This window comes from Schistocerca nitens, chromosome 8, assembly GCF_023898315.1.
Source record: "Schistocerca nitens isolate TAMUIC-IGC-003100 chromosome 8, iqSchNite1.1, whole genome shotgun sequence".
Classification (NCBI taxonomy): Eukaryota; Metazoa; Arthropoda; class Insecta; order Orthoptera; family Acrididae; genus Schistocerca; species Schistocerca nitens.
The window spans coordinates 599174596-599318774 of record NC_064621.1 but is presented as its reverse complement, the minus strand read 5'-3'; the positions used below and the strand labels follow the sequence as shown (position 1 = coordinate 599318774).

Genomic DNA, 144179 nt, shown 5'->3' with positions numbered 1-144179 from the left:
TTGCTCTGATTAAATGGGGCGTTGGTGTTGGCTGCGGTCTCGTTTCTATATTTTTCTCCTGGACCTGCGTAGGTGGTCTCTCTATGAGTAGTAGTGCGCTTGAGAGAATCGCGTGTGGTCGGGCCAGTGGCCGGAAAGTGGTCGGAAGGTGACAGTAGTGAGGTGAGAACACAGGCGACCCCTGGAGAATTGTCTGCGATATGCCTTTGTGTCAGCTTGGACGTAGAGGCCATCGGCCCCACAGAAGTTTTGAATGGATGGCTGGCGTCTCGCAAAATAGCTTTAGTGCTGAGAATGGCGTGCTGGTCCCTGTCTCGGTGCCAGACATGTGAATTGTGAGGCTGGCGTTCACAGAACTTGATGTCTGACACCGTGGGGTGCCTGAGAGGCGCCACACATAGACCCTTTTTGCAGTTACCTGGTGCAGTTTTTCACGCCTCTGTCGTCCCGCCAGCGGCAAAAAAGGTGCAAGATAATTGGAGGACTGCAGATGGTTCATGCTGACGCCATAGAATGCTGCGCAAATTTGGCGGCAAGTCTCTCCGCTGGAACTGGATTTTGCGTGGTGGCTTTGCGCGGGGGGGAGGGGGGGGTGTATGATCGTGCACACAGCCACGATTGGGGAGGCCGAGGCGCGCTAATTTTACAGAGCTAGTGCACAGAGCAGTTTTTTGAGGAGTCTTCTCTGGACCACCCAAGAGAGACGTCGTGGAGTCTCATCTGGACCACCAGAGTGAGAGGTCATGGAGTCTCATCTGGGCCATCAGAGAGAGATGCCATGGAGTCTCATCTGGGCCATCAGAGAGAGATGTCATGGAGTCTTATCTGGGCCACGAGAGTGAGAGGTCATGGAGTCTCAACTGATCTGGGCCGTCTGAGAGAGATGCCATGGAGTCTCATTTGGACCACCAGAGTGAGAGGTCGTGGAGTCTCATCTGGGCCATCAGAGAGAGGTGCCATGGAGTCTCATTTGTACCACCAGAGTGAGGGGTCTTGGAATCTCATCTGATCTGGGCCGTCAGAGAGAGATGTCATGGATTCTCATCTGGACCACCAGAGTGAGAGGTCGTGGAGTCTCATCTGGGCCATCAGAGAGAGGTGTCATGGAGTCTCATCTGGACCAAAAGAGTGAGAGGTCGTGGAGTCACATCTGGGCCATCAGAGAGAGATGTCATGGAGTCTCATCTGGACCATCAGAAAGAGATGTCGTGGAATCTCATCTGGGCCGTCAGAGACAGTGTTTGTTTGTGGAGTACAAGACCAAATTCTTGGTCGGCATAGGAGTGATTACTGTCACGGTAGCTCAGACGGAGTTTCGCTGATACCATTCGAGAGCGTCGGTCGGAATAAGTTATCTTCTGAACCTGTGACTTGTCGGCAAATTCTCCGTGGTCGTAACTCTTAACGGAGGTCGGCAATCCTGATTACAGGCTGCAGAACAATGTATTGCTGACAGCTTTCTACCCACGATCCGACTTCACAGTTTTTTAAAGTATGTGCAGCACCGGCAAAGTAGGAACTTGTCTGTACATGCTGACGCTGTCATCTGCGCGCACCAATGCACTGTGGCCACACCGAAGATTATTTGCATGTGTGAAACTATAGATGAGTAATGTTACTTGATCACTGTTCCACAGCGTAATCGAGTTTCTGGTCTGTTTGACATTTCATCCTGCTCACTAGAATGGTGGGAACCGTTGGTACGCATTAGATTCCCATTTGACTCTGCCAACAGCCCATTCTGAAACACATTTTTGTTGATTATACTGCAGAATCGTTACGTTGTATACTGAAATATCTCTGTGTCCTAAAATAATATATCTCATAGTGATACGCAATCTGGTTATGATTTCAATAGTTCAGGTGTGACGTTTAATATCCCGTCCCTGTGCCATACATTTTAGGGGAGATTCTTAATCAAATTATCGCTAAAATAAGTGGAATGTCCACTTGATGGCCCAGATAATTTCTTGTAGTTTTAATAATTGTCCATAGCGTGATAGAAAAAGTGGCAGCTCAAGGGGGGTAGAGTGTACTTGCCTTTCAGAAACAGATTTGTTTTACCTCGCAGGGTGGATGAGGAAGAACAGTCTAATGAAGTTTTGTGAGCTCCTCTCGGGTCCGCAGACTTGGCCGAGGCTTTGAGTTGTCATGGAGAAGAGGAGGTTCGTTTGCATTTTTATGGCGACGGACGCGCTGAAGTTTTTCTTCACGTTACATTAATACTTGTTCCACAAATCATGAACATGACATTTTGTAATTATGTGGAACGTGTCAGTTTAACACAAGGTTTCTTCACACGATACAATTAACTCTTTCTTTTTTTTTTACATTTTCTACCTCATATCCAAAAATTCACCTACTGAGTAGAAGCAGTTTTCATTCGAAATTCTTTTAATTTGTTTTTAAATGCTGGTTGGCTATCTGTCAGACTTTTAATACTATTTGGTAAATGACCAATGCCTTTTGCGGCAGCATACTTCACCGCTTTCTGTGCCAAAGTCGGATTCAACCCAGAATAGTCAAGATCATCCTTTCTTCTAGTGTTGTAGCTATGTACTTTGCTGTTATTTTTCAATTGGGACGGCTTATTAATAACAAATTTCATAAATGAACATCTGTATTGTGAAAGTATTGTGAATATCCCTAGGCCCTTAAGTAAATTTCTGCAAGGTGATCTTTGGTGGACCCCAGCTGTTATTCTGATTACACGATTTTGTGCCATGAGTACTTTTCTCTTAATGACGAATTACCCCAAAATATGGCGCCATATGAAAGCAGTGATGAAAATAGGCGTAACTTTCCTGGCAGATTAAAACTGTGTGTCAGACCGAGACTCGAGCTCGGGACCTTTGCCTTCCACGGGCAAGTGCTCTACCAACTGAGCTAGCCGGCCGAAGTGGCCGTGCGGTTCTAGGCGCTGCAGTCTGGAACCGCGAGACCGCTACGGTCGCAGGTTCGAATCCTGCCTCGGGCATGGATGTGTGTGATGTCCTTAGGTTAGTTAGGTTTAACTAGTTCTAAGTTCTAGGGGACTAATGACCTCAAAAGTTGAGACCCATAGTGCTCAGAGCCATTTGAACCAACTGAGCTACCCAAGCACGACTCAGGCTCCGTCCTCACAGCTTCAATTCTAGCAGTGCCTCATTTCCTTCATTCCAAACTTCACAGAAGCTCTTCTGAGAAGCTTGCACAACTAGCACTCCTGGAAGAAAGTATATTGCGGAGACATGGCTTAGCCACAGCCTGGGGGATGTTTCCAGAATGCACTTGCCCGCCAAAGGCAAAGGTCCGCAGTTCGACTCTCGGTCCGGCACACAGTTTTAATCTGCCAGGAAAGTTTCATATCAGCGCACACTCCACTGCAGAGTGAAAATATTCTGAAAATAGGCGTAGTAGACTAAGTTTACAATAACCCTAATAGCATAAGCAGCTGAACTCAAACGTTTCCTAAGGATATTACAGTACACTTCATAGTTGATCGTTGCACCATAAGAGCGGGCATCAAACAGAATAACCCTTTCAGAATTCAGGAAGATCGGCGCCATGATCTGGTCGGCTGAGGGTTACGCCTTCCAACTTTTTCTTCGGAGGAGAGGTGGCGTGGCACCACTGCATTTGTTTCCGGTTCCAAGTGATGATCCATGGTTCAACGCCTGTCACTATGTTCGACAAAAATATTATCACGATCAGCTTCGAAGCATGCAAGCAATTCATACATGGTCCTCTGCTGCTTTTTATGGTTTTTTGTTAGGCGGCGAGGAACCCAATCGGCACACACCTTTGAGTACCCCAACTGGTTGACGAGTGCGTCGGCACTACCAACAGAGCGGTCCAGCTGTTCAGCGAGGTGTTTGATTGTGATCCGAAGATCATCTCCAATGAGAGTGTCCGCACGTTGCAACACTGTAGGAGTCACAGCTGTGTGCGGCCGACCGGCACGCAGGGGATCGGACAGGCTTGCCCGGTCTTGTTGACAAACGTCTCCCCCGACGACTCAGCGTGCTGTTGTTCATTGCCAGGTCTCCTCAGGCACTCCGCAAGCGCCTGTGAATATCTGGGATGCCCTCGTTTTCCACCGAAAGAAACTCAGTGACAGCTCTCTACTTGGAGCTAATCTCCATTACAGTCGCCATTTTGAAGGCTACGTATAGCGCCGCTATCTATCGGAACTTCGTGAAACCATACATCTACATCTACATCTATACTCCGCGAGCCACCTTACGGTGTGTGGCGGAGGGTACTTATTGTACCACTATCTGATCCCCCCTTCCCTGTTCCATTCACGAATTGTGCGTGGGAAGAACGACTGCTTGTAAGTCTCCGTATTTGCTCTAATTTCTCGGATCTTTTCGTTGTGATCATTACGCGAGATATATGTGGGCGGTAGTAATATGTTGCCCATCTCTTCCCGGAATGTGCTCTCTCGTAATTTCGATAATAAACCTCTCCGTATTGCGTAACGCCTTTCTTGAAGTGTCCGCCACTGGAGCTTGTTCAGCATCTCCGTAACGCTCTCGCGCTGACTAAATGTCCCCATGACGAATCGTGCTGCTTTTCGCTGGATCATGTCTATCTCTTCTATTAATCCAACCTGGTAAGGGTCCCATACTGATGAGCAATACTCAAGAATCGGACGAACAAGCGTTTTGTAAGCTACTTCTTTCGTCGATGAGTCACATTTTCTTAGAATTCTTCCTATGAATCTCAACCTGGCGCCTGCTTTTCCCACTATTTGTTTTATGTGATCATTCCACTTCAGATCGCTCCGGATAGTAACTCCTAAGTATTTTACGGTCGTTACCGCTTCCAATGATTTACCACCTATGGCATAATCGTACTGGAATGGATTTCTGCCCCTATGTATGCGCATTATATTACATTTATCTACGTTTAGGGAAAGCTGCCAGCTGTCGCACCGTTCATTAATCCTCTGCAGGTCTTCCTGCAGTACGTACGAGTCTTCTGATGTTGCTACTTTCTTGTAGACAACCGTGTCATCTGCAAATAGCCTCACGGAGCTACCGATGTTGTCAACTAAGTCATTTATGTATATTGTAAACAATAAAGGTCCTATCACGCTTCCTTGCGGTACTCCCGAAATTACCTCTACATCTGCAGATTTTGAACCGTTAAGAATGACATGTTGTGTTCTTTCTTCTAGGAAATCCTGAATCCAATCACAAACCTGGTCCGATATTCCGTAAGCTCGTATTTTTTTCACTAAACGTAAGTGCGGAACCGTATCAAATGCCTTCCTGAAGTCCAGGAATACGACATCAATCTGCTCGCCAGTGTCTACGGCACTGTGAATTTCTTGGACAAATAGGGCGAGCGGAGTTTCACATGATCTCTGTTTGCGGAATCCATGTTGGTTATGATGAAGGAGATTTGTATTATCTAAGAACGTCATAATACGAGAACATAAAACATGTTCCATTATTCTACAACAGATTGACGTAAGCGAAATAGGCCTATAATTATTCGCATCTGATTTATGACCCTTCTTGAAAATGGGAACGACCTGCGCTTTCTTCCAGTCGCTAGGTACTTTACGTTCTTCCAGAGATCTACGATAAATTGCTGATAGAAAGGGGGCAAGTTCTTTAGCATAATCACTGTAGAATCTTACGGGTATCTCGTCTGGTCCGGATGCTTTTCCGCTACTAAGTGATAGCAGTTGTTTTTCAATTCCGATATCGTTTATTTCAATATTTTCCATTTTGGCGTCCGTGCGACGGCTGAAGTCAGGGACCGTGTTACGATTTTCCGCAGTGAAACAGTTTCGGAACACTGAATTCAGTATTTCTGCCTTTCTTCGGTCGTCCTCTGTTTCGGTGCCATCGTGGTCAACGAGTGACTGAATAGGGGATTTAGATCCGCTTACCGATTTTACATATGACCAAAACTTTTTAGGGTTCTTGTTTAGATTGTTTGCCAATGTTTTATGTTCGAATTCGTTGAATGCTTCTCTCATTGCTCTCTTTACGCTCTTTTTCGCTTCGTTCAGCTTTTCCTTATCAGCTATGATTCGACTACTCTTAAACCTATGATGAAGCTTTCTTTGTTTCCGTAGTACCTTTCGTACATGATTGTTATACCACGGTGGATCTTTCCCCTCGCTTTGGACCTTAGTCGGTACGAACTTATCTAAGGCGTACTGAAGGGGCTGAAGTGAGAATATTCCACAACGTCCCATAAAAATTCCGCATTTTTTCAGTCGAAACTGGCCGAGAAAAAAAGTCTTGCACCGCTCGTGTGAATAATCCTGGTAATTCCCACCCTTTCCCACATTGGAAAACGAAGCGGTACAATTTTTTATTTTTTCATATTGTTACTTCAGACTACGACATTAATTAAAGGAACTGTACATTAATATCTTTCGCTCCAAAAAAAATTGTGTGCTGAAAGGGCAAACTGATAGGTCAGAGTACCTGATTGCTAGGTTCAGCTTATTTTTTCTTATTTGATGTGGAATATTCGAACACACAGGATAGAAAAACTGCCCAATAAGGTCAGAGCAGAGTATCGGACGTCGAATCGAGCACAGCTTTCCGTAGAACCGTAAGTGGAAATTGTACCTTTGTAGAGCTCTCATACGTCAGCCAACCAGCGCCGAGTGTGCGATACGCTCTGCGTTTAAAGTAATTTGTTCCAGCTAATCCTTACTGTAATAAAGGGCGAAGTTAATAATTCAATTAGATCAAGAGAATGGTTACAGCTGAACAGTAAAAGCTAGACAAACTATTAATTCCTATCAATGGGTAATTATGACGGATGCGAATTTTTTTGTGATGTTTATTAGGTAAAGATTCAATATTTAATCAGCTATGTTTAAAGTACTGCAATGTCCCTAATTTGTTAAGATAATAAGCCTTATTGTAGAAACAGCACTGTAGTTAGGCAGTCGACATGTGACACTTGGAAAATGGAAATGAGCGTTTGGCGTCATTGGCCGGGAGGCCCCTGACGGGGCAGATCCGGCCGCCTTGGTGAAGGTCTTATTACATTCTACGCCACATTGGGCGACCTGCACGCCGGATAGGGATGAAATGATGATGAAGACAACACAACACCCCGTCCCTGAGCAGAGAAAATCCCCTACCCAGCCAGGAATCGAAACCGGGCCCCTTTAAGACGGCAGTCCGTCACGCTGACCATTTTTTTTAATGTCATTTTGTTCGTTTTTGTTCGTTGTATCTGCTCTGGGCGGACGTCGAAAGACACCCGTTTCAGTTCGTTGTTGATCCATTAACTCAGTTTTGTTATTACAGAGGGCAACTATCCCTCTAACCGAACACGCTGAGCTACCGTACCATTCAGCTATCGGGGCGGACATGTGACTCTTTTTATATACCCAGCTAACACAATGATATTATTATAAACATTTAGTTGAAGTTCAAGCTCCTGAAACTCTTTTTTTGGTAAATTGTTTTTTTAAAGATGTGCGGAAATACTTTAAATGCGACAGTGAACTTGTTGTTTCATTTAATGTGCGAAAATATGTGTATGATGTACCGTCTCTGACAATGATAGTATTCTGACAGACCACAAATGAAAACAGAAATTTGAAGAGAGAACTAGTTACTGCTCCCACGAATTATAAAGAAATCAATTGTCAGCCATCTGACTCCGAGTTTTAAAATATCTTCTAACGTCTCCTAACAACTGTTCTGCAATGATCGTGTATGCAACAGACAATTTACCTCGTGTTGCCGCTGCAACTGCATCATCAGCAACATGCTAAGATATTTCAAAAAGCAATGCTGCGATCCACGTAGAGATCAATGCATGGACTAATCGCAACAATTACTGCCATACACAGAAATTTGGTCAGGAAGAAATTGGTCAACTAACCTTAAGCAATGTAAAGAAAAATGAAAGAAAACTTTTAATTTACTGTATTTAGAAAATTGATGATTTATATGCTGACAAACTTTACAAAGATTTTTAATTTTTCCACAATGTCTATACTCAATAAATACGTTTCTGGCCCCAGCAAAGATGGTGTAAGTAGGCTTTTTAGGTTTTTATGTTGGTAACGCCACGTAGCGCTCTGTATGAAAATCACTGATTGTGCTGTGTTCAGTCTGTGGCTGGTTGGCATTGTTCAATATTCGCTATTGTAGTGTTGGGCAGTTGGATGTAAACAGCGCGTAGCGTTGTGCAGTTGGAGGTGAGCCGCCAGCAGTGGTGGATGTGGGGAGTGAGATGCCAGGGTTTTGAGAACGGACGATCTGGACGTGTCTGTCAGAAAAAGGAAATTTTTAAACGCGGATGTAATGAATTGATATATATGATGACTTTTGAACACTATTAAGGTAAATACATTGTTTGTTCTCCATCAAAATCTTTCATTTGCTAACTATGCCTATCAGTCGTCAGTACCTTCAGTAGTTAGAATATTTCATTTAGTTGGCAGTATTGGCGCTCGCTGTATTGCAGTAGATTTTTGTATTGGAAGTCAGATTGCGTTGCGCTATTGTGTGTCAGTTTAGAATAAGTAAAGAGAGAAATGTCTGAGTACATTCAGTTTTGCTCAGCTGTTTGTAAATCAAATAACGTAAGAGGTTTATCAGCACAGTCATTTATAATTTTCCAAAGGGGACGTTTCAATACGAATATTATTCTGAGTGTATGCATTCATAAATTTGACAAAATCCCTCCAGTGCGCAGCCCGCATCTCGTGGTCGTGCGGTTGCGTTCTCGCTTCCCACGCCCGGGTTACCGGGTTCGATTCCCGGCGGGGTCAGGGATTTTCTCTGCCTCGTGATGGCTGGGTGTTGTGTGCTGTCCTTAGGTTAGTTAGGTTTAAGTAGTTCTAGGGGACTGATGACCATAGATGTTAAGTCCCATAGTGCTCAGAGCCATTTTTTGAACCTCCAGTGCGCAAGCAACCAATAACTACGTGCAGTGAAAAGGCAAGTTACCAAAAAATCCTCAGTTAACACCAAAGCCTCCTCCGGCTTTACCAGCACGATCACGGCAGGCTGCGACCTCTAATGTCTCGCGGCTTCTTTCCACCGCACGCTGCGTCCGACTATTTCCGACTCCCCTCGACAACTGCTCGCTCGCTGCTACTCGCGATAATAATATCTCAGAGTTTGTGTATGGAGCCAAGAGCACTTCGCGTTAGTTTGGAGTGGAGTACATTTAATAAATGATTCCAGATACTTAACTTTGGAATCGTTGTCTCGAGGTATGTTACTTCTGTTAACCTGGAGTCAATAATGGCCCAGGTTTTTATTACGCTACTGGCCGTTAAAATTGCTACACCACGAAGTTGACGTGCTACAGACGCGAAATTTAACCGACAGGAAGAAGATGCTGTGATATGTAAATGATTAGCTTTTCAGAGCATTCACACAAGGTTGGCGCCGGTGGCGACACCTACAACGTGCTGACATGAGGAAAGCTTACAACCGATTTCTCATACACAAACAGCAGTTGACCGGCGTTGCCTGGTGAAACGTTGTTGTTAAGCCTCGTGTAAGGAGGAGAAATGCGTACCATCACGTTTCCGACTTTGATAAAGGTCGGACTGTAGCCTATCGCGATTGCCGTTTATCGTATCGCGACATTGCTTCTCGCGTTGGTCGAGATCCAATGACTGTTAGCAGAATATGGAATCGGTGTGTTCAGGAGGGTAATACGGAACGCCGTGCTGGATCCCAACGGCCTCGTATCACTAGCAGTCGAGATGTCAGGCATCTTATCCGCATGGCTCTAACGGATCGTGCAGCCACGTCTCGATCCTTGAGTCAACAGATGGGGACGTTTGCAAGACAACAACGATCTGCACGAACAGTTCGACGACGTTTGCAGCAGCATGGACTATCAGCTCAGAGACCGTGGCTGCGGTTACCCTTGACGCTGCATCACAGACAGGAGCGCCTGCGATGGTGTACTCAACGACGAGCCAGGGTGCACGAATGGCAGAACGTCATTTTTTCGGATGAATGCAGGTTCTGTTTACAGCATCATGATGGTCGCATCCGTGTTTGGCGACATCGCGGTCAACGCACATTGGAAGCGTGCATGCAGGCCGGTGTGGCCGAACGGTTCTAGGCGCTTCAGTCTGGAACCGCACGACCGCTACGGTCGCAGGTTCGAATCCTGCCTCGGGAATGGATGTGTGTTATGTCCTTAGGTTAGTTAGGTTTAGGTAGTTCTACGTTCTATGGGACTGATGACCTCTGATGTTAAGTCCCATAGTGCTCAGAACCTTTTGAACCATTTTTTTGAAGCGTGTATTCGTCATCGCCACATTGGCGTATCACCCGGCGTGATGGTATGGGGTGCCATTATTTACACGTCTCGGTCACCTCTTGTTGGGATTGACGGCACTTTGAACAGTGGACGTTACTTTTCAGATGTTTTACGACCCGTGGCTCTACCCTTCATTCGCTTGTAACGTCAGAAATGCATATCCTCCTATTTCCATCTATTGTACTATAAATTTTTTTCCTTATTTTATTACCTGAAGATACGATATTTCTGTGTATTTATATATTGTAATTGTTTTACTATCTGTATATATACATTTATGCATTTATGTCGATGTATAATTGGTTTGTTTTGTAAATACTACTCGTATTTCTATTTTTACGCTGGGTCTTGCCTAGGGAAAACTATGCTATCGAACGATTACATCGATAGGTCGCGTGGAGAACCAAAGTGTTTAGGGTCTTTGGAAGTGTTAACTCTGCCGCATGGAGCGCGGGCAGAGAGAGTCTGGCTGGGTTAGGGCGGTGGAACAGGTGTGTTGTGTGACGCTCCCGCGAGTTGCCGCGCTTTCGGAGTTTGGCAGCATGTAATTGCGCTCGACTTGCTATGATAGTTTCTGACACGGTGTCGCGGACGGGAAGCATTAGCTGGCGCACATCAAGAGCCCGTTTCGCCTGGTGACCGTGTCGAGCAGAAGGCGCACCAACATCCAGCTTCTGCAACAGCGACGGCCGACAATGAGTGACTGTCGCCACCTCCTCGATCGACGACTTCAAACCTTCAATCAACCAACAAGGAAGACTGGTAGCACGTAAAGTTTTAGAACTGTATGGCAGACCTCAGCTTTTCAAACTGTTAAATTTTTCTCAGCAACGTAGCATGAACCTTTGTTGCTCATTGTCCCAATTGCATTACCAAGCAGGGTCCCTTCCTTTTCCGGAATGAACCCGAGTGTCGAAATTCAAACGCCAGCATTAAAGTAATATCATTCGATTTCACTGCTTTAATTTCAAAGTTCAGTTAAGGTATTCATAGCTGGCTACAATATTTAGATTACACAAGCACAAATTAAGAGTGCGAGTTTTGTTACCATATTTTAGCTTACCTGTGACTGCAGCTCAGCTTGGTACGTACAAAATTTTACTATTGTTAATTGCTCAGAATCATGTAATTCAAGTTCGAAGTTAAATCTCTTATTTCTAAATTGCGTAGATTCAAGCAGCTTTTGAAATGATTGTTGAGGTAGCCCAAGTCTAACCGTATTTTACTGAATTTCGATGTGCTTCAGAAACAAAGCTCACTATTAATTTCAGTCACTAAATTAACTTTCAATTTTCCGGTTTTATTAATTCTTTTGCTAAATTAAGTCAGAGTGTAGCGAAATTTATTACTTCTGACAAACATTCAGTTTTCACACAACACGTGTCAACCTTCAGTTGCCGCGATTTTAGTGCTAATTATATGTGCATTAATCTTTCATTTTCAGTTATTATAGTAGTTGTCCATAGGATTGGCGATCATAATTTTCTCCAAATCTCAAATATCTAGTTAACGGCAATTAATTGTTAACGTAACGACTATACATTTAGTTTCTTTATTAATTTTACCCTTTTCTCAAAATTAATTTCCACCAATTTCATTTGCATTTTTACTTTCATTAAGATGTAACCCTTTCCTCCTTCTTTACCGACAGATTAACTTCGGTGACGATTGCTTTTCCCAAATTTCCATTAGGTGCACGCCGTTTAATTTTTTATTGTCATTAAAGTCGATAAGTGAGGTGGAGGTTACACGCGCCCTGCGAAACCCTACATTTCAGCAGGATAATGCATGGCCGCATGTTGCAGGTCCTGTACGGGCCTTTCTGGATACAGAAAATGTTCGACTGTTGCCCTGGCCAGCGCATTCTCCAGATCTGTCACCAATTGAAAACGTGTGGTCAATGGGGGCCGAGCAACTGGGTCGTCACAATACGCCAGTCACTACTCTTGATGAACTGTGGTATCGTGTTGAAGCTGCATGGTCAGCTGTACCTGTACACGCCATCCAAGCTCTGTTTGACTCAACGCCCAGACGTATCAAGGCCGTTATTACGGCCAGAGGTGGTTGTCCTGGGTACTGATTTCTCAGGATCTATGCACCCAAATTGCGTGAAAATGTAACCACATGTCAGTTCTAGTATAATATATTTATCCAATGAATACCCGTTTATCATCTGCATTTCTTCTTGGTCTAGCAATTTTAATGGCCAGTAGTGGAAATCTGCATTTCATTGCAGTTCCAGTAGCGTCCGCTTCGCGTCTCCAAACTGCGGGCGACAATGTGGATTGCGTGCACTCTCCACACTGTCACATATCCTGAAAGGTCATTTTTAGCTCACAAGAGGACCGTGCCTGCTCGTCATCATCGAGCTCGTTCAGATTTGTGTTATGTGCGGGACTTGACCAGAAATGAAAGTTGCAGAAGTGGGAGCTCCGGGTGGCCAAGAGTTTAGGAAGAAACAGCATTTGTGGTATTGATCGGACGCATATTCCCCACGCAGCAGTTGACGCAGCGGAAGGCGTAGGGGACGGCAGTCCAAAAGTCACGGCGTCGAATCCCTATGCGGAAACATTATGAAGGAATGCAGGTGGTTCGCAGTTGTCAGCAGTTTTCTTCGTTCACTACCACAAATTCCTCGCAGGTGCAGTAGTATGTCTCCCATAGCATAGTACTGCACCTATCAGCCCGTGCCCTCTGTGCGCTGCACGTTTCCAGCAGCCGTTCACTTCGATGACGGCGTTTGTGGAGACGACCATCGAGCTAGTGTAGCAAAAATGTGATCCACCCAAAGAGCCGACACGTTTCCATTGACCAACGGTCGAATCCTGATCGTTCCGTGCCCACTGCATTCGTAACTGACTATGTCTTTGGGTCAATATGTGAACGCGTTGTGATGGTCTGATGCGAGGATCCGTGTTCAACAATGTACGATGAATGTTGTGCTCCCAAACACTTGACTGTGCACCAGCACCGTAATCTTGCGGCAGAGATGCCACAGATCACCGGCCGAGGTGGCCGAGCGGTTATAAGCGCTACAGTCAGGAACCGCGCGACCGCTACGATCGCAGGTTCGAATCCCGCCTCGGGCATGGATGTGTGTGATGTCCTTAGGCTAGTTAGTTAGTTCTAGGGGACTGATGACCTTAGAACTTAAGTCTCATAGTGTTCTGAGCCATTTGAACCATTTTGAACCATCTATCCTACTTTACCGAGTAGACAAGTCTCCAAACTACACGTTCTGTGAAGAGTCCTGAAAGTCAAACAATTTAGCGCCTTGTGGTAATTTCACTGTCCTACTTCTTCCAGTATATGCTCACGACAGTAGCACGCGAACATTCGATCAGCTTCGCCGTTTTCGAGATGCTCGTTCACAGGCTCTACTTAACGATAATCTGCCCTTTGTCAAACTGGCTTGTCTCAATAGATTTCCCCATTTCTATTCCACATCACCGCTACGGTGATCCCCCGTCCTTTCTCTTACTGCATCAAGTGCCTGCAATACCACCAGACAGTATCCGACGTCGCGGTGGTCATAATATTTTGGCTCTTCAGTTCAAGTCAGTGCGTGAGAAACAGTGTCCTGTTATCGAGTTTCGAAATCGATCATTTCGGCAACACATGGAGCACCCCTCCTTCAGCATGGCTATGGCAGACCACACACGAGCGAGACGACATCTGCAAAAGTCAGGCGCCTTGGGTTCACTGCCACTGCCACCGACCATCCTCCACACTGTCCCAACTTGGCCCCATCCGAGTTATCTGTTTCCAAAACTTAAACAACATCTTCGAGGGCTTTACTTTGATAGTGAAGAAGCGGTGCAAGCGGAGGTGAGGCTCTCTACATACAATATCTGTGTCAACAAAATGGTCTCTCGTTGGCAGAAATGTGTTCGTCGCCATGGTGATGATTTGAGAAATATGTATGTAGACATAAAGAAAAAGGTGCAGAATGTTAATAACTTAAGCTTTATTTAAAAAGAGTTATCACCACAAAAAATTCGTAGACGTTACTTTTCAGCTCGCCCTAGTATTATGCTCGATGCTGAGATGCAATTATAAATATTCTTTTAGGTCAGACTTGACGCTCTCCTACAGTCCCACAGTGCCACTGGGTCAGTACAGAAATAGGGATATTGCAGTTCTTTCTCGGGACTGAAGGCGTTCTTGCTGAACTTGCTCCAGCTGTTGGGGGAGCAGGCATTTCATTTATCCAGCCACTGCAGCGGAGGCTAGGCAAGCACCAGGAACGAAGAGAGGGGACAAACTCGCTGGTGATGGGAGGGTTGGGGGCGCCGCTTATACTTTTGTGGGTTCCACGGCAGACCGAAACAAGCGCAAGTTTTGCGTGTGACGCTGCCCCGCCCGAGAACAAGAGTTCCTCTTAAGGAGGGAACTTTGTCGGATATATGGAAAGTTCTCTGCTCCCTCCCAGCCGCCCTGCTAGCAACTTTGGCTACAGCGGCATAAGTATTAATTCTCCAAGGAAAATTCCCCTGAAGATTTGCAACAGACTTAAATACGGTTCCCTCTTGTAGCACGCATGACAAAAGCTCTAACTGTTTCCTTTAGCTCTAAATCGCTGTGAGATCATTTATGCTACCATCAAAATATGACTAGAGAGACCGGTGTAGACGCAAAACGACCAGTGGGTGCCACTTGAGAGATGTTCGAAAGCTAGCCATTAGGATCCCTACACGATCAAACAATTTCTTGAATTTCGCGTCTTGTCAAATTATTTGGGAGTTTACTATTTTTACTCATTTACTTATTATCTATTTTCCTTACACACTATTTACATTTTCAAAGGGGGAGTACTGTCCCCGGGTAACGCTAGCAGTACCGTTTCTCTTTTAAGGCGCTAGAAGCCTCTCGCTGGCTGTCTCCGTTCCCTGCTGCCCTCTCTCGGCGTTATTTTATATTAATTCTACCACTTAGCGTCACCTTTTTGTCGCTAGATGGCTCGCGCTGCCTCCAGCTATCGTAATGTAGCCTCACAGTCTGTTGTGTTTCCTGTGGAAACTGGTTCTGCCTCGGTGCCACTGATGGCCTTGTGTTGATTAGGAGGCCAGTTGATGACCTGCAGCCGAGTTGTCTGCGTGCTACACACACTGTATCTACACCTGGACTTATCGTTCGGAATGCGATTTCGTATGACAGCAGGAAACTCACTCTTGCGGTTATCCCACGAAATCTGGCTGTCAATCTGTACGTCAGCATGATGATCCGACCAGTTGTCCTGCCATACATGAACTGCATTTCAGGGAGTGTCTTCCAACAGGACAACGCACGCACACATTCCGCTTTTGTAAACCAACCTCCTCTACAGAGTGTTGTCGACATGTTGCCTTGGCCTGATCGATGAGCAGATCCTTCTCCAGTCGAGCACACATGGGACATCCTGAAACACCATCAACTGTCCCTGTACTGACTGGCCAAATAGGACGTGCAAGGAACTCCATCCCACAAACACATCCAACACCTGTACAACACAATGCATGCACGGTTGTATGCTTGCATTCAACATTGTGGTGATTATACCGGTTATTAATGTACCAGCATTTTATAGTTTCAGTGTCTTATCTCGCGCTTACATTAACCTGTGGTCTTGAGACGTTATCCGCTTAAATATGTTACTCAGATATTTCTGAAATTCCATTACTGTACATTTATTATTTTTTGGTGTTGCGATTTTTTCCGTCAATGTATATCACATATGCTTAAATACGAAAATGTGTTCTCTGACAAGGGGAGGCCGCCAATTGTGAAATTCAGATTCGATTCATACTGCGCATAATAAAAGCCCATGGCCAGAGGTGTAATGTGGCAAAGCACCAAGATGCACTTCTCAGCCGTTGTAGACAAAATCGACAGTTAAAATAAACCGTTGCGGTGAAATACTCTCTACGATTAATAATTTTCTACAGCGTCGTGGCGCTACGGTAAGCGGTCGGGTTCGTAATCCGAAGGTTGGTGCAAATACGCACATTGAATCTCGCGCCATGCAACCTTTTTTTTTTTAGTATTTGTCTTTTGTAATTCAAATCTGTGTATAAACACACACACACACACACACACACACACACATATATATATATATATATATATATATATATATATATATATATATATATATAATTCCCGGCAATCAGTTGCAACAATTATGCATATAATAAGTTGTTGAAAGTTGTTTGTCGTGGAAAAACTGGCGACTTCGAACATCATTATGTTTTCCGCAAAGTTGTATTTCACAAATGTTATTAATTGTCTTCATAATGTTAACCACGTATAGTTAACGGAAGACGTAGAAACGATATTCCGAAACGAATACGTATAGCGTAAGTCAAACGTTCGAATTAGAATAGAAACCCCACGAACACAAATTTGCTGTGGCAGGTATGAAACATAAACTCCGTTACTCGCTCGTTACACTTGAAGGACAGATGTTGAATGGGCCGAAACGAGCCGCCGCGTAACAGCGTAGTTGCCTGCTAACTTCGAAAGAAGGTAGATGCGATCCCTAGCGCAACTTATAACATCTTCGAAAACCAGTGCGGACGTGAGAGCTTTGGTACACCCTGTTAAACAAACGGAAAAATGAAGGCGGTACAATTGGAGAGCGATCCGCCTTCACCAACATGCATAAGCAATTCATTAATAGTTTATATATATATATATATATATATATATATATATATATATATTTGAATTACAAAAAACTAATAATAAAAGTGTTGCATAGCGCGAGATTCGATCCGGCGACCTACGGATTACGAACCCGAGCGCTTACTGCTGCGCCACGACGCTGTAGAACATTATTAATCGTAGAGAGTATTTCACCGCAACGGTTTTTTCTGTCGATTTTCTCGACAACGGCTGAGAAGTGCATCTTGGTGCTTTGCCACATTACACCTCTGGGCATGAGCTTTTATTATGCGCAGTATGAATCGAATCTGAATTTCACAATTGGCGGCCTCCCCTTGTGAGTTGTACGTAATTCCTGCGATTGACCAGAAAATGCTTCATTACTCGCTTTCCAACAATAAACGAACTACTGACAGGACAACACAATAGGAAAAATGTAATGGCTACTACTCTGCTGTAGGGCCTACACATTATTATTATTATTATTATTATTATTATTATTTTATTGTGATTATTAGTATTATTACTTTCATTATTTGAGGCAATGGTTCGACACAAAGCTTTGGCCGTCTGAAGTCTTGAAATTTCTGCCATTTCCGAACTAACGAGTCGAGCAATCAAATGATTTACAAATTAAGTACAGCGCACAAATTTTAACGAAGTCGATTTTAAACGAGGGTACACTGTGTGAGTGAGTAAGTGTCGCCAGGGGCAGGGGTCATGCAAACGAAGCATGTTTTGTGGCGAGTGTCTATTCGCAGTGCGGATTCTTACTTTTCTTCTGAGGAGGACTTGAAGGTAGCAATCCCGATGCGATGCGATAATTCTATATCATTCGGCAAGACGAAGTGATAATTCGGCAATAGCAGGAACTAATCTGGTCACGTGAATGGGTAAAGAAAATGAGAAGCTACTGTCACAGTCCGATTAAAGCAGTGCGCGTTGTTACATGTAAGTTGCAGTGCGACCGTGGAAGGTGAGCGCGGAAACTGTCCTTTCGGGCAGCCGCGATTAAATTTGTTGAAGAGAGATGATTTATCATTCCGGCGGAGAAGGTGACGGAACGTACAGTCAAAATGTTAGCCAGAGGATGGTTTGCAATTTGCGGAGGGAGCACGGTTAATATCTTTAAGAATGGAGTTGAGTATACTCGTACAAACTTGAGTGCTTCCAAAACTGCCATTGCCTCCTCTGTAAAAGCTGAAGCGCTTTTAGGCAGCTTGAAGGCTTTGCTGACTTTGGGTGTGACGCTACAGAGGAGCACGTCATCGCTCAGCCCAAACCGCCCACGACAGAAACATGAAATTTGGGGAGGGTGTTGAGCTTCTACTGTAGGCACGGATTAATAAAGGATTTTTCGAAAGGGAAGGAAAATGCAGCCGATCAGAGTGGACTTTAATTTTCTACGACAAGGTGCTTACAGTAAGTATTCCAGTCATACGGATAAACTGGGTATCAAGGACCAGTTACAACAGTTCTTGGGCAGCTTGATTCGAGAGAGAATACAACGGCTTTAGTATGCTTTCCAACCGAATCGGCGCATGCGTCAGACTTAAAGGGCTGCAACGTCATGCTGGTAAGTGGGCTAATATTTCAGAGTTCTCTGTAAATACGACTAATTTGTAATTTCCGAATTTGTTGCTCATACTACACTCCTGGAAATGGAAAAAAGAACACATTGACACCGGTGTGTCAGACCCACCATACTTGCTCCGGACACTGCGAGAGGACTGTACAAGCAATGATCACACGCACGGCACAGCGGACACACCAGGAACCGCGGTGTTGGCCGTCGAATGGCGCTAGCTGCGCAGCATTTGTGCACCGCCGCCGTCAGTGTCAGCCAGTTTGCCGTGGCATACGGAGCTCCATCGCAGTCTTTAACACTGGTAGCATGCCGCGACAGCGTGGACGTGAACCGTATGTGCAGTTGACGGACTTTGAGCGAGGGCGTATAGTGGGCATGCGGGAGGCCGGGTGGACGTACCGCCGAATTGCTCAACACGTGGGGCGTGAGGTCTCCACAGTACATCGATGTTGTCGCCAGTGGTCGGCGGAAGGTGCACGTGCCCGTCGACCTGGGACCGGACCGCAGCGACGCACGGATGCACGCCAAGACCGTAGGATCCTACGCAGTGCCGTAGGGGACCGCACCGCCACTTCCCAGCAAATTAGGGACACTGTTGCTCCTGGGGTATCGGCGAGGACCATTCGCAACCGTCTCCATGAAGCTGGGCTACGGTCCCGCACACCGTTAGGCCGTCTTCCGCTCACGCCCCAACATCGTGCAGCCCGCCTCCAGTGGTGTCGCGACAGGCGTGAATGGAGGGACGAATGGAGACGTGTCGTCTTCAGCGATGAGAGTCGCTTCTGCCTTGGTGCCAATGATGGTCGTATGCGTGTTTGGTGCCGTGCAGGTGAGCGCCACAATCAGGACTGCATACGACCGAGGCACGCAGGGCCAACACCCGGCATCATGGTGTGGGGAGCGATCTCCTACACTGGCCGTACACCACTGGTGATCGTCGAGGGGACACTGAATAGTGCACGGTACATCCAAACCGTCATCGAACCCATCGTTCTACCATTCCTAGACCGGCAAGGGAACTTGCTGTTCCAACAGGACAATGCACGTCCGCATGTATCCCGTGCCACCCAACGTGCTCTAGAAGGTGTAAGTCAACTACCCTGGCCAGCAAGATCTCCGGATCTGTCCCCCATTGAGCATGTTTGGGACTGGATGAAGCGTCGTCTCACGCGGTCTGCACGTCCAGCACGAACGCTGGTCCAACTGAGGCGCCAGGTGGAAATGGCATGGCAAGCCGTTCCACAGGACTACATCCAGCATCTCTACGATCGTCTCCATGGGAGAATAGCAGCCTGCATTGCTGCGAAAGGTGGATATACACTGTACTAGTGCCGACATTGTGCATGCTCTGTTGCCTGTGTCTATGTGCCTGTGGTTCTGTCAGTGTGATCATGTGATGTATCTGACCCCAGGAATGTGTCAATAAAGTTTCCCCTTCCTGGGACAATGAATTCACGGTGTTCTTATTTCAATTTCCAGGAGTGTATTTTTGCCTCCTCGCTATGTTTTCATAATAATTTGTATTGTGTGCTTGATAATGGCGCAACGCCGGAACTGAAATTACGGCATAAAAATTTTCGCAGTCATAGTAGGAAAATACACTGATCAGCCAGATCATTATGACCACTGGCCACCGCAGCGTTGGATGCCCCCTGGTGGCGTTGCGGGCGCGTGATGTGGTAACAAATGAATGTAAGCGAAACAGACACGGCTGGGGGATCACCCTAATGAAGATATAGGCTGCAAGTGGGGAAATCCATTGACACAAGCGGCGCAGTGCCTGTGAACGAGTATCTCGAAACAGGCGAAGCTGGTCGAATGTTCAGGTACTACTGTCGTAAGCATCTAGGGGAAGAGATGGGAAAACAGTGAAACTACCGCTAGAAGCTAATCGGTTGGACGTCCACGATTCTTGACAGAACGTGGGTTTAGGAGCCTTATCTGCTCTGTAAAACAGAATAGATGGTGATTTGTAGCACCTCTGCCGCAAGACCACAATACTGATGCACGTACAGGTGTTTCGGAACACATCGTTCATCGCACATCTACATCTACATCTATACTCCGCGAGCCACCAACGGTGTGTGGCGGAGGGTACTTCACGTGCCACTGTCATTACCTCCCTTTCCTGTTCCAGTCGCGTGTGGTTCGCGGGAAGAACGACTGCCGGAAAGCCTCAGTGCGCGCTCGAATCTCTCTAATTTTACATTCGTGATCTCCTCGGGAGATATAAGTAGGGGGAAGCAATATATTCGATACCTCATCCAGAAACGCACCGTCTCGAAGCCTGGACAGCAAGCTACACCGCGATGCAGAGCGCCTCTCTTGCAGAGTCTGCCACTTGAGTTTGCTAAACATCTCCGTAACGCTATCAAGCTTACCAGATAACTCTGTGACGAAACGCACCGCTCTTCTTTGGATCTTCTCTATCTCCTCTGTCAACCCGACCGGGTACGGATCCCACACTGATGAGCAATACTCAAGTATAGGTCGAACGAGTGTTTTGTAAGCCACCTCCTTTGTTGGTGGACTACATTTTCTAAGGACTCTCCCAATGAATCTCAACCTGGCACCCGCCTTACCAACAATTAATTTTATATGATCATTCCACTTCAAATGGTTCCGTACACATACTCCCAGATATTTTACAGAAGTAACTGCTACCAGTGTTTTTTCCGCTATCATATAATCATACAATAAAGGATCCTTCTTTCTATGTATTCGCAATACATTACATTTGTCTATTTTAAGGGTCAGTTGCCACTCCCTGCACCAAGTGCCTATCCGCTGCAGATCTTCCGGCATTTCGCTACAATTTTCTAATGCTGCAACTTCTCTGTATACTACAGCATCATCCGCGAAAAGCCGCATGGAACTTCCGACACTATCTACTACGTCATTTATATATATTGTGAAAAGCTATGCCGCGCGGGATTAGCCGAGCGGTCTCAGGGGCTGCGGTCATGGACTGTGCGGCTGGTCCCGGCGGAGGTTCGAGTCCTCCATCGCGCATGGGTGTGTGTGTTTGTCCTTAGGATAATTTAGGTTAAGTAGTGTGTAAGCTGAGGGACTGATGGCCTTAGCAGTTAAGTCCCGTAAGATTTCACAAACATTTGAACATTTGAAAAGCAATGGTCCCGTAACACTCCCCTGTGGCACGCCAGAGCTACTTTAACGTCTGTAGACGTCTCTCCATTGAGAACAACATGCTGTGTTGTGTTTGCTAAAAAACTCTTCAATCCAGCCACACAGCTGGTCTGATATTCCGTAGGCTGTTACTTTGTTTATCAGGCGACTGTGCGGAACTGTATAAAATGCCTTCCGGTTCAAAATGGTTCAAATGGCTCTGAGCACTATGGGACTTAACATCTGTGGTCATCAGTCCCCTAGAACTTAGAACTACTTAAACCTAACTAACCTAAGGACATCACACACATCCATGCCCGAGGCAGGATTCGAACCTGCGACCGTAGCAGTCGCGCGGTTCCGGACTGAGCGCCTAGAACCGCTAGACCACCGCGGCCGGCTGCCTTCCGGAAATCAAGGAAAATGGCATTTACCTGGGAGCCTGTATCCAATATTTTCTGTGTCTCATGAACAAATAAAGCGAGTTGGTTCTCACACGATCGCTGTTTTCGGAATCCATGTTGATTCCTACAGAGTAGATTCTGGGTTTCCAGAAATGACATGATACGCGAGCAAAAACCATGTTCTAAAATTCTACAACAGATCGATGTCAGAGATAAAGGCCTATAGTTTTGCGCATCTGCTCGACGATCCTTCTTGAAAACTGGAACTACCTGTGCTCTTTTCCAATCATTTGGTACCTTCCGTTCCTCTAGAGACTTTCGGTACACGGCTGTTAGAAGGGTGCACGTTCTTTCGGGTGCTCTGTGTAGAATCGAATTGTAGAACATGGAGCTCCAGAGGAGACCACCCCAACGTATACACACATTGACCAAACGACATCCTCAAATACTATTGCATTATGCACGGGACCAAAGGATTCGACCGCCGATCAACGGAAACGTGTCGGCTACTCCCTCAAATCACATTTTTTCTACACTACATCGATGATCGTTGAAAGGTGGCTACACTGAGCCACAGCGCCAGAGATCGCGCTAGAGAGTATTGTTTCGCCGCCTCCACTGGCAGAGTTCTTGTCGAGACGAGGGAGTAGGCAGTGATTATTGAGATGTCGTAGTGGGCAGTGCCTGTCGAGGACTCGTAGTAGTCAGTTCCTGTTGAGAGGTCGTGGTGGAGTGTGCTTGTCGAGATGTTGTAGTAAGGAGTGCTTGTTCCATGTTTTATGCAGTTGTTTGATGGGCTAGACAGCAGATGTTATTCGAATGGAAATATTGTAGTGATCAGAGTGCTTTTCGTCAATATATATGAAGGTAAAATATTCCGTGTTTTTTTTTTTTTTTTTTTTTTTTGTTTTTCATTATTTCAGTGTCTTAAATAATGCGTCATTACAGGTTCAGTCAACAAAGCATCTGGCTTGTGTTCTTGTATTAGAGTGTAATTCTGGTTTTCTTGAGTAATTATGGTATTTCTATTTTCTTTAATTAATTCAGTATAAATGTTGTTTAAAATTTCTTGTGTTATTGAAGAAGAACCGTGCCAGATGCGTACGTTGAGCCACACTTCCACACACAGAACAGTTATACTTGTGCTTTGGTTTCGTAGGTTTTATAGTTGCTGGGGACTTAATTAATTAATTGTGTTAATGAAAATTTCCATTTCATTCTTTGTTGTTGTTCTATGCAGTCAGATAGCGTAATAATACTAGTCAGGGCCAACCGTTTACGAGACTTCGTAATCGGACAGACAGCTACAAAAACAAAAAATTAAAATTATTTGCATATTATAATAATTAAGCCCCCATGCACGTGGCGACCGCTGCTTCGGATCGTCCCTTGGAATTCTTCTGATTGTAAAAATAGTGGACAGTAGTATTGTTGTAGTAATTTGTAGTTTAGTAATTGTAGTCTATTTTGCATGTGTAGATTTGGTAATTGTCATTCTTCTAATGGTAATTTTTTTGCAAAATTTCATTTCTGTTGTCTTGTCTACGGGTTTGACAATTAGTGCAATTATTTCAATTGTTCGATTAATCGTGTTTGAGGGAAACATTTCGTGTAAATGGTATTGTTGGAGATAAAGTGTCATTGTGTGTAATTTTCATATAGTGACGAGTTTTGTATGTTTTGTAAATGATTACGCGATCGATGAAAAAGGCAAAAATGATGGATAGTGAGAATGACGAAATTGTTAACATGGCGAACTCGCCAACAGAGGAAAACAGCATCATGAATAATGAAGTGGAAAACAATTTAATAAGTCGGGAAAGTAGTCCGGAACCATTTCAAAATTTTTCTCAATCAGAAAATTCACAGAATACGAGATTAACGACAAAAGATATGGAGCAGTTGATGAGCGCAATATTAAATTTGGCATCTGAATTTAAAACACAGATGGGAACAATGGAATCACTGGGATCACAGATGGGAACTTTGCGATCTGAAATTAGAATGGAGATGGAAGCGATGACAACACGGTTATGCTCACGAATAGGGACATGTTTCGAAAATACGAATGATGAATCAAATAAAGAAATTAGAGAAGAAGTACAACCGATTTTGAAGGCTCACAATAATAGCTTAATTTCAACAGAAATCAGACAAGAGGAACAGGGTAGGGAACAGGAAGAAAAAGATCGCGTGATAGTACAGAAATTTTCAGAGTTAAATTTACAATGTGCACACGATAAGGAAGAAATACTTGAGATAATCGAGGAGTTCGTATCAAATGACAGATTAAATGACATAACACAACAGTATGAACAGTTAACTACCAAATGTGTCAATACTGAAACCCGAGTCGCGACACTTATGGAAGACGTAAGTAAACAGAAAGAAAAAATAGGTGACTTATCGGAAAGAGTTGAGGAGGTTTCAGATAAATTGACAAGTCTTAGTTTAAATGGGGATAGAGATTCGGATGATACAGCTCCGTTACCATTTGCAGAAACCGAAGAGTACCAGAATATAAATAAGCATGTTGAAAATAAGGGAAAAGTTAATGAACGCGTCAAAAGGGAATTTGAGGCATTACAAAAGCAAGACAAATATATTGAAAGCGAAATCGTAGGAAAAGACAGCAGACGAATTTTAGTATCACAGATAGCAGAGGGGTTTCAAGAAAGTAATTTATTTCGTTTACGAGATGCAACAAGAGAGCGCCAGGCGCGCGAACTTGACAATAATCGACATTCGGACTGGGACAGACGCGGTAGGTCTTTGTCGCCACGAGGAGAAAACTTTGACTATAAACACTTTTTGACTGTTCGGAAATTTAAGATCTTCCGCAATGCTAAGAACGACATACATCCATGTTCATGGTTAGATCAATTTACGTACGTACTTCCGGCAAATTTGCCACTAAGTCACAAACTGAAATTTATGTGCAGCTATTAAGTCCTCAGGGGATTCACTACACTAAGTGAATATGTGCCGTAGCGCTCACAGGGCCCCGAGCTGTAGTGGTGCTATTTCCCTTTTAGTTTTCTGCACCGCTGCCTACTCTTTCACTATTCTTTGCATCTATAAAAAACAATTCTTCTACTATCCATCTATCTAGACAATAGGTAAAGAATAACCGGATTTGACTGTTTTACCCAAAAGTGACTTTGGAAATTACCGTTTGGACTTACTATATTTTCTGCAGCATTCATTTGTAGTTTAAATGAAATTTTACCTGATTATCTTCGTGACAATATTACTTCATATGTTGACAATATTCTTATTGCTAAACATTCTTGGTGTGAGCACAACAAAATTTTGGATTCATTATTACGTATCTTTGCAAGAGTTGGCATTACTGTGAACTTGGAAAAATCTGAATTTGGTCGTTCTCAGGTGAAATTTCTCGGTCACATTATTTCTACAGAAGGTATTCTTCCTGATCCAGAGAAACTAGACGCTATCCGTAATTACGCTGTTCATACCACAAAACGTGATGTTCGTAGTTTCCTTGGTGTCTGTAATTTTCTTAGACGCTTTGTTAGATTGGATGATTTGGCCACACCTCGTTTACACATTTCAGTTATGCACATTTTGGTCCCAGAAAATGCTTTCATAAATTACGAGAAAATTGCTACTTCAGTAATATGGAAAAACGTATTCGATCTGTTCTTGCCAAATGCAAATTATGTCAAAAAGCTAAGCCGCCAACGATTTCTCACAGAGCACCGTTGTTTCCTATCATTCCAGCGAAATTAAAGGACATGGCTGCAGTCGATTTGTTCGGTCCAGTGGTTCGTTCTACTAATGGTTTTGCGTATATTTTCGTAGCAGTGGAATTAACATCAAAATATGTGTGTTTTACACCGTTACGCAAAGCAACAGCTCGTTCAGTATCTAACGCTTTCATCAAACATTTTCTTAAAGAAGTTGGTCATGTTGATAAGGTTATATCAGATAATGGATCACAGTTTCGCTCTAAAATTTGGCTTCGTACTCTACGGCGTCGTAAGATTAAACCAATTTTCATTTCACTTTTTCACCCTCAATCTAACGCTTCAGAGAGATGGATGAAGGAAATCAATAAATTGTGCCGTCTTTATTGTCATCAGAATCACAGAACTTGGGATCAGTATCTTCATATTTTTCAAAACATTCTGAATGAACTTCCTAATGACTCAACTTCTTTACCACCTCTATTGATATTAAAAAACAAAGCACCGTCAAATCGCATTTCTGAAATTGTTCCTTTTCCGCCTACACGGAAACTGCGGCATTCTGAAGTTGTCAACCTGGCTCTACGAAATATTGCATCTGCGGCTGCTAGAAGAGAGAAATCAGCTAAACGTCCTGGTCGTTTAAAAAACTTTGTCAGTTGGTCAAAAGGTATTAATTAAGTCTCATCGTTTGTCTCATAAAGGAAAAGGCTTGTGTCGCAAATTTTTTCTGCTTTATAATGGTCCATATAGGGTTCGCAAAATCATTCATGATAACACTGTTGAAGTAGAAACTCTTAAATCTCGGCGCTCTAAGGGAATACATCATATATCGAACGTAAAAATTTTTGTGGAATGACATACTTTTGAGAAACCAACAGCTACATGTAAACATGCAGAGAATGCAAGGATACTGCGCCGTGTTCCGGCGGCGGCAGATACTCAAAACAACAGTGAAGTCTGCGCGCCGCACAAGGCAGTCGTTGACCGCAAACAATCACTTCCTACGTCACGCGCCTACAGCTAATCGAGCGCTCAGTGCGAATGCACTGACAGACGTAAACAAATACGCAGTCTAATTTCTCGGATTAAATTCAGTATAAAGCTATAGTGACTTGATAAATTATGTTATTAACGTTCAGTATTTTTCAGGATACGGTTGTATAAAGTATTTAAGACCTTCAGGTAAATTCTGTGCGTGTCCGACGTTAAGACGACTTGCTATCGAGAAATTTTCAGGAAGAATGTAATTTCGAAGAAGAAAGTAATAAACTAAAAAGGGTAACTATTAATTGAGTTTATTTTTCAGGTAACATATTTCCACTTAGGTACGTACTTTAGACGTAATTTGCTGCTCCCGATTACGTGATTCATACTTTGTGCTAAATTTCATGTTCTATGAATTTACTTGTGAAGCGACGTGCTTGTGTACATTTACTGATTTTGACAATGTTTTATTATTGAACAGTGTTATTACTTGCGTATATTATGCATCGCTTGGCTGCTATGCTTTTTCACTGATGTCATATTTTTTTTATTATGTGCCTGTTGTGCTTATTTATTTAAGTTATAATTGTCACCTGATTAATTGTGCTGACTGTGGTTATGTATGTAGGTTACACTTTGTGATTTATCTGCTTGCGCCTTCATGTTTACTTATTAAGATTACGTATGAACATTTATTTGCTTATGCTGATATGATGATAATGACCTGTTTATTATGTAAGATACATATTTGCTGCTTTGCGTATGGATTGCATATTAACACATTTCCTTTTGTTGTCATAACTACTCTTTAATTTGGTATATAGAATACTGATATACGGTGTACGAACATGGAGTTTAGGTCACACCATGGTGTTAATTATAGATTGTTCGCTTGGCAGAGACTCGTTATAGGGATTGTGCTGCATCCACTTGTTAACATTCTGTTCTCTACTGGTATATTTACTCGCTATTGCATGTTTTGCTTACGCTCAGTGCCTGATATTTTTAAGATAAGAAAATGAATTGCTATAACTCTACGAACGACATTGGTACAAGAAACTGCATAGAAGTCACATGAGCTGGAGGTTTTATGGAAGCTGTATAAATTTATGCTAATAGGAAGGAAGCTAACGACATGACATACCAACACTAGGTTAGACCATTGACAGTTATTACACTGCATTTTTCGTGAGTAATTGAAATAGGAAGTGACACTTGACACAAGAAATACTCCACATGTTTGCTTCTGTTTGCCATAATTCTTGAAGTGGTGTACACACTGTGAAATATTATGATCATTAACACTCCGTAATCGTACTTAATTACTGAAAGTTCTTCGAACTAAAGGCTGTTAGAGGTCATGTATGCATTTCTTATATTTAAGGATGGACAAGGAACCAAAATGTATCTTATAATTTATAATGAGTAGAAAATTTGGGTCAGATGGATTACACAGAGGTTGTGTGTGGACACTGTGTCTTCGGATTGTATGGGATGATGAATTGAAGTTGCACTAGGATTTTGTCTGTACTTGTTCGAGGAGACTGACTAGAGGAAAAAGTTCTTATGGAAGTGAAATTATATTGGTGCTGAGGTTTATATGTATCGACGTATTGAAGAGGTATTATTGAGGTATTATTGAGATGATGTGAAGTTGATGATTATTGGAGTTTTGGTGGACAAGAGAAAAGGTAAATGATATTCATGATAAGGTTTATATGTATCGACGTAAGAGGTATTATTGAAGTATTAAGATTAAGTGATGATGATGATTATTGGAGTTTTAGTGAACAAGAGGTAAGGTAAATGATATTGATGATAAGGTTTATATGTATCGACGTAAGAGGTATTATTGAAGTATTGAGATTATGTGATGCTGATGATTATTGGAATTTTGGTGGATAAGAGGTAAAGTAAGTGAGGAGCATATTTTTTTTGGTCTATATGGAACAAGGAGGATGAAGATGGCAGAATAGAACACTCAAGTAGAAGGAAGATTGTCTACACACACACTTTGTTAAATCAATAAGCAGTACATACTTTTTTTGAGAGAGGAAGCATTTGCATATCTTGGCACACTGACAGTTGTTCAGCAACCGTACATTTTGATCTGGCTTGGCAAACATTGGTCTTGACATGATGACTATGACGTTGACTAACTATTATTGACTGTTATACATTGCTGCCACTACTACTTGATACACATGATGAACATAAAATTTTGACAGAATTGCATTTACACAGTTAACACTATTCAACTACACAGGAGCACTAAATGTGGATGAAAGATGAGTGAGTGTGTTTTGTGTGTTTTCCTTTTATAATCCCAGAGAAGTGATCCCAACCTATCTCCTAAATATTATTTTACTTGTTTGTTGTGGCTTGCACTCACACCCATAAATATTATAGGTTTACTGCTATTTGTGTATTGTAATAGTTAATATGACAATTACCTGATATCATTTGTGTGTTTATTATTATTTGTATGATGAACTGTCTAATTAGTGATAGTGAATATTATGGACTGTTACTTGCACTTTTTCTACATGATTGGTACCACTAGAACATGTTTAATTTCTGCTCATGAACTGTGTGATTAGTGATAGTGAATATTATGGACTGTTACTTGCACTTTTTCTACATGATTCGTGCCACTAGGACATGTTTAATTTCTGCTGATGAACAGTGTGATTAGTGAAAGTGAATATTATGGACTGCGGTCAGCACCTGTTCAACATTGCTGGTGCCACTAATGGAACTGCTTCTACTGAAATGATGTCACTTGTTGGTGTCTGCACCTGCTCAACATTGCTGGGTGCCACTGATGGACTGCTTCTACTGAAAAGATGTCACCTGTTGCTGTGTGCACCTGCTCAACATTGCTGGTGCCACTAATGGAACTGCTTATACTGAAAGGGTGTTACTTGTTGTTGTCTGCACCTATTCAACATTACTGGGTGCCACTGATGGAACTCTGCAACGACAAAAGGCTGAGCTAAGCACTATCTGTCGGCGAATTAAGGGAGCTATAAAGTTTCATTTAGTTGTACATTTGTTCGCTTGAGGCGCTGTTAACTAGGCGTCAGCGTCAGTTGATGCTAAGATGGCGACCGCTCAACAGAAAGCTTTTTGTGTTATTGAGTATGGCAGAAGTGAATCGACGACAGTTGTTCAGCGTGCATTTCGAACGAAGTATGGTGTTAAACCTCCTGATAGGTGGTGTATTAAACGTTGGTATAAACAGTTTACAGAGAATGGGTGTTTGTGCAAAGGGAAAAGTTCTGGACGGCCGAGAACGAGTGATGAAAATGTAGCACGCATCCAGCAAGCATTTGTTCGCAGCCCAGGAAAATCGACTCGCAGAGCTAGCAGAGAGCTGCAAATTCCACAATCAACTGTATGGAGAGTCCTACGAAAAAGGTTAGTTATGAAACCTTATCGTCTGAAATTGGTTCAAGCACTGTCTGCAGCTGATAAGATTAAAAGAATCGATTTCTGCGATTTTATCCTTGCTCAAATGGAAACAGATGAATCTTTCGTTTCAAAGATTGTGTTTAGTGATGAAGCAACTTTCCACACTAACGGGAAAGTCAATCGTCACAATGTCTGTATATGGGGCACTGAGAATCCTCGGGAAACAACTCAGTATGAACGTGACTCGCCTAAGGTGAACGTTTTCTGTGCCATTTCAGCCAATAAAGTTTTTGGTCCCTTTTTCTTCGAAGGTGCTACTGTAACTGGACTACAGTATCTGGAGATGTTAGAGAATTGGCTGTTCCCTCAGCTCGAACAAGAAGCACAACAATTCATATTTCAGCAGGATGGAGTGCCACAACATTGGCACTTATCTGTCCGTAACTACCTGAACGTCAACTACCCGAGGCGATGGATCGGCCGCCAGGCAGCCCGTGACAGAGCACTTCATCACTGGCCTCCAAGAAGCCCTGATCTTACCCTCTGCGATTTTTTCTTATGGGGGTATGTTAAGGATATGGTGTTTCGGCCACCTCTCCCAGCCACCATTGATGATTTGAAACGAGAAATAACAGCAGCTATCCAAACTGTTACGCCTGATATGCTACAGAGAGTGTGGAACGAGTTGGAGTATCGGGTTGATATTGCTCGTGTGTCTGGAGGGGGCCATATTGAACATCTCTGAACTTGTTTTTGAGTGAAAAAAAAACCTTTTTAAATACTCTTTGTAATGATGTATAACAGAAGGTTATATTATGTTTCTTTCATTAAATACACATTTTTAAACTTGTGGTATTCTTTTTGAATCACCCTGTATAAATGTCCGTCTCTCGTGGCCGGAACCCTGCTACAATGATTTCAGGAGAATTATAGCAAACTCACGTTGATATGAGCATTATAGTAATGCTTATATCTCGGGGACCAAATTCGTCTGATGAAAATCCTATGGAACCCATAGGATCGGGGCGCCATCAACGTGTACACAAATCAGCGGTCCGTTATTTACGCGAATTAAACACTACTGACCATTAAAATTGCTACACCACGAAGATGACGTGTTACAGACGCGGAATTTAACCGACAGGAAGAGGATGCTGTGATATGCAAATGATTAGCTTTTCAGGGCATTCACACAAGGTTGGCGCCGGTGGCGACACCTACAACGAGCTAACATGAAGAAAGTTTCCAACCGATTTCTCATACACAAACAGCAGTTGACCGGCGTTGCCTGGTGAAACGTTCTTGTGATGTCTCGTGTAAGGAGGAGAAATGCGTACCATCACTTTTTCGTCTTTGATAAAGGTCGGATTGTAGCCTATCGTGATTGCGTTTTTGACTGGGTGTTGTGTGATGCCCTTAGGTTAGTTAAGTTTAAGTAGTTCTAAGTTCTAGGGGATTGATGACCATAGATGTTAAGTCCCATAGTGCTCAGAGCCATTTTTGATTGCGTTTTATTGTATCGCGACATTGCTGCTCGCGTTGGTCGAGATCCAATGACTGTTAGCAGAATGTGGAATCGGTGGGTTCAGGAGGGTAATACGGAACGCCGTGCTGGATCCCTACGGCCTCGTATCACTAGCAATCGAGATGACAGGCATCTTATCCGCATGGCTGTAACGGATCGTGCAGCCACGTCTCGATCCCTGAGTCAACAGTTGGGGACGTTTGTAAGACAACAACTATCTGCACGAACAGTTCGACGACGTTTGCAGCAGCATGGACTATCAGCTCGGAGACCATGGCTGCGGTTACCCTTGACGCTGCGTCACACAGACAGGAGCGCCTGCGATTGTGTATTCAACGACGAACCTGAGTGCACTAATGGCAAAACATCATTTTTTCGAATGAATCCAGGTTCTGTTTACAGCATCTGATGGTCGCATCCGTGTTTGGCGATATCGCGGTGAATGCACATTGGAAGCGTGTATTCGTCATCGCCATACTGGCGTATCACCCAGCGTGATGGTATGGGGTGCCATTGGTTACACGTCTCGATCACCTCTTGTTCGCATTGACGGCACTTTGAACAGTGGACGTTACATTTCAGATGAGTTAACCTTCATTCGATCCCTGCGAAACCCTACATTTCAGCAGGATAATGCACGACCGCATGTTGCAGGTCCTGTGCGGGCCTTTCTGGTTACAGAAAATCTTCAACTGCTGCCGTGACCAGCACATTCTCCAGATCTCTCACCAATTGAAAACGTCTGGTCAATGGTGGCCGAGCAACTGGCTCGTCACAATACGCTAGTCACTACTCTTGATGAACTGTGGTATCGTGTTGAAGCTGCATGGGCAGCTGTACCTGTACACGTCATCCAAGCTCTGTTTGACTCAATGCCCAGGCGTATCAAGGCCGTTATTACGGCCAGAGGCGGTTGTTCTGGGTACAGATTTCTCAGGATCTATGCACTCAAACTGCGTGAAAATGTAATCACACGTCAGTTCTAGTATAATATGTTTGTCCAATGAATACCCGTATATCATCTGAATTTCCTCTTGTTGTAACAATTTTAATGGCCAGTAGTGTATGAACTGTGCGTAGCCAACTAATGTACATACCTCCATAAACCTACTAACAAACAGTCGGATCCCTGATAAGCAAAATAAGTGTTGTATTTCGATTCAAAGACGGACAAACAAGCTGTTCAGTGGGTGGTCATAATGTTTTGGATCATCAGAGCATGTCTTTCAAACAATAGGCCGCGGACCTATATCACAAGATATTAAAAACTTTATTAGTCGACTATTTTTGGGTGCTGTCCATCATTATCGGGAAAAAATGTTATCCAACTGGTATGAAATTTCGGAATTGTAACAGACAGCAGACTTGTCCCATTTCTCGAGGGATTTTCATTCCCCTCTCTCCTTCCGCTTTAGGGAAACGCTCTACATCCGTTTGTTTTTATTTTCAAGCCTGCATTTCTTGTTTTCAGTTCTACTGATTGCAGTGGACTGTCGATGTCTGCACTTGCTCACCCTGAAAGGAATATACTGGCGTACACTTGTTTGTGGCACCAGAATAATATAAGAATATTAATAAATTAAAATGAAACTACTGTACTATAAACAATGAATGTCTCTGATAGGCTCGATAATGTGCATCATTGACTGTGCGCGACCGCAGAGCCAAAGATACTGTACTGCTTTGTTGGATTAAGAGAGCGCCAAGAGCACAGTCGTAGGTAGCTAGCTGTCTGTGAGGGAAAGACGATGGAGTCGGCAGTTTTTGTGGTGTGCTGGGTGAAGCCACCAAGAGTTAGATGAATTTAGATATGTCAATATTGTTGACCATGGAAGCAGAAGTCTTCATGCAACCAAGGTAAAAATATTAAATAATTATGATTTCTGTATTTGCCACCGTGATAGTATAGATGAGTTGGCTAATAATTTGCAATTGTTGAGTAACCCCAGAATGTACGTAAACGGTTTTGACAAAAGGCTAGTTAGATATTTCATTTTTGTAATGCTTTTAAGATTTATTAACAGAGCTATATGTAAATTGATGATTTGCATTTATGTTGGATAAATGAAGTTAGATAATACTTGCTATTTAAATCTCATTGTTTGTGAATCAATTGTGAGTAATGTAACTTCAATTGTCAGATGTTTTTGAAAAGTCAAACTTAACTTGAAATATAATTTTGCTATAAAAAACAGTGTGTTATTAATTTACCATAGTCAGTACCGCCTCCCAGTCCAGGTCATATATTTTTTAAAGAAGTTGAGTTTTCTTAAATGTTCTCGTTTATCAGCCAAATGAATTTCATGTGCATTTCGAGTATTACGACCAGCACTGCACACTGCTGAGCCTGTAGCTAGCATTCATATTACTTGTGAGAGACCAGAATATATCGCGTTACTCCGTTGCTGCTCTAGAGGAAAGATAATTTAATTTATATGTTATGTGCACAGGGACCAAAGTTGTCAGTTTTTAATAGGGCCAGATGATTCAGTGCCTAAGGGACTGAATGTATTTTGTAGTGGCAGTATTTCGTTATTGGTATTGGGAGTTGCATTGTCCAATCGATTCGTGTAAAGTTTTGCTAACAATAACAAGGAGTAAGCACGCCACTTGCAGTTACAACAAGCCACACGACAATTCGAGTTTTGTATCCATCCCACAGTTCAGACTTCATTCAACATAATCGTAAAGCTTTTATTTCACTATTTTTTAAAGAACATTACAACCCTATCGTCACTTCGGTGTGCTCCCATGTCCTTCTAGCGGGGAGTTTGGGACCATTCCTTCTTCGGTAGCGAACACAATAAGATCTCTCCAGCGGTTTTCATTTTGCAGCCTCTGGCTTGTTTCTTTTTGAACATTAATCTGCGCCGGTCGCTGTGACCGAGCGGTTCTAGGCGCTTCAGTCCGGAACCGCGCGACTGATACGGTCGCAGGTTCGAATCCTGCCTCGGGCATGGATGTGTGTGATGTTCTTAGGTTAGTTAGCTTTAAGTAGTTCTAAGTCCTAGGGGATTGATGACCTCGGATGTTAAGTCCCATAGTGCTCAGAGACATTTGAGCCATTAATCTGCCCACTGCTTATGTTCGACTTTAACGTGCAATAACCACTCACAGACAGCAAATGGCAGGTAGCAATAGAGGGTATATAAGGCAAATTTGGGGTGAAAGGGGGGAGGGGGCGGAAAATAGTGCAGCCGCTGTCGTAATGCGGAACACGGCGATTTTTCTGACGTCCAAAAGGGCATGATCACTGGCTTTCGGGACAATGGTGGAAGCATTTCCGAAACGGCTATGTTCGTAAACTGTTCGCGTGGAACCGTGGTTCAACTAAGGCGAAACGGCACTGTCCAGAACCGGCGACGAGGCAACTGTGGTGCATCATGGGCTATAGATGATAGGCTTGAAAGACAGCTGTGGATATGTGTGTGGGCGAATACAAGTGCACCTGTTGAGTAGCTGATAGCTCAAGTGAACGAAGGAGCTACCAACAGTGTCTCCTCAACGACCGTGCAGCGAACGTTGCTATGTATGGATCTCAGCAGCAGGTACCTCGTTCATGTACCGATGTTGAGTTGGGGTTGTTTGGGGGAAGAGACCAAACAGCGAGGTCATCGGTCTCATCGGATTAGGGAAGGACGGGGAAGGAAGTCAGCTGTGCCCTTTCAGAGGAACCATTCCGGCATTTGCCTGGAGCGATTTAGGGAAATCACGGAAAACCTAAATCAGGATGGCCGGACGCGGGATTGAACCGTCGTCCTCCCGAATGCGAGTCCAGTGTCTAGCCACTGCGCCACCTCGCTCGGTGTACCGATGTTGACTTCTGTTCATTGGTGACGGAGGTTAGAATCTGTACGTTAGTACCGCACTTGGACGTCCATTGAGTGGCGATAGGTGGTCTCTTCAGAAGATCACGCTTTATTCTCCACCGGACAGTTGGCCGTTGTCGTGTACGGCGGGAAACGTCTGGAAGCAAGCACCCTACAACAATCGTTGGAAGGGTCCAGGCCAGAGGTTTGGGCGGTGTGATTTGGGGAGTGTTTTCGTCATTCTTGATGGTACAATGGATCAACACAAGTGTCCATCTGTCTGTCCATCCCTACATACAGTTTGTTTTTCCTCAGCGCGATGGTGTCTACCAGCAGGGCAATGCAACGTGTCACGCAGCTCACAGTGTACATGCGTGGTTCTAAGATGAGTTCACTGACCACCAAACTCCCCGGATTAAAACCCAATCGAGAATCTGCGGAACCAGTTCGATCAGGATGCCCGTAGCATGGATCCTCAGCCGAGAAACACGCGCTGGCTACGGCACTTGGGTCGGAATGACTCCACATCTCTGTTGGTATCGTCCATAACTTCAGTGACTCTCTCCCTGTACGTCTTGTAGTGATGCACGCTGGAAAAGGTGCTTATTCACGCTTTTCACAGCTGCTGGCATTAATGTGTTTGGAAGGTGTGTAAGCGAAGCCCAGATTAATATGGAAACATTCTAGCAGCAATACGGACTGACGATGGGGTAATCCACTGAGCTATGGACCAAATGATATGGGCAATGACATCGTCAGTCCCGATTTCAATGGGTCCGGGATCACCGAGATTGGACTGGGATCAATCAAAAAGTGTAGCCTCATCAGATGAATCGTATCTCTTGTTATACAAGGCCGATAGCTGTGTCCAGATCCGCCTTCATTCAGGCGAACAGCTGCTTGAAACATGCTCCGCGCCATGGCTGCAGGCTTTTGGGGGCATTATTATGTTATGGTAGACATTGACCTTAGCGTCCTGGGACTTGTGATGGTAATCGAATGCACCGTGACAGCTGAGGGCCACATGAACATTTCTGTGTCCAACTGTAGCCCTTCATGCTTGAGGTCTTCCCCTATGGCATTGGCGAATCCCAGCAGGATAATTATCCATCACACATGGACAGAATCTTGCTACTTTCGTTTGAGGAGCATGATAATGATGTCTTGGCCAACGAATTCGACTGATCTGAATCCAACGAAACACGTCTGGAACGCCATCGGCGCCAGCTTCGCACCCACAGCCCGTAATTTACGGAAACTGCGTGACCTGTGCGTACACATCTGTTGCCACCAAGGATTATACGATATTGCGGTGCCTCTGCTATTCTGACTACGATGTGAAGTTCCTTTGCACATGCGCGCATGTCCTGAGGAACGGGCACTGCGGTGGCCACAACCGTTACGAAACACAGTAAATGAATGCACAGTTCCGAATAAGAACTACCATCAGCTGTAGAATGGAAGGACGACAGGGAAAATGTATTCCGGATCGGGACTCGAACCCGGATTTCCCGCTTATCGCGAGCGGTCGCCTCACCATTTTTTTCTAGCATTTTTTTTAATATACACTGCTGGCCACCGTAAATGCAACACCAAGAAAGACAAGAGGTAGCACAACAAGATTTATTTTGTAGATAAAATGTTGACCAAGTATCAAATGATTACGTTTACAGACGTCTGTGACATGTGGTTCCTGCCAGAATCAGTAGCCAGAGTAGCCGCCATTGTTGGAGATCACCGCTGCCACACGTCTCGGCATTGAGTCAAAGAGACGTTGGATGTGTTCCTGGGGTACAGCAGCCCAAGATGCTTCCACACGTTGCCAAAGATCATCTGGTGTGGCAGCTGGGGATGTAATCTGGGTCACTCGTTCAGCAACCATGGACCACATGTTTTCTATCGGCGAAAGATCCGGAGAGCGAGCCGGCCAGGGAAGCAATTCAATCTGGTTATTGACGAAGAACCTTTGGACAATGCGTGCCACGTGTGGTCGCGCATTATCCTGTTGAAATATGGCTGTGGCCGAGCCCTGAAGGTAAGGAAGGACAACTGGCTCCAGCACCTCGGATATGTAGCGCCGGCTATTTAAAGTACCGGCAATGCGTACTAGAGGCGTGCGAGAGTAATATCCAATACCACACCATACCATAATACCCGGTGCAAGACCAGTGTGGCGGTGCATAATGCAGCTGTCCAGCATCCTCTCTCCACGGTGTCTCCACACTCGAATCCGACCATCGTGGTGCTGCAGACAGAAGCGTGCCTCGTCAGTAAAGACAACGTCATTCCATTCTGCCGTCCACATCCGTCTGTCATCACACCATTGGCGACGGAGACGTCTGTGGTTCTGCGTCAATGGTAGACGAAGCAATGGACGTCTTGCGGACAGACCACTCTGCTGTAAACGGCGTCGAATGGTACGCGCAGACACTGGATGATGCGTTACAGACGCAATGTGCTGTGCTATGGTTCGGGATTTCACTGAGCGACCCGTCACTGCCATGCGCACAATTTGCCTATCAGCACGTGCAGTGGTGCACCGAGGTGAATGCGATCGACCACGTCGGTCCGTCGTACCCTCCTGCATCCAACGGTCACATATCCGCATTATAGTTGTTTGGTTTCGTCCAATACGACTAGCGATTTCTCTGTATGATAATCTACAATCTCGGTAAGCCACTATCCTTCCTCTGTCGAACTCGGATACTTGATCAAAAGATGTTCGCTGTTGTCTACGAGGCATAACTGATCGTCTTGTGAAACAACCACAAGGTAAACACACGTGCCGAACGTACACTCGTCGAAATCGCCACGCCTTAAATGGCGCTATGAGGTGGCGCCACAGGCGCGCGTGATGTGCGTCTGCGCTGAAATTCTAATCAGTTGCATATCTCATCGCTGCAAACCCATGGTGTAAATTTCACTTGATTCGGATGCTTCCTTCAGGGTGTTGCATTTACGATGGCCAGCAGTGTATAAGACGATGACCTTTATAAAATAAAATATTTCTGGGAAACGTAAATAAGTGGACTTTTTTTACATAACAGTGAAAAAATATCCTGCTTCTGTCAGTACAAAACAATAACGGACCACGTTCCTCTTCTGGGGCTCGTACCTCGCTAATCCCGTTATACCTCGCTTTGGTGTCTGGTACGTCTTCACGTGTAGTGGTGGATCCTCTCCACTGTCCTGGTGCTTTCTTGTTCTGATACTTATAGGCAATAATTACATTCTCCTACCCGGGACACTCCAACTGGGTGGGGGATCAAGCAAGGCACTCCCTAAAAAATTTGCGTATTATGTTCGATATCTCGGATATCTCATAAGCTGTTAGTGATGTTCTTGTAGTGTGGCCCAAAAGTCGAGTACATTCTTACTGCCGTCTCGGAAAAAATAACGCACAGTCAAATCTCGAATCCAAGTCACTGCGTTTGTCTTTGTTCGGGGATAATAGGTCATATCTGGGAGAAGTAGTATCCGTGGTTCTATTGCTTGCGGCCCCACCCGAAGGAGGAAGGCGATCATTTTTTTGACCAAACACCATACGTCCGCCGAAGGCCCGCATATCAGGCGATGCTCCTCTGTGTCTATAACATTGCACTGCGGACACAGTGGCTCGTCCGCCATATGAATTGTATGCAACCTGGAACGAGTCACGTATTTCCCATTTACCACCTGATACCACAGTGCGCGCGTTCCTGTATCAAGGTGTGGGTGGTGCACTGTACACCATACCACTGACCACGTAACTGTTGGTTGGCGGCGCTCTACGTCATTATTCGGCCATCGTCGAGTCAAGATGTGATATATATCACGTGCCGTTGCCGTCCTGATAGTCGGTAGTTCCATATCTACGTAACATTGTTCCACAAAAAACATTCGCATATGGGCAAGCGATGGTGAGATGTGAGACACCGCTACCGGAGCCGAACGAGAAGGTGGAGCCAGTTCGTCTATCAAGGTGCCCGTCAGACTTGTCTGGTGTCGTGTCCACATCTTTATCATCGTGGTTACATAAATAGCCACTGCTCGGTCGCGTACGTGGACTAGTCCAAGACATCCACGACTACGAGGAAGGGTGAGGGTTTCGTATCCGACCTTAAAAAGGAGACCTGTGCTCATAAAATATCCTAATGCCGCTAGGATTCGGCGGGCCAACACCTCCGGCATGGGAAGAACTTGTGCCAGGTGGGGGATGCAAGAAGCTAGATAAGTGTTGGCAAAGGTGACCCGTTGTATCATATCCAGTGCCCGTAACCTGTGACTTCGGACACTCGCACGAATTGTTTGCAGAAGATGTCTGCAGCTCAGTGCCGCCGTGCGTCGAACGTCTGTAGTGAAGATAATTCCTAGGCATTTCATCTTGTTGATCGGCTGTAATGGTGCTACACTTCCTGTCGGGAGTCCTCTCCCAATGCTCATCGCTCCCGACTTTTCCATGTTCAGGCGATTTCCCGTAGCCATACAATACAAATGAATCCAATGCAGGGCCGCTCTTGACTCGTCGCCTGACCGTGCTAAAAACACTAGGTCATCCGCGTATGTTCTGCATATAAACTTGTTGTGCCTCATGGTCATTCCTTGGAGTCGACTGCGGAGCAGCGGCTCGACAGCGATGGCGTACAATATCGTCGACAGCGGGCACCCTTGTCTGACCGATAGTGAAATGGTGATGGGCCCCACCAAGCGTCCATTGATGAGCACTCCGGGTGCGGCTCCGTGGAGTAGTCTCATAACGACTGTGACAAAACTTTCCGGAAACTTCATTGACATTTGGCTATCTGTGCATGACTCACAGCTAGACTAAAACTTCCATACGTTGTCAACCATGCGCTGGTGGCCTTCGACTATCCTGAGTTTCGATTTTCAGAGTATCTCTCTACAGCTTTAGGTAACTTCTGCAAAGATCCGCGGAAGTTGCTTATACATCACTTGGTTGGTTGATTGATTTGGGGGAGGAGATCAAATAGGGAGGTCGTCGCTCTCATCGGATTAGGGACGGACGGGCAAGGAAGTCGGTCATGCCCTTTCAAAGGGACCATCCCGGCATTTGCGTGAAGCGATTTAGGGAAATTACAGAAAACCTAAATTAGGATGGTCGGACGTGGGATTTGAACTTTCGTCCTCCTGAATGCGAGACCAGTGTGCTAAATCTATGAAAATTTGTAGTCTTCTCTGTTAGAAATAAAAAAATACGTATTTTATTGTTTTTGGAAATTCAGCATGCAAGCGGTTGAAATAGGAGATGAAAATTTTTAAGAAAATATTTCGTTACATTAAAAAAAAATTGGGACTAAAACTTCTGTAATTTGTATGTCAGTTCTCGACTTGATATAAGGGGGATGAAAGTTAGGGGATGAAAGTTTCCATGGTAATATCGCCACAAGAACGCGAAAGGTGCGGCCTCACAGACCGCTAGCATTTATTGTTACTCTGTTGTTAATGCAACACGGGGGCTTGCTAGTACTGCTTCTTTTGTGTTGGCAGTCTCTGAGGCCGCACCTGGGACTTTGCGTTGTGCATTCATTAGTCACGTCATCGTCTACTGTTCGTTTTGCGGACCCTGACTTTGAGGATACCGTTTTGAAACAGTGTGAGGACAGTTTAGGAAGTGATGTTGGATGAGATGTTGACAACGGAACTGAAAGTGAACGTAATTCAGAATAGGAACAGGAAGCAAATGAAGACGAACTTGTTTTGCCACCTGTGAATTCCTGGAATGAAACAAGTGATCATAGTGATGAAGACAGAAGTTCAGGGACTGATCCGTTAGCTAAACGTTCAGCCAGAAATACATTCGGTCGAAACCAGTATCGTAGGCCGTCGTAGCTTCTTCCAACGACGGCCAGTGGCTTTATTTTTCTGCATGTTGGAATAGCAGCAATATTATCGTGTGATGTTATATTCATTTTGTACAGTTTTCTGTTTAGATGCGTTTTTTTTATAAAAACAAACTTTAAAATTTACTTAAATATATTTTCGTGTGGTATTAACGCAACCTTATACACAAAGAACTGAGTTTTTACTGAAATTTCTGAACGCAATGCTTATGGCTATTTGAATACGGCGGTCTGTCATGCCGCATCTGGGACAGAGGGTGGCAAAAAATGACATGGTAAGCTAAGGGTTAACAAAAACATTGGACTCCAGCTACCAGAATCGCTTTTTGATCACAAGTACATTCGAAATAGATCACGCTTCTATGGCCTTAATTAGCGTGAAAAATTTATAAGGTGTTGTAATTTGTGAACAACATAAAATTCGATTAAAGAAAAACAGAAAGCAAAATCTGTGTAGACCATACATACTATGCAAGCGAGGCAGCAGGCGCTAAGCTAGTCATTCTATACGTGGAAATAGACTCCCAAAGCAATAGGTCCGGTATTGCACTGAAGAGCCAAAGAAACTGGAACACCTGCCTAATATCGCGTAGGGCCCCCTCAACTACGCAGAAGTGCCGCAACACGACGTGGCATGGACTCGACTAATGTCTGAAGTCGTGCTAGAGGGAACTGAGACCATGAATCCTGCAGGGCTATCCATAAATCCGTAAGAGTACGAGGGGGTGAAAATCTGAACAGCACGTTCCAAGGCATCCCAGATATGCTCAATAATGTTCAGGTCTGGGGAGTTTGGTGGCCAGCGAAAGTGTTTAAACTCAGAAGAGTGTTCCTGGGACCACTATGTAACTATTCTGGACGTGTGTGGTGTCGCATTTTCCTGCTGCAATTGCCCAAGTCCGTCGGAATGCACAATGGATATGAATGGATGGAAATGATCAGACAGGAGGCTTACGTACGTGTCACCTGCCAGAGTCATATTTAGACGTATCAGGTGTCCCATATCACTCCAGCTCGTGACGCCGCACACCATTACAGAGCCTCCACCAGCTTGAACAGTCCCCTACCGACATTCAAGATCCAGGGATTGATGAGTTTGTCTCAAAAATGGTTCTGAGCGCTATGGGACTCAACATCTATGGTCATCAGTCCCCTAGAACCTAGAACTACTTAAACCTATCTAACCTAAGGACAGCACACAACACCCAGTCATCACGAGGCAGAGAAAATCCCTGACCCCGCCGGGAATCGAACCCGGGAACCCAGAACGCTACCGCACGACTTGAGTTTGTCTCCACACCCGTACACGTCCATCCGCTCGATACATGTTAAATGGCTGTGTTCACTTAGCCGCTGCAGCTGTGTAAGGCGGGTGACCTTGAACGGGACTTGGCCGCTGCACGAGGCGGCGCGGGGATCGCGCTATAGTTCTAACTAAGCGCGATCCGCAGAATTGCTCCGTTTCCGGCGCCGCCATTGCGGTTTATCAGCGCGCCACTTCCTGCCGCGCCCAGTCTTATCAGTAGGTAGTTCCGCTACTAAGGCAGCTGCACGCTCATTCCATTCGAGGCAGCCGCACAGTACAGACAGCCATGCCATTGCGGTTCCTGACCGATTAAAGTACTCGGTAGTGAAGCCACTTTATAAAAAGGAAGACATTGATAATGTTGACAATTTAGACCTATTTCTATGCCATCGGTGTTTGCTAAAGTTATCGAGAAGGTTGTATATACAAGGTTCCTGGAGCATTTAAATTCACATAATTTGCTGTCAAATGTTCAGTTTGGTTTTAGAATGGTTTAACAACTGAAAATGCTATGCTCTCTTTTCTCTGTGAGGTTTTGGACGGATTAAATAAAAGGTTGCGAACGCTAGGTGTTTTCTTTGATTTAACGAAGGCTTTTGACTGTGTTGACCACAACATATTACTGCAGAAGTTGGACCATTATGGATTAAGGGGAGTAGCTTACAATTGGTTCGCCTCTTACTTTAAGAACAGAAAGCAGAGGGTAATTCTCCGCAATATTGAGAGTGGTAGTGATGTTCAGTCCCAATGGGGCACTGTTAAGTGGGGCGTTCCCCAAGGTAGGTGCTGGGGCCACTGGTGTTTCTTATTTACATAAATGATATGCCTTCTAGTATTACAGGTGATTCAAAAATATTTCTGTTTGCTAATGACACCAATTTGGTAGTGAAGGATCTTGTGTGTAATATTGAAACAGTAACAAATAATGTAGTTCATGAAATAAGTTCGTGGCTTGTGGAAAATAATTTGATGCTAAATCACAGTAAGACTCAGTTTTTACAGTTTCTAACTCACAATTCAACAAGAACCGATATTTTGATCAGACAGAATAGGCTTATTATAAGCGAGACAGAACAGTTCAAATTCCTAGGCGTTCGGATAGATAGTAAGCTGTTGTGGAAAGCCCATGTCCAGGACCTTGTTCAGAAGCTAAATGCTGCTTTATTTACCATTAGAACAGTATCTGAAATAAGTGACACTTCAACACGAAAAGTAGTCTACTTCGCATATTTTCATACGCTTATGTCATATGGTATTATTTTTTGGGGTAATTCTTCTGATTCAAAAAGGGTATTTTTGGCTCAAAAACGGGCTGTTCGAGCTATATGTGGTGTAAGTTCGAGAGCCCCTTGTCGACCCCTATTCAATAGTCTGGGAATTCTGACATTGCCCTCACAGTATATATTTTCTTTAATGTCGTTTGTTGTTAGCAATATTAGCCTATTCCCAAGAGTTAGCAGCTTTCACTCAGTTAATACTAGGCAGAAATCAAATCTGCATGTGGAATGCACTTCCTTGACTCTTGTGCAGAAAGGAGTGCACTATTCTGCTGCATCCATTTTCAATAAGCTACCACAAGAACTCAAAAATCTTAGCAGTAGCCCAAACTCTTTTAAGTCTAAACTGAAGAGTTTCCTCATGGCTCACTCCTTCTATTCTGTCTAGGAGCTCCTGGAAGAGCTAAAAAATTAACCAAATTCCAGTGTTACATTGTTGATTTTCTTCATTTAAACTTACGACTTGTCACCTGAATATGTTTTTTTATATTTCATTTTATCTGTTTCTAATATCGTGTTATAATTTCATGTATTGACTCGTTCCATGACCATGGAGACTTCTCCTTAATTTGGTCCCACGGAACAATAAATAAATAAGTAAATAAATACAATTTGAAATGATACTCGTCCCACCAGGCAACATGTTTCCAGTCATCAACTCAAATCAAATGGCTCTGAGCACTATCGGACTTAACATCTATGGTCATCAGTCCCCTAGAACTTAGAACTACTTAAACCTAACTAACCTAAGGACAGCACACAACACCCAGTCATCACGAGGCAGAGAAAATCCCTGACCCCGCCGGGAATCGAACCCGGGAACCCGAGAGTCATCAACTGTCCAATGCCAGTGTCGAGGGACTCAGATAAAGTGTAAAGCTTTGTGTCGTGCAGTCATCGAGGGTAGAGGGGTGGGCCTTCGGCTCCGAAAGCCCATATCGATGATGTTTCTTTGAATGGTTCGCATGCTGACATTTATTGATGGTTCAAATGGTTCAAATGGCTCTGAGCACTATGGGACTTAACATCTGTGGTCATCAGTCCTCTAGAACTTAGAACTACTTAAACCTAACTAACCTAAGGACATCACACACATCCATGCCCGAGGCAGGATTCGAACCTGCGACGACATTTGTTGATGGCCCAGCATTGAAATCTGCAGCCATTTGCGGAAGGATTGCACTTCTGCCACTTTGAACGATTCTGTTCAATCGCCGTTGGACGCGTTATTGCAGGATCTTTTTCCGGCCGCAGCGATGCCGGAGATTTGATGTTTTACCTGATTTCTGATACTCATGGTATTCTTGTGAAATGGTCGTACGGGAAAATCCCCACTTCATCGCTACCTCGGAGATGCTTTATCCCATCACTCGTGCGCCGACTTTCAAACGCACTTAGATCGTGATAATCTGCCGTTGTAGCAACAGTAACCGGTCTAACAACTGCGCCAGGCACTTGTTGTTATAGGCGTTGCTGACCGCAGCTCGGTATTCTGCCTGTTTACATATCCCAGTATTTGAATAAGCATGCCTATACCAGTTTCTTTGGCACTTCAGTGATTGCATAAGAGCTGCCTTGCGGAGGCATGGTTTCCTGCTCTGTATCCACGCCCAGAAGGCACTGGCACCTGAGTTACAGTCTCATTCCGCTCTCAGGGAAGCACTAATCTCACTAAGGTGGCAGCCACGGGGCGGCCTAGGCAACGATTTTAATTGTTTCCTGCTTCGCCCTTAAACCTCAGTTCTCGAGCGTTCTTTACGGCTGTTTCTTCCAGCTACCCGACGAGGCCGTAGAACATGGAGTCAAGTGCGCTTCGGTGGCGCAAGAGGACGTCGTCTTCTGCTAGCAGGTCCCTCCTGCGTAATTTACCGTCTTTAATGAAATACTCCGTACAGCCGGCGAAGGCGCGCCGTTTTAATTAAGATAACGTTCCTCGAGTCGCTACTGACTCTCAAAAGGCGCCGGCAGCGCAGAGGTGTCCTTCGTTCGACTGTCTTCTTTTGTCTAATTACTTCGGATGGAAATTCGTTCGTTAGGGCGTAATGAGTACAGCCGAGGCCCGCGAAGAATACAAATCCGCTGCAAGTGTTTTATCGCTGATCAGAAGAGACGACGCACGCGCTGCCTTTCATCGTTTCGAATTCATTACCGCCCTCGTGTAATTGCTTGGAGATTATGAAGGTGCTCCTTCCTGTAGCAGATTAAAAGGTCCGCTTCCCGCATCTTCTCACCAGCTGCTGTTTCACGAGTCACAAAGGTCAGATCCGCAGAGGACGGTTGGTAATAGAACAAATTTTCGACCTCGCTTCCAGAGCTCAAGTCCCCTTGTAGCAGACAAAATTGAGCTCTCACTTACGTGTTTCATCAGCCATACTACGCCCGTGCTACTGTCTTCACTTACTCTGAATATCTCGCGAGGATCATTACTATTCTTTTGTTTTCTTCTTTCGTTCCAGTCATTCGCTGATCACGTTATTTCTCCTGTGTCTTTTCCTTTCCCTTAACTTGCACCCAGTACTCTCGTATTCGTTTCCTGTTACCCTTCTCTCTCTTCGTCTCGCACGAAAGGTAGTCATAAGGTTAATTATTATGGCGCAAAAATAGGTTTTGTTGCTTTTGGCCTCTAGAGTTTTTACTCTGTTTAGCCATCTGAACACATGTTTACATTGTATACTTCATTGTATGGAGAAAATACATGAATACGTTTTTAAATTGTTTACAGCTCTTTAGGTCGTTTCTTGTAACCTCTTACCGAAGCCTCTCGATCCTCGTATAAACCCAGGTTCTTCTTATTTTTAAATTTCCTCTTCTCTGCTGGGCACGCAGCATGTATGAGATCAAAATACGACATTTTTATATAAATTGAATCCCAGTTAACAGCAAAATATCTTATTCATCTTGTGCTAGTCATATTTCTTCACTACAACTTTGGTTACACTAGTATGCCACTGTCAAATGTACCTGCTGATGTTACAGTTAATGTAGATCACTTATGTCTATGTGTTTTTCATACAAAGTTGTTTTATAATTTTACTTACGCCTGCGTAGAATGACGTTCTTTATGCATCTTGGAGTGGATGCTTGTCTGGCGTAAAGTTGTACGAATCAAGCAATTTCGTCTGTATAGTATACTATTTTTGACGATAAAATCACAGTTCTTGCTCCTTCGTTGCTCTATGTTCTCAGAGTAGTATCTCTGAAGGTCAGAAATCGTGGTTACATAATAGATATTAGAATTTTGTTGTTAACTGCTCTTAAAGATTGTCTATTGTTTTTGTGTATCATGTGGTTTTTATTAGTTTCCTTTTTCGAAAATTTCAAACCAATTTGAAACACAAAAATTATATTGAAAACTTTATTGAAATTTTGGAGACAGTGAAACGAATAAAAACCACCTATAGGGTTATGATCAGCTCTGTAACCACACAGTGATGTACGTCTGTGTGTAAGCATGGAGCATCGAGTAAGCGTCAGAACTGTTATTTTATCAGTCAGACACAGTATTCTATACAACCAAAATACGTGATTCATACAATTTCTCACCAGACTAATATCCGCTCCAAGACGCATTATGAAGGTCGTTGCACCTAGACGTATAGTAAACCAACTATATATGAGACATACATAGATGTAACTAAGTTCTATTAATTGTAACATCAAAGCGTACAATTGACAATGGCATACTAACCGAAACAAGCTTATAGTGAAGAAATACGACCAGAACAAGCTAAATAAAAATTTTGCAGCCAACTGGGAATAGTACAAAAATGTCAAATTTCTTCGTTTCATATTCTCGTCCATTTGATTTTTCCATTCTGCACAGGGTCTTCCTTTTTTTCTCTTGGACAGATGTCTAAATCGGAGCGGCGGCTATGTAGAAAAGTAGCTGGAAGGTACAGCTAACTGTTACAAATAAAACATATTTGATTTTCACAGTGGTTTCCATTTTGCGACAGATCGGACTTTACTTTCCGAATAGGCCTCGTATGTTCCTCTACGGAGGAGCAAATATTACCACGTCATCCAAATAGATGAACAATTTGTCACCTTGTAGTCCTGGGCTCTGAGCACTATGGGACTCAACTGCTGAGGTCATTAGTCCCCCCCCCCCCTTTTTTTTTTTTTTAAATTTCATTTTGTTCACTGTTGTTCGTTGCATCTGTTCGGGGCGGACGTTGTAAGACATCCGTGTAAGTTCGTTGTTGATCGATTAGCTCAGTTTTTTTATTACAGAGGGCTGTTAACCCTCTGACCGAACACGCTGAGCTACCGTGCCGGCAAACCCTAGAACTTAGAATTACTTAAACCTAACTAACCTAAGGACATCACAAAAATCCATGCCCGAGGCAGGATTCGAACCTGCGACCGTAGCGGTCTTGCGGTTCCAGACTGCAGCGCCTTTAACCGCACGGCCACTTCGGCCGGCACCTTGTAGTCCTGCCAAAACGGAATTTAGCTTCTGAAATGTACAATGAGCTGACCCCTGGACATTCTTTTGTACACGTAATGCCCATACGGCTACTGAGAGCCGTCTTTTCTCGTTCCTTTTCGTCTGGTAAGACTTGATAATAGCTCTTCGTTAAGTTGAGGGTCGAGAAGTACTTTGCCTTTCCTAAAACGTTAAGAATTTCGTCTGTTCTTGGCAATGGCTACACTAAATTTACGGGGACCTCATTAAGTTGTTATAGTCTGCTTTCCACCGGCTTCCATCTTTTCTGGAGTGAAAATCAAGGGAAAATTCCAACCACTTTTACTTGGTACTATACTTTCATCCTATAACATCTCTCCAGTTTCCTGCTGGAACATCACCTTTTGTGTTTACGGTATTCTGTAAGGTAGCGAACATATTACCCTACCTTCTCTTTCTGGTACCAGTCTAATTTCGTGCCTGTTACTATCCGTGTAAGTCTACGGTTGCTGCTTCCCTTCAGCATTCAAATGGTTCGTGTAGATGTTCTCCTTTAGTACACATTCTTCTTTCCAGCTCTGGCTTATCTTTACTGCTAGAATGTCTGCTTCTGCTGCCACTTGTGGGCAGCCTGCTGACACAGTTTCATCTGCAGTGCTTAGCACACTCGTTGCGCATTCTCCTGATCCTACTTTTACCAATGCCTCAGGGACATACATGCCTCTGGCGATTTTCTGTTTCAGAATGACAGCCTCTCTCATTCCATTCGCCTCTATTTTTATTCGACGCACCCATTCTTCCGGGGTCCTGTTGTTAATGCTGAAACAATTTGTTTGCTCTCTTTTTGCCTCTCTCCGGCATTACCTCTGCACCACTGCTCTTGCATTCCGACAGTTACTGAGTTTCTGTCACTATGTGCTCACGCCTTTCCTCATGTTTCACGCTTTGCACTTGAGCATCTCTAGCAAGAGGCTTCTGTGTTCTTTGAATGTGGTATGCGGAGCTCACCCTGAGACTCCATCCTCCTTTCGTTACACGCCTTTGACTCAGCGTCTGATGTTTATCTGAAAGAGCCTTCTCCTTCTTGTACCTGTACAACCGTGTTAGCAAATTTCCGACTTCTGATACCAATCTGCACTGGACGGAAGTCACACTCTTGCTCTGTCTTCATTCTGTTCTATTCCCCTCGGACCCACAGGCTTCCGGTGGCACAACTATGAGTCCATGTTCTTTGAAAAAGTCTCTGTCCACCAGCCCGTCAAATGGAATATCCACATCTTCCCCAATTACGTGAAAACGGTGCCTCAGTTGCATACCGTCTGTCGTTCGTAATTAGAGAGTTACGGTTTTTCAGTCCTTGCAACGGCATTAGCTATTCCCTGAATCCTAAACCGGTCGTCTGGATTTACTCTCTACCATTTCTCAAACTATTTCTCCTAACTAGGTTATCTACGCACTGCTGCCTGACACTCCAATTGTATAATCTTACTTATTTTTTATTTATTTATTTATTGTTCCGTGGGACCAAATTAAGAAGAAGTCTCCATGGTCATGGAACGAACCATACATGAAATTATAAAACGATAGTAGAAACAGATAAAATGAAATATAAGAAACACATTCAGGCGACAATTCGTAAGTTTAAATAAAGAAAATCAACAATGTAACACTAGAATTTGCTTAATTTTTCAGCTCTTCCAGGAGCTCCTCGATAGAATAGGAGTGAGCCATGAGGAAACTCTTCAGTTTAGACTTAAAAGTGTTTGGGCTACTGCTAAGATTTTTGAGTTCTTGTGGTAACTTATTGAAAATGGATGCAGCAGAATACTGCACTCCTTTCTGCACAAGAGTCAAGGAAGTGCATTCCACATGCAGATTTGATTTCTGCCTAGTATTAACTGAGTGAAAGCTGCTAACTCTTGGGAATAAGCTAATATTGCTAACAAGAAACGACATTAAAGAAAATATATACTGTGAGGGCAATGTCAGAATTCCCAGACTATTGAATAGGGGTCGACAAGAGGTTCTCGAACTTACACCACATATAGCTCGAACAGCCCGTTTTTGAGCCAAAAATATCCTTTTTGAATCAGAAGAATTACCCCAAAAATAATACCATATGACATAAGCGTATGAAAATATGCGAAGTAGACTACTTTTCGTGTTGAACTGTCACTTATTTCAGATACTGTTCTAATGGTAAATAAAGCAGCATTTAGTTTCTGAACAAGATCCTGAACATGGGCTTTCCACAGCAGCTTACTATCTATCCGAACGCCTAGGAACTTGAAATGTTCCGTCTCGCTTATAATACGCCCATTCTGTCTGATCAAAATAATGGGTTATTGTTGAATTGTGAGTTAGAAACTGTAAAAACTGGGTCTTACTGTGATTTAGCATCAAATTATTTTCCACAAGCCACGAACTTATTTCATGAACTACATTATTTGATAATGTTTCAATATTACACACAAGACCCTTCACTACCAAATTGGTGTCATCAGCAAACAGAAATATTTTTGAATCACCTGTAATACCAGAAGGCATATCATTTATATAAATAAGAAACACCAGTGGCCCCAGCACCTACCCTTGGGGAACGCCCAACTTACAGTGTCCCATTGGGACTGAACATCACTACCACTCTCAATATTGCGGAGCATTACCTTCTGCTATCTGTTCTTAAAGTAAGAAGCGAACCAATTGTAAGCTACTCCCCTTACTCCATAATGGCCCAATTTCTGCAGTAATATTTTGTGGTCAACACAGTCAAAAGCCTTCGTTAAATCAAAGAAAACACCTAGAGTTCGAAACCTTTTATTTAATCCGTCCAAAACCTCACTGAGAAAAGAGAATATAGCATTTTCAGTTGTTAAGCCATTTCTAAAACCAAACTGAACATTTGACAGCAAATTATGTGGATTTAAATGCTCCAGGAACCTTGTATATACAACCTTCTCGATAACTTTAGCAAACACCGATGGCATAGAAATAGGTCTAAAATTGTCAACATTATCAATGTCTTCCTTTTTATAAAGTGGCTTCACTACCGAGTACTTTAATCGGTCAGGAACCGCAATGGCATGGCTGTCTGTACTGTGCGGCTGCCTCGAATGGAATGAGTGTGCAGCTGCCTTAGTAGCGGAACTACCTACTGATAAGACTGGGCGCGGCAGGAAGTGGCGCGCTGATAAACCGCAATGGCGGCGCCGGAAACGGAGCAATTCTGCGGATCGCGCTTAGAACTATAGTGCGATCCCCGTGCCGCCTCGTGCAGCGGCGAAGTCCCGTTCAAGGTCACCCGCCTTACACAGCTGCAGCGGCTAAGTGAACACAGCCATTTAACGTGTATCGAGCGGATGGACGTGTACGGGTGTGGAGACAAACTCAAGTCGTGCGGTAGCGTTCTGGGTTCCCGGGTTCGATTCCCGGTGGGGTCAGGGATTTTCTCTGCCTCGTGATGACTGGGTGTTGTGTGCTGTCCTTAGGTTAGATAGGTTTAAGTAGTTCTAGGTTCTAGGGGACTGATGACCATAGATGTTAAGTCCCATAGTGCTCAGAGCCATTTTTGAGACAAACTCATCAATCCCTGGATCTTGAATGTCGGTAGGGGACTGTTCAAGCTGGTGGAGGCTCTGTAATGGTGTGGGGCGTCACGAGCTGGAGTGATATGGGACACCTGATACGTCTAAATATCGTTAGAAGACCTTACTTTTGGTATTACCCTCGCAACTTGCTGCATGCTGAGCCCACTATTTTAGTTTTAACAAATTTGAAATGGGTATCACGTTGCTCTTGGTCTATAAGTTCAAACGCAAGATCACAATTGTCAAGGAATTCATTTAGCGTGTCTTAGTGTTATCAGACGATTGCAGTAGTCATTTTAGCATATCTGACAAGTAAGGAACTGCCTACTTTGTGACAGGCGCTCCAGAACCTGCGACGGACGCACTACCTCAGTTTCGTGACATGCCTCCTAGTCTTTTAACTCACCGTTGGACTTCACACTGCTGCCACTGCTTTCGTGCACCGTCTGCTGTGAAGCGTTGCCCTCCATCGTTACCGCTGTCGCTGCTGCTGTCTGCCTCCCATTGTGTCACGCGCCGTCTGCAACCTTTGGCACGTGTGTGTGCTGCGGCCTAGGTAAGCTGAAAGAACTGGGGGTTGCTGGAAGTTTCAGAGAGAGTTAGGCAACAGTTGACCATAACAGGGGATATGGATACAGTAGAGAACGAATGCGTAGCTTTTAGAGACGAAATAGTGAAGGCAGCAGAGAATCAAATAGGTAAAAAGACAAGGCCTGGTAGAAATCCTTGGATAACAAAAGAGATATTAAACTTAATGGATGAAAGGAGAAAATATAAAAATGAAACAGGCGAAAGTGAATGCAAACGTTTAAAAATGACATTGACAGGAAGTGCAAAATGACTAAGCTGGAATGCCTAGAGGACAAATGTAAGGAATTATAAACATATTTCATTAGGGGAAATATAGTTTCCGCCTACAGGAAAATTAAAGAAGCCTTTGGGGGAATGAGAAACAGCTCCACGAATATCAAGAGCTTAAATAGGAAACCAGTCCTAACCAAAGAGGGAAAAGCTGAAAGGAATATATAGACGGCCTATACAGGGGAGATAAACTTGAAGGCAATATTATAGAAAGAGAAGTGGACGTAGATGAAGATGAGACGGGAGATATGATACTGAGAGAAGAAAATGACAGAGCCCTGAAAGACCTAAGTCGAAACGAGGCCACGGGAGTAGACGCTATTCTGTTAGAGCTACTGATAGCCTTGGGGAGCCAGACATGACAAAAATCTTCCATTTGGTATGCAAGATGTATGAGACAGGCGAAATAAACTCTCACTTCAAGAAGAATGTAATAATTACAACCCCAAAGCATCTGACCGATGTGAAAATTACCGAACAATCAGTATAATAAGTCACGGTAGCAAAATACTAACACGAACTGGAGGAAGCTGACTTCGGGGAAGATCAGTTTGGGTTCCGGTGAAATGTAGGAATACAGAAGGCAATACCAACCCTACGACTTGTCTTAAAAGACAGGTTAAGGAAAGACAAACCTGTGTTTATAGCTTTTGTAGACTTACAAGGGGAAGGCCTCAGACACGGCCAACAGATTCGGCTCAAATTTGGCAGGCCGATTGTGTACAACCTAAAACGAAGAAATCTAAGATATTTTAGGTCAACGCCCCCGCGTTTTTGAGAAAGTCACCCTGTAACCTCCCCCTCACTTATCGACCTTAATGACAGTGAAAAATTAAACCGCGTGTACCTAATGGAAATTTGGGAAAAAGCAATCGTCACTGAAGTAATTCTGTCGGTAAAGAGGGAGGAAAGGGTTACATCTAAATGAAAGGAAAAATGCAAATGAAACTGGTGGAAATTAATTCTGAAAAGGGGTAAAGTTAATAAAGAAAGTAAATGTGCGGCCGTTACGTTAACAATTAACTAGCGGTAATTAGATATTTGAGATTTGGGGGAAATTACGGTCGCCAGTCCTATGGACAATTACTACAGTAACTGAAAAAGAAAGGTTATTACACATATAATTAGCACTAGAAGTGTGGCAACTGAAGGTTGACATGTGTAGTGTGAAAACTGAAAGTTTGTCAGAAGTAATAAATTTCGCTACACTCTGACTTAATTTAGCAAAAGAATTAATAAAACCGGAAAATTGAAAGTTAATTTAGTGACTGAAATTAATAGTGAGCTTTGTTGCTGAAGCACTTCGAAATTCAGTAAAATACGGTTAGTCTTGGGCTACCTCAACAATCATTTCAAAAGCTACTTGAATCTACGCAATTTAGAAATAAGAGATTTAACTTTGAACTTGAATTAAATGATTCTGAACAATTAACAATAGTAAAATTTTGTACATACCAAGCTGAGCTACAGTCACAGGTAAGCTAAAATATGGTAACAAAACTCGCACTCTTAATTTGTGCTTGTGTAATCTAAATATTGTAGCCAGCTATGAATACTTTAACTGAACTTTGAAATTAACACAGTGAAATGGAATGATATTACTTTAATGCTGGCGTTCGAATTTCAACGACACTCGGGTTCATTCCAGAAAAGGAAGGGACCTTGCTTGGTAATGCAATTGGGACAATGAGCAACAAATGTTCATACTAAGTTGCTGTAATTTTAGTTATGAAAATGGAACAGTTTGAAAAGCTGAGGTTTGCCATACAGTTCTAAAACTTTACGTGCTTCCAGTCTTCCTTGTTGGTTGATTGAAGGTTTGAAGCTGTCGATCGAGGAGATGGCGAGTCACTCATTGTCGGCCGTCGCTGTTGCAGAAGCTGGATGTTGGCGCGCCTTTTTCTCGACAGGGTCTCCAACCGAAACGGGCTCTTGATGTGAGCCAGCTAACGTTCCCGTCCCCGACACCGTGTCAGAAACTATCATAGCAAGTCGAGCGCAATTACATGCTGTCAAAGCCCGAAAGCGCGGCAACTCGCGGGAGCGTCACACAACACACCTGCTCCACCGCCCTACTCCAGCCACACACCCCCTGCCCGCGCTCCATGCGGCAGAGTTGATACTACCAAAGATCTTAAACACTTTGGTTCACCACACGACCTATCGATGTAATCGTTCGATAGCATAGTTTTCCCTAGGCCAGACCCAGCGTAAAAATACAAATAATCTTTACAAAACAAACCAATTATACATCGACATAAACGCATATATATACAAATAGTAAAACAATTACAATATACAAAGACACCCACGAACCTACTACGGTGTCGTAGCAGGCGGAGAGGTGATACTCCGACGTGGCGCGTCCCAGGTGGCGGATAGGGGGGTCCTCACCGGTTTACCGGCGGACTTGAGCGAAATAAAATAGCTCTCGCGGACCAAACACTAAACAACCTCTACGGCTAACAACCGCAGTTGTAACTCGGAGCTTGCTCCATACAAGGTTGACTACCTTTGAAAGTCAAACATGGAAGGAAATCTTTCAAGGAATAATCCACCGCTTGGCAATAACCAAGGAAGACTGCACTCGGATACGGTGGGCAGTCACCTGAAAGATGACTTGGATGAGTCGGAGCATCTGAAAATACCCAAAACGGACAGACGACCAAAACTCAAGACAAGACAAATAAACTACATTGCGACACACAATATAAATTCCCTCATACAACCAGGCAAACTCAAAATTCTGACGGATGAAATGGATCGCAAGGGGATTCTCATAACCGGACTTCAAGAAATGAGAAATACTGATCAGGAGCCGATAGAATCACAAGGATATAGGATTTATAAGGGAATACCAGGAAAAAGAGTCATGAAACAGTGTCCACAATTTGGAACAGGATTCGTGGTGAGTCTGAAAATAATAGAGTCCATAATAAAATTTAAAGCACAATCTCCCAGGCTCTCAACATTAACTCTAAAAGCTGCAAATAAAATGTACACAATAATAAATGCCCATGCCCCGACAAATGATAAAAATAATAAAAAAGAACACAGAGAAGAGGTAGAAAAATTTTGGGAGCTCTTAGATCAAACGACGAATAACATTAATAAAAATCACATCAAAATTTTAATTGGAGACTTCAATGCCCAGTTAGGAAGGGAAAAGAGATATAGAGACATAATAGGGAAATGGACAGCACAAAGAAGAACAAACAAAAATGGCATAAGACTAGTGGAATTTTGCAGAAACCATGACATGATCTCAAAGTCGACGTATTTTAAGAGAAGACCAAGTAAACTTAAAACTTGGAAACATCCAGACTGGAAAAAAGGAGAATGGCAACTGGACCATGTCTGCATGGATAAGAATTACCACAAGGAAATTTACAATGTGAAAGTACTGAGAGGGACAGATACCGGATCAGATCATTACATGATAAAAATTAAAATTAAATTAACCCCATTAGCAAAGAAAAAATCCCACCAGAAGAAGAAGAAGAGAACCTATGACCCTCATAAACTGATACAAAATGAGGATTATGAAGCACAAACCAGGGATATAAAAATAACAGATGATCTGGAAGAAATAATTCCCAAATTGAAACAAATAGCTGAACAAGTTGCCCCTATAAATCCAAGGAAAAAACACCAGTGGTGGAACGATGAATGTGATGAAGCAGTGTTGGATCGACACCAAGCCTGGTTAAGGCATCAAAATGAAAAAACAGAAAAATCATATTTGGAACTCACAAAACAAAGGAAGACAACACAAAAAATAATAAGGAGAGTTAAACGTCAGTACCAAAAAGATATACTTCTAATGATAGAAACAAATAGTGAAAAAACAAACTCAAGAGACTATTACAAAATATTTGGCAGACAATTACAAAGATATGATCCTCCAACATTAATGTTAAAAGATAAAGATAATAGCCTAGCCCATAGCAATAGTAAAAATACAGAAATTCTAGCAGAAACATTTAACAAGTTACTAAATTGTGAAGATCCCCCAGAACTTCTTCAGATAAACACAGAAACCCCAATTAAAACACCAGCAGAAAATATAAATCCACCTACAATTAATGAGGTCTACAGAGCTTTGAAAGAACTCAAAAACTACAAAGCAAGTGGAGAAGATCAAACGTTTGCTGAACTTTGGAAATATGCAGCAGAACCAGTAAAGATAGCATTACACAAATGCATAGTAAAAATCTGGAATGAAGAGAAATTACCAGAAAATTGGACTACTGCTATAATACATCCATTACATAAGAAAGGAGAAAAATCAAATCCAGACAACTATAGAGGAATTTCCCTTTTGGACTGCACGTATAAGATCATGTCAAGAATACTATACAACCGCTGTAAAGATCAACTAGAACTGGAACTGGGAGAATATCAAGGAGGATTTAGATCCTGGAGAAGCTGCCCAGAACAGATAATCACCCTGAAGTTAGTTATGGATGTCTACAAAAGAAGGCAAAAACAACTAGTCATAACCTTTGTAGATTTCAAAAAGGCGTATGATTGCATCCATAGATCTTCAATGATGAAAATATTAAGGAATTTTGGACTTCATCCTAAATTAATAAAAATGATACAGTTAACCTTAACAAACACCAAATCCAAAGTAAAATTTAGAGGAGAAATATCTGAACCATTTACGATTAAAACAGGGTTGAGACAGGGAGATTGTTTATCACCATTGCTATTCAATTGTGCTCTTGAATATGTAATGAGAAAATGGTACAAGGAAAATCCTATGAATATTAAAATTGGAACTAAGAAAGATAAAATAAACCTAAATTGCTTGGGATTTGCTGATGACCTAGCATTACTAGCTAATAATATTCAGGAAGCCACGAAACAAATAACAAGCTTACAAAATATAGCACAAAAATTAGGACTCCAAATATCATTTGAAAAGACTGAAATAATGGTAACGGATCCACTTGTAATAGATCACATCACAGTGAATAATAGGGAAATTAAAATAGTGAAACAATTTAAATACCTGGGTGAAATTATAACACATAAATTGGACGAGAAACCTGCATGGCGAGCAAGAACTAATAAAATGATAAAAGCTCAAAAACTAACGTGGTCTACGTACAATAAAAAATGTCTATCAATTAAAACAAAATTAAAACATTACAAGACGGTGGTTCAACCAGAGGTTACATACGGAAGTGAAACTCTTTTTAAAGTCACCCAGAAAAACAGAATTGACAAAATTTTAAAAGTAGAGAGAAGAATTGCTAGAACATGCATAAATAAGAAATATCAAAAAGCTGGGCAATGGCGGATAGTTCCAAATGAAGTGGTATACAGAGAACTGGAGCCCATCACTGATACTATACGAAAGAAAAGGATCTCTTTTTGTGGTCACATTCTGAGGACACCAGAAACCAGATTATCAAGGAAAATTATTGAGAAACTCTGGAAGTTGAAACAACAAGGAGGATGGCTTAAGGAAATAAGAGAGGATATGGAAGAACTGGAAATAACCCTGGATGATTTGCAGAACAAAACGCCAAATTTAAAGAAGTTGAGGGACACAGAAATAAGATTTAAACCAAAAATTGACAAACGACATACAATGAAAAGGGTATTTACAGATGAGGAACGACGAAAAGCATCGGAACGAATGAAGAGATACTGGGCCACTCGGAAGGGGAAAATACCAAAGAAGAGGACCAGAAATGATTGACTGAAGTGGTCCAATGAGGCCGTAAAAGCAGAAGAAGAAGAAGATACAAAGACACAGAAACCTCATATCTCCAGGTAACAAAATAAGGAAAAAAAATTATAGTACTATAGATGTAAATAGGAGGATATGCATTTCCGGCGTTACAACACCTAAAGTTTATGACGAGCAGTCGACTCAAAATTGGAACGATCGATGGATAATTGTAAATAGAGCACTTTTTCACCAGGTACCGGGTCCGAAAACGCATACTTTTCTAGAAATCGAGGTAAGAAACTTTTACAACGGCCGCTTCTGTACCCACATGGTAAACGCTTTTCGCTGACAGCACCGATAGCGCAACGGCCAAGCTAACGCCGGCACGGTACCTCGGCGTGTTCGGTCAGAGGGGTTAGCTACCCTCCATAACAAAAAAAACTGAGTGAATGAATTAACATAGAATCCAAACGGGTGCCATCGGAAGTCCGCACCAAACAAATTCTACGAACAATGTGGAACAAAATGAGATAAAAAAAAGGTAACTGCCTGGGAATCGGAGAACCCGGGTTCGAATCTTGAAGAAACCTATCGGATGTCCTTCTTTTCGTTTATCTTTTTCCATATCTGAACTGATAGGGTTAATAAGGCAAGTAAATCAATAAGGAATGATAATAATAATTAACCCTCCTATCTCTATCAATTGAGATATGGAAAAATACAAACGAAAAGAATAACATACGCTAGGTTTCTTCGAGATTCGAACCCGGGTTTTCCGATTCCCAACCAGTTACCTTGCCTGTTGTACTATCGGCGCTGTCGACGAATAGCGTTTACCATGTGGGTACAGAAGCGGCAGTTGTAAAAGTTTGTTTCCTCGATTTCTGCAAAAGTTTGCGTTTGCGGACATCATACCTGACGATGAAAACTGCTCTATTTACAATTATCTATCGATCCCGCCAAAGTTTGAGTCGATTGCTCGTCATAACCTTTAGGGGTGGTTTTCTCAAAATTGCGGGTGTGTTGACCCAAAATATCTTAGAGTCCTTCGTTTTAGGTTGTACACAAGCGACCTGCCAAATTTGAGCCTTATCTGTTGGCCGTGTCTGAGGCCTTCCCCTTGTTAGAGGAAGCTTTGGGCAATGTTAACTGCAATACCCATTTGAAATTCTGAAGGTAGCAGGGGTAAAATACAGGGAGTGAAAGACTGTTTACAAGTTCTACACATACCATACGGAAGTAATAAGAGTCTAGGGGCGTGAAAGGGAAGCAGTGGTTGGTGAAGGTAGTGAAACGATGCCGTAGCCTATCCCTGATGTTATTCAACCTGTGCATTGAACAAGCAGTAAAAGAAACTAAAAAAAAATGGAGAAGTATTTAAGGTTCAGGGAGAGAAAATAAAAATTTGAGCTTTTCTGATGACAATGTAATTCTGCAGAGAGAGCATAGGACTTGGAAGAGCAACTGAACGAATGGACTTTTATCGAAGGAATGATATAACATGAACATCAACAAAAGCAAAACAAGTATAAGAAATGTAGTAGAATCAAATCAGGCGATTTTGAGGGAATTAAATTAGGAAATAGAATACTAAAAGTAATAAATAAGTTTTGATATTTGGGCAGTAAAATAACAAATGATGGCCGAAGTAGAGACAAATTTTAGACTGGCGGTGGAAATAGCAGCGTTTCTGAAGAAGAAAAACATGTTTACATCGAATACAATTTTAAATTTTGGGAAATCTCTTCTGAAGCCATTTGTCTGATTGTAGCCATGTGTGGAAGTGGAACGTGGACAATAAGCAGTTGAGACAAGAAAAGAACGGAAGTTTTTGAAACGTGATGTTACAGAAGAACGCTGAAGACTGGATGAGTAGATCGCGTTAACTAACGGGTAAGTACTAAATATGATTGGGGAGAAAAGAAATTTGTGATATAATTTGACTAAAAGAAGGGATCGGTTGATAGAACACATTCTGAGACATGATCAAGGAACTGGGTGAGTTTAAAGCTGCCGCAATAACCACAGTCGTGGGTGCCCCAAGCCTGTGGTGTCCCGCCATGATCCCTGTCAAAATTTGTCCTAACTTAACAAACAGTTCGGTTTCCTGCTAAAAGAAGAAATTCTTAAAATTTAGAATGTTAATGGGCTGCATTCACAGTAAACTGGCTGCCAAGAGCACCTTCGTTGTTGACACTTACTTACTTACTCCTCGGCCTGAAGGACCTTGGCCTGCATCGCAATATCCTGCCATTCTATCCGGTTCACGGCTTTCCGTCTTCATCCTCTGACAGCCAGCTTTTTCCTGTCTTCTTTAATTCCATCCACCCATCTCTTTCTTGGACATCCCTTCCGTCGTCCGCCTCCAGCCTTGCCATCAGAAATCCTCTTGCATATTCTGTCTTCGCCGGCCGGTGTGGCCATGCGGTTCTAGGCGCTTCAGTCTGGAACCGCGTGACCGCTACGGTCGCAGGTTCGAATCCTGTCTCGGGCATGGATGTGTGTGATGACCTTAGGTTAGTTAGGTTTAAGTAGTTCTAAGTCTAGGGGATTGATGACCACAGATGTTAAGTCCCATAGTGCTCAGAGCCATTTGAACCTTTCCTCATTTGCAGTTATGGTCCGGGTCTCGGCACCATACCTAACAACCGGTCTTATAACTGTTTTGTAAATGGGGATACTACTTTTCCTTAAACCGGACAGCTTTGATGAATACCGTGGTAGTCGTTCTCCACGTAAACCGAGAACAATACATATATCGATTTCTCTCCCAGTCGACCGCCGTCTTATGCAGAAGAACCAAAAACGTTTGAAGTCGCCGACCGGATCGGTGATGCTATTGGAGCCTATCACTTGTTCCATTCAAGTGTCGAGTGGGCCATAAGTATTCGTCGAGTGACATCCTAAAAGAGAGGTTGCGGGAACAAGTGTTCATTTAGTAAATTTTTAAACTGAACTGAGAGCGTTCCTGTGAATGCACAGTCTGATGTGAGGGAATGTAGAGTTACTAGAGTTTCTTCAGTTGGAAATGGAAATGCCGTGTGGCTAGGGCTTCCCGGCGGGTAGGCCGTTCGCCTGGTGCAAGTCTTTTGAGATGACGCCACGTCGGCGACTTGTGTGTCGGTGGGAATGAAATGATGATGAGAAGGACAAAAGAACACCCAGTCCCTGAGCGGAGAAAAATCTCCGACACAGCCGGGAATCGAACCCGGGCCGTTAGTATGACAGTCCGTCGCGCTGATCACTTAGCTACCAGGGGCGGACTTCCTCAGTTGATACTGCTGAAGAGCAGTATGTTACGTGCAAGCAAGAACTAGTAGCTGATGAAACTGTTCGACCAGCGGAAATAGTTTGCATAGTGTTACTACGAAAGGAACAGGAGCAGGTCAACATCACCAAGAAGAAAAAAATCATCTAAGAGTGGTAACGACTTTCAAGCTGTCGATGATCTTAGCTATCGGAACCTGGCCAGGTATTATAAACGATAATTTTAAGGTAAGAGCAATGCAGACAGGTCCCCAACGCATTAGTGAAAAAATGTAAAATTTCATGTGAATAGCGAGACAATAAGGTGTTTCACTGTTTTTAACAGCTTTCTCATCTTTCAAATGACGAATAAGTTAAGCGAAAGTGGTTTGTGTATTCTCGACGAAAAGATGCTCTGTGTTGCTTTTATTACAAGTTATTCAATTCGAGTGCTGGCTCTTTCCAAAGAAATGGCTTAAGAGACTTGCAAAGCTTGTCAAAAATTTTCTGTAGCCATGAATTGTACTACAACCATATTATTGAAATGAACAAGTGGATAGAGCTTTCGCAGAGAATTAAAAACTCAAAGTTAATATGTCTGGCAACTCAAGATCTAATTGATCCGGAATAAAAGAGGTGGAGATCGGTTTCATTAACGTTATTTTCCGTCGTATGTTTCCTTGCGGAAAGAACTCTTCCATTAAGAGACGACCATGTATTGTTGGGAAAGCTAGGAAATGGAAACTTTTTGGGGAAAGTAGAATTATTGGCCAAGTTCGATCCTGTGTTAAATGATCATATCATTTGTGTGGCTAAACCTGGAAGAATGCTTACGCAATTAAGTAAGGACATACAAAATGAAATCATTACCATAATTTCTGATGAGATTGTATCTATCGTGAAGAATAACATACTTACAAATAAATATTATTCAGCAATATTGGTCAGAATTAAGTTACAAGGGGCAATTAAGCTTGGTTTTAAGAGTGATAGATGTATTTTCCATACCGGTTGCAACTGAAGAATAGCTTTTAAAAAAAGTGCGACACTATTGAAAAAGGTCTTACAGAACTATTACTTCAGATGCTACCTAACTTGGCATATCGCTTGCAGATTGTCGGGGACAATCTTACGACAACGGAAGCAATAAGAAGGGCAAGAAGTGTTGTACTGTAGCTCATATCACTGAAGAAACTCCAAGAGCTCATTGTATCCCTAGCTGTGATCATGGCTTGAACTTGATTGTTAGTGATGCAGTTAAATCGTCTATAATTGAGCTATATATTTTTTGGCGTAGTTCAAAGATTGTTCACATTATTTTCTGCCTCTGTGGAGCGTTGGCAAGCACCCAAGAATCACGTAAACCTGACTCCGAAACCGCTGTGTGATACAATATGGGAGACTAGGATTGAAAGTGTTCGGGTTGTGAGATTTGAGATGCAAACATAAGACTTGCATTATCAGAGTTAAAGAGCACTTGCAAAAATGATCCAATGTGTTTCAGTGGAGCATTATTCTCTTTGAAGAAAGCACAAAGTTGTCCGCCACTGGTAGCTGAGTGGTCTGGTTGACCTCTGTAATAAAAAACCGAGTGGAAGGATCAACAAACTAACTTGAACGGATGTCATGTAACGTCCGCGACGACCAAACACAACGATCAACAACGAACAAAATGAAAAAAAAGTGATAAGTGCGACGGAATGTCATGCCTAACGGCCCGGGGTTGATTCCCGGCTGGGTCGGAGATTTTTCTCCGCTTAGGGACCGGGTGTTGTCCTTATCATCATCATCATTTCATCCCCATCGACACACAAGTCGTCGACACGAAAGACTTGCACCAGGCGAACGGTCTGTCTGACGTGAGGCCCTAGCCACACAGCATTTCCATTTTCCAATCACAAAATGTTTCTTTGTGTGCAGTGATATGGAGTAGCATCCTTTGCCTTGTCAACAGAGTCAATAAAGCATTTCAGCAATAAGATACGCAATTAGACACTACAGTAAAGTTAATGAAATCAGCACTGTAGTGATATTGAAGAATATAGAGCCAACAGTTTGAAAAGGCTAAAAAAGAAGCAGGGAAATTGGTTGTAGCTTTAGAAAATATTGAGTTAACAGAATCCAGATCTCCAGTTGTTAAAAGGCAATTTTGTTACGAAAGTAAGGATGAACCAATTTCAGGGAAAGAGAAACGCTGAAGGGCTAACTTATGTGTTGTGGTAGACACCGCTATTATGTCTCTGAAGGAAAGATTTCATCAGCTCAGTAGCTGCTGCGACGTGTTCAGTGTTATTTGTGACATTAAGAACATGGAAACAAAAAAATAAGATCTCAACAGGATGCAAAAAACTTGCAGATGCTTTGAGTGACCCTCAGTTTGGAGTCGGTGGACATTAATTCTCAGGATCTTCTAAATGAACGGGGACTGTTGTCCCCAGTGCTTCTCTTCCATGCTCAAAACGCAAGAAAAATGGAGATTTAAGTGACTCATTTTTAAAATTGTGTTTGTGCAATTTAGTAGACTTTTCCTCGTTTTATTTATCGTTAGTACCTGTTAAATATATGCCTAATTTTGCATAGTTATAGCGGTGTATGTAAAAGTTGTTACTACTTGGTAAGGCAGCCTTCACTCGAAATCATTGCGAACTTTTACTAACGCTTGATCAACAGTGATAAAGGAACACGAAGACAAAATTTAAGAATGCACATAAATAGAGTTTATTTTTGTGATAGCTCTCACTTGCTGCTTGTCCTAGTTGTGAAAACAGAGAAACGTATCACACAATCAGGAAACCCAACGCTGAACTAGCCACGTTTGGTTCTTAAAAAATAACAATTACAATAAAACGCTCAGACGTTACAGCCGTTGCAGTATCTGTAGTAATAAGTAGTTCCCTCAATTTATATAAAATATTGTGAGTAAATTTTTTAATGCATTACAAAATTAGCGACTTAAAGAAAAACGTTATATCAGACGTTATGACTTAATACGTACTTTTCGAGAATTATTTGCCAAGCGACTTTCCAACAATGAAGTTCTACTTCGTAACATGATGTGATACAGAGGCGACTTTTTCATATGTGGTAACTATTGTGACCGATGTAAGAGATGCCTTTCTGACAGATTTGGAAACGTATTTAGTAATTTACTATGAGAGGCACAAGTAAAACCAATTCAGAACTGGTACAGTGTTACTTTAGAGTCCGCCTCCTTAGCTGAGTGCACAGTTCCGCTTGAGGCGCGACAGCAATCGGACTTGCCGTTCTTCCGTAAGTCGTAGTGCCACAGGCCACGTTTACATAGTTCTCCTTATGACTATGACTGTTATTTAACCTCTGTTGATTCAAAATAGTTTTAACACAAACTTGGTTTAACTGCTATCGGTCTCGACTGCTTTTGTGCACAGATATGGCTAGAATGGTTCCCAGCGAAAGTACTGTGTATTTTGAACTCGAAAAGGAATCTAGAAATGTGCAACCCAGTTCCCCGGAAATTTATGAACGCATTGATGATATCAATGTATCACGTCAGACCAGATCCACACGGCGTACTATGTCATGGCCAGTACTGTTTTTGGGTAAAGTGTCTTAACCCGTTACAGCTGGAAAAAGTCGTGCTGAAAACGAGAGGAAAAGCAGAAGTCCGGAATCAGGGTCAATCAGTGAGTACAGTGGAAATGCCGATATAGGATTTAAACGGGTTCGACTTTTCAGTTGGCCATCGGATGTTGACAGTTACTTTCTAAGAGACGTCCTTGCAAAATACGGTGACATCAAACAAATCAGAAACGAGAAATGGTCGAGCCAACGCAAATTTGCAATATTACAGCAGGGTTCGTTCATTTGACATTTAACATTCTCTCGTATATTGTGATTTGTGGGTATCAGGTACACGTAATTTACAACGGACAAGTAGGAACTTGCTATGTTTGTAATGAGAGTGGTCACTTACGTGGTGGCTGCCGGCTGCCACTTTAAATTATTTTTTGCACAAGAACCAAACATAGTACAGATATCATACATATGTCATTTTGAAGAGGAGCCCTGAGAGGTTTTTTTTTTCCATGTATACCGCTTCAGCCTAGTTTGGTAATCTGCCGATAGGCAGCGCTAGTCGCAAACATGGCGAGTTCAGGAGCGGAGCGAGTTTTCTGTGTGTTGGAGTTCGAATAAAACAAGTGTGCTACAGCTGTCCAACGGATGTTTAGATCCAAGTACGGTAAGAAGCCACCAACAAGGAAGGTCACTGGCACAACAAATTCGTTACGACGGGTTGCTTGTGTCCGGCGATGGGAAGCGGACGTCCCAGTGTGAGTGAGGTGCATGTGGAGCGCGTAGGAGAGACGTTCACAAGGAGTCCAAAGAAATCGGTGCGTCGTTCATCCCGTGAACTCGAAATGGCTCTAATGACAGTGTGGAAAGCCCTGCGACAGAAGCTGTCTATGAAACCATTCAAATTGGAGCTAGTGCAGAAGCTCCATGACGACGACAAAGATAAGCGTTTTGAGTTTTATTCGCAGTTGCAACAATTGAATGAGGATGGGCATGGCATTGTTGATCGCTTAATTTTTAGTGACGAAGCCACTTTTCACACTAATGGGAAAGTGAACAGGCATAATTGTCGAATCTGGGGTACAAAGTATCCACACGAATGCATTGAATTTGAGCATGATTCCCCAAAGATAAATGTTTTTTTGTACCTTGTCACATCGAAAACTGTACGGGCCATTCTTCTTCGCCGAGAGCAGTGTCATTGGATATTCCTACTTTGACATGTTGCAGCAATGGCTGACGCCTCAAATGCAATCGGACTCTCCGATCATCTTTCAGGAGGACGGGGCTCCACCCCATTTTCATTGTGAAGTCCCTGGGTACATGAAGACGGAGCTGCCGCGTCGATGGATCGGCCGTGCTGCAGAAGGGGAGAGCTGCTTCAGGAAATGGCCTCCCCGATCACCAGATCTCAATCCGTGTGACTTTTTCTGTCGAAACACATTAAAGATCTGGTGTATGTACAGTCTCTACCACGTGATGTAGTAGAGCTCCAGGAGAGAATACGAGAAGCGACTGCCACAGTCGACGATGCCATGCTGGGACGGGTATAGCAAGAATTCGATTACCGTATTGACGTCTGCCAGGCCGTTCATGGTTCGCATATCGAATGTTTGTAAAAAAAAAAAACTTTCAGAGTTTCCCTTCAAAATGCAATATGTATGACATCTGCACATGCGCAATAAATAATTGAAAGTGTTCCCGGACTTTATATACACCCTGTACATTGCAACAACGTCAAAAGTTGACGTTAGCAGATGTCCTAACCCTAAACCAGACATTGGCAGAGATAGAACTGCGATACAGTACGTCAGTTACCGAAGGAAATGATCTTACCAAAGAGATTTTCCCGCCATTACCACAGAGGAACGTTGCCAAGCACAATACCATCTCACTGCAACAAACGCCGCCGCACATGGGACGATAGCGGTACAAATGAAGAATTGTTAGAAAAAATCAGGCTGCTTAAACGGACACAGGAGCTTCCTTACAGGAAACAAATGCCGCACTTTTCCCATATGACATACTGAAAGCCTTGGATTAAGGCAATCAGGTTGTTGCACCATTTCTTGATTTCCGAAAAGCATTTGACTCAGTACCACATCTAATGGTGTATCAAGAGAAATTTATGATTGGTTTGAGGGCTTTTTGGTAGGGAGGACACAGCGTGTTATGTCTGGATGGAGAGTCGTCGCAAGATGTAAAAGTAACTTTGGGTGTGTCTCAGTGAAGTGTGTTGGGACCATTGCTGTTCTTGTATATTAATGACCTTCCAAACAATGTTAATAGTAAAATCAGGCTTTTTTGCAGATAATGGAGTTATCTATAATGAAGTACTATCTGAGAGAAGCTGCATAAATATTCAGTCAGGCCTTAATAAGATTTCAAAGTGGTGCAAAGATTGGCAACCTTCTCTAAAAGTTCAGAAACGTAAAACTTTGCACTTCACAAAATGAAAAAACTTAGTATGCTGTGACTGTACTATCAATGACTCACTGTTGTAATCGGCCAACTTATACAAATATTTGGGTGTAATGGAATGATCACATAGGAAGTGGTGGGTAAAGCAGATGGTAGACTTCGGTTTATTGGTAGAACACTGGGGAAATGCAATCGGTCTACAAAAGAGATTGCTTAGAAATCACTCGTGCGACCAGTTCTGGAATATTCCTCACGTGTGAAGTTGTCTCCATACCGGTACACGTCCATCTGCTCGCCCGCATCTCGTGGTCGTGCGGTAGCGTTCTCGCTTCCCACGCCCGGGTTCCCGGGTTCGATTCCCGGCGGGGTCAGGGATTTTCTCTGCCTCGTGATGGCTGGGTGTTGTGTGCTGTCCTTAGGTTAGTTAGGTTTAATTAGTTCTAAGTTCTAGGGGACTGATGACCATAGATGTTAAGTCCCATAGTGCTCAGAGCCATTTTGTCCATCTGCTCGATACAATTTGAAACGAGGCTCAACCGACCAGGCAACATGTTTCCAGTCATCAACAGTTCAATGTAGGTGTTGACGGCCCCTGGCGAGGCGTAAAGCGTCATCGAGGGTAGGCGGATGGGCCTTCGGCTCCGAAAGCCCATATCGATGATGTTTCTGCAGCAATTTGCGGAAGAGTTGCACTTCTGTCACATTGAACGATTCTCTTCAGTCGTCGTTGGTTCCATTCTTGGAGGAGCTTTTTCTGGCCGCAGCGATGTCGAAGATTTGATGTTTATTCGGATTCCTGATATTCACGGTACACTCGTGAAATGGTCGTACGGGAAAATCCCCACTGCACCGCTACGTCTGAGGTGCTGTGCCCCTTCGCTCGTGCGCCGACTGTAATACCACGTTCAAACTCACTTAAAACTTGATAACCTGCCATTGTAACAGCTGTAACCTATCTAACAACTGCCTGTTTGCATATATCTGTATTTGAACACGCATGCCTGTACCAGTTTCTTCGGCGCTTCAGTGTAATAATACTGCGTACGGCCTAATGTAGTTACTTCTGTGTCGTGCTGTCAATTAATTCATTTTCCTGTTTTGAAGCGACAATGAAGCAATTTCTGAAATACTGTAGGTGCTATTTCGAAATTGGAAAACACATTTTCTTGAGATATTTAGCACTTCCTATGCGAATGCCTCACTTTTGTCATCAGCTGTCTACGAGACAAGGCACAACATATGTGTTAGTGGGTGGACCATGTGAGGAACCTGTAACCTCCACCGGATTAATGCCACTAACTGACAAAAAGTAACTGATGATAACTTATACAGGGTGTTACAAAAAGGTACGGCCAAACTTTCAGGAAACATTCCTCACACACAAAGAAAGAAAATATGTTATGTGGACATGTGTCCGGAAACGCTTACGTTCCATGTTAGAGCTCATTTTATTACTTCTCTTCAAATTACATTAATCATGGAATGGAAACACACAGCAGCAGAACTTACCAGCGTGACTTCAAACACTTTGTTACAGGACATGTTCAAAATGTCCTCCGTTAGCGAGGATACATGCATCCACCCTCCGTCGCATGGAATCCCTGATGCGCTGATGCAGCCCTGGAGAATGGCGTATTGTATCACAGCCGTGCACAATACGAGCACGAAGAGTCTCTACATTTGGTACCGGGGTTGCGTAGACAAGAGCTTTCAAGTGCCCCTATAAATGAAATTCAAGAGGGTTGAGGTCAGGAGAGCGTGGAGGCCATGGAATTGGTCCGCCTCTACCAATCCATCGGTCACCGAATCTGTTGTTGAGAAGCGTACGAACACTTCGACTGAAATGTGCAGGAGCTCCATCGTGCATGAACCACATGTTGTGTCGTACTTGTAAAGGCACATGTTCTAGCAGCGCAGGTAGAGTATCCCGTACGAAATCATGATAACGTGCTCCATTGAGCGTAGGTGGAAGAACATGGGGCCCAATCAAGACATCACCAACAATGCCTGCCCAAACGTTCACAGAAAATCTATGTTCATGACGTGATTGCACAATTGCGTGCGCGGTACGTTTGTATCGAGACAGATTTCCAGAACGAAGGTGTCCCGACAGGAAGACGTTCGAAGCAATTGATCGGCGTCTTAGGGAGCACGGAACATTCCAGCCTATGACTCGCGACTGGGGAAGACATAGAACGACGAGGACACCTGCAATGGACGAGGCAATTCTTCGTGCAGTTGACGATAACCCTAATGTCAGCGTCAGAGAAGTTGCTGCTGTACAAAGTAACGTTGACCACGTCACTGTATGGAGAACCAGTTGTTTCCGTACCATGTACAGCGTGTGCAGGCACTATCAGCAGCTGATTGGCCTCCACGGGTACACTTCCGCGAATGGTTCATCCAACAATGTGTCAATCCTCATTTCAGTGCAAATGTTCTCTTTACGGATGAGGCTTCATTCCAACGTGATCAAATTGTAAATTTTCACAATCAACATGTGTGGGCTGACGAGAATCCGCACGCAGTTGTGCAATCACGTCATCAACACAGATTTTCTGTGAACGTTTAGGCAGGCATTGTTGGTGATGTCTTGATTGGGCCCCATGTTCTTCCACCTACGCTCAATGGAGCACGTTATCATGATCTCATACGGGATACTCTACCTGTGCTGCTAGAACATGTGCCTTTACAAGTACGACACAACATGTGGTTCATGCACGATGGAGCTCCTGCACATTTTAGTCGAAGTGTTCGTACGCTTCTCAACAACAGATTCGGTGACCGATGGATTGGTAGAGGCGGACCAATTCCATGGCCTCCACGCTCTCCTGACCTCAACCCTCTTGACTTTCATTTATTGGGGCATTTGAAAGCTCTTGTCTACGCAACCACGGTACCAAATGTAGAGACTCTTCGTGCTCGTATTGTGCACGGCTGTGATACAATACGCCATTCTCCAGGGCTGCATCAGCGCATCAGGGATTCCATGCGACGGAGGGTGGATGCATGTATCCTCGCTAACGGAGGACATTTTGAACATTTCCTGTAACAAAGTATTTGAAGTCTTGCTGGTACGTTCTGTTGCTGTGTGTTTCCATTCCATGATTAATGTGATTTGAAGAGAAGTAATAAAATGAGCTCTAACATGGAAAGTAAGCGTTGCCGGACACATGTCCACATAACATATTTTCTTTCTTTGTGTGTGAGGAATGTTTCGTGAAAGTTTGGCCGTACCTTTTTGTAACACCCTGTATAATCACTATTAAAGTCTTACAAAATTGTGATAATACTAATGATCTTTTGAAAATAATTTAGTTTCACGGCTGAAACAGAATCGAATCGTTTACTTTTTATCCCTCAGAAAATATAAAAAGTAAATTTTGGCCCTCAGGCGGTAATTACCCCCAGGTTGAGAACCACTGATCTAGATATACACACAGAGTGTAGCTGTCTATATACACAACGACTAACAACTTCCGTAATATGATTTACTTGATATTCCTGCTTGTTCCTGAATTTTTATTTGCATATCTGATCTTTCTGAACTAAACTTGGGAGCCGCAAGGGTATTATCGCTGGAGGGGCAAGTAAATTACATATGGTCCTCGCCTTCTTTTGCTTGCTCTCTCCGCGGTCCTCGAATCTCGCTCCAATCACCACCCGGAGTAGACGTGAACAAATCGGAACCCTTCGCTCAAGTAGCACATTTGCTTCAGCATCCGTTCACCGATCTTTGAGAACCTACAACATCGCGGTTAAGTAGCAATAAGAACTCCACTGTTAAACATGAGCGAGCTATGCAGGTGACAGCAGTGTGAACGAAGTGCACTGTTAGCAATAGACAGTAAATTCTTAAACCGTCCTTCCTCTTTTTTATACGGTCAGTCTTCGTGCCACCCATGTTAGCAATAGACGGTTAATTCTTAGACCGTCCTTCCTCTTTCTTTTTCAGTCAGTCTTAGTGCCACCAATGTGCCTGCATTCTTCGCGCAGGCTCACCTCGGCGGTACCCCAGTATGGCCTGTTAAGGCCACAAAAACAGCAACTGTAAAACGAACAGTAAAGAATAATGACTAACTTACAGCGTCCAAACCAATTCAGCATATTGTGAGAAATAACCCATCCAGAAAATCCTCCGTCTCTTTTGCGGACGACATACGTACATGTCTTGCGCGGAGTGGTTCTTAAAAAACCCGCGTAATTAATCAAATACTAAGTACTTCGGTGTCGCCATCTGACGGCGCTTCTGTAAATCGGGTGAAGCGTTGTTGAACTTCGTTTGTCGACATTAGCTATGGCGGATGGCAGTCAGCTGCGGATAATACTTTGACATTTGAAGTTGCTCGATATTTGTTTGCTACTGTGTATGTAATGATAGCGAAAAATGTGTGGGGAGTCGTGCCGCGAATTCTTTCAGAAATGGCGGATGTGGATAAGACCTGTCGTAGTGGTTATTTATGTTCTTGTAATAGTTGTAGTATTACCAGTACTTCTTGTAAATGCTATGAACAATGGTTTCACGAAGGAAGACCAAGGGACACTCGTTGGTGGAGTCTTTGCATTAATGGCCTTACCCATCTCGATATGGGAAATCATTCAGCATATGGTATTTTACACAAAACCGCATCTACAGAAGCACATTATCAGGTAAGTGTGTGTTTACAAACTTCACCTGTCAACTTATGAATGGAAGACAATAACGAACTGCAAGTTAGATTTTACACGTTTGTAATGCCAAACCTAATCCTTAGTTTCAAAATGCCAGATGAGCAACTTGGGTAGCTTATGCCATCATAAAACTATAATAATTGAACTAGGGCTGATGATTGTTGTTATTTTAAAGTAATATCTATGACCTAGACGATTGTTACTGGGTCTTTCTTGGAAGTAGGTAGTGTTTAGTAATGCAACTTAATGGTCTGTACCAGTATTGCAAACATAGCATACTGAGTGCATGTTTTTAAGGCCATACAGCAGTCTCCCATTTGCTTACAAGTACTTGATTACAGTGTACTGGTACCCCACATAAACAAGCTGGGAGTGCCATTTTCAGGTAGATTATACAAAACATAAATGACAGAATACTAGGAGCTGATGTTCTCTGTGACTTATCAAAATCATTTGAATGAGCAGTCCGTTGTATTTTCGTAGAGCAACTCTAGTATTGTGGTATGGGACCACTTTCTGATTACTGGATTTCATTCAGTCTAACAAAAATAATGCACTGTGTTAAATTACAAAATCCAGGGAGTGCATAGCTACTTCAGAATGGCCAATAATCACAGCTGATGTACCCAAGGATCAGTATTCAGTCTGCTACCATAGATTCAAGAATCATAAATCATTCTCTTTGTTGATGATGCAAGTGTTATAATCAAGCCTAATGCAAAAACTTCAGCTCTTGAATATGTGAATAAAATGCCCATGACAGTTAAGTGGTTCTCCGCACAATGTTAGGCCTAATAAAATATAACAGGCAGAACACACAGCTCAGTATTGCACAAGGCCTGACTACATCATCATAAGAGAATATTTATTCAGCTTTAAACGTGTTGACATGCAGTTATTGTTGTCATGTGAAAGCTATATACATTTAGTTATATCATTACACTATTCAGTTATGTTACAAAAAGGCATTAACTATAGTAATGCACACTGTTATACATGCTGACCTTTGTTCATAAATCTAATATGGTATGCCAAATGAATCAACATGTCACATTAAGAACTTCAAAAAATATTACAATTCATAATTTTATATAGGGAATGTACTCCAGAATCAAAATTCAGTCATCTATTGTACACACTTAAAATCTTTCACCTTATAACATGCTATACCCTTATGATCTGAAATTTATTCAGATTCACTAAGTGGATATTTTTAGGTAGTTTGTTAAAATATGTAAGACAACTAGGCACATACAACTGATGTGGTCCTTTGCAAACCTGACATTGGGCATATAGATTACATATCCATTTATTGTGTTATGGTAGTCTGTTGACATCCTAAGATCAAAGTTAACCATGCTTTCTTTAGTATATATTAGGTAGGCCTGACTACAGTATAAACATACATGCAAGAGACTATCATAATACCAATTTCCTTGAAATAGTGTCTACATGATACCCATTGCACTAGTCCCACAATGTATATGGCATCTCTTTTTACCATTTAAATACAGGATTTAATCCATGTGTGTTTCCCCGTAGCAGAATTCCTTATGTCAGATGGGAATGGAAGAAAGCTGATGAGTAGATGTATAGTAAGAAAGTTTCATTAACATAGTCCAGAAATAATCGATGAGGAAAAATCAGTAAATGAAACGGAGTAGATGTTTTAGGTTTTTACAGAAGCCTTTATTACATTATTTAAACTCCATGGATCCAAGGGAACGTGGTCTCTGGGAAATGGAAAGAAGTCAAAGACATACATTTAATTTAATCTAAGTGCAGTACAATGAAATGGGTTTACACTGTTGTTTTAGAGTGCTAATTATAATTCAAAATTAACCTGTGAAGATATTCTTCAGTAGAATAAAAGCAGTTGCCCAATAGAAGCTGTGCAATTCAGTCTTAATTTTCTCATAAATTCTCTACATGACATTTCATGTGCTCTATCGGATTGTTGTATACGTCTGTACCTGTACCCAAGACTTTTCTGTACTGTCATTGCCCCTTGATGTCTTTGTAGAGGTTGTTTTTGTTCCTGCTACTCTTTTAACAGTTTTCACTATTTTTTCATGAAAAGAGAATTACTGCTAATGACAAATGACATACTGACTATATGGATTGTATAGTACTTGTCAAAATACCTAGCTTTTTGAAGAGGTCTCTGTGGGATTGTTAAGAACTTGTTATGGTTACTCTGAAATGTCAAAACTCTGCAACTCCTCACAATTTGCATTCAGAACCTGTCTGTTACACTTGAGAGACTGATATGAGGATAGAAGGAAGTAATTATTTCTCACTGATAACATAATGTTTCTGGTGGTGCCACCATGCTCCATTTTAATCATTCAGTCAAGTTTTGGGTCTCATATTTGATGGATGTCTCTCATGGCAACCAGCATTTCAAAAACCTTAAAGTTAGATCACTCAAAACATTTTTAAAGTGTATCATTGGAGATGTCTAGGATGCAAACAGGTCTTGTCTACAACAATGCATCCGAGTCTTCATCAAGTACTATACAGGCTACATTTCTACCATCTAAGTTTCAGCTTTAATGTTATATCTAGAGAGGCTGGATGTAGTAAACCATTTAGGTCTCAGGCAGTTAAAGGAGATTTGTAGCTCTGTGGGGACTTAACTCCATGGGGTCACCCAGAACGATATCGCTGCCCTGAGGTAGCTCAGCTAACCTCTCTGGACCTGCAGTTAGTTCTCTCTGATCGATGTTTGTGACAACATGCTTTTTATCTTGGAGGACAATAAAATATATTTCTGTGGAATCATACAACCTGTTAGTTATTATATGTAACTACAGTCCCGAGTATCATACTTCCTACAGCACTGTTCCAAGCCTCTGCATGGAACCTAGTGAACCCTCACTTTCTATCTCTTTGCAGAAATGGTGATTAAGGTTGTTGGTAATTAGGGTTGTTCTGCTGGTACTAACACATATCATAATCAGTTTTTGTGGAAAATGCGGCCCGCATCTCGTGGTCGTGCGGTAGCGTTCTCGCTTCCCACGCCCGGGTTCCCGGGTTCGATTCCCGGCGGGGTCAGGGATTTTCTCTGCCTCGTGATGGCTGGGTGTTGTGTGCTGTCCTTAGGTTAGTTAGATTTAAGTAGTTCTAAATTCTAGGGGACTGATGACGATAGATGTTAAGTCCCATAGTGCTCAGAGCCATTTGAACCATTTTTTGTGGAAAATGCAGTGACACTGTGTAAGGTCTCCTTGCAGTCAATGATATAATAACCGGTGTGAATGACAGCTATTGGTATATGGAAAAGAGAATTGCAGGAAGAGAATGAGAATGAACATAAATACTTAAACTGATTGCTTGACCAGGTACTGGAACAAAATAAGAGCATTATAGCTCTACTTGAAGTAAGGTATTGCCATGTGACCTGTGGCTTCATACTGCCTCATAATTAACTTGAGAAGGCTGCATAAGGAAAAACTGTTAAGACACCCAATCATGAAACTAAGCAGCAGGTTCATAAAGAGAAAGTCCATCACCAGATACTTTGGCACCTTTTTGGACAAACGACAAATCATTGTGGACATATTGAAGATTTGTGCAAGAGAGGCAGGACAAGATGAACAGAATTATTAGTTTAGCCAGTTATGATTATAAACGACCAAGACAAATAACAAAATGAGTCATAAGGCTATCCTAACTGTGGTAGTGGGATACTGCGTGAGTGCTTGGGTACCTAGTCTTCTGCTAATAACACCAGCATAGGTGGTTAATAGGGTCCAATGTGGAATACTTCTTTTGGTGATAGAAGCTTTTGATACTGTGTCAGTTGAGGCATTGTAGGTAATACTTTGGATATGCCCACTCAATCTCCAGATACAGAAAAAAATCGTGATACATAAGCTAAAGGCACAAATCCATTACGAATTGCAGAATTTAATTGGTAGACAGAAAACAGGCAAACACCATCCAAAATAAGACCCTCCTGGAAACTATGGGATGATACTCAAGGTTATGGGCCTTAGGCCACCTACTGGCATGGAATGGGGTGCAATGAAACCTATGTGGTTGTCCTCTGTATGCCAATGTTGCTGATACTAGTTGACAACAACTGAACCACCATGTAAGACTTGACATCAAGAACATAATGTGTTGCAACACAAAATGGCAGATCTTGGACAGTACTGCCGATGCTGTTTGAGGAAAAGGCTTGGGTAGCATGTCATCTTATCAATCAACCCCCATCAGCTGCACAGTGGGTGGCTGTAAGGAGAACCTGCTGGAGTCAACAGCTGCAGCACTCACATGGCAATCATAATGATAGCACTGGAGTGGAAAAACAGCTGTGGTTTGTATCTTTGCCACCCAAGGAACTAGAACCAGGGTGATGTGATGTGGTGTGTGGCTACACTCCTCATCAGCAACAGTGATAATCCTTCAGGAAAGGGGAGTCATCTCTTGCAACTGTGGAGCCAGCAGACAACAGAAGAGGCAGCTTCTACCATAACAAACTCCTCTGGACTCAAGAAACCAGCAGGACACGCCTTCCGACCAAGGCATGACAGAATGTGTTGTGGACAGTTGCAGACAAAAAATGGAGTCATTTTTATTCATAACCAGTTTCAGTTAGTTATAGCATATGTCAGTTGACCATATCAAGGAAACAAGTTGTAGAACAGTAATAAGTAGATATAGTTGGGTATGGCATAAGCATCATTAATTGTAAAAAACTTGCAATGTTAGGAAGAAGTATTGTGTAACTTTAATAGTCCATTTTCCATCACTGGTTGCTGATGTACAGAGAAAGGAATGTCTGTTGATTAGTAATAATTTGAGTCCAAATGAATACAGTTTGTACTTAAATCATAGGCAACATGCTACACTGTAATAAATACACACATCTTACTAAAGTGCCTCTAGAATGTGCCACATGTGACAACTGTGCAACAGTGTGCCATATTTTAACTGAATCTTATTTTTGTGGTGACAGGAGAGCAATAAATGGTTTGACTAGAGGTATGTCCACAGTTTTACGTGACTACTGGATTAATGTTAGACATATTTTCAATTTTTTTGAGGAATTAGGGTCCTAAAACCAGCTGCTTCAACGTCACTAAACATTGAGAGATGGTGTGTACTTGTTCTGTTGTTTGTATTCCATCTATAATTTTCCAGTGTTGTGTTTTGTGTAATTTTCTTTCTCTGTATCTGTCGCTGTCTGTAAATTACATTCTGACCTTTGTGTTTCAATTTATGTAACTGACTTCTCCATTGTTTCTGGTTGCAGGATACTATGGATGGTTCCAATATATGCACTGAATGCTGTAAGTATATTTGGAATCAGTTTTGGTGACTAACTCACAAATCTCTATGTTGGGATCTGAACTAAAAAAGTCCTGGAACTTTTTGTTTCTCAGTAACAAAATAGCCATTGCAGTGGGAAACTATTTAAAAAAAACAGCACCAAAAAAATGTCATATTGGATAATTCTCTGTAATTTGACACTGGTATTTCAGTGAGGGCTTCAACAACCTCTCGCCCTGATGAATGATAATAGTGTCTTAACCACTGCTGTACCTAATTCACAAAGTAACTTTTCATTCTTAAAAAATTCAGAAGATGTGCCTTATGAAAAGGAGAGAGATAAGATTTTCATCATCATGAGTGTTGGTCATATTGTTAATCATCACAGTGATGAGACGAGACGTATAATTGTCCTTATTATGCTTGGAAAAAAGTTGTTGCTATGTGTGTGACATGCAAGCCTGCCCCCCCCCCCCCCCCCCCCCAACACACACACACACACACACACACACACACACACACACACACACAGAGCTGCAACTGTTTGTGAAAATTGCAACACCTGGAGATAATCATCTTTGAATCACTTCAAAATTGGAGTATGTGCAGAACATTGGAATCATAATAAGTAATTAAGGTTGCAGAGAGATGGCATGCATGTTGGCCCAGCAGTGCCCTCTTTTGTGTGGCCAGATACATCACTGTTGCAGCACACACAGTAGGTGCAAAAGTGCCAAACAAAGTGGAAACAGTGAGCAAGTGCTGGTATGACTACCAGTGTCAAAGGATGCAATATCAGCATGTCAGTGAGTTCAAATGTGGCAGACTGATTGGTCTCTAGGAAATGGGTTTATCTTACTGTGACACTGTGGTTCATGCAAGCCACAGGCTATGACAGTGACGTGTGTGCACGTGCATGGGTTCGCGTATGCACGTGTGTGTGTGTGTGTGTGTGTGTGTGTAAACAGTGGATTGGAGAGGGTCATATATCATGGCTGGATAACACAATGTGAGCACAGAGCTGGTTGATCGTCATCCTGTTTACATGACCTTAACTAATGGAACAGCTTTGTCAACAGTGTTTGGTTGATGTTGGATTACTGCAACACCTTTAGACATATCTGTGTCGAGAGTGTAATACCGTGTGCTGAGGGCTAGACTGGTGGCATGCAAGACATAGCATCAGCTTCTACAGACTAGAAACCACAAGCCCCTCAGACTGCTTTTGGCATGTGAACACCATCACTGACATTCTGACCCCCCAGGGGATCCACAACTCTTTTGTGGATGCGTGCGTAGCGAGCACAGGACCCCGAGCTGATGTGGCCTTCCTTCCTTTCCGGGCTGCATGCCTTCCCTTTCCGCATCCTTCCCCATCCCCCATCTTCGCCCCCCCCTCACCTCTGGCTCTTTCTTTCCCTTTCTCCCCTTCTGGGGTTCTGGTTTGTGCCTACGTCCGGAGACGGACGCTTGTAAATATACTACATTCTTCGCCTTCCTTGCTTGTAAGTCTTCATCCTTCCTTATCCTTACCTCTTCTCTCTACCCTTTTCTCCGCTGCGGCGTTTGAGACCTCTCTTCTTTCCTTTCTCTTTCTCTTTTTTCCTCCCTGTGCGTGTCTGAAGGCCGACCCACGCACTTCCATGCGTAGCCGGTGACGGGGTAACGCGTAATTCCCCGCCCCGGGTAGACAGGTAGGACACGTACGTACCCCCTGGTAACGGCCAGGCCCTGGGTGGGGTGATTACCCGAGCTGATACCTTCCGAAAGTGCCGATTGGTCGTCCGTTTGTCGGGAGGTGTGACCTGAGGTGTGAACAATCACCTAAGGCAGGTGTGCCCTCAGTGAGGGCCCCCACAAGGGAGGAGCGCACCATCGGAGACGCCGGTAATCATGGGGGATTCTTCCGCAATGGTTTCCTCACCTTCCACTATGTCTGCTCACAAACGTAAGTTCACTGAGTCTCAGCCACAGACTGTTCTTCCATCGTTGCCACAGTTCCTTGTTGTTTCTCGGTCTGACGAAGGTCACAACTTCTCCATGGTCAACCCTTTCATTATTCAGAAAGGTGTCGACGCAATTGCAGGTCCTGTAAAGTCTTGTTCCAGATTACGGAATGGCACCCTGTTGTTAGAAACACACAGTGCCCTCCAGGCACAAAAATTGCTGCGTACTTCTCTGCTCCACACCTTCCCTGTCCGGGTGGAACTGCACCGTACCTTAAATTCCTCACGTGGAGTCGTTTATACACGCTCCCTCGATGGATTGTCTGACGACGAAAGTCAGCATTACCTGTCTGACCAGGGTGTAACGGCTGTTCATAGAGTTATGAAAAGTGTTGACACGAACATCATTCCAACCCGCACTGTCTTCTTGACATTTGACAAAGTTCAACTCCCATCGAAAATCAAAGCCGGCTATGAGATAATTTCCATTCGCCCTTACGTCCCAAACCCTACGCGTTGCTATCGATGCCAGCGGTTCAATCACACCAGCCAGTCCTGTTCCAATCCGGCCAAATGTGTTACGTGTGGCAAGGATGCCCATGAGGGTGCTTGTCCGCCTCCATCCCCTCGCTGCATCAACTGTATGGGTGACCACGCTGCTTCCTCTCGAGATTGCCCCGTTTCTAAGGATGAAAAACTCATCCAGGAAATAAGAGTGAAGGAAAAGGTGTCGACCTTTGCTGCTCGAAAATTATTCGCCAGTCAACAGCCCACCGTGCCTCAGAAAGGAAAATACAGCGCTGTCCTTGCTTCTCATCAGCCAACAAAGGAGGCGGCCACGCAGACTTGCGACCTCACCTTTAGTACCATGGTCGTCAGATCGGCCAGCGCAAAGATCGCCCATTCAACCTCACCACTTTCGCCTGCCCACTCTATGGCTCACCCTTCGTCGGGTTCTGCTAAATCTCGAGCCCAAAAGTCAGACGCCAAGTCTTTGAAAAAAGAGCATACTCGTGAAGAGTTTTTACGTATGGCAACTTCCCAACCATCGGTTCCTCCTTCCTCTAAACATCATACTTCCAAGAAGGCTACAAAGAAACCCAGTTCCTCTCCTTCTCCGCCACGGCGTGTCCCATCTACAGCACCACCTGGCGGAAGTCGCCCTCGGCCGTCTTCTGTGTCGCCGAGGCGCACTGCTGGCGGCCGATCAACCGGCCGGTCGCTGGTGGCAGGAGCTGCTCCTGACCAACCTATGGATCAGGATCTTCTGCCTTCGGCTGAATGCCATTCCATGCTGTCGGTCGCAAGCTCAGAGCAGTCGTTGAGTTGACAGCGACCTTGGTCACATTCCTCCATTTTCTGTTCACCCTATGTCCATTATCCACTGGAATATCCGCGGTATTCGAGCTAATCGGGATGAATTGTCGATCCTCTTACAATCCTACTCGCCGGTCATCTTCTGTCTTCAGGAAACAAAGCTGCGTCCCCACGACCGCTTTGTTCTCCCTCATTTTCAGTCCGTCCGATATGATCTCCCCTCTGTTGAAGGCACTCCAGCACATGGAGGACTCATGATTCTTCTCCACGAAACTCTCCATTATCTCCCAATCCATTTAAACACCTCCTTCCAAGCTGTCGCCGTCCGTCTCTCCCTTTCCGGATACACGTTCTCTCTTTGTACTGTATACATTCCATCGTCCACATCAATGGCACGAGCTGATCTCCTCCATCTTCTTGGTCGGCTTCCACCCCCATATTTGCTGGTTGGGGACTTTAATGCCCACCACCCGCTTTGGGGATCTCCACATCCTTGTCCACGTGGCTCACTATTGCTAGACGTCTTCCACCAAGCAGATCTAGTTTGCCTCAACACTGGGGTACCTACATTTTTGTCTGCCTCCACGACAAATTTATCTCATTTGGACCTTGCGGTCGGTACTGTTCCGCTAGCTCGGCGCTTCGAATGGTTCGCCCTTGATGATACACACTCGAGTGACCACTTTCCATGTGTCCTTAGACTGCAGCCTCAACAGCCATATATGCGCCCGCGACGCTGGAAGTTTGCCCAAGCCGATTGGACACTTTTTTCGTCTCTAGCGACATTCGATAACCGTCCCTTTCCCAGCGTCGACGATGAGGTCACACATATTACCGACGTTATTCTTACAGCTGCGGAACATTCAATACCACGCACCTCCGAATTGCCCCGGCGCCCCCCAGTTCCTTGATGGAACGAGGCATGCCGTGATGCACTACGTGAGCGGCGACGTGCTCTCCGCGTTTTCCGCCACCATCCTACTTTGGCCAAGTGTATCCGCTATAAGCAGCTCCGAGCGCGATGCCGTCGTGTCATCCGCGATAGCAAGAAGGCAAGCTGGAAATTCTTTATTAGCTCATTTAACACCTTCACACCCTCCTCGGAAGTTTGGAGTCGGCTTCGACGGTTCTCAGGCGCGCCTAGTTTCTCCCCGGTCTCTGGGCTCACTGTCGCGCATGACACATTAGTGGACCCCGTCGCAATTTCTAACTCGTTGGGTCAGCACTTTGCCGAAATTTCGAGGTCTTCAAATTACCCGCCAGCGTTTCTCCCGAAGAAACGTGCAGCGGAAGTGCGACATCTTGCTTTCTCCTCTCAAAATCGCGAAAGCTACAATACTTTTTTCTCCTTGCAGGAACTCCAACATGCACTCTCTTCTTCTCGCTCCTCCGCCCCAGGACCAGATGGTATCCACGTCCAAATGTTGCTGCATTTATCAACCCATAGTCTGCGTTACCTCCTTCGCCTTTATAATCGAATTTGGACCGACAGTACTTTTCCCAGACGATGGCGGGAAGCTATCGTCGTTCCTGTTCCGAAACCTGGAAAGGACAAACATCTCCCCTCTAGCTATCGCCCCATTTCTCTCACGAGTAGTGTCTGTAAGGTTTTGGAGCGTATGGTGAATTACCGTTTAGCATGGTGGCTGGAATCCCGCAGTCTTTTAACACCTGCCCAATGCGGATTCCGAAAGCATCGTTCTGCAGTTGACCATCTTGTTGCTCTCTCCACTTATATCATGAACAATTTTCTCCGGAAACACCAAACGGTAGCAATATTTTTTGATCTGGAGAGAGCATACGATACCTGTTGGAGGACAGGCATCCTCCGCACACTGTTCTCTTGGGGCTTTCGAGGCCGGCTGCCCCTTTTTCTTCGCGAATTTATGGCAGAGCACACATTTAGGGTGCGGGTGAACACTACTCTCTCCCGCACTTTCTCCCAAGAAAACGGGGTACCCCAGGGCTCCGTGCTGAGTGTTGTACTGTTTGCCATCGCTATAAATCCAATTATGGATTGTCTCCTTCCTGATGTCTCGGGCTCCCTCTTTGTGGATGATTTTGCGATCTACTACAGCTCTCAACGGACCAGCCTTCTTGAACGACGTCTTCAAGGATGTCTCGATCGCCTCCACTCTTGGAGCATCGAAACAGGCTTCCGTTTCTCTCCCAGTAAGACCGTTTGTGTTAATTTTTGGCGACGTAAGGAGTTTCTTCCGTCCTCCTTATATCTAGGACCTGTCAACCTTCCGTTTTCAGACGCCGCTAAATTCTTGGGTCTTATGTTTGACAGAAAACTGTGCTGGTCCTCCCACGTTTCCTATCTTTCGGCTCGCTGTCTGCGATCGCTTAACACCCTCCGTGTCCTGAATGGTACCTCCTGGGGAGCAGACCGAGTGGTCCTTCTCCGCCTCTATCGCGCCTTAGTGCGCTCGAAATTGGATTATGGAAGCATAGTCTACTCCTCTGCTCGGCCGTCTATTCTTGGCTCCGTCCCCGGTTCTGCCTGCTCCGTGACCTTTGTCGATTTCCCAAGGATGGTACCCGTACACTTGTTTATTGTCGGGCATTTGCTGCTCTATGCGCACAAATGACGGACGCCACATTTATTTACACCGACGGCTCGAAAACATCGTTAGGTGTAGGGAGTGCCTATATTGTTGGCGACACTCCAAATCAATTTCGGCTTCCCGACCAGTGTTCGGTGTATACTGCGGAGCTTTACGCTGTTCTCCAGGCTGTCCACTACATCCGCCGCCATCGGCGGATACAGTACGTTATCTGCTCAGATTCTCTCAGCTCTCTCCTCAGTATCCAAGCTCTTTACCCTGTGCACCCTCTGGTCCACCGGATTCAGGACTGTCTGCGCTTGCTCCACCTGGGGGGCGTCTCGGTGGCGTTTTGTCATGGCTGGCTCTCCCAAGACTATCAGTAGTTCTAATGAAGTGTTGTCTACTGCCGGGGCCTTGTTTTGACTTAGTTCTTTCAGTGCTGTATATCTGTACAGTCACTTATTTGGTACTGTTGTATTCATCTTTTAATCTAGTTTTCGTATGTCTTTTGTCTGTTGCAGTGGATAGGTCTTCTCTGTCCACAGCAGTCAATTTATTATGATAGTCTCAGAGAATGTTATGAAGCATATGTTATATACAATTTTATGACATATCTTTTAAATTATCTGAATGCTGAGATGGATCTGGAGGCCAATCTAGAACTGAAGCCACAAGTGCACCACATCTTCCCCCTGTGCTGTCTTGGTCCATGGGAAATGGGATGGTAAGCAAAAATATATTATTCTAAGATTATTTTATTCTCTGTTGTAATGTGATAGTCATAATTGTCACCACAATCATGCATTGTCTTTGAAGTCCTCAATATTGTATAATTGTGAGCTAATTTAATATTTCTCAAAAAAGTTTGTAAAGTGATAATTATTAATATCAGTTCACTCCTTTATTTTATAAAAGAGTCAAAGAAAAACATTTTTATGTTGGATATTTGCACATAATATATTGCAGTAGTTCAAAAATACAAGCGGGTCATGCTTTAAAAGCTTTCAGGATGAAATTTCAATAAATCTGCAATCTCAGGCGACATGACGCACCTCAGTTGCATAAGACCTTCCCCGTCAAGAGAGCTCAGACTGGATAAATATTTCCATGGCTCTTCACGAGACTTCTTTGGAGCTCACTAGTCTTATTAAAACTTCCCCCGCCACCTTTGGATCAAATGGCCGCATGGTGAGCAATTATGTCCACTTGAGCACTCGTGAACAAAAATAATATGGCAGTACAACAACAAAATGCAATTCCAGTACCAGAAAGTGTTTATAATTGTAAAGAGACAACAGGGAAGTTGTGAAGCTATCACATCTTTTTATTCAGAAAATATACCACCAGGACCTGGTGACTTATTTGCTTTCAACTCTTTCAGTTGTTTCTCTACAACTGCAATGGTTATTGCTATATCCTCCATATGGGAGTCTGTGGGGTGGTCAGACAGCGGTATGTTTGCACGAACACTTTCTTGAACGTGAAATTTAAAACTTCAGCTTTGCTTTTTCTGTCTGCTACTGCAGCACCAGACCAGTCGGTGGGGACTGGATAGAAGCCTTGGACCCACTTATCAATTTTATGTAGGACCAGAATTTTCTTGAGTTCTTGGCAAGATTTATTGCTAAAGTATGACAGTGGCAGTTGTATGTTTCACGTGTCGGTCTTTTTTACAGATGCACGAATTTCTATTAATATTTGCCTATCATCATTTGCACATTCTCATTTGAATGGAGATTGCAATAGCCTTTGCTTTCTTAGCATATTCAAATTTTGTTGCTGAACCACAGTGGGTCTTTTCTGCCCTTAATCCACTTACTTGCAATTACTTCTCCAGTCCGTTTAAACTTTGCCCATAATTCCTCTATGCTTATACACTCCTGGAAATGGAAAAAAGAACACATTGACACCGGTGTGTCAGACCCACCATACTTGCTCCGGACACTGCGAGAGGGCTGTACAAGCAATGATCACACGCACGGCACAGCGGACACACCAGGAACCGCGGTGTTGGCCGTCGAATGGCGCTAGCTGCGCAGCATTTGTGCACCGCCGCCGTCAGTGTCAGCCAGTTTGCCGTGGCATACGGAGCTCCATCGCAGTCTTTAACACTGGTAGCATGCCGCGACAGCGTGGACGTGAACCGTATGTGCAGTTGACGGACTTTGAGCGAGGGCGTATAGTGGGCATGCGGGAGGCCGGGTGGACGTACCGCCGAATTGCTCAACACGTGGGGCGTGAGGTCTCCACAGTACATCGATGTTGTCGCCAGTGGTCGGCGGAAGGTGCACGTGCCCGTCGACCTGGGACCGGACCGGACCGCAGCGACGCACGGATGCACGCCAAGACCGTAGGATCCTACGCAGTGCCGTAGGGGACCGCACCGCCACTTCCCAGCAAATTAGGGACACTGTTGCTCCTGGGGTATCGGCGAGGACCATTCGCAACCGTCTCCATGAAGCTGGGCTACGGTCCCGCACACCGTTAGGCCGTCTTCCGCTCACGCCCCAACATCGTGCAGCCCGCCTCCAGTGGTGTCGCGACAGGCGTGAATGGAGGGACGAATGGAGACGTGTCGTCTTCAGCGATGAGAGTCGCTTCTGCCTTGGTGCCAATGATGGTCGTATGCGTGTTTGGCGCCGTGCAGGTGAGCGCCACAATCAGGACTGCATACGACCGAGGCACACAGGGCCAACACCCGGCATCATGGTGTGGGGAGCGATCTCCTACACTGGCCGTACACCACTGGTGATCGTCGAGGGGACACTGAATAGTGCACGGTACATCCAAACCGTCATCGAACCCATCGTTCTACCATTCCCAGACCGGCAAGGGAACTTGCTGTTCCAACAGGACAATGCACGTCCGCATGTATCCCGTGCCACCCCACGTGCTCTAGAAGGTGTAAGTCAACTACCCTGGCCAGCAAGATCTCCGGATCTGTCCCCCATTGAGCATATTTGGGACTGGATGAAGCGTCGTCTCACGCGGTCTGAACGTCCAGCACGAACGCTGGTCCAACTGAGGTGCCAGGTGGAAATGGCATAGCAAGCCGTTCCACAGGACTACATCCAGCATCTCTACGATCGTCTCCATGGGAGAATAGCAGCCTGCATTGCTGCGAAAGGTGGATATACACTGTACTAGTGCCGACATTGTGCATGCTCTGTTGCCTGTGTCTATGTGCCTGTGGTTCTGTCAGTGTGATCATGTGATGTATCTGACCCCAGGAATGTGTCAATAAAGTTTCCCCTTCCTGGTACAATGAATTCACGGTGTTCTTATTTCAATTTCCAGGAGTGTAGTACTGAAACTAAATGATACAAATTCATTGTCTAAGAGGGATACTAACAACTGTCTATCTGCTCTCTCTAGCAGAAATACTCTCCTAGCCTCCTTGATTGATTTATTAACTTCAGTGACCAAAGTTGCTATGATGAAATGATGTTCACTGATCCCTGTCTCTATACTGATGCCTGTTTGTAGCTGTGAGATCTAAAATATTTCCATTATGTGGGGGCTGTTGAACTAGTTGCTCAAGACAGTTTTCAAAAAAGTGTTCAAAAGAACTTCACAACACTGTCTGTCTGTATCGCCTGCAATGAATCCATAGATGTCCCAGTCTATACTCAGTAGGTTCAAGTTGTCTCCAACTAATATTGCACAGTCTGAGTATTTCCAGACTACCGACCATAGACTTTCTGGCAATGACTCCAAAACCGTCACAGCAGAACCAGGTGGCCAGTGAAAATTCCAACAGTTAACTTGACTTCATCTAGACCTGTTATACGTGATCAGATAACTTTACTGTCACAGACAAATTCGACCTCAGTAGAGACAATATTTTTGTCAACTGCATTGAACATCCCCCCGCCTACAGTGTCTAATCTGTGCTTTCGATATACATTCCATGAATTGCTAAATAACTCGGAGCTTCATACTTCAGATTTCAGCCAGCTCTTGGTCCCAAGAAGAATTTGATAATAATATCAACCATCATTTTGAAGAAAATAGTCATCTTTTAATGAATCATACTGCAAAATCATATGCCCAGGGTCTGTGATGGAAAATTATAATGTCTTATCATTTTCTCGATAATGGCATAAGAATCATCAAAGTCCTGACGCTAGCTGAAAGGGGTGGAGGGGCGCATTAATGTGTGTGTGTGTGTGGGGGGGGGGGGGGGGAGGGTGTAGGTGGGTGGGTGATGATTTGATACAAATGAATAGAATAGTTTCTGGTAAGATAATATTACTGTATGCGGCATTAGTTTTTTTCTTTTTATTTTTCCAGTTAAGATGAAATGTCTGACATTCTCTAATTGTTTTCTGTAAGGGTACTGATGAACCTACAGTTTAGCATCTTAAATCATTATCATCATCTTCAACAGTCTCATGCAGTACCATATTTAAAAGGCTTCTTATCATTTCATTTCTGTCCTACAAGCATAGCTTTTCTTGTATCTTATATCTAGTCCAAATCAAACAATGGAAAGTCAAGGACGGAATAATGACAGTATTAAAAGGACAGATCACTAGCCACCATATAGAAGAGATGCTGATTCGCAAACGGTACCACAAAAGACTGCCAAACATGTGAGTCTTTGGCCAAAATGCCTTCATCTAAAATAGACCACACACACACACACACACACACACACACACACACACACACACACACACACACACACACACACAGAGAGAGAGAGAGAGAGAGAGAGAGAGAGAGAGAGAGAGAGAGAGAGATTCACATTCACACAAGTACAACTTACGCACACATGACCACTATCTCTGGTTGGCCTGGTGGCTAGAGACAGTGGTTGTGTATGTGTGTGTTATGCTTGCATGAACGTGTGCGTGCATTGTTTACTCTTGGCCAAAAGCTCACATTTGACAATCTTTTTGTTGAGCCTGTCTGTGATTAGGCATTTTATCTAGTCTGGGGAGGTGGAAATTCTGGCCAATACTAATTTCATATCAAACAGGTTCTAACTTTTTCACTATACAGACAACTGATAGTATTCTCTAAAATCATTATGGTTACGTAAATTCCTAGCATGAAATAGTGAACAAAACCAAAAGCTCATGAGTGCAATAGGGAGAGTATTGGATTTTTTTCATAATAGCTGCTTTTTTTTACTAATACAGACAATACTCTGATTTATAAAATGGTAAAAAATATAATCTAGAAGTAAATCCCATATGTCACAATGTTGAGTAGATTAGCATTAGTTGTAATGGGTTGTTAGTATACGTCACAGAAGCAGCCCGCAATGGTGGGTTCTATGTGTTGTTACACAATTTGACCCTTTGCACGTACCAGAAGGCTCTTGTCTATGATGGAATTTATGAGAGAAAATATGTGAAGGGGTGTATGAATTATGTGTGTTGATACAATTTCATAAGTCATCTTAGATATTTCAAAATTTAATTTAATATTTTTATGTTGGTTCATGTTCATTTGCTAATGTTAAAGTGTTCTTATTTTTGCAGGGAGTTCATTCACATGTGTAAACATGGAATCTTACAGTATACTGTGGTACGGCCTTTAACAACATTCATCTCTTTGTAAGTATATACAAATCCAAATATGTTAGTACATAACTTCCTTGAACTGAGAAAATGACTCTATCAGCAATCATGGAGTTATGTCGTGACTGACAACAGCGTGAATATTTTGAAATAAAATTTACTTTTGTGACCAAAATGAAACAGCGACCTGACTCGAGATTCTGATTTGCACCCAGATCTAACATGTCAAATGTAAAGTAATATGTTTTTCATTTATTTGGAATGTTTCAAAGTAGTGTATAAGATTAGTTGTTAAGAGTAACATTCTAGTTGCTGCATTCTTAAAGTACAGAAGCACTGTAGCAAATATGTCTGAAAAGGCAGCACATAGAATTGTGGTCCTCAGTTCCTATTTGAGCTATGAACATAGGGTAAAAAAATGTTGGTTTACCCCAGACTGGTGGTCATTTGTATAGCCATTTGAACTTTGTCTCACTGTTGCTGTTACAGTATATTAAGAAAGGTTTGAATGATGAACTGGAGCTGGTGTCCAGGCCAATTGTGCAAATCAATTCATTCATTTTGCAAAATATTTTAATTGGACTGAAATTAATGCTCAGTAATGGCACCATTGGGATGTTATGCGCAGAAACACTTTTTTCTGGGAGGTTTTTGAAGCATGACACTTCTATACTATAAACTTGTATGAATTGGTTCAAATTTTGCACAAAGGTAGATGAATAGATAAAGTCAAAAAGATTTTTTTATGCAATGATCATTATCCATCGTTGGGATGCAATGGATGAAAGTCGAAATAAATGTAATATGTGAAATTCATTCTTACATGTGAACTGAATGTATGTGATAAAATTGAAATGTTTCTTTCAAAATGTAGCTTCATTCAGATTGTACATTCAAAATACACATTTTTTGTGAATTTCGTGCTTGTGTGAATTGGTTCAGATTTTGTAAGAAAGTATACAAATACATTTTATTAATGGTTGTGCTGTTGTTTTGTGAGGGCTTTAACCCTTGCCACTCATAAGCAATGTGGTTCAAAAGACAATGGAAAGCCTATATCTGATTAGTCATCGCCCAAGTTAACAAAAATCTACTGGCCTATAGTGATCTAATGTCACAATTATGGCAGAGAAAAATATGGGAACCCCAATGAAAACTGCTCTTATCATATAACACAAAAAAGTGAATATGTCTTGGGCAGAGTTAAGAATGTAAAAGAAGGGAACTTGTTTTTTTTTTTTTTTTTTTTTTTTTTTTTTTTTTTTTTTTTTTTTTTTTTTTATCTGGCAGCTTCTGAGACATCTAAATCAAAACATCTTGCCATATTTCCACTTTTTTATGAGTTAACCTGACTTATGCAACGCAGTGTGCTCTCTTTGCTGCAAGGTGTTGCCACGCCTGCATCTTGCAATTTATAAGCTAAATTCCCTGATCCTGTGCCCAAAATGCAGAAGATTTGCCAGCAATAGTAAACAGTATATATAATCATGTGGCTTAAGAGCATACATATAATAGTTAAAATATCTTATGGGGAGATGAGATTTGGGATGGATTTGTTCTTGGGAGGATGTTAAACAATTTTTTAATTTCTGGGTGGAGAAGGGGTTGAGGAGGATGTTAAACAATTTTTTAATTTCTGGGTGGAGAAGGGGTTGATTTTTTTTCCCTACGGTACCATTTCTGATACCAAACCTACCGGTATCTCCTGTTACATGTGTGGTGAGGGGTGTAAGAGCAAGTAGACACATATCTATGTGATTCTAGAGAGTTGGATGAATGTACAGTAGGAAGTATCCAGAGTGGGGGTGCATCTATAATAGGAAGTATCTCAGAGTGGGAATGCATGCATCCTAAACTTTATACATGTTGTGTCATACTGCACATCATGACAAATGCCATGTTGTATGACGTGATGGCATATGACATCAGGTATTGTGTTACTTTACTTGACACATTGCATTATATTACTTGGCATTATTACTAATAACAACAAGTAAAAGATCACAAATGTGTCAAGATATTTGATTTAAGTGTCTTTGAAGTTGCCAGAAGAGCTAGTTCCCATCTTTACATCCCTAACTCTGCCCAGGACATAGTTACCATTTTTGTGGTTTGATAGGAGCATTGTTCGTTCTGGTTACACAGTAAACAGTTGTGGAATAGAAATTTTATTAGCTGTGTTAGAAATATTTGTCAGAAATTTAAAAAAAATGTAGATGATGGAGCTCCTTTGTCTATAACAGGTGGCATTACACATTTTGATTGTTAATGTACAACTTGGCTCTTTTCACATTTGTAAACTTCTTCCTTCATGATGGGGTCTACAGAACATAATGATGAATAAATTGATGATTGGTTCTGCTCTTAATCAATTAGTTTTGCTGTTTATGGACTGTTATTCTCTTTTCAAATTTGTCCCAGTACCTCCCATACATGGTTTCCTTGTTGAGTAATTGTGCACTGTCACTATTTCTGTACAAATATTTCTATTGAAAATACTGTCCATGTTATAGATGATGTAGCACTAGTAGGAGAAACTCAGAGCAATGGACACAATTCCTTTCAATACAGTAGTTTTTAGGGCAGTGGGTAACACTGCTAATTTTTGAAATTAGGCAATTTGGTGACATAGCTCTGGATTCATACTTGAGTGGAGAAATGCTAAAATTGCCTCCAGTGTGGCGTTTTAGGTTTCTTGTGGTGTCCCCTAGACCACTTTTGGTAAATAGCGAGATGGTTTCTTCAGCAAGTCATTGACAAATACTTATCCCACCTTCTTAAACTGAGCTACACTTCACCTCTAATCAGATTACACTCAACCATTCATTTAGATAATAAATAATCATATTAATACAATAACGCAAAACTGTGTTGGAAGATAAGCGCGCGCGTGCGCGCGCACACACACACACACACACACACACACACACACACACACACACACTCACTATTTGTGTTAAATATTTTGTGCATAATTCTTGTTTCAATTAATATAGTCCCACCCAAAGTGACTGACTGTTCTATGTGTTAAGATGGAATACTTCATTTCCTATTTTTCATTTTTATACAAACATAAGAAATGTATATCTCTAAACTATCGTACCACAAGCTTTGTTGTTATGAATTTTAGTTGTATTGTGCAGTACAATATGATACTTACAGACTGTATTACATGTCTGTGCAGTATTTGTGAGCTGAATGGTGTATACAACGAGGGTGAATTTCGAGCGGATGCTGCATTTCCCTACATGATAGCTATCAACAACTTTTCACAGTTCATTGCTATGTACTGTTTGGTGCTATTCTACCGTGCTAACCGAGAGGAGCTCAACCCTATGCACCCTATTGGAAAGTTCCTGTGCATTAAAGCTGTAGTGTTTTTCTCATTCTTGTAAGTATAGTTTTTTCTGCATACTCAGTAGAAATTTTATTGTTAAGTTAATGAAAATATTCATAAAATGTGAATGATTTAAACATGTTTAAGTACTGTAATACAAGAATGCTATACTTTGTGACAGCAAAGTGAGCTAGTCCAGGTTTAGTACCCCACACTGAATTAATGTTTGTTTTTCTCTGACACTAGCCAGTCTGCATTTGCTATACCAGTTATAGGTGATTTCCATCATTTATTTTGTGAATGCCAAGGTGACCTCTCGTCTGTATCTCAGAAATACAAAGAATTTAAAAGAAGTAACTCCACAATCAGGCCTAAAGGATCACACAGTATTGGTCAATCACTGTGTTAGCCTCTGTCAGATGTTGACATTTGGACATAGTATGTACCGACGACGCAAGAAGAAAGCGCGATTGATGTCCTCTCTCGCCTTCCTTCCGTGGTGCAGAGATGAAAATGCTACACCAATGTTCTTGAAATGTAAGCACCTATTCATCACCGCCCAAGCACATCGTATCTATGAGAGAAAGGAACAAGCTTTTCTTTGTGAGTGAATTCATACAACATGGAGAGTCTTGGGAAGAACGGATCAGGAACTTTTGGACATATTCTATCAACTAAGTAGCAGAATGCATCGAGACGACTGGGACAAGATGGACAGCATCACTCACAGGAGCATGCAGAACGAAGTCAAGACATGCACTGAGCGACAGAAGAAAAAGTTAGGAAGATGATGGAAGCAGACTGACAAGGCGATTCCTGACATGTCACGCTCTGTGGTCAACGTCACTGAACGACAGTTGACGAAAGAGGAAGTGTATGTTCTTCAAAAATTTCGCTATCATCCCAAGAACTATACATATGGAGGCCATCATTGCTAACACCGAAGCGGCCATTCGAACCCTTCCTTGTGAAAAGACAGAGGAAATACACACTGAAACAGCCAGGATACTGCGCTGAGGTAAACCACCAGATTGCAATATGAAGAAAGAAGAGGTACAAGCTATTAAGAATCTTAACATCGACAAGAGTTTATTGGTACTGCCTACTGCCTGCCGATAAGGCGAATGCAACCGTCATAATGAAGACCAAAGATTATGAGCAAAAGATCCAAGAACTATTAGATCCAACGACGTACCGAAAACTAAGCACAGATCCGACGCAATGTATCACACAGAATATGAATCGGTTAATCAAGGCATCTTCTCTGCCTGCGGACATACAGAGAAACCTGCGCAACACAGAAGCCCTACAACCCCAGCTGTATGGATTATCTAAGATCCATAAGAACAACATTCCACTAAGACCAACTGTTAGTACTCCTGGCTCACTGACGTATAAACTGGCAAAACACTTGGCCCCTCTTCTCCACCCGCACATGGGGAAGACCGACACATACATAAAGAACTCAGGACATTTCATTGAGAAGCTGAAGAAACTAAAACTTGCACCAAACAACATCCTCATCAGCTTTGATATTCAGAATGAGATTTTCACTCTGCAGTGGAGTGTGCTCTGATATGAAACTTCCTGGCAGACTAAAACAGTGTGCTGGACTGAGACTCGAACTCAGGACCTGCAGGAGAGCTTCTGTGAGGTTTGGAAGGTAGGAGACAAGGTACTAGCAGAAGAGAAACTGAGAGGATGGGGCGTGAATCGTGCTTGGGTAGCTCAGATGGTAGAGCACTTGCCCGCAAAAGGCAAAGGTCCCGAGTTCGAGTCTCAGTCCAGCACACAGTTTTAATCTGCCAGGAAGTTTTATATCAGCATACACTCCACTGCAGAGTGAAAATCTCATTCTGGAAACATCCCCCAGGCTGTGGCTAAGCCATTTCTCTGCAATATCCTTTCTTTCAGGAGTGCTGGTTCTGCAAGGTTCGCAGGAGAGCTTCTGTAAAGTTAGGGCGGTAGGAGACAAGGTACTGGCAGATGTGAAGCTGTAAGGACAGGGCATGAGTCGTGTTTGGGTAGCTCAGATGGTAGAGCTCTTGCCCCTGAAAATCAAAGTTCCTGAGTTCGAGTCTCGGTCCGGCACACAGTTTTAATCAGCCAGGAAGTGTCATATCAGCTTTGATAGTGGTTCTTTGTATACGAAACTACAACTCAGTGACGCTCTGAGCACATCGGTTCCATTTTCCCACAAGACATTACAAAGCTCTTCAATGCATGTCTCACGACGAGCCATTTCACGTGGAATGCCAATTTCTACAAACCACTGGAAGGCGTTGCCAGGGGTAGTCCTTTTAGTCCAGTGGTGGCCAACTTCTTCATGGAACATTCTGAAGCACAGGCACTGGACTTGGCAACTTATAAACCTCAGGTGTGGTACAGATACATCAACGTTACTTTCATTGTGTGGAGCCATGGTGAAGAACTGCTAGGTGACTTCCTAAGACACTTGAACAGCCTCCGTGCCAACATAAAATTTACCATGGTAATAGAAAAGGACAAAAGACTACCATTTCTAGATGTGCTGGTAGCAAGGAATGGCGAAAACCGGGGACATAGTGTGTACCAAAAACCGACACACATGGACCGATATCTGCACAAACTATCAAACCACCACCCGAGCCAGGAAAGAGGCATGATTCATACATTCGTAACGCGAGTAGGACGAATATGTGAGTCGCAGCACCTCAAACACGAAATGCAACACCTGGAAAGTGTTCTGAAGAGCAATAGGTACTCCACAAATGATCTTAGAAGTGTAACAGAGCCAAACACGTGGCAAAGTAAGAAATCAGAAAAATAAATGAAACTTCCTGGCAGATGCCGGACCGATACTCGAACTTGGGACCTTTGCCTTTTGCGGGCAAGTGCTCTACCAACTGAGCTACCCAAGCCTGATTCACACGCTGTCCCCACAGCTTTACTTCTGCCAGTACCTATTGTCCTACCTTCCAAACTTTACAGAAGCTTTCCTGCGAACCTTGTAAAACTAGCACTCCTGAAAGAAAGGATATTGTGGAGACATGGCTTAGCCACAGCCTGGGGAATGTTTCCAGAATAAGATATTCACTATGCAGCGGAGTGTGCACTGATATGAAACTTCCTGGCAGATTAAAACTGTGTGCCGGACCGAGACTTGAACTCGGGACCTTTGCCTTACACGGGCAAGTGCTCTACCAACAGAGCTACTGAAGCACGACAATCGCCCCATCCTCACAGCTTTACTTCTGCCAGTACCTCATCTCCTACCTTCCAAACTTTAGAGAACCTCTTCTGTGAACCTTGCAGAAGTAGCACTCCTTAATCAGCCAGGAAGTTTCATATCAGTGCACATTCCGCTGCAGAGTGAAAATCTCATTCTGGAAATATCCCCCAGGCTGTGGCTAAGCCATCTCTCCACTATACCCTTTCTTTCAGGAGTGCTAGTTCTGCAATGTTCGCAGGAGAGCTTCTGTAAAGTTTGGAAGGTAGGAGACAAGGTACTGGCAGAAGTAAAGCTGTGAGGATGGGGCGTTTGTCGTGCTTGGGTAACTCAGTTGGTAGAGCACTTGCCTGCGATAAGCAAAGGTCATGAATTCGAGTCTCGGTCCGGCACACAGTTTTAATCTGCCAGGAAGTTTCATATCAGTGCACACTCCACTGCAGAGTGGAAATCTCATAAGGAGAAAAGGGACCCACGTGCAATGTTGGGAATATACCGGTTACCATGCACATGTGGAAAAGTTTATGTTGAAATGACTGGATGATCAATCAACAACAAGATCAAAGATCGTAAGCGACATTGTAGGTTGGGGCAGGTGGAGAAATCGGCCATGGCAGAGCACGCACTGAGTGAGACTGACCATGTAATAAAATTCATTGACATCAAAGTTCTGGCTGTAGAGAAGCACTATCACACCCACTTGTTCATAGAAGCTGTAGAAATACACAAACTCAGGAATAGCTTCAACAAGAAAGAAGAAAGCCCTAAGGTAAATGGATCCTGGCTTCGGATACCGCAGCAAGCGACTGTTGCAGGTAGCGAAAGAACCACACTGGAAATGACCGCAGAGAAGTCCTTTGACGTTGGCGCGCCAGGTACATATAGCCTGCGGCTGCAAGCTCGGCTCCAGTTCACCACCGGCAATGGAGTGTGAAGCTTCGACAATACCAGCCACTCTTGCTGACGAAACGACAGTAAAATCATCAGACTAACATCGTCAACAAGTGGCCATGAAAGCCTTAACAATTTTGTATAGTATGGAGAGGCGTGAGGCTGGCACATCTTAATCGCAGCCATTGACAGCTTTACAGACCTTGAAGCCAATGCTTCTGATTCTGGTAGCCCCTCTGTTGGCCACAGTGAGGCTGAGTGCACGCCAATCCAGTCTCCCAACCAAGGTAGAAAATCTCTGGCAGTTGTTGTTGTTGTGGTCTTCAGTCCTGAGACTGGTTTGATGCAGCTCTCCATGCTACTCTATCCTGTGCAAGCTTCTTCATCTCCCAGTACTTACTGCAACCTACATCCTTCTGAATCTGCTTAGTGTATTCATCTCTTGGTCTCCCTCTGATTTTTATCTTCCACACTGCCCTCCAATGCTAAATTTTTGATCCCCTGATGCCTCAGAACATGTCCTACCAACCGATCCCTTCTTCTAGTCAAGTTGTGCCACCAACTCCTCTTCTCCCCAATTCTATTCAATACCTCCTCATTAGTTATGTGATCTACCCATCTAATCTTCAGCATTCTTCTGTAGCACCACATTTCGAAAGCTTCTATTCTCTTCTTGTCCAAACTAGTTATCGTCCATGTTTCACTTCCATACATGGCTACACTCCATACAAATACTTTCAGAAACGACTTCCTGACACTTAAATCTATACTCAGTGTTAACAAATTACTCTTCTTCAGAAATGCTTTCCTTGCCATTGCCAGTCTACATTTTATATCATCTCTACTTTGACCATCATCAGTTATTTTGCTCCCCAAGTAGCAAAACTCATTTACTACTTTAAGTGTCTCATTTCCTAATCTAATACCCTCAGCATCACCCGACTTAATTCGACTACATTCCATTATTCTTGTTTTGCTTTTGTTGATGTTCATCTTATATCCTCCTTTCAAGACACTGTCCATTCTGTTCAACTGCTCTTCCAAGTCCTTTGCTGTCTCTGACAGAATTACAATGTCATCGGCGAACCTCAACGTTTTTATTTCTTCTCCATGGATTTTAATGCCTACTTCAAACTTTTCTTTTCTTTCCTTTACTGCTTGCTCTGGCAGTATCCGGCATTAAACCTGAGTCCTCCACATAGCAGTTCAGTGCACTTACCTTCGTTTTACAACTCTGGTATGGAGGCTGGCTTCAAAAGGCAACTCTCAAACAATTAAACTTGATCAAAGTTTGTGCAATTTTGCAAGCAAATGATATACAAGAATTACCTTCTCTTAAGTCAAGGTAACCTTGTGAAGTTAGGAAGGTCCTGGATTTGCGGAATCGAATGCTAGTTCAAAAAATTTATTCATCAGTATTCATGTTTCCCCTTCAAAGTAATCCCCCTGAGATACAATACACTTGTGCCAACGTTTCTTCCTATCGTTGAAGCACTTCTCATAAGCAGTTTTTGGTACAGCCTTGAGTACTTCCAGCGATGCAGTTTTTATTTCCTCAGTCACTAAAAATCTTCATCCTTTCATAGGTCTCTTCAGTTTTTGGGAACAGGAAAAAGTTATAGAAGGCCAAATACGGAGAATATTTTGGCCAAAAAATCTCTCACAAGCAACAATGAATGAGCAGGTGCATTGTCGTGATGCAAATGCCGTGAATTATTTTTCCACAATTCAAGAAAATTTTTGTGTATTGCTTCTCACAAACAGTGCATAATGTCAAGGTAATACTCCTTACTGGACCGTACGACCTTGAGGCAAAAGTTCATGATGCAATACACCACGGTAATTGAAAAAAACAGTGAGTAAAACTTTGACATTTGATCGAGCTTGACATGCTTTTTTCGATCTTGGCTCTCTGGGATGCACCCATTGGGGCAATTGGGCTTTGCTTTCAATGTCATAACCATAAACTCATGTTTTGTCACCAGTTATGACCCTTTTGAACAAATCAGGATCATCACTGACGTCATTCAAGAGCTCCTGAGTGATGCTCAAGCGACAGTTCTTCTGATGAAAACTGAGAAATTCTGGAACAAACTTCGCATGCCCAAAACATTCGAAAAAATTGCATGACACGAGCCGACTCAAATGCCAACATCCTCAGCAACTTCTCTTATGGTAATTTGACAATTTTCCAAAACGATTTTCTTCATAGCTTCGACATTATCGTCTGTTTTGATGTGCTGGGTCGTCCAAAGCGAGGTTTGTCATTGGCATCTTCTCAGCCATCTTGGATGAGCTTGTACCACTTGTAAACATTATTTTTACTTAAAGCAGACTCATCATATGCCACTGTCAACATTTCAAGTATTTTAGGGCACTTGATTCCATTTTTCACACAAAATTCGATGCCAAATTCTTTGCTCTATCTTTTATAACAATTTGAAAATCAGTGAACACATTAAAACATGTCTAACCTTTCTATCTGTCAAAAACAAAGAAAGTATGCTGCACACTTGAAACTGTGAATGTATGTTTGGGAAACGTGTACCAGCATAACAAAAAAAAGATCAATAATCAAATGTACGTTGCCTGTGCAATTTGAAAAGTCGCCTCACTTTTTGAACAGCCGTCATATGACATATATAACTTCATAGAAGTTCTGTTGTGTTCAGAATCATATCATTCACTGTGAATAATTATTAACTTTAGTGGTTGCTGCAAAATAGTCGACAGATTCGGTTAGCTTTTCTTTAAGTGTACTAATTTTATCTTATTTTTATTCCTTTCTTTTATAGCCAAGGAGTAATTATAGCAATACTTGTGTACACTGGAGTTATATCATCTGTATTTGATGCCTCAGATCATGATACAATTAAGGACATCTCATCAAAATTGCAGGTGAGCTAAAGTATAATTAACACTGAAGAAAATCATTTGTAGTGGATGCATTATTTAGTTATCAAAGGATAGTTTTGCTCTTCAGTCTTTTTTGTGTGAGGGTCACTCATATAAAGTTTTATGCTCAAACTACTTATATTCTTGTTGTATACTGGCAGTTAGTGTGTTCAGCTGGCTACAATCTCTTGTTGTACTCTACGTCAATTATTTAAACTAACACCACCCATCCATCCTAGTGGCAGCTGCCAGCATTAATTGCTGCCCTCTGCATACTATTATGTGTGCAAGTAGAGTCAATGCATGTTACATGAAACAAAATATTAACACTCCAAAGAGAGAGACCAAACTGATTTTTTTTCATTTCAGAAATCTGAAATTTGTAAAAGAAGATGGTCTAATCTGGGACACTATGGCTGTGGGATTGTCATGCCCCTAAACATTCTCTCTTTAAAACTGATAGACATGTTGAAAACCTAGACAGTCTTAACCTGCTATCCTTTAGAAATTATTTTACTGCTTGAATGAAAAGCTGTATAATTACATGAACAAATACATCTTTAGCTTGTTTATTAAAAGCCATGCAGTTAATTTTTACAGTTGATCTTTGGGTTCAGTAAAACTTATCCTGTTAGCCACCACGAGAGACCGCAGTTGTAGTGTGCATCTTTACACTGGCTTGTTCCTCACTGTAATAAACAAAGATAGGCTATACAAAATTCTCTTCTACCAACAATATAAAACTTATCATGAAGCCATTATGAAACACCATGGAAATTACCAATTCAGATCCATAAAATTATACTTTCAAAGCCATTTATGCATACTTACAGTACTTTTATTTGATGTGTTTCGAGAACTGTGTCAATATACTAACTGAGCATCTTCCCCTACTGTAAATCTAAACTACAGCCTCATGCTTCACCACCAGACAGACAGAAAATCCATCATTCTTTGTAGCCACTCTCCAAAAAGCTGATCATGATCATCTGTCCTTTGCATAGTAGCCAAATTTGCCTCAGTTGATGCTCAACTTTCTTTTTCATTCATTCATTTATTCATTCATTCACTTGCACAACATGTTCCATAAACCCCATCACGGAGAAGACCATTCAAGTATGTGAAACTAACTCAGTTATACATTAATAGGTCACTGCAGGCTATTTCTGTGCAGTATGATAACAACAAAAGATGACTCATTCTAATGTACTCACACTGATTGTTGTGGGAATTACTAGTTGATTGGCTTATATTTATATGTATGTTTGTTATGTGAAAAACTTTTACTTTGGTGAAGACCATTGCTCTTCCTCTTATGCTACTCAGCTGCAGTTTTTATTTAATATGTCAAGCAAAGCATTCATGTAACTGTGCACAAAACATTATCAGTTGTTTCTATATTCGCAAAGTCAAGATCTGGTTAATACAAAAGTAATTAAGTGGATTTATGTCCCTGAGTCCAAATATTTTGATCAATCACGTGAATAGCAGATAATAAGGTATTTTTAATTTTGTTTTTTCAGTATGTGGGGTATTTTCCATTTTCTGCTTGTTGTCCACAATCTACATACAGCCTTTTCCACCAAAATATGAAACTCCAGTTTGAACCCTAAATAATGATGCATAGTCCATATGGAGATTATTTTTCTTCTAGCACTGTGACTGTGAATTTTGCAGTTTATACTAAATTCATTCTTGTTAATGCAAATAGTATTATGGAGTAAATGTACTGGTGTACAAGAGTAAGAATCCTTAGTTTCCTGAAGAGGCCTATGCAAAATGCTTGGTTACCAACTTTATGCAGTATTCTTGTATACAGAGATGTAGAATAAATACTTTTCTTACCTTAAGTGCATTTCCTCAGTTGATTAACCTGTAGTACAATATAGAATGCAAAGTATTCTCTCATGTGCATTTCAACAGAATGAGATAGATTTCCAAGATCATGGGAAGGAGGAAGATGGATCAATAATTAAGGTCACTTCTTAAGTCCACTGTGATAAATGGGTGTCACCATTAAACATTTTAGTCTCTCAAGAAGTAAACCTTGACTCAGCAAGTCACAAAGATAACTCAAGGAGATCAGCATAAGATTATAGTGCTAAGGTTTTCATGCCATCATTGGCAAAAGAGTTACTGCTTTTCAATAACCTAATTATTTTTGTGATCTCTTTTTACAATTTATTTGGCAACACTGATGTCTGATGGTGGACTATGCAATACCTATCTAAATAAATCTAATGGCTCTGTTTTTAGTGGTCTATTTCTTCTTTTCAGCTATCATCACAATAATATATATAAAGTAATTACCAGTGACTTTTCTTCTATTCTTGTTGGGACTATTAGTAAAGCTGGACATCAGTAACTCTAGATACCTTCAATCAGTACTATCCAACAGGAATCAAAATTGAAATTGCACATATTATCACTTTGCAGATATTTCTACAATGTCTTATCAGTATACTCTCTAATTGCGTAGTCGACTTTTTGGAGGCCTGCTTACTTCCAGATTCATTGTGTTTTATGTTCCTAAGCCTATTAGTAAGTGCTGTGCTCAAGGAGCTGATCAGCACATTAGTCATACAACCACTCCCTATTCTGTATAGTATGCCTATAGTAATGTGATAGCAACTTGTGCAAAAGTACACCTGGTCAAATTCTGTTATTTCAGACTATTTTGTGTTGCTATAGGTCATCTGTAGAAATTTCTTTATTTTTTTCAGTTTCTTGCAGTGGTAGAAGAAATTCATCTTTCTTGCTCATTAAATGTCAGGTATGCAGCACATAAATTCCATTTCTTCTTATAATATTTCAGCTGTATATCATTCAGCTGTCTTCAGAGTAAGCAAAAACATGAAAATGTTCACCTTTCTTATTCTACCATCTTTTAAGTTTTGATGGAAAAAGTGTTATGATTTACACTCTTTGTGTTGTCCAAGTTGGTGTCTTTTGTTTCTTCACTGATTCTTGCAGTTAGGTTTTATCTATTAAGCAGTTCTATTTCTGGAAACATTTAGTATGAAAAGGACCCAGACATAATACTGGAAACCTCGGGGACATGATAGACAGTGCCCTAATTACATTGAATGCTTCTGGAAATTAGTAACCTCTTAATGGAAACTATATGATGTGGTAATCAATGTGCAATGTTCGTCACCAAGGTCTTTTCCCAGAGAGCCTAAATCATCAAACTCTTCACTAAGCTTTAAAATACAAGTTGTCTGATATCCACTACACAGAGTGTTCTATACTACTTAGACATTTCCTTCCTATGACAAGGCCCTAGCTGGGCCTTTTCTTATCAATGCTTTCCTGAACTTCTTGAGTTCTCTACACACCTACAAAAATATTTACGGAATGAACAACTGTGGAAACTGCCATAGAGTAGCAAGAAACGGTCAACTACGTGAATCTACCTACAATTGTGGAGCAACAAGGCCACTTGGGATCAACGTGCAGCATGTGCTGGAGTCACTTGGTACAGGACAAGTACAACCCTAAATCCAGGTTTTAACTGCCTACCACCCTGGTTACTGTAGAGGCTCAGAGATTAATTTTAGTTTAGTGTAGTAAGAAAGACATGGTTGCATTCCCACATATGTTATTAATACAGTATAACCCCATTTGTATATTCCCGGAATTAACGTTTTCCCGCTGTTCGTGACATTTTGTATCGCTCCCGTCAAATTTCCTAGGTCCATACCCGATTTTGCGTCAACATATTTATAATTTTCCCACAATTTATGCATTATGAAAAAATGTGGAGAAAAAAATGACGCTGGCTGTTCAGTAGTGTTTACAAATATTATGTGGTTAAGTTTCTTGACACCAGAGCACTCTACTCAATGGATTTGAACCGGTAAACATGTAAAAGTTGGAACAATTCATGCAGTATCTCCCGCCACTGCCAAGCTCTCCTTGGCATGGTGGCTGATGGGAGTAACTAGATTCGTTCGAATAAAGATATCATGATCAATCACAACAATTTCCAAACTGTCTCTACTGCGCAAACGCAGTTTTGTGATTGTTGTGATAATTGTCAAACCATATTTACCGTGCTTCGGCATTTGGCCTCTTGTAGTGCTAGTTGACATCGTCATGCACTTTGCATTGCTCAAATGTTTTTAGTTTAAACATAGCACTGGTTACCTTTTTTTTCATGCTGAGCAAAACATGTTTCAAGAATTTATTCTAATTGTCAAGTGCAGTATTTATGTATGTATTTTTCTTGATATTACACAAATAGTGAGTGATTGTTTGCGTGTTTGTGGTTTTCTACATAACTGAGGAGGCACAGTACTTGATAAACTTAAAAAGATGACTGCAGTGCAAAGAGATGCAGAATAACACACATTCAAACACCACACAAAATATTTATGTACATATTTACACTTGACAACGAGAAAAAATTCTCGAAATGTCCCTGCCAAGCGTGAAAAAATATGTAACTAGTGCAGAATTTCATTATTTAAATAATGAATGGTGGCTGCAGGCTTTCAAAAACATTGTGTATGACGTATGAAATTGAGTCAAACTTTCCTACTTCCTAGACAGTTATCAGTTCCAGTTACATCAACGGTTTTATTAGATAATAAACCTTTATTAGATAATAAATAAGTCCCTGACAAGTTGTGGCGGAACGCCACATATATTTATTTAAGAAAAGTGGTTATGTATTCTGATGAATAATTCGTCATGTGAGGCTATAACTGTTAAAGTGCGACATGTTTTGTGCAATGAATATTAACATTTGGAAGAAAAAGAAATTATTTCTAGAGAACTAAAGATAATGATATTCAACCTTCTTTATTTTATCTGTGTTGGTCAATGAAAAAGACCAGAGGCATTGTATCATGTTACTCACTCTCTTGTCTTCGATTCTTGTATGGATGATAGACGCCATTGTACGCCGGATATAATTGTGTGTAAGTTCTGTAAAACTGTTCAGTATATAAATAATATTTCCATATAATAACATTTACTTTTTGTACAGCTCGCACCTCTCATATTAGTAAATCAATATTTTGTGTAAATTTGTTGTTTTGGCATGTGCTCCGGAGGGGACCAACATTTCTCTTGCTGCATAGGTCAGTCATTATGCCGGCGAAACAATTATTCTTATTAAATGTAAGTCTAAATGTAGGAGACTTCTCTGTTTTTCCCATTCAATATTCTAAAGCCAGTAAAATTAAATTAAAGCTTTAATCATTAATATTTTTGTTGCATTGAGTTCCATAAATTTTCGATGGACCACTTAATGACAGATGACAAGAATCTCCTTAGCTTTGCCTTCCTAGTGAAAAATAATCAAAGCAATTTATTACTTACCATGAAAACAGAAATATCTCAGGTATTAATTGTCACCTGAGAACTAATTTTTATTACAACATTCCACATAATATACACAGATTTTTATTAATAATACAAGCCACACACGCAAACTTAACCATAGAAGGTGGTGAGTGGCACAGTGGCATGCAGTGTTTCAAAAATTGTTACGTACACACTGTGAAAAATGCTTCTGGTGGTTTTGAGTTTGTTGAACAGTTTCATACTAGCCAAGATCAGAAGCCAATGCTAATGATGACCATTTCTCTTTAAATCAAGTACCACAACAGAAGCAGGAAATTACAATTTTATATCATATTATCACCCAACAAATAAAAATATTATTTTTTATACAACTGACACCCCACATTGAGCACCCCAAACCCACAAATGCTCATAGGTGTGTCTGCGCGCGCCCACACACACACACACACACACACACACACACACAAGGAGCCATTGAATCTTGTAGTAGGCATACCCATGTATCTATGAATCACAGTCTTCTTTACATTCAGAGACACGGAGAAGAGTTTCCATGCAGTAGCATTTTGTCTACAAATCGTCGAAGAATGTATTGTGTTCTACAGGTGCTGCATCACAAGTGAATAAGAGGTTGCTTAGAAGTAAGTCCCCACTAAAGCAATTGATCTGAGCAGCAATATGTGAAGCTTCTTGTCAACCATGGAATGTAGACAGATGACCAGGTTTGTTCCACCAAAACCCACTTTGAGAAGTAGCAAGAAGAATATACTAAACAAGGTAAGGGCCAGCACACAGCCTTGATGAACTCATTGTTGCACAGAAAATGAATCAAACGTTCCTCTGCCAAATATCAAACCATCCTCCATATCTTTGTGAGAAACTCTGATCATCCTCAGGAGTTTTGGAGGACATTCTACTTCACTAGTGAAGTATACAGTCCCTTCGTGCTGGCTGTGTCAAGTGCCTTGTGTAGGTTGATGAAAGCTATGAAAATGGGGTCTTCTGCTCATACCCCATTTCCAAAATTTGCTGCAGTGTCAACAGTCGATAACTGAGCTCAAAACCCTTGCTGAGACTTGAGGGTTCACATGCTCAGCAAGCTTCTCCAGTCTGCCTAGCACCACATGGGCAAACATTTTTCCAATGACACTCAGCAGTGAAATTCAGTGGTAGCGGTTCCAATCACCATCATCACCCTTACCTTTGTGTGGTGTGACGGTGTTGGCATTGCATTGAGCATTTTCTGTGATGCAGTACCCTCATCCCAAAATTTCAATAGGATGTTGTAGTGCACTTGGAGGAGTAGTGTCAGCTTGATAAGTTCAGTGTGGCTATCTTCTTTACCAGGGCATGTCCCACATATAAGACATGCAACAGTTCTCTGAAGCTCCTCCTCAATAGGTATGGTTTACAGCTCTTGGAAAGTTGATGTTTGAGAAATTGCACCGTTTTTGCGCTGATTTGGTTGGACATGAATAGATGATGGAGTACTGATCCACCTGTCATTGCAGTTGTCGATTACAATCTGTGATGTCTGTTCCATTGAATAACTTAAGTGGGGCAGTCTTCTCAGGATGAGTCCAAGAACCCTATTGATGCCTGAGTATACTCTATTGGTGTTTCCGGTGTTGCCACATGCCTGTACCAGCTGCTAAGCTGCTGCTGGCATGGCCCTCCATGCCATGTGACAAACCCTCTCACCCTCATAAACATTGCTGCATTAAGGAGGTATCTCCTAAAAGCATAGCGAACATAAAAAATAAATAGCATGCATTTTAACTTCAAGATGAAGAATAACAATATTATGTTATATATAGCTGATAATTCCTTAAATTAAATCACCACCACCATCATCATTATTTTTCTGCTGTATTAGGAGGTCCATTGCAAATCTATTTTCTGCAATCCATTGCTTCCATCTTAATTTTGCTGTATGTTCTGTCATCCATCACATCATCCAGAATCTGAAATCTCCTCATGATGTAAGTTCTCTGATTGCCTGGTTGTCAGATCATTTTGTTTGGTGCCCTCAGGGGTTCAGCATCGATTCGCTGGGTACCAGCTTGGCGACCCCAGAATTCCACAGAGCTGGGGACTGGTAAGCGCCGCCAATCCCCTGTCACTGTAAGCACTGGGTATGCTTCAGCGACATCTGCGCAGCGCGGCGGTGGAACGTTGTGTCTCTTAGGGAACAGTCAATCTTGGCTTGACCGCCAGGATCGTGATGAGGGAATAAACCTCCATAAAAATAAACCTCAATCTGAAGGTGTGCTGCACGCTGATGGGAGGCTGTTGAGGTGGAACAGTCATTAGCGGGCAACCTCTGGGGAACCTGTCGCACTTCAGCGGTATAAGGCTAACTCAGGTACGAGGGGCTCTGTTTGAGTGGACCCTTATTTCCCTAGCTGCTCGTGGGACTGAGATGGAACCCTCGAAATTATCTTCTTCTCCTCCCAGTGGGAAGGGTGTACCGCCTGGGAGTATTCACACTCGTGCATCCAAAAGAATGAGAGAGACTAGGCCTGATAATAAGAATACTTTGGACTGCAATAACAGGACCCATGGAGTCGTGAATAACAATGTGTTTCTGGTGATAAAGAGGAATGTGGGGACATTTGAAAAAGTGTCCCCCTTTTATACCCATAACAGTTTAGAGAGCCTTGCCGGAATATTAAAATCTATAAAACGATTGTGTAATAGCTCATTGTTGGTCAAAACTAAAAGGTCAAAGTAGGTAGACCTTCTTAAGAAATAGCAGAAACTGAGTGACTGTGATATCATTGTTGAGATGCACACCCCTCTCAACTCCAGTAAGGGCATCGTCACTTGCCGAGATATCGTGGACATGGACATAGCAGAACTGAAGCAAGATTGAGCATCCCAGGGAATAGTCGATGTCAAGTTGTGCCACAAACTCCTCTTCTCCCCAATTCTATTCAATACCTCCTCATTAGTTATGTGATCTACCCATCTAATCTTCAGCATTCTTCTGTAGCACCACATTTCGAAAGCTTCTCTTCTCTTCTTGTCCGAACTATTTATTGTCCATGTTTCACTTCCATACATGGCTACACTCCATACAAATACTTTCTGAAACGACTTCCTGACACTTAAATCTATACTCGATGTTAACAAATTCCTCTTCTTCAGAAACGCTTTCCTTGCCATTGCAAGTCTACATTTTATATCCTCTCTACTTCGACCATCATCAGTTATTTTGCTCCCCAAATAGCAAAACTCCTTTACTAATTTAAGTGTCTCGTTTCCTAATCTAATTCCCTCAGCATCACCCGACTTAATTCGACTACATTCCATTATCCTCGTTTTGCTTTTGTTGATGTTCATCTTATATCCTCCTTTCAAGACACTGTCCATTCCGTTCAACTGCTCTTCCAAGTCATTTGCTGTCTCTGACAGAATTACAATGTCATCGCCGAACCTCAAAGTTTTTATTTCATCTCGATGGATTTTAATACATACTCCAAATTTTTCTTTTGTTTCCTTTACTGCTTGCTCAGTATACAGATTGAACATCATTGGGGAGAGGCTACAACCCAGTCTCACTCCCTTCCCAACAGCTGCTTCCCTTTCATGTCCCTCGACTCTTATAACTGCCATCTAGTTTCTGTACAAATTGTAAATAGCCTTTTGCTCCCTGTATTTTACCCCTGCCACCTTTAGAATTTGAAAGAGAGTATTCCAGTCAACATTGTCAAAAGTTTTCTCTAAGTCCACAAATGCTAGAAATGTAGGTTTGCCTTTCCTTAATCTATTTTCTAAGATAAGTCGTAAGGTTAGTATTGCCTCACGTGTTCCAACATTTCTGCGGAATCCAAACTGATCTTCCCGGAGGTCGGCTTCTACCAGTTTTTCCATTCGTCTGTAAAGAATTCGCATTAGTATTTTGCAGCTGTGACTTATTAAACTGATAGTTCTGTAATTTTCACATCTGTCAACACCTGCTTTCTTTGGGATTGGAATTATTATATTTTTCTTGAAGTCTGAGGGTATTTCACCTGTCTCATACATCTTTGTCACCAGATGGTAGAGTTTTCTCAGGAGTGGCTCTCCCAAGACCGTCAGTAGTTCCAATGGAATGTTGTCTACTCCCGGGTCCTTGTTTCGACTCAGGTCTTTCAGTGCTCTGTCAGACTCTTCACGCAGTATTGTATCTCCCATTTCATCTTCGTCTACATCCTCTTCCATTTCCATAATATTGTCCTCAAGTACATCGCCCTTGTATAGACCCTCTATATACTCCTTCCACCTTTCTGCTTTCCCTTCTTTGCTTAGAACTGGGTTTCTATCTGAGCTCTTGATATTCATACAAGTGGCTCTTTAATTTTCCTGTAGGCAGTATCTGTCTTACCCCTAGTGAGATAAGCCTCTACATCCTTACATTTGTCCTCTAGCCATCCCTGCTTAGCCATTTTGCACTTCCAGTCGATCTCATTTTTGAGACATTTGTATTCCCTTTTGCCTGCTTCATTTACTGCATTTTTATATTTTCTCCTTTCATCAATTAAATTCAGTATTTCTTCTGTTACCCAAGGATTTCTACTAACCCTCGTCTTTTTACCTACTTGATCCTCTGCTGCCTTCACTACTTCATCCCTCAGAGCTACGCATTCTTCTTCTACTGTATTTCTTTCCCCAATTTGTGACAATTGTTCCCTTACGCTCTCCCTGAAACTCTGTACAACCTCTGGTTTAGTCAGTTTATCCAGGTCCCATCTCCTTAAATTCACACCTTTTTGCAGTTTCTTCAGTTTTAATCTACAGTTCATAACCAATAGATTCTGGTCAGAGTCCACATCTGCCCCTGGAAATGTCTTACAATTTAAAACCTGGTTCCTAAATCTCTGTCTTACCATTATATAATCTATCTGATACCTTCTAATATCTCCAGGATTCTTCCATGTATACAACCTTCTTTTATGGTTCTTGAACCAAGTGTTAGCTGTGATTAAGTTATGCTCTGTGCAAAATTCTACCAGACAGCTTCCTCTTTCATTTCTCTCCCCCAATCGATATTCACCCACTATATTTCCTTCTCTCCCTTTTCCTACTCTCGAATTCGAGTCACCCATGACTATTAAATTTGCGTCTCCCTTCACTATCTGAATATTTTCTTTTATCTCATCATACATTTCATCAATTTCTTCATCATCTGCAGAGCTAGTTGGCATATAAACTTGTACTACTGTAGTAGGCATGGGCTTCATGTCTATCTTGGCCACAATAATGCGTTCACTATGCTGTTGGTAGTAGCTTACCCGCACTCCTATTTTTTTATCCATTATTAAACCTACTCCTGCATTACCCCTATTTGATTTTGTATTTATAACCCTGTATTCACCTGACCAAAAGTCTTGTTCCTCCTGCCACCGAACTTCACTAATTCCCACTATATCTAACTTCAACCTATCGATTTCCCTTTTTAAATTTTCTAACCTACCTGCCCAATTAAGGGATCTGACATTCCACGCTCCGATCCGTAGAACGCCAGTTTTCTTTCTCCTGATAACGACGTCCTCTTGAGTAGTCCCCGCCTGGAGATCCGAATGGGGGACTATTTTACCTCCGGAATATTTTACCCAAGAGGATGCCATCATCATTTAACCATACAGTAAAGCTGCATGCCCTCGGGAAAAATTACGGCTGTAGTTTCCCCTTGCTTTCAGCCATTCGCAGTACCAGCACAGCAAGGCCGTTTTGGTTAGTGTTGCAAGGCCAGATGAGTCAATCACCCAGACTGTTGCCCCTGCAACTACTGAAAAGGCTGCTGCCGCTCTTCAGGAACTACACGTTTGTCTGGCCTCTCAACAGATACCCCTCTGTTGTGGTTGCTCCTACGGTACGGCCATCTGTATCACTGAGGCACGCAAGCCTCCCCACCAATGGCAAGGTCCATGGTTCATGGGGGTAGGGTTTTTAAGAAGAACGCAAAATACAGGAGATAAGTGACCAGGCAGATCCCGTATGCCTAGGTCAAAAAAGAATATAACGCAACAAATCCCCGTCTTTGCCACTTCACAGTCTTCCACGGTGCAGAAACCTATTCCCAAGGCAGACACTTTGATACAGACAACGCCTAGTGTGCGTATATCCACCACAAGCACCTGTACTAACACATGTACATATCAAGGGAAAAAGAGCAAGGACAAAGCAATCCAGGCAGCTGTGCCAGGAAAGACCAACAACAGTTCTGCAGTGAGCATCCAGAAGGTACAAGAAAAGCAGATTGCCTCTCAACGCCCCCTTTCCCCCTCATCCTTGAAGGACAGGGTGAGGAAAAGGCTCATGTAGTTCAGGTCAAAACCTGTCCCGAGCACCATTAGACATCATTCTTTCCTATCTGACTGATGAGGAGACTATCATGGACTTAGATAACTTGGATCCAGGCAGGCCCTCCACTCACCCTCACTCTTTAAGTGCTTCACCTCCCCAGTAGTGCAAAGATAGGGGATGACATGGCTTCCATACTACAGTGGAACATGAATGTGTTCGGGTCTAATGTGGAGAAACTGAAACTTGTAGCACAGGCACGTCCCTTGTGGTTTTGTTTACAAAAAACGCATTTTAAAGATACAGATGTCCCTGTGCTACAGGGATATACGCTATGCAGCAATGATGACTTGTCAGGGAAAAGGGCCAAGGGAGGTGTCGCAGTGTTTGTCACTAATGCGCACCACTCCTCTGCCCTCCCCTTGGCTACTGACCCACAAGCAGTTGCAGTTCAGCTTCATGTGTGTCGAAGAATCACTGTTTGCTCAATGTATTTACCTCCACAAGCTGCTCTGGACTCGGGAGGCTCTCAGGGATTGTATCGCACATCTCCCGTGACCATTCCTCCTGCTGGAAGACTTCAATGCCCATCATGTTCTGTGGGGCTCGTCCAATACTTGCCCTCGGGTTCGAGTTTCGGAGGGCCTCGTGATGTCTCACGGGCCTCAACACAGGTACTCGCACACATTTCTCTACTGCTACTGCGTCATTCTCGGCCATCGACCTCTTTTTCTATTCTCTCACCCTCACTCACTCTGTTCAATGGGAGGTCATTGACGATCTTCATTCCAGTAACCACTTCCCAATCCACCTTCACCTACAAACTGGCTTACCACCTGTAGTTAAGCCCCCAAAATTGATGGTCAGCAGGGCTAACTGGACAAGTTTCAGCCAGCTGGCTGTGTTCTAACACTGCGACAGCATCCAAGAATGGGTGGACCACATCACATGAGTGATCTGTTGTCCCACTGACCTCTCCATCCCACAGTCCTCAGGTCATATTATGAGGCGACTAGTACCTTGGTAGACAGGTGACTGCCATTCTGCAATCTGGGAAAGGCATGCGACTCTTCAACATTTTAAATGCCGACCAATAGCAGATAACCTTAGGGCCTTTAGAGTCGTGAGGGCCAAGGCTCAACGCTTCATTAGGGAAAGTAAGAAAAGGTCATGGCGAGTGTCCTGGACTCCATCAATCATTCCGCTTCTTCTATAAAATCAGCTGTTTACCAATAGCAGCAGTGCCGAAACAGGGATGCCTCCAAACAACACCCAGAGACATCACTTAGACACTGGCCGAACATTTTGCACAAACTACTGTCAATGCAAGCCAGGATCCGGCATTTCGTTGTTATCATGCGACTGTGAAGAGCGAGAAGTTGAACTTCTGGTCCAAGAGTTGTGAGGCCTACAACTCCACTTTCTCCATGTGGGAGCTCAAATCTGTACTGACTGAGATTCGTGACACGGCATCCAGTCGTGACCAAATCCAGTACTGCATGCTTCAACCCCAAATGTTTTAATCTAATACAGCAGACAGGCAACTTCCTTAACTTGTGGAGGGAGGTAATTCTGATCCCTGTTCTCAAACCAGGATGAGACTGGATGTCCCAGTAGGTATCAGAATATCACCTTAATGAGGTGTGTAGGAAAGACCCTGGAGCGAATGGTTAACCATCGTTTGGTCTGGTTTTTAGAGACCAGGCAACTGCTTAGCTGTTCTCAGTGTGGATTCCGAAGATTTCGGTCCACTGTTGACAATCTGACCTTCCTAGAGGTGGCTATTCAGCAGGCTTTCCTCTGTAAACATCATTGTATCGACATATTCTTCAATATAAGTAAGGCATACGGTACTACTTGAAGACATTTTATTCTCGCACAACTGCATCAATGGGGTTTTCATTGCCACCTCCCCATCTTCATATGGTCTTTCCTTTCTCAGCAGTTTTCTAGGACCTGAGTTGGTGACACACTGTCTGATAGATTTGAACAGGAGAATGGTGTTCCTCAGGGCAGTGTTTCAAGTGTTACCCTCTTTACCATAGCCATCAACAGTATCTCATCTATGGTAAGGAGTCCTGTACAGTGCTCCATATTTGTAGATGATTTTGCTGTTTTCTGTTCCTCCTTCAGTGTTGCAACAGCGAGCCATCAGTTGCAACTTATAGTGCAGAGGTTAGAGAAGTGGGCTGCAATGATGGGTTTCCAGTTTTCCGCAGATAAGTGTGTGTGTGTGTTCATTTTAATCATTCTCGTCGTCTTTTTAATTTGCCTGCCTTGAATATGGGGGACACCGTCCTACATTTTAGGGACACAGTGCAGTTTCTGGGCCTCATTTGTGACTCCTAATTGCTGTGGTTACCACACCTGCGAGACCTGGAAGTCAGAACCCTGAAGGCACTGATCACATCATCAAGTGCCTTAGCCACAGGTCTTGGGGAGCGGACAAGCTGCATCTCCTTCAGTTTTATCAGGCTTTCGTGCATATGCAACTGGACTATGGTTGCACAGTGTTTGGTTCGACAAGGCCCTCGTACTTGCAGATCATTGATGCTGTCCATCATGGGGGGCTGGCCATGGGTGCTTATCGGACCAGTTCCATACCTAGCATCTGTGCTGAGTTGGGGGAACCACCTCTTACCATCTGGCACCAGCTCCTCATGGTGCGTCTGGCATGTAAGTTCCTTGCAGCTCCAACTTCACCTGCACATCATACTGGTGCTCGTCCACCTCTGTAATGCCTTTTTTCCAACCATCCATGAGCCACAATGCCATTTGGGATGCGTGTGCAGCGTGTGCTGGAGTCACTCGGTGTGGAACCAGTACAACCCCAAATCCAGGGTTTTAACTGTTTGCCGCCCTGGTTACTGGAGAGGCCCAGAGTGATTTTAGATTTGGTGCAGTACAGGAGAGATTGCACTCCTGCTTCCATTTTATAGTGATATTCTCTGATATTTTATCTGAGTACCACGACCATGTTGCTGGTTGTACGGATGGGTCTAAGCAGGGCGACTCTGTTGGTTGTTCTGTCGTTTCCCCATATTGTGTCCTCAAGATCAGACTGCCTCCAGAATTCACCACCTTTGATGCAGAATTACATGTGATCTGGTGAGCACTGGAGCAGATGAGACATTCTCCCAGTGTTAGATTTCTTGTCTGCTCAGATTCTCTGAGTGAGTGCCCTTTACTCTCTCCAACGTTTGTACCCAGTAGATACAGTAACCCAGAATATCCATGATGCTCTTCTACAACTACAACGAGGGGGAAGGAGGTGTCTTTCTGCGGAGTGCCTAGGCACATCGGAATTTTGGGGACTGGAAAGGCGGATTGAGCAGCCAAGGAGGCGTGTCATGATCCTTTGGTATTTCAGTGTGCTATGCCTCTGCATGCTAACACTTCACTGTTGAGGCACAAAGTCATGTGTCTGTGGGAAGACGATTGGCTGGCAGTGACCGATAACAAGCTCCATGTCATCAAGCCCACAACTTGGCCGTGGAGTACTTACTTCCAGCCACGTCGGCGAGACGAGGTCCTTCTTACTCGTCTTCACATAGGCCACAGCCCTATGACACATGGATTCTTACTCTGGCAAGAGGACCCTCCAATGTGTGGTGCTTGTGGCGTGCAGATCAGGTGACATTTTATTGGACTGCATTTTATTTGCCAACCAGTGGACTGTGCCAGTGAATCTGCCATCTATTTTATGTAATGCTCAAACTAGGGTTTTAAAGTTTTGTGAATTGTCCTACATTTATAACAAGATTTTAGGGAAATGTTCTTAATGTGTCAATGCGTGGCTGGTTTTTTTAAGTGGTCAGCCAGTCACATGTCCCCGTGTTTTTCTTTTAGTTCTTCTGTGTTTTGTTTTCTCTGCATTTTAATTTCTTGATTAGCTCTCTTCCTTCCTAATTGGTTTTAGTGCATGTGAGACAGAATGACTGTGTGGTCATTTCGAGTGCATGCGTGTACAACACTTTTAGTTCATCTCCACATTCGCTTGTTTTCATAAGTGTAAGGGCACTGATGACCTCACCATTGGGTGCCCATCAGATCCACGCATGCGCGCGCGCGTGCGCGCTCACACACACACACACACACACACACACACACACACACACACACACACACAGCCTTGCTAAGATTATAGCCTCATTCTCAGTTGATGAGGTCATCCCTGGTAAGAATTTCTGTGGCCTCTCTAACAACACTGTCCCAGTATTTGGAAGTCTGTGCCAAGATCCTGGTATGTTTGTACTCCATCGTGTGATTCTCGGACAAACAGTGCTCTGCGACCACTGACTTGTTGATATACATCTGTCGAGTGTGCCTCTTGTGTTCTTGACAACAATCTTTGACAGTGCATACTGCCTGTTCAACACATGTTCTCCCACATTAACATGGAATCTGGCAATGCTGGCCTTCCATAAACTGAGATCATCTTTGACACTTCCCAATAATGCTTGTGTTTATAGGGTGGGCAAAAGATGGTTTTTACTTGGTGTTTCTTCAATATGCATCCAATTTTTCACGATAGTATATCAGTGTGCGATATAAAGGCAGTGGCTGCCTCTTCCTCTGTGGCTTCTTCTACATCCACAGATTGTACTGTTGTGGTGGGGTGGAGAGCGCACCGAATCTGCCATTCTGGATACTCGGTTCTTTCAGAATTCAGTTCTGAGGTGTTCCAACTCCTGAGGCAGACTCTTTGCATGTGAAATGGTGCACTTCTTGTGAACTAGTATTTTTTAGTACCCTATTTCACAGGGTGGTCGCAGCTCTCTGTATACAAATACATGTCAGAGTGCATTTTCTTCAGATACACATCGTGGTCCAGGATGCCATCAGCTCTCCTCTTGATCATGATGTTCAGGAATGGTAAGCTTCCTTCTGCTTTGGTCTCCATAGTAAATTTGATGTTGGGATGTATGGAGTTCAAATTTGTAAGGAAGTCAAGAAGTTTGTCCATTCCATGGGGCCAGATGATGAACGTGTCATCCACATAACAGAAAAAACATGTTGTTTTCCTTTTGAAAGTCACCAGGGCTTCCTCCTCAAAGTACACCATACACAGATTTGTGACCACAGGTGAGAGTGGGCTGCCCATAACAACTCATTCCATTTGTTCATAGTATTCGCCATTAAACAGAAAATATGTTGAGGTCAGGACAAGCCTGGAAAGGTTGGTGGTCTTCTCATCAAATTTCTGACTAAGAACCTCTAGTGACTCTCATAGAAGTACCCTGATGAATAATGAAATGATGTCCAAACTCAACGTGTTAATTGAGTCTTTCGTCCTGAAGTTTTCAAGGTGTTTTACAAAATCCACAGAATTGTGGAAATGATGAGTGCATTTACCCACATAAGGGCTTAGTATTTCCTTCGTGTTTTGCCAGCAGGTGCCCTAATGTAGCTGACAATGGGATGCAATAATGTCTCGGCGGGCACAGCTCCTTGAGGTAACAGTTTCTTGGCCACCCCCCCTCTCTGGTAAATCTGTGTCCTTGAGAAGAGCCCTAGTCTTGTTCTCCACTTTCTTTGTGGCATCAATGTTGACATTCCCGTAGGAGTCATCATGTAGCAGGCTCTTCATCTTCAAAATGTAGTCCTTGTGGGAAAGAACAACAGTAGCATTGCCTTTGTCAACAGGTAAGACAACAATCTCAGGGCATTCTCTCAGGTCCCAAATAGCCACCCACTCTCTGTTGGTAATGTTTGACTTTGTACACTTAGTTCTCATCAGAACATGGCAGGTTTCACGATGTACTTCTTCCGCTGCTTCAGGTGGTAGTCATGCCACAACTTGTTCAACTGTGCTGATGTCCTCAACGGGTGTGTACTTAGGGGTTGGAGCAGAGTTAAGTCCTTCTTCTAGAACTGAAATTGCGTTGTCACTCAGCTCCATGTCAGTCACATTGATGACAGTCTTACACGGGTCCTCCAGTGAAAGTTTGTCAGACATCTGAGAAATTTGATGTCCTGTAGTCTTTCTATGGGCAGAATCAGCTGCTGTGCAGGTAATACCATCAGTCCAAGCCCAGATCCAGGAATTAAAATGATTGGTCAGTTGTAAATGTAGTCTAAATAATTCCTGGAAATTGTACTCAAGGCTTCAGTGGGTAAAGTGCACTCTCTCACGTACCAAAGCAAGTCTGGCCTGTCTCTTAAATCTCCTGGCTGCTGCAGAATTGATGTGATGTGTGACCTTAGCAAAGTTTGGCACAATGTGCTTGGCATGACATCTGTTCAAAAGTGCAAGAGCACTCAGCAAATGGCATCTTCGCTGACACAGCTTGTAGAATTTCTTCATGTTGCAATACATCTCCACCCTGTCAAGGTACATAATGTGAAATCTCTTCATTCCTTGCCACCTCATTCCTTCGACGTACCCCTCTAATACTGTTTTTATAAGACCCTCATTCTTTCATAATATATGCCGAGATCAGTTTTGTTTCCTTTTTATTACATTCACTATTGTCTTTTCTCTTTTACTCTTCTCAGTGCCTCTTCATATTTCACTCTATCCGTCCAACTTATTGGTTCCATCATCTGCTATGACATCATCTCAGTCTTGCTCTGTCTTTCTTCCCCATTGTGTTTGAGCATCATATGGGAGGGCACTCAGTACAAAACATTTTATTAATCTATTCCTCAAATCTCTTCCTATATTGCTGCAAAAAAATTCTCCCTTTCCTACAAAATGTCTCTTTTTTCCCCTTTGCTGTCCTGGTTTTAATTTCTTTGCTGCCCTTTTTGTCAGTTTCCATCCTGCTTCCAAGGTACTTACAGCTTTGCATATGTTCTAATATTTCTTCATTCAGCATTATCTTTACCTGTTTGTTTCATATGTTACTAGAAGGACTGTCATCTGCAAACTTCAAATGCCATATTCTTCATCCTCCAACTTCATCCCCTTGTTGTCTAGTGGGCATTGGTCAATTATGTTTTCTAAATACAAACTGAAGATGGTAGAAGACAAACAACATCCTTGTCTTACTCCTTTTCCTAGTTCTATTTAGTTGTACTTCCTTCCTTCACTTTCACTGATGCTTTTTGATTTAAATACAATGAGTTTACAAGCTGCCCAGTTTTCCAGCCCATTCTGTTTTTTCTCATTGTTGTTGCAAGCTTATCTCAAGCTGCATTATCAAATTTCTTCTCCAGGTCTCGTAGTTACATACTCTTCTCAAACAGGAATTCCCCTGAGCTATGGGATCTCAAAATATGAACACAATATTCAAACAGAAAATTACCATAAAAATAATTACCAAAAGCAATAATTGGATTCATTGCAGTGATGTTCTTAAAAGTAGAACATTGTGACGTTCCATGTATATATTCTCAGATTTGGGGTATTCGACTTCTCATAATTATGAAGTTCTGCACCTGAAATTTGTGTTCTGATCATGGCCGTGCAGATGCATTGGACTTTGTCACTGCTGCAGTCTTGAGTAATACATGAATTGACATTCTCAGAGCTGCATGGAACTTTTAAAACAATCTCCATACAGAGTTGCATAAAATACAACAGCTTCTGGACACAACTTTACAACATAGGGAACATGACATTAGAGCGCATATGCCAGTTCGACAGCTCGTTACAACAATGAATGTGGTGTAAGCTTCTTCTGTGCCTGCATGGATCTCCCACAGTTTTGTTATACTGCTGGCATTCTCTCTGGGCTTGCGACACCATTCAACCTGTGACAATGGTGCTTGAAGCATGCACGTACACTGAAAGATACTTCATCTTGTGGAGTTACTGCAATCACCACGATATCTGGAAAAAAGTATAAAACGAAACCCCCAGCTAGTTTCAGTCTCATAACTATTAAACTGCTATATCTCTTAAAGGTCATGACCGTCATTCATTGGGAAGGTAGACATAGGCTTACACATCACTCTACCTGAGTGATATGAAACACTACAGCACCGCACCTTGTGAATATTTCCACCAAGAAGTCATGTAGGTTTTTATTATTATCAAAAGCATAAATTGCAACAAGTCTAATTTACATTCAAACAAAAAATACCTTTTTGCAACTATTTACACTATACAAATATTAAGTATACCAAACTTTACACAAATTTCATTAGATTCAACCAGTGGATTGACGCCACTAGGGAAATGTGGACACTCATTTACAATGTGGTTCATTGTCTGAATGTCACCAAGCTCATACGTACTGTCATTGCAGAAATCCTACTTGGGCATGTTGTATTTGCACATACTTCCTTCAGTCTCGTATCTGTTAAGCTGTACTCTCACCTCCTTGGATGATGAAAGCCTGGAACTATAACATTTGGGTTGTCAATAAGTTTGTAGTTCCAGATTTTTGTGGCTTGTCACTCAAATTTCTGCTCATCGTCTCGGTTGAACCCACTGGAGATCATTTGGACTTTGAACCCACTGGAGGGCATTTGGACTCCTGGTCTTCTGGATTTGAGATGTTTCCTAGAATCGTACTGGCAAAAATTGTTGAGTGGCAACTTTCAATGAAGATGAGCTGGACAGATGTTTGATAGTATTGGCAGTTAGCATGTAGGTGTAGATCTGAATGTACCACTAATGGTTCTTGTAGCTGCATTCAAGTGAACATCAACTTTATTCACATGAGCATTGCAGAGCCAAACTGGTATGCAGTATTCTGGTCCAGAATATACCAGTGCAGAGGAAGCTCCATGGAGAACTGAAGTATTTGCTTCCCACATTTGTAAGTTGTAATAACACAACATGTCAAATATGCTTGTGAAAGTGATCTACAGGTGAGTAAAGCTACAGGGCGGTTTTAATTAAACTTTCGCAATTTGAACCAGTGTAGATGGAAAACTATTTATGATATGGGTTCCAACTTTATAGGAATGATGTTCAGACTTTGCACTGCGTGATTTGTGTTGTTAGTAATGTTAGTTTCACCATTAGTTGATGTATGGTTGAAACACAAGCATCAGTGCACATTACAGTCACAGACAGTCAATATTGGTTCAAACAAGATGAGCTGGGCTTTACTTGTAAAGTTGTTTCCTCAAAACAACAGAAATAGGGCTGCTGCTCTTCACAAGTATTGATGCATTGAAGGAATACAGAGGGGTTCTCTTTCTGCATCGGGGTTGAAGAACATGATTTGAAAGTTCGAATTAACTGGCAATTTGGAAATTGCTCCCGGTAGAGGCTGATAGCCAGTTGTGCCACAAGTTATTTAGGAAGTTGCTGTTTCCATGGCTGAGTGCTAGACACAGTGTGCACGAACCGTGTCATGACAGCTGAACATTCCATGATCCACTGTTCAAAAAGTGCTGCAAATAGTTGTGAAATGGTATCTCTTGTATGGTTCTAGGCCATGGTGGATGCAGATGGTCATCACATTCAGCAATGTTTGTCAGCTGGAACGTAAAAATATTAGGCAATTAACAAATGTTACCCTCTCATGTGGAAATTAAGAAGTCAAACAATGAAAACCCCAGGATGGAATATAACAATACCAGAGAAGGAAAGTTGCTACTCACCATGTAACGGAGATGCTGAGTCATGATTGGCACAACAAAAAGATTCACTCAATTATAGCTTTCGGCCATTAAGGGCTTTGTCAGCAATACACACACACACACACACACACACACACACACACACACACACACACACACACGCAAACGCAACTTGCTCACACGTCTGCAGTCTCAGAGAGCTGAAACCACACTGCAAGCAACAGCACCAGTGCATGATGGGAGTGGCAACTGGGTGGGGGTAAGGAGGAGTTTGGGGCGGGGAGGGGGAGGGATAGTATGGTGGGAGTGAAAGACAGTGAAGTGTTGCAGTTTAGACGGAGGGCAGGAGAGAAGGTGCGGAGGGGGGGAGGGTGTAAGTAGCGGAAAGGAGAGAAATAAAAAGAAATTAAAAGACTGGGTGTGGCGGTGAAATGACGGCTGTGTAGTGCTGGAATGAGAACAGGGAGGGGGCTGGATGGGTGAGGACAGTGACTAACAAAGGTTGAGGCCAGGAGGGTTACGGGAAGGTAGGATGTATTGCAGGGAAAGTTCCCATCTGTGCAATTCAGAAAAGTTGGTGTTGGTGGGAAGGACCCATAGGGCACAGGCTGTGAAGCAGTCATTGAGATGAGGGATATCATGTTTGGCAGCGTGTTCAGCAACAGAGTGATCCACTGTTTTTTGGCCAGTTTGTCGGTGGCCGTTCATGCGGACAGACAGCTTGTTGGTTGTCATGCCTATATAGAATGCAGCACAGAGGTTGCAGCTTAGCTTGTAAATCACATGGCTGGTTTCACAGGTAGCCCTGACTTTGATGGGATAGGTGATGTTAGTGACTGGACTGGAGTAGGTGGTGGTAGGAGGATGTATGGGACAGGTCTTGCATCTAGTTCTATTACAGTGATATGAACCATGAGGTAAGGGATTGGGAGCAGGGGTTGTGTAAGGATGGACGAGTAGATTGTGTAGGTTCAATGGACGGTGAAATACCATGGCAGGAGGGGTGGGAAGGATAGTGAGCGGGACATTTCTCATTTCAGGGCACTACGAGAGGTAATCGAAACCCTGGCGGATAATATAATTCAGTTGCTTCAGTCCCAGATGGTACTGAGTTATGAGGGGAATGCTCTTCTGTGGCCGGATTGTGGGACTTTTGGAGGTGGTGAGGGACTGGAAATATAATGTACGGGAGATTTGTTTTTGTACAAGGATAGGAGGATAATTACAGTCAGTGAAGGCTACAGTGAGACCTTCGGTATATTTTGAGAGGGACTGCTCGTCACTGCAGATGCGACGACCACGGGTGGCTAGGCTTTACGGAAGGGACTTCTTGGTATGGAATGGGTGGCAGCTGTTGAAGTGAAGGTATTGCTGAGGGTTAGTAGTTTTGATATGGACAGAGGTACTGATGTAGCCATCTCTGAGGTGAAGGTCAACATCTAGTAAGGTGGCTTGTGTTGAGTAGGACCAGGTGAAGCCAAAGGGGGAGAAGTTGTTGAGGTTCTGGAGGAATGTGAATAAGGTGTCCTCACCTTCAATCCAGATAGCAAAGATGTCATCAATTAATCTGAACCAGGTGAGGGGTTTAGGATTCTGGGTTTTTAGGAAGGATTCCTCTAGATGGCCCATGAATAGGTCAGCATAGGACTGTGGGTGAGGATATAGTTGATCATGGACACTAGGAAGGAGGTTGTTGGTTTGGAATCCATAGGGCGTCTGGAAAGGTAGTGTTCGATAGCAGTAAGGCCATGGGTATTACGAATGTTAGTGTACAGGGAGGTGGCATCAATAGTGACGAGAAGGGCACCATGTGGTAAAGGGACAGGAACTGTGGAGAGTCGGTTGAGGAAATGGTTGGTATATTTTATAGAGGAGGATAGGTTCCGGGTGATAGGTTGAAGGTGTTGGTCTATGAGAGCAGAGATTCTCTCAGTGGGGGCATAGTAACCGGCCACAATGGGGCATCTTCGGTGGTTGGGTTTATGGACTTTAGGAAGCATGTAGAAGGTTGGAGCGTGGGGAGTGGTAGGGGTAAGTAGAGAGATGGACTCTGTGAAGAGGTTCTGGGATGGGACTACGGATTTGAGTAGTGACTGAAGATCCTGCTGGATTACTGGAATGGGATCACTGTGGCATGGTTTGTAGGTGGAAGTATCTGACAGCTGATGGAGTCCTTCTGCCACGTAATGCTTGCGGTTCAAAACAATGGTGGTTTTGTCAGCAGTTAGGATTATAAGGTCGCGATCAGTTTTTAGATGGTGGACTGTTGTTCTTTCTGAGGATGTAAGGTTATTTTGCATGTTCAGGGATTTGGGGAATGATGTTGAGGCAAGGTTAAAGGTTAAGAAATTCTGGAAAGTTAACATTGGGTGGTTTGGAGGCAGTGGGGGTGGATCATGGTTGGATGGAGGAGTGAACTGAGTTAGGCAAGGTTCAATTGAAACTGTGCCATATGGGTCCTCCCCACCAACACCAGCTTTTCTTAATTGCACAGATGGGAACTTTCCCTGCAATACATCCTAAGTTCTCATAACCCTCCTGGCCTCAACCTTCGCTAGTCATTGTCCTCACCCATTCAGCCCCCTCCCTGTTCTCATTCCAGCACTACACAGTCATCATTTCACCGCCACTCCCAGTCTTTTAATTTCTTTTTATTTTTCTCCTTTCCGCTACTTACACTCTCCACCCTCCACACCTTCTCCCCTGCCCTTCGTCTAAACTGCAACACTTCATTGTCCGCCACTCCCACCATACTATCCCGCCCCCTCCCCGCCCCAGCCTCCTCCTTACCTCCACCCAGTTGCCACTCCCATCATGCACTGGTGCTGCTGCTCACAGTGTGATTTCAGCTCTCTGAGACTGCAGACGTTTGTGCAAGTTGCGTTTGCATGTGTGTGTGTGTGTGTGTGTGTGTGTGTGTGTACTGCTGACAAAGGCCTTAATGGCCGAAAGCTGTAATTGTATGAATCTTTTTGTTGTGCCTATCGCAACTCAGCATCTCCGCTGTATGTTGAGTAAAAACTTTCCTTCTCTGGTATTGGAAATTAAGAAGTGTTTCTTTTGGTGATTTATTCATTATTTCTCTTCCGCACGTTCTAATAAATATTTCCACAAAGTATCATTGTGCTACAATCACTCGATTTTCATGGGGGCCTTCTTAAGTAGTGAAAGTTTAATTACAGCCTCCCTGTACCACCACCACCACCACCACCACCACCACCATACTGACAGTTCACTTCACAGTGGCAGAGAGAGAGAGATTTTACTTAAATTTGTAAAGAAAAATGAAATTAATAACTCTCAACAGCATTTTGTGTAATGAAATAAAATTGTACAAAAAACTGCTCAACACAGTTAAATAGACAACTAAACAAAACAGCTAGATAAAACAGACCTTCTAGTAAATACATACTTATTACAAGGATTAGTAAGAGAGCACCAAAAAAGAGGTGGTAAGAAAATAAAATGATAATAATACACCTTTGTTATTATATTATTATCCATTTTATTAGAAAAATCTTATAATGCTTGAGGTATAATAGTAATCCTCTTTAAAACTTTCTTTTAAAACATTCCACTGACTTATTAGATATGCTGACTGTTATTCAGAAGGACAAATGTAAAAGTGTGAAGAACATGATGGAAATATAGCAGTATTACTATGGTCCAAGATGTAAGCAATGCACTTGGATAGGGTGGGCACTTTGAGTATAAACTTAAATTTAGTATTGTGTCATCTCTTTTGATCAGTTTAGTATTGTAAGCTAAGCATTTAAATAAGGTGCCTCTAACAATGTTATTATTTTTAGGATTTCCTGATCTGTATTGAGATGTTCTTGGCTGCCATTGCACATCATTATTGCTTCTCATACAAGGATTATGTCAATCCTAACTCTGAACAGCTGTCATGCTGCACAGCTTTCCTTGCAATGTGGGATGTATCTGATGTTCGACGAGACATAAAAGAACATCTAGAGGTAGTAGGTAAGTGACTTTGATTTTAACTGTCTTATTTACAATGCAAAAAAGAGTAGTCATTTGTATCATCACTTACCAGAAAAGGAGAAGGAAGAGTAAGACAAGACACAAAAGAAATTGATGCTAAAAGTTGTTGGATATGTGACTTGTATCACACAGTGCATGCAGAAAAAAAAGACTAAGCCAGGCATAAGAGAAATAACAACACTGAAAATAATGGAATGTGAGACATGTATCATGTAGCGCATTCTACAAGGTCCGGCAGAAAAACCTCCCCTTTAAGGAAAGCTAATAAAAACAAAACCAAATAAGGTAGAACAATTTTATTTATACTAAATAAAAGTACATATTATGCCATTTTAGAAAATACTCTTATGGTCTTACTTTTTAAATAAAACATCCCTTAAATGGCTTCCTGCACTGTCGACACACTGATTGAGTCTTTCCCTGAAGTTATTCATTACTCTTTGAGTCATTTCAGGTGGAATAGCTTCAACCTCTTGTGTAATTGCTTCTTTCAGGGCTCGTAAAGATTGTGGACGTTGTTCATAAACTTTTGCTTTTAAATAGCCCCAAAGAAAGAAATCGCAGGGCGTTAAGTCCGGTGATCGTGGGGGCCAGCCAATGTCTCCACGCAACGAGATCACATGTCCAGGAAACATTTCCTTCACCAATGCCAGTGACTGCCGCGCTGTGTGGGCTGTAGCACCATCTTGCTGGAACCACACGTTCTCTATTTCACCAAAAAGCTCCCTTAGTTGCGGTTGGAGAAAGTCGCGGAGCATGGCACAATAGCGTTCACTGTTGACGGTTAAATTCCTGTCATTTTCTTCGAAAAAGTAAGGACCGATCACTCCGGAATTGTAAACAGCACACCATACTGTTACTTTAGGGCTATGAAGTGGTCATTGATGAAGTTCTTGGGGATTGTGTTCACACCAGTACCTGCAATTTTGGCTGTTCACTGTTCCGGCAAGGTGAAAGTGTGCTTCATCAGAAAAAATCACAATATCGTTGGGACGAATGTTCAGAAGAAGGTCTTGGCACAAACTTACACGGACACCACAGTCTCGTTCACTCAGTTCCTGCGTAGTTACAATTTTGTAAGGATGCATTTTAAGATCTCGATGCAAGATTCTTCTCACACTTCGATCAGATATCCGTAATGCTGCCGCATGCTTTTTAGCGGATCGTCGAGGAGATTGTTGAACTGAAGCTCTAACTGCATCAACATTTCCGGGGCCTGTTGCAGTCCGTGGTCGTCCAGGTGGTTTCCTTTTTAATGCGGAACCTGTCTCACGAAAGTTAGCAACCCAAGAATAAATTGTTTTCTTATCGGGAACAGGGTCCCGTCGTCCGAGCGCAAAGCGAACGCGAAAAGCACGTTGAGTATTAATAGGCGATTCGCCATTTCGAATAAAATCTTCCACTACGAAGGCACAATGTTCACCAGACCACGCCATGGCGTACACTGAAAACGGCACGTAGGCAGCTACTTAACGACGCGCCCTCCACCACTCTGCTCCTTCTACTGTCCGCTGCACGTTACTTTGTAATAGGGGAGTTTTTTATGCTGGACCTTGTATATCAAAATTATGATTAGGCTATGTATTGCCAAAAGGAAATACCACTGACAAATGAGAAATTCGGAGACCATATAAACAGAATCAAGACTTGCAGTGTAGTTTGTATAAAACATAAGAGATGGATGGCAGTTTATTTTTAAGATCTTCTCTGACTCAATTGAAAATTCAATGCAAATAACTATGACAATCCCTTGCCCCACAGCAAACCTCATGATCATCAGCAAAGCTCACACAAAGTCACTGTAAGGAACATGCGAAATGGAGGCACCATCTAGTGAGATGTTTTGTATACTAGTCATATACTCATGTATAGGGTCATCTGTTGTTATCCTTTAACGCTGCAAATATTGATTCTGTCTATATGGTCTCCTAATTTCTCATTTGTCACTGCTGTTTGCTTCTAGCTGTGTAAAGCCAAATCATCATTTCAGTGTAGGATACGTGTCACACATTCTGTGACTCAGTATTACTATTTCTCTTATGCCTTGCCTTACTCTCCCTTCCATTAGATACATTGTATACATGTCATACATCCTGATGACCTTTACAATTAATTTCTTTTGTGTCTTACCTTCCTCCTCCTCCTCCCCCCCCCCCCCCCCCCAATTTATTGACATATGTGCCATGACTATGAATTGGTGTAAACTTGTGTTTTATATTAGGGTTGCAGAGAATTGTACATTATGGTAATTGGTGATTTCTTGTCATGGTCTGATACTGCATCCACATACGATCATGAACACACAGTTCCTATCATTCATCATTTCAAGATTCACAAACTTTCAGCTTCTGTTTTTACACTATCTCATGACCGCTCATCAGTACTACTGTGATAAGTTTTTATTTTATGATTTACGCACTCTTACAGATCACTCTTTTCTTTTCATTAAAAAAAAGGGGGGGGGGGGAAGAAAAGAGTGGAGCCCCTCCATACCCACACCAACGTGGTGACTGTCTCAAAAGATTTACTGTCACCTCCATGTTTGTTAGTTAATAATCAAGGTCTGTATGGCATGTGGGACCATGATGTTATCCATGCATCTGGGTAGGATTACTCACCAACAGAGTCGCATCTAGGAGATAGATAGTAGATTAAAAGCAAATGAAGGACAGCGTTTCAACAGCAGAGGAAGAAAAGTGCCAAGGCAAGTACTGCTGGGCTGGGCATCTGCGAAGTCTCCTGGGCCAGCTGCAGCGTCTTGTACCTGTAACTGCCAAGATTGTTATATAAGTGGTTGACTGGTCATACATCTATCACTGTATAAGAGTTTTGGTTGGGTTTGGTTGTGTTTAGTGTGCAATACTGCTTTCCTGTGTTGCCGATTGGTCAGCTAGCTTACACATGGCGGTGCGAGTTAATTTTGCTGTGCTGTTGGAGTTCACCAATGTTTCTCATGTTAGTGTGTTGGTGTTATCCATAAGTGGTTAATTGTCCCTAAGTAGTAGTGTTTTTGGGCGATCGTATTTCCACTTATGGTTTTGTTCATTGTTACCCAGGATAAGGATGAAAGGATTGCTCGATTGTCTCATTTTCTTGTACAATCAAGTGGTAAGCTTTTTGAATACCTCTGAGAGAGTCTCAAGGTGGTATTCTCTGTGAAGGTCCTCGTTGTGCGAGTATCATGGAGCATTATTTATGGTACATAGCATGTTGTTCTGTATGATCTGCAGGCTGCACAGACATGTTATAGCTGTGAATTCCCAAACTGAAGCTGCATATGTCATCAGTTGCCCAATTAGTGTTGTGTACATGGACTTCGACACCCTCCTATTCAGTGTGCTTGGGGTAAAGCTGTTGAAGCCTTGTGTTTGCTCCGTTGGCTACGTATTTGATATGGTCCTCCCACATAAGTTTCTGTTCCAGCCAGGTACTGAGGTACGAGGGTGGTTTGAAAAGTTCTCGGAATCACCATGAGAGGTCAGCACTAGTGCAACGAGTTGTTCACATGATATTCATTGGACTGTTGCCTGTAAGCACATGCCACATCAGTGCTCTTGGAAGAGAGCTGTGGTGGTGATGTGGCTCTGTTGGTGTTCCCACGAAGTGATTTGCGAAGATGGAAAAAAATTGAGATTCAAGCAGCGATTAACTACTATGTAAAGAAAGGTATGAAAGCAAAGGACATACATGCCGATTTCCAGAATACACCAGGGAACTCTGCTCCTTCATATTCAACTGTTGACAAGTGGACAAATGAATTTAAATTTTGTTGGAAGAGCTTAGATGATGATCTGCACAGTGGTCGGCCAAGATGTGTCACTACTCGAGAAATCATTGCAAAAGTGCACAAAATGCTCATGGAGGATCGCCAGTTGAAAGTGCGTGAAATTGCTCATGCTTGCCAGATGTCATCTGAAAAGGTATATCACATTTTAACTGAAGAATTAGAAATGAAAAAATTATATTCAAGATGGGTGCCATGACTCTTGACGCTGGGTCAAAAACCTGTGCCATTGCCATGGCAAAATTACATGAACTAAGGTATGAACTGTTGCCACATGTGCTTATTCAACTGATATGTCTCCGCCAGACTTCCATCTCTTCCCAAAACAAAATTTTTCTTGGTGGACGAAGATTCACTTCAAACAAAGAATTGATAGCCGGAGTTGATAACTATTTTGCAGGCCTGGAGGAAACTCATTTTCAAGATGGGATCAAGACACTGGAACATCGTTGGACCAAGTGCGTTAATCTACAAGGAGACTACAGTTCCGAGAACTTTTCAAACCTTCCTTGTATCTGACTTTCTTACAGAAACATATTGGGCGTGTGTGTAGTGTTATTTGTCTGCAGTTTTGGTGTTTGTGCAGGTGTTTTGGTTTGCATGTGAACAGAACAGCCTCGCACTTGTCAATGTTTACTTTAACATGCCATTTTTCTAATCAAGGCTTGACAGTCCTGAGTGCTGGCTGTAAGAGTGAATTACTATGTCATTCGCATTGATGGCTATCGATGTGTTTTGTGTAGCTGGGAAGCCATTGATGTAGAGGATAAACAAGAGGGGCCCCAGTATGCATCCATGGGGTACTCCCGCTTGTATACTGTTTTGTGTTGACTGTGTACCCTGAATGTCAGTGTGCAAGCATCTGTTGGTGACATTACTGTACATGGGATGTATGAATCCATTGGGGGAAACCAGCATCATGTAGCGTTGCTCTTGGGGGACGAAAATAAAAAGAATTGTTACTTTTTTTTTTTTTTAATGTCGAAAAAGTGAATATTTTGGTGGGCCACTTGGCAACAGAATCGGGGATTTATTACACTATTATAATAACATACGTTGACCATTAAATACCTGAATAAGAGCAGCATATTGATATATATATATATTTGAGATCGTTCGGAAGAAACATTATCATTTCTGTGCATTTTTATAGTCGCGATGTAGTCATACCCGGATCAATGCTAAGGGACCAGAAGATTTATAGACTTTAAAAGAAATGCAACACTACACAAAAAAGTTGGTTCAGAAATAATAGGAAAACGATAATGTTCCTTCTGCCTCATGCTGCGTTCGGCCCATCAGCGTGATCGTAATTTCTGGTGATGAAGCAACACAAAATAATTATAATTCAAGTAAATGAGGAGATGGAAATCATCAAGGTTAATTTACTAAAATAAGCACACTTATCTTGAACACACCTTTGTTTTTAATGCTACATACCTTCTCATATTAAATTACAATAGATGACCATTGTGGTTAAATACTTTATACATAACAGTCAAAATGTCCTCCTGATGCTGTCTGTTCATAATCCGTTACAAGAAAGTACATGTTTTCTGATTGAAAAAAAATAACATTTAGCATATTCACTCAATATTTTCACACAGAATATAAAATACTGTTGCGGAATGCAGCAAGTCCGCGTCCGCCTTTCGTAGAATACCAACAGTAAAAGGAGAGGCGCCAAATGCCTCATTTGTCTTGAAACAACAGAATTCTTTTTATATATACCATTAATCGATACATGTACATAGAGATTTACAGGCACCGCGCAAGAATGGCAAAGATAAAGAATAATCGATTCTGTCGCTGCTATGCGATGGTTCATTTCTTTTACTTTACAATTGTTCGATAACTTTAGGCCATCAGGCGTTTACTATTGAGCGTATATTAATGTTTGTGAGGCGAAAATTACTAATATTACAATCAGTGAGCTTGCGAATGAGACTTTTGTGCCATAGATGATCGAAGGCCTTTTCTGTGTTCAGGAGCAGAGCTTCTGTTGCTATATTGGTGTTGTGGCCATATATGATATCTTCAACTACACAAAGGTGGTGGTGTGCTGTTGACTGGTGATACCTGAATCTGAATTGCTTCGGCCTCAGAGTGTTATTAGTGATGCAGTGCCTAGTGAGCTGTTTAAGAATTACCTACTCAACAACTTTGCTGAGCAAGCACAGCAGGCTGATCGGTCAGTAATTTTGTGGGAGGGAGTGTTCTTTCCCTGGCTTCCTGACCATCAGGACCTTGGCTGCGTCGTCTCCGGCCATCCTGATTTAGGTTTTCCGTGCTTTCCCTAAATCGTTTCAGGCAAATGCCGGGATGGTTCCTTTGAAAGGGCACGGCCGATTTCCTTCCCAATCCTTCCCTAACCCGAGCTTGCGCTCCGTCTCTAATGACCTCGTTGTCGACGGGACGTTAAACACTAACCACCACCACCACCTTGGCTGCGTTCCAATAGTCAGGGAAGTGTTGGTGTCACAGGATAGCATTCACAGTGTGTGTTAAGTAGTCAATAGCTTTATCTGAGAACTCCTGGAGGACACGATTTTGAATGCCATCAGGACCAGCAGCTTTTCTAGCTATGGTATGTTTGATGACCCACGAGATCTCACATGTGCTAGTTCATCTCATTTCATTGCGCATGGGCTGTGAACAAGTCATGTGGTCTCCCGGTATGTTTCAAGTGTGAAAGCTGGGCCGAAGCGAACCAAATTCGGTACTAAATTTCTGCCCATCATTTCAGCTTGCTCCACTGCATGTATGCTGGTCTGTCAGGTCCTTGTAGAGTTGGCATGTAGTGTTTCTCCTTGGTGAAGTGACGTGCTAGTTTGCACACACCAGGTTGTGTGGGATCTAGCCTTGCGAGTGTGTTGTCCCACTATGGGGTTTAAATGTTGGTATCTTTCCCTGTATGATACCCTGGAGCCTGTTATGTGCTGTTCATACAGCATGTGCTTGGTATGCTGCCAATATCTCCTGAGATGGTTTCTCAGTGAGATCATCTCCTGGAAGATTGCCCCTGGATTTCCTAGGGCAGTGCCACTGAGTGTTGTTGTGGCATGATTGCTGGAATGGCGTCAGCTACTGCACCCTGAACCGTGATGGTGGGCGCTTTGACAGCTTGATCAGTCTGTGTGGTTTGCATAATTTCATGAGTCACTGGGATAAGACTATCAAGCATTTCCTTGAACAGTGCCCAGTTCACGCCCTTGTAGTTCTGCATCCTGCATGGTTCATTGTAATGCAGTGTCTCTTCCATGTGAAGAATAACAGGGGTGCAGTTTGAGGCCAGCGCGTTTACAATTTCAGCATTGAGTGTGACTGTGATGCCTTTAATGAGGGCCACATCTATCACATCTGGCCTGTGATCACTCTGATGGGGTATGAGCATCAGCTTGGCTGGTGCTAGTGTAATGTAGTTTCGGCTTATTGCATGTTCGTATAGTTTTCTGCCATTGGCATTTCATATGTGAGAGTTCCAGTCAGTGTGTTTAGCATTGAGATCATCAGCATCTATTACTCATGGTGCTGTGTTGAGTATTGTGCTGCTATCGTGTGTTATAATGCTTGCTTCATTGAACTTGACCCTGACAGCTGTGGCCTCCAATCTTTCAAGTGCAGAGAGCTCGCTGTTTGTGTGTTCTGTGTCTTGGTGTATGATGATTGCTGATCCACTTACAGCTGCGCTGTTTGGTCAGTCTGTATGATATATGCAATAGCCTTGAAAGTGTAGTTGTTCGTGTGGCTGGAGCTTAGTTTCGTTCACAAGAGCAATCTGGATTCCCTTCTCCTCCATAAACATGGCTAGTTCAGCCCTTTTATTGGTGATCCTGTCTGCATTCCAGAACAGGATCTGTGTCAGTGTATCGTTGTTTGTGTGTTGGGGTGGTTGTGATGTATTAGACATGGAAAAGTGTAAGTAGTGCAGTGAAAGCTGTTTATGTAGCAGCCGTGCACTGGCGGGGAGGGGCCATTACAAGCTATGTGCCATATGTGATGACGAAGCCAATATCCTTCTGGAGGATATCCGCCATGTATGCATGGGGGCTAGCGTGTGCTTTGCACCTTTGATTGTTGTAAAGATGTGTGTTATGTTGGCTGATGTGTTGATTGTTGTGTTTGAGGTCATTGGTTTTGTGTTAGCCTAGTGGTTGGGCTGGCTTGTGTGTTTGTGTTTCATTTGAGGTCGCCTGTGTTGCCAGTTTGATGAGGATGGGGGGGCAGTAATGTGAGTTGTGGTTTGACTGTCTTGTTGACTGTGTACCTGTGTTTGTACATTTCATTATATTTGTTTCAGTGTGGGAGCGTTCACCTTCTTGTTCTTTATGTTCTTTTGCGTTGTTCCCTGGGAATTTTGTTGCCCCTGTGTGCCACAATCAGAGTTGATTCGGTATTGCTTGGGAAGCGGCTCACTGGATGAGGAAGGAGGGGGGGGGGGGGACATCTTAGAGCTGTTCTGGTAATCACTAGGTTTTCCTCGGCATTTTTACACCTCAGAGCATCTTTGCATGTGTTGCACCCTCTATAATTCGCCACATGTGCTCCACCACAGTTGGCGCATTTAGTGGTTGTGCATGGGCCTGGTTTGCAGTGTTGTACTGTGTGGTTGCCAGCACGTTTGCTACATTGTGTGACCACATGGCCAAACCGCTGGCTTTGTTGGGGGGGGGGCTCATGGTGGTGTGTATATTTCGAACACTATTAGCGTATGAAGCGGGAATGTTTGCTTCAAAAAGCTGCGGGAGTGAGCCATGTTGGCCAGCTCCACAATTTGGTTGTGGTCTGTGGGTGAAGAAACTGTGCATCCAGCTCATGCTCATGCAGCACCAGCCGAGTGCAGCAATTTCTGCCTGTATGATGTCGTTTGGGATTGTTAAGTCAGCTCTTTTCAGGACATACATTTGTGTTTATTTGTCCTGGGTTCTGTACATGTGATGTTCTACTCCCTAAGCTTTGAGGAAGCTGAGGAGGTTTGTGTAATCTGTTTTGTTTCCCACGTACAGTTTCCCTGGAACGTTTTGTGTGGTATGTGGTGGGGGGGGGGGGGGGGGGGAGTTTCCTATTGGCTTAGCTTGCTGAGGCAAGCGTAGTTTCATATTATGGCCAGTGGAAAGCTGGTCAGTGTTGTTGTGGTATTCTGTGTGGTGGCATGTGAAGAGCTGCATGTATTAGCTGCTGCAGATTGTTTGTGGTGTCCCTTGTGTTGCTTGTGTTTGGAACCAGTGTTGGTAGTGTCATCAAAAGCAGTCGGCAGTTGCCTTGTCAGCTTGTGAGCTCACATGTTTGTGCATGTTATTCCTCTTTGCGATGTGAACCTGCCAGCTGCCAGGGTTCATTGTTATCCGTTCAGGGGCTGGGTGTTGTGTCACCTTCATCAACATTTCATCCCCGTACGGCGCGCAGGTCGCCCAGTGTGGCGTCGAATGTAATAAGACCTGCACCAAGGTGGCCGGACCTGCCCCGCAAGGGGCCTCCTCACAACTATATTTGGCATTGATACACAATGCTTCTCTTACAATGGGTTTAGCATAGGTTTCATTTTTAACTTTTTATCACAGTCTGTTTGTAAGTTTTTAATGAGCTGCATTATCAAGTTATTGTCTGTCATTTTATGTTTTAATGTTATCTACGTACACACAGATTTTTAACTTCTTTTTTATTACTGTATCTCCTGGGGTAAAAAATATTATGTTATCCTAACCTATACTGTAAAATGTATATGAAACAGTCATATTCCATGCCTTTATTAAAATTGTTTATGTCAAAATGTTTCTTTATTTATATATTGTAATTTTTTAATTCCTCTGTGTTTTATAATTTTAAAAGCTAACTTTTTTTGCATGAAAATGTAAACTGAAGGAGGATGACTGCTCTCAGCTGCAGTGGGACATTAAGCGGAATCAGCGGTGACGAGCGAAAATGTGTACTGGACGGGGATTCAAACCCCAGAACTCCTGCTTACTAGGCAGATGTGGTAACCACTGCGCCATCCAGGACACAGCGTTATGGCAATTGCACGGACTCAGCTGCACAGACTATCTCGGTATGCCTCACGGTCGATCCGCACTCTCACCGAGTGCCACCTACCTGCAGTCCTGTACTGAGATTGTCTGTGCAGTTGCAGTAACGTTGTGTCCCGGATGGCACTGTGGTTACCACACCTGCCTAGTAAGCAGGAGTTCCCGAGTTCGAAACCCGGTCCGGTATACATTTTCGATCATCACCGCTGAATGTCCCACTGCAGGTGATAGCAGTCATCCCTATTCAATTTACATACGGTGTTTCACAGCTGCGGGATCTGCATGGTGTCTGTCCTTCCAAAGTAACGGACACCATGCATTCAAAAACCTTTTGCATTAAGTCTGTATATTTTGTTACATTTACTTTTTAATATGTACATTACATAATTCACATTTTTTAAAAATATTGTGCCTGTATGGCTTTCTCCACAGTTTCCATACTCGCACAGTACATAATCGATATATTCATCATATGCTTCCCCATTGGTTATGTTCTCTGAGAGCGAGCTATTGTCTGTTGACGACAACTGTTTTCCTTACGACTACATTTCTCAGTGTACAATCAGTTTGGCACGTGGCTCCACATATATGAGAGCTGTATTTTCAGTATCTTGTGTGCCCAGTTTAATGTGGTTTGTTTATGTACTTTATTATCAGTATCGATGGAAACTGTGCTGCACTGTTGCACATATATTTCCTTAGACAGCATTTATATTGTATTTCTTTTTTCTTACTACAGCTATGTCTGCTGATGTGTATCGAAACACATCAATAAATTAATTTGCAGCAAAAAGTGTTTACCATTTGTGCCATGCAAAAAGTGCTAAAAATGAAACTTCCTGGCAGATTAAAACTGTGTGCCGGACCGAGACTCGAACTCGGGACCTTTGCCTTTTGTGGGTAAGTGCTCTACCATCTGAGCTATCCAAGTACGACTCACGCCCCATCCTCACAGCTTTACTTCTGCCAGTATCTTGTCTCCTACCTTCCAAACTTCACAGAAGCTCTCCTCCGAACCTTGCAGAACTAGCACTCCTGGAAGAAAGGATATTGTGGAGACATGGCTTAGCCACGGCCTGGGGGATGTTTCCAGAATGAGATTTTCACTTTGCAGATGAGTGTGCACTCTGCAATATCGTTTCTTCCAGGAGTGCTAGTTCTGCAAGGTTCACAGGAGAGCTTCTGTGAAGTTTGGGAGGTAGGAGATGAGATACTGGCAGAAGTAAAGCTGTGAGGACGGGGCGTGAGTTGTACTTGGGTATCTCAGATGTTAGAGCACTTACTCACAAAAGGCAAAGGTCCCAAGTTCGAGTCTCGGTCCTGCACACAATTTTAATCTGCCAGGAAGTTCCATATCAGCGCAAAAATAACATTTTCTCATAGACATCTACCTTTGTTAGTTCAGTGGCTACCAGTTCAAAATGTATGTCTACACCAATATTAGGGAAAGGATAGATTGCTACACTCACCATAAAGATGACCCACTGAGTTGCAGACAGGCACAACAAAAAGACTGTTACACATCTAGCTTTTGCCCACGGCCATTTTAAATTCACTACATTTTATTAAGGATAGACAAGGATATTGTGGAAGATGGGTGAGTGGATGTCAAAACACCACTATAGAAGGGGTGGAAGGATCTTGGGTAAGATGTCCCTCATACCAGGGCATGACAATAAGTAATACCTATCATCATGCCCTGAAATGTGGGACATACTACCCAAGATTCTTCCCACCCCTCCTAAAAGTAATGTTCTGTTGCCCACCCACCCTACACAACATCCTAGTCCATCTCTTTGCCACTCCCAATCCCAACCCCTTGCTGCAGTGATAATATCCCTGTGGAAGACCCAGGCACAAAACCTGCCCAATCCACCCACCCAGCACTTCCTCTTCCAGTCCTGTCACAGGCTTCTCCTACCCCATCAGAGGCCGGGCCACCTGTGAAAGCAGCCATTTCATATACCAGCTCTGCTGCAATCATTGCGCAGCTGTTTATATTGGTGTGACTACAGACCAACTGTCCACCAGGAAGAACAGCCACTGCCAAACTGTGGCCAAGATCATGGTAGACCACCCTGTGGCACGTCATGCAGCTGAACATAACATGCTTGATTTCAATGGCTGCTTCTGAAACTGGGACCTCTGGATACTCCCCTCCTCCACTAGCTTTTTTGAATTGCAGTGATGGGAGTTATTCTTACAGCACATTCTCTGCTCCCAAAGTTATCCCTTCCTGAACTTATGGTAACTTATTGTCCCCACACCCTCCATCCAACAGTTTCTGCTCCCTCTATCTTGTCACCTCCTCCCTATTCATGTCCCCTCACCCTCATTGTGTGTCGCCCTCTGCCAATGCCCCCACCCATCTTTCCTCTTCCCTGTTCCTCTCCTTTTCTGCTCCTGTCCCCTTCCCCACTCTGTGCCCTACAGCCTCCCAACACTGTCTGTCTTTGTCATGCCTCCATCTAGTCCCTGCATGCTCTGCCAGATAGCGCTCTTCTCTCCCTCTACCTGTACCCTGTTATCCCTACCCCTTCCCTACCCCACTCCAGATTGATGCTGAACTTGACAATGCATTCCGGTCTGAGTTGTTGTCTGGAACTCAACGTGTCATCTATATGATGTTGATATTCCAACTTACATTTTCCATTGTCTAATTGTGATCACATCATCTGTAGTTTTAAAATGTGTGTCATCTCTGATGTGAATACAACATCCTCCACCTACTGCAGTAGTTTTACAGTAGCAACTTGGCACATTCTTATGACAATAGCTCTATACGCTTCAATTCATTATCTCTACACCAGTGTTCTGTAAAGCATACCAACTTCAAGTTGGTGTACTTTATTTTTAATGGACTGCACATTTTGATGAATAATAGATAATTTTGAACAAGTATCTATGGTGTCTATGTTCCATGCTCATGATCAAGAAAAAAATAAACTTTTAATGGAGGATAGTCAGTTTTCATGGTTTACCCAAAAGAAACGTCCTAGTCCTCATATCCATGGCAGCAGATATAATTTAACCATTATTGCCCCATACCAACTTTCTATACTCTCACTAATTAACTTCACCAACCTCACTTTTCCATTGATGTTGGAGTCCAGGCTGTACCTCAGATGAAAACTGCTTTGACAGTCATAACCTTAATTCAACATAATAAAACTTGGTTCTGGCTTGACATAACAGACACTTTTGGATATAAAATTGTTTGAAATTTCCATCCCTTTCTTTATCAATCTCGTTAGTTATTTTTATTTTATCAGCTTTCTTCATGTGGTTAAATTTTTCATATTTTGTATCTCTTTGAGGAATTACCTGCAGTTTCTCTGACATATCTTGGAAGTTGGAACCACCTCCTATTGCAGTTGCATAACAGAATGGGTTCCAGCATGTTCTACTAATTAATACAATTTTGCACACACATAAGAAAAAGAACATTTGTAAACACAGAGATTATTACTTCAAAATATGCTGCTCCTAAGTCACGATTGTGCAATCTTTTATTTCAGGAAGTTCACTCAGTCGACGTATAAGAGGGCGTGGTGCATACCGGTATGCTGCAGGCAGTGCGTCGGAAAGTTCGCGCTTGTTGGTTCCAGCACCTGAGGCTTCACCAGCTGCTGACACCAGTAGGAGTGCTCCTGCACGCCTGATTGAACAACGCACAAGCTATGAGAGTATTTCATCTCCAGATGCTATCTCTCCTAAACAAAGTGCCCAGCCTGTGGATGAACAAGATCCACTTATTGATTTTAGTCCAGATGAAGCACAGCCTGCTTCAAAGTTCCCTCAGTCCTAGTCATCAGATTTCACTTTCCAGAGAGAGGGAAGTGCAGTGAAAAAAGACATTTAAGTATGAATCGAGAAATTATACATAGAAGAGCAGGATATATAATGGTAATTTTTAATGTAATTGAGTTCACTGCTGAATTTTTTATTGCATGTGCTCAACTTTTAGATGGGTCTTGTTTAATATGCAATTTCTTTATTCTATACTAAACAAAATAACTTTGCCAAGTAGTGGAGCTAAATAAAGAAGTTCCTTTAACAAACAGACACTCCTGATACATTCTGCACTATTGCCATTGTTAATCATCTTGAATGGCATAATACACAAAATGCAAATAATCGTTACGTGGTTGAGCATTAACCATTGTATTCATCTGCTGATTGCAATTCGTTTACAATATGACTGATGTATAGTACATATTTAGCCATCGTCACCCAAGCCAGTCAGTAATGTTATCAAATCAATGATTTTGCAATGATGAAAAAGTCAAAATATGCCAACAAAGTCAGTTCTCTTTATTAATGATGACGCAACATTCATACAGTTGTATGTACAATTTACTGCAGTTTCTTTTCTAATAATTAATATGTCATTATCCTTGAGCAATATGACAGTAGAAACTCTGTGCTGAGGAATAGGAACCTGTAATAGACACTAAATCGAGGAGGTAAATAATACCATCCAAAGCACTTAGAAGTTTGGATAGCTCTGGGAAATATAGTTTGTATTTTCACTCATTGTCAGTAACAAAGTTAGATGAAATATGATTGATGTCACACACAACATTGATCAGTGGCAGTAAGAAGTGCCACTGTTGGTTGTTATGAAAGCAGTAAGTCACTGAGACATGTAATGGAGCTGAGTAAGTGGCAAACTGCATGAGAACAAAGGGCAGGCAGATAAGCCGCTTCATTGCAGCAACATTAAGAGGATGAAACAAGTGACAAGTGGGTCAAACTAATAGTTTCCGTATACATGTTCACTAGTTACTTGGATCAAATCCTTTCCATTATTGTTGCAGACCGGTATGTCAGTAGCAGGATCAGGAGGTAGCACTGGTGTGTGTGTGTGTGTGTGTGTGTGTGTGTGTGTGTAAGTAAGCAAGCTCGCACTTGCTGTAGAGATAGATGTGAATGGTAGAGTGATGTCAGCAGTAGGGAGTGGGAGATACATCTGGAGAATAAAAGAAGAATATGGTGATAGACACACAGCTCAAATAGGTGCAGAAAGAGAGATGAGTGAGGGTCAGTTGGAGATTTTTCAGTTCTCAGTAAAAGGTAATTTTTTCTACTCACTGTCACCCTGCCAACCTCACTACTTGGCATCAGACTTTCCACTAAACAGTTATTTTTAAGGTATTTTATAGAATTGACATAATAATTGATATTTAAGATCCATCATCTGGCATCTTTTTTTGAAAATAAAGTGTAATGTTAACGTCATTACACAAAATACAGATTTGGACTAAAAACACTTTCTGCAGATTATCAATACTAGTATTACAGGACTGTTACTGTTTTAACATTGGATTTTGTCGCCTGTGATGTAAATAGTTCTGTAATAATTTGTTACTTTTACACAAGTGTCTGCAGTACTTCAATATTCCTGGTTTTATAGTCAGATGTTTCAATGAAACCCATCATCAGATAACATGGCAGTGTTGCTAGACTGACACAGTGTGTAAGTATAGTATTAAACAATAATGCATTGTATAAATTATACAGTGAGACTGGTTTCTTCCCCTGTACTTTGGTAGTGGAGAAAAATTGAACACTTTTCCACAGCTTTTATTTTGATGATGTGTTTGTCATTCTGGTAGTGAAGATCAGTGAAATGTTTCAGAATTTCTGCAGTCACTACATTCTAATACTTTCATTGGTGAAACTTAGAAAATTAACTGTAATTTAGCATTGATCTGATGCTAAGTAATTTTATTTTACAATTTGTCTTAACACTAGCAGTTATTGCTATGAAGAAGAGTATTTTGATGAATGTAGCCGGCCGGAGTGGCCATGCGGTTCTGGGCGCTACAGTCTGGAACCGAGCGACCACTACGGTCGCAGGTTCGAATCCTGCCTCGGGCATGGATGTGTGTGGTGTCCTTATGTTAGTTAGGTTTAATTAGTTCTAAGTTCTAGGCGACTGATGACCTCAGAAGTTAAGTCACATAGTGCTCAGAGCCATTTGAACCATTTTTTGATGAATGTATTGGCTGTACTTCGTCCAAGTTTTATATATTAAGAGTTGCTTTGTGCAGCTGTGAGATGTTAAAATATTTCCATTGATCCTGTTGCAATAATGAAAATTACTGGATGGAGCAATATGTAAAATAAGGGAAAGGCAACCCCTCACCTATAGTGGATCGATGCATGAAGCACAGTTACACATAACAGAAGACAGCCTTCACACTAGCTCTTTTGTCAGCAATAATACACTTATTCACACACAGAGACCCAACCGAACACTCATGTGCCCACGGCAAATCTTGCCATCTTTGGGTATCTTTGCTGGAAAAAGAGCTAGTGCTCTAAATGTAGTGTGAACGCTATTCTCTGTTATGTGTTACTGTGCTCCAAGCATCAGTCTGCTGCATGTGACTGGTTGCCTTTCTCTCATTTTAGGCCATGTTTATGCTGGTTATTTGAAATCCAAAGTGTTTCACTTCTCCACATAACACCATTAGAACAACAGTAAATTGGAATTGAAAGCCTATGGTCGCATATATTAGAGAATAGTTGAACACTGACAGAGGTTGATTGATTGTTCAGCAGATTTGTTTTTTTATAAAGTGATAAGTCAGCTGTTGAACTACAACAGTCAGCTATATGCATTATTAGTACTTAAAACTGCATTTTTTATATGCAGGAAATGGAATTCCTCCTTGCTTTTATGTCTGCATTTCTGTTGCAGCTGTATCAGCGTACAATATATTTTATACTGTGATATTTTTCAAAGAGAGCACTTCTTGTAATCATGTAACAAAATAAATATTTTTCAGAAATTATTTTATTGGGCTGTCTGCAGTTATACACTCTTTTGCACAAACACCCAACACATTAAGAGCAGTCTGGCTCCAGCTGCCAGAGACTGTGATCATGTGTGTGTGATTTTGTGTGTGTGTGTGTGTGTGTGTGTGTGTGTGTGTGTGTGTGTGTGTGTACTGTCTATTTTTGACAAAGACCTTGTCAGGCAAAAGCTACTTTCCAACAGTCTTTTTGATGTGCCTTTTCTGCAACTCGGCATCTGCGCTATGTGATGAGTAGCAACTATCCTTTCCATTGTGTTATGACAGCATCATACCCATTCATAAATGCAGGGCAAATGTTAATACCCTCACACATGTGCAATTTTAAATACAGTAGTAGATAGATGTTGCTTATGTTTCTTTGACCGGGTAAGTTTTTTATTTATTTATTCGTATGATGAAGAAATTGATGAAATGTATGACGAGATAAAAGAAATTATTCAGGTAGTGAAGGGAGACGAAAATTTAATAGTCATGGGTGACTGTAATTTGTCAGTAGGAAAAGGGAGAGAAGGAAACATAGTAGGTGAATATGGATTGGGGTGACGAAATGAAAGAGGAAGCCGCCTTGTAGAATTTTGCACAGAGCATAACTTAATCATAGCTAACACTTGGTTCAAGAATCATAAAAGAAGGTTGTATACCTGGAAGAATCCTGGATATACTAAAAGATATCAGATAGATTATATAATGGTAAGACAGAGATTTAGGAACCAGGTTTTAAATTGTAAGACATTTCCAGGGGCAGATGTGGATTCTGACCACAATCTATTGGTTATGAACTGCAGATTGACACTGAAGAAACTGCAAAAAGGTGGGAATTTAAGGAGATGGGACCTGGATAAACTGAAAGAACCAGAGGTTGTACAGAGTTTCAGGGAGAGCATAAGGGAACAATTGACAGGAATGGGGGAAAGAAATACAGTAGAAGAAGAATGGGTAGCTTTGCGGGATGAAGTAGTGAAGGCAGCAGAGGATCAAGTAGGTAAAAAGACGAGGTGTAGTAGAAATCCTTGGGTAACAGAAGAAATATTGAATTTAATTGATGAAAGGAGAAAATATAAAACTGCAGTAAATGAAGCAGGCAAAAAGGAATACAAACGTCTCAAAAATGAGATCGACAGGAAGTGCAAAATGGCTAAGCAGGGATGGCTAGAGGACAAATGTAAGGATGTAGAGGCTTATCTCACTAGGGGTAAGATAGATACTGCCTACAGGAAAATTAAAGAGACCTTTGGAGATAAGAGAACCACTTGTATGAACATCAAGAGCTCAGATGGAAACCCAGTTCTAAGCAAAGAAGGGAAAGCAGAAAGGTGGAAGGAGTATACAGAGGGTCGATACAAGGGCGATGTACTTGAGGACAATATTATGGAAATGGGAGATATGATACTGCGTGAAGAGTTTGACAGAGCACTGAAAGACCTGAGTCGAAACAAGGCCCCAGGAGTAGACAACATTCCATTAGAACTACTGATGGCCTTGGGAGAGCCAGTCATGACAAAACTCTACCATCTGGTGAGCAAGATGTATGAGACAGGCGAAATACCCACAGACTTTAAGAAGAATATAATAATTCCAATCCCAAAGAAAGCAGGTGTTGACAGATGTGAAAATTACCGAACTATCAGTTTAATAAGTCACAGCTGCAAAATACTAACGCGAATTCTTTACAGACGAATGGAAAAACTGGTAGAAGCGGACCTCGGGGAAGATCAGTTTGGATTCCATAGAAATGTTGGAACACGTGAGGCAATACTAACCTTACGACTTATCTTAGAAGAAAGATTAAGAAAAGGAAAACCTACGTTTCTAGCATTTGTAGACTTAGAGAAAGCTTTTGACAACGTTAACTGGAATACTCTCTTTCAAATTCTGAAGGTGGCAGGGGTAAAATACAGGGAGCGAAAGGCTATTTACAATTTGTACAGAAAGCAGATGGCAGTTATAAGAGTCGAGGGGCATGAAAGGGAAGCAGTGGTTGGGAAAGGAGTGAGACAGGGTTGTAGCCTCTCCCCGATGTTATTCAATCTGTATATTGAGCAAGCAGTAAAGGAAACAAAAGAAAAATTCGGAGTAGGTATTAAAATTCACGGAGAAGAAGTAAAAACTTTAGGTTCGCCGATGACATTGTAATTCTGTCAGAGACAGAGGACTTGGAAGAGCAGTTGAACGGAATGGACAGTGTCTTGAAAGGAGGATATAAGATGAACATCAACAAAAGCAAAACGAGGATAATGGAATGTAGTGAAATTAAATCGGGTGATGCTGAGGGGATTAGATTAGGAAATGAGACACTTAAAGTAGTAAAGGAGTTTTGCTATTTAGGGAGTAAAATAACTGATCATGGTCGAAGTAGAGAGGATATAAAATGTAGACTGGCAATGGCAAGGAAATCGTTTCTGAAGAAGAGAAATTTGTTAACATCGAGTACAGATTTAAGTGTCAGGAAGTCGTTTCAGAAAGTGTTTGTATGGAGTGTAGCCATGTATGGAAGTGAAACATGGACGATAACCAGTTTGGACAAGAAGAGAATAGAAGCTTTCGAAATGTGGTGCTACAGAAGAATGCTGAAGATAAGGTGGGTAGATCACGTAACTAATGAGGAGGTATTGAATAGGATTGGGGAGAAGAGAAGTTTGTGGCACAACTTGACTAGAAGAAGGGACCGGTTGGTAGGACATGTTCTGAGGCATCAAGGGATCACAAATTTAGCATTGGAGGGCAGCGTGGAGGGTAAAAATCGTAGAGGGAGACCAAGAGATCAATAAGCTAAGCAGATTCAGAAGGATGTAGGTTGCAGTAGGTACTGGGAGATGAAGAAGCTTGCACAGGATAGAGTAGCACGGAGAGCTGCATCAAACCAGACTCAGGACTGAAGACCACAACAACAACAATGGTGATTTTATAAAATATACAGTTGACATAAGGCAAATGATTTTATACAATATACATATGATATAAGACAAGATTAAACCTTAAAGTCCGTGTTTTTCAACCAGTTAATTAAGCTGGGAATTCCAGTTGTCGGGAATTCCAGGGTATGAATGAAGTGGACAGCATTGGACTAAATGTTCAATTGTCTGCTCTTCTTGATTACATTCACACATTGGTGAACTGATCCAGCCCAATTTGTACCTGAAGTAGCTACAACAACCATGTCCAGTCCTTAA

The 144179-nt window shown here is 42.6% G+C and overlaps 1 protein-coding gene across 1 annotated transcript; it reads left to right on the top strand.

Annotated features, from left to right (window-relative positions):
* The first annotated feature begins 71911 nt into the window (after positions 1-71911).
* On the top strand, positions 71912-138243 carry LOC126198769 (transmembrane protein 184C). Its single transcript, XM_049935328.1, has 8 exons — positions 71912-72308; positions 77593-77629; positions 83946-84148; positions 88917-88991; positions 92140-92346; positions 99187-99289; positions 124180-124354; positions 137701-138243. Exons 1-8 carry the CDS (start codon positions 72046-72048, stop codon positions 137988-137990), a joined length of 1353 nt encoding a protein of 450 aa, XP_049791285.1. The 5' UTR covers positions 71912-72045; the 3' UTR covers positions 137991-138243.
* Positions 138244-144179: the final 5936 nt, after the last annotated feature.

Coding starts and splice junctions, on each gene's coding strand:
- LOC126198769 (XM_049935328.1), top strand. CDS start 72,046: ATGTGTGGGGAGTCGTGCCGCGAATTCTTTCAGAAATGGCGGATGTGG. Junction 84,149..88,916: donor GGTCCATGGGAAATGGGATG/GTAAGCAAAAAT, acceptor TTATTTTTGCAG/GGAGTTCATTCACATGTGTA. Junction 124,355..137,700: donor AGAACATCTAGAGGTAGTAG/GTAAGTGACTTT, acceptor CTTTTATTTCAG/GAAGTTCACTCAGTCGACGT.